Source organism: Seriola dumerili, unplaced genomic scaffold (genome assembly GCF_002260705.1).
Source record: "Seriola dumerili isolate Sdu_G_001 unplaced genomic scaffold, Sdu_1.0 BDQW01000116.1, whole genome shotgun sequence".
NCBI classification, from domain to species: Eukaryota; Metazoa; Chordata; class Actinopteri; order Carangiformes; family Carangidae; genus Seriola; species Seriola dumerili.
Genome location: NW_019174371.1, coordinates 2,361,104 through 2,476,002, shown reverse-complemented (window position 1 = coordinate 2,476,002; position 114,899 = coordinate 2,361,104). Strand labels below are relative to the sequence as shown.

General features: G+C 41.2%; 10 protein-coding genes across 12 annotated transcripts; 5 read left to right on the top strand and 5 right to left on the bottom strand.

The window, feature by feature from the left end:
* Window positions 1-2,094: 2,094 nt before the first annotated feature.
* On the top strand, window positions 2,095-7,003 carry dhrs1 (dehydrogenase/reductase 1). Its single transcript, XM_022748115.1, has 9 exons — window positions 2,095-2,281; window positions 3,207-3,352; window positions 3,652-3,795; window positions 3,978-4,057; window positions 4,352-4,484; window positions 4,641-4,784; window positions 4,868-4,937; window positions 6,108-6,188; window positions 6,316-7,003. Exons 2-9 carry the CDS (start codon window positions 3,209-3,211, stop codon window positions 6,450-6,452), a joined length of 933 nt encoding a protein of 310 aa, XP_022603836.1. The 5' UTR covers window positions 2,095-2,281; window positions 3,207-3,208; the 3' UTR covers window positions 6,453-7,003.
* Window positions 7,004-8,039: 1,036 nt separating this feature from the next.
* Window positions 8,040-13,128, top strand: LOC111223846 (homeobox and leucine zipper protein Homez-like). Of its 3 annotated transcripts, none has more exons than XM_022748132.1 (3): window positions 8,040-8,460; window positions 9,227-9,318; window positions 9,707-13,128. In XM_022748132.1, exon 3 carries the CDS (start codon window positions 9,729-9,731, stop codon window positions 11,736-11,738), a length of 2,010 nt encoding a protein of 669 aa, XP_022603853.1. In that variant the 5' UTR covers window positions 8,040-8,460; window positions 9,227-9,318; window positions 9,707-9,728; the 3' UTR covers window positions 11,739-13,128. The 3 variants fall into 3 exon arrangements, with proteins under 3 accessions (XP_022603853.1, XP_022603854.1, XP_022603855.1); XM_022748133.1 differs by having other exon boundaries at window positions 9,227-9,332; XM_022748134.1 differs by lacking the exons at window positions 8,040-8,460; window positions 9,227-9,318 and adding an exon at window positions 9,325-9,410.
* Window positions 13,129-18,271: 5,143 nt separating this feature from the next.
* LOC111223798 (zona pellucida sperm-binding protein 3-like) lies at window positions 18,272-20,095 on the bottom strand. Its single transcript, XM_022748074.1, has 10 exons — window positions 20,014-20,095; window positions 19,745-19,911; window positions 19,564-19,667; window positions 19,367-19,455; window positions 19,098-19,278; window positions 18,897-19,002; window positions 18,705-18,790; window positions 18,511-18,602; window positions 18,366-18,439; window positions 18,272-18,286 (listed from the first exon to the last, which is right to left on the bottom strand). Exons 1-9 carry the CDS (start codon window positions 20,078-20,080, stop codon window positions 18,375-18,377), a joined length of 957 nt encoding a protein of 318 aa, XP_022603795.1. The 5' UTR covers window positions 20,081-20,095; the 3' UTR covers window positions 18,272-18,286; window positions 18,366-18,374.
* A 1,424-nt stretch (window positions 20,096-21,519) lies between these two features.
* On the bottom strand, window positions 21,520-24,066 carry LOC111223797. Its single transcript, XM_022748073.1, has 11 exons — window positions 23,998-24,066; window positions 23,554-23,695; window positions 23,270-23,454; window positions 23,048-23,151; window positions 22,870-22,961; window positions 22,608-22,788; window positions 22,418-22,523; window positions 22,251-22,339; window positions 21,955-22,046; window positions 21,773-21,870; window positions 21,520-21,677 (listed from the first exon to the last, which is right to left on the bottom strand). The coding sequence occupies exons 2-10, from the start codon at window positions 23,618-23,620 to the stop codon at window positions 21,782-21,784; spliced, it is 1,005 nt and encodes a 334-aa protein (XP_022603794.1). The 5' UTR covers window positions 23,621-23,695; window positions 23,998-24,066; the 3' UTR covers window positions 21,520-21,677; window positions 21,773-21,781.
* Window positions 24,067-24,086: 20 nt separating this feature from the next.
* Window positions 24,087-25,590, top strand: LOC111223799 (NEDD8). The gene is made up of 4 exons (XM_022748075.1): window positions 24,087-24,218; window positions 24,811-24,858; window positions 24,963-25,045; window positions 25,161-25,590. The coding sequence occupies exons 1-4, from the start codon at window positions 24,201-24,203 to the stop codon at window positions 25,285-25,287; spliced, it is 276 nt and encodes a 91-aa protein (XP_022603796.1). The 5' UTR covers window positions 24,087-24,200; the 3' UTR covers window positions 25,288-25,590.
* Window positions 25,591-25,685: 95 nt separating this feature from the next.
* LOC111223796 (AP-1 complex subunit gamma-1-like) lies at window positions 25,686-42,330 on the bottom strand. Its single transcript, XM_022748072.1, has 22 exons — window positions 42,220-42,330; window positions 41,320-41,522; window positions 40,586-40,710; window positions 38,426-38,567; window positions 38,002-38,098; window positions 37,833-37,909; window positions 37,639-37,734; window positions 37,163-37,243; window positions 36,851-36,949; window positions 36,686-36,741; window positions 35,800-35,913; window positions 34,826-34,966; window positions 34,064-34,118; window positions 33,324-33,446; window positions 32,022-32,111; window positions 31,086-31,213; window positions 30,674-30,778; window positions 30,347-30,494; window positions 28,937-29,099; window positions 28,563-28,714; window positions 27,479-27,577; window positions 25,686-27,202 (listed from the first exon to the last, which is right to left on the bottom strand). Exons 2-22 carry the CDS (start codon window positions 41,518-41,520, stop codon window positions 27,110-27,112), a joined length of 2,385 nt encoding a protein of 794 aa, XP_022603793.1. The 5' UTR covers window positions 41,521-41,522; window positions 42,220-42,330; the 3' UTR covers window positions 25,686-27,109.
* A 694-nt stretch (window positions 42,331-43,024) lies between these two features.
* On the bottom strand, window positions 43,025-56,338 carry LOC111223800 (large neutral amino acids transporter small subunit 2-like). Its single transcript, XM_022748076.1, has 12 exons — window positions 56,250-56,338; window positions 55,466-55,691; window positions 52,719-52,923; window positions 51,929-52,080; window positions 50,182-50,307; window positions 49,096-49,249; window positions 47,850-47,973; window positions 47,420-47,523; window positions 46,837-46,933; window positions 46,568-46,717; window positions 45,164-45,341; window positions 43,025-44,662 (listed from the first exon to the last, which is right to left on the bottom strand). The coding sequence occupies exons 2-12, from the start codon at window positions 55,626-55,628 to the stop codon at window positions 44,550-44,552; spliced, it is 1,566 nt and encodes a 521-aa protein (XP_022603797.1). The 5' UTR covers window positions 55,629-55,691; window positions 56,250-56,338; the 3' UTR covers window positions 43,025-44,549.
* A 1,206-nt stretch (window positions 56,339-57,544) lies between these two features.
* On the bottom strand, window positions 57,545-64,590 carry prmt5 (protein arginine methyltransferase 5). The gene is made up of 16 exons (XM_022748090.1): window positions 64,491-64,590; window positions 64,065-64,183; window positions 62,952-63,037; window positions 62,655-62,789; window positions 62,422-62,534; window positions 62,252-62,301; window positions 61,980-62,143; window positions 61,727-61,888; window positions 61,552-61,629; window positions 59,937-59,995; window positions 59,694-59,816; window positions 59,207-59,382; window positions 58,775-58,978; window positions 58,564-58,674; window positions 58,415-58,479; window positions 57,545-58,313 (listed from the first exon to the last, which is right to left on the bottom strand). Exons 1-16 carry the CDS (start codon window positions 64,586-64,588, stop codon window positions 58,161-58,163), a joined length of 1,896 nt encoding a protein of 631 aa, XP_022603811.1. The 5' UTR covers window positions 64,589-64,590; the 3' UTR covers window positions 57,545-58,160.
* Window positions 64,591-64,604: 14 nt separating this feature from the next.
* LOC111223808 (proteasome subunit beta type-11-like) lies at window positions 64,605-66,661 on the top strand. Its single transcript, XM_022748085.1, has 3 exons — window positions 64,605-64,729; window positions 65,827-66,208; window positions 66,320-66,661. The coding sequence occupies exons 1-3, from the start codon at window positions 64,605-64,607 to the stop codon at window positions 66,659-66,661; spliced, it is 849 nt and encodes a 282-aa protein (XP_022603806.1).
* Window positions 66,662-67,013: 352 nt separating this feature from the next.
* LOC111223824 (proteasome subunit beta type-5-like) lies at window positions 67,014-75,337 on the top strand. Its single transcript, XM_022748107.1, has 3 exons — window positions 67,014-67,268; window positions 69,389-69,695; window positions 74,677-75,337. The coding sequence occupies exons 1-3, from the start codon at window positions 67,044-67,046 to the stop codon at window positions 74,958-74,960; spliced, it is 816 nt and encodes a 271-aa protein (XP_022603828.1). The 5' UTR covers window positions 67,014-67,043; the 3' UTR covers window positions 74,961-75,337.
* The last annotated feature ends 39,562 nt before the right edge of the window (window positions 75,338-114,899 follow it).

Genomic DNA, 114,899 nt, shown 5'->3' with positions numbered 1-114,899 from the left:
CCAGTGCAAATCAAAAAAGTCTAAAACAAACTAACATAAAGATACGGTTTTAAAGGAATACAGCAGCAATAACGTAAAATTGATCAAACCACTTAAAATGTATGTTGACTGAAATAGGACAAAGTGGTTTGTTCAAATATCACACTTTTCCAATCTGTGCCTGCATCAAAATAAAGAGAAGAAAATGGTTTGTTTAATAATAATACATGAGTCAGCAACATTTCAACCAGTGACTGGTTTTGATTTACACTATTAACACTGAATAAATGAGTAATGTAACTTTGTGATGGCACAATAAAACATTCACCACACTGTGCCATTCCCCCGAGCCTGGCCACTGCACCCACCATCCAGCCGTGCAGGATTTGGTTTCTTTGGTGTCTCTAGGGACACTGTGCTTTTATTAACAAAAATAAATGTTTAAACCACTTGCCACTGGAGGATGACTGCCCACTGCTCTAAATGGATGAGACTGATTAAATACAACCTATACGTAATTGTAGACAGGTAAACTCCTTGTCATTGACAAATGACAGTGGAGTCAAGTTCAGTGCACAAGAAAACTGGCTCTAATCTGCTGTTCTTTCAAAAAGCAAGAAACAGACACATTGGGAATCATGTAAATGCTAATAATATTCAACAGGTGATAAAAGTAACTCTAAATCTGATAATAACCTAATCCTAACTTTTTCAAACCTAAACGCAACAGACAGCAAAGGCCTGTCTTTGGACTGTGGGAGAAAACACAGTTCATGGTATCCCACTAATCATAAAGGGAACAAGACTACACATCACATGTACACGCAGGGCTACTGGGAGACAGAACTGTTGAAAAGAGTTACATAATACTGAATATTGTACAGTATTATGTATTTGTTTGGTTTGGTTTGGCTTTTTTTTCTGCTGACAGTATTCCATGTTGTGTAAAAAAGTTTCCCGTAAAGTTCAACTGTTGATAATGATTGACTAAATCTTTTCTATCCAGGTTATTCATTGGCCAGCTACCAGAAGTTTTAAAAAAAAAAAATGGACAAATACGGTATATTGGGAAATAGTAACTATTTATTTGTGCTGTTACATTAATACTTAACTCAGGTTATAAAAATGTAATGATAATAATTCAATATTTTTGTTTATATTCCTGATTTGTTTTATGTGTAAAGAGTATGCCATCATGTGTTGGAAGGATAACACAGGCGGAGCTCTATTTCAGAATCCCTTTTAACTAGTGTCCCACTAAGCCCCTCTTAACCGATCACTAAACTCATCACTAATAGAGCGCCATTGATTTGCCGGTTCAGTCAGAGAGACTGACAGGTTATGACACCAAGTTGAAGTCATAAATATAAATAATGTTATTATAAACTTCATATTAGATTCACTGCTTTTGGGAAAACATCCGGGGCTGGACCACCATAAGCCGCCCCCCTCGCTCCGCCTATGGGCTTTAAGGCTTTTTATGTAAAAATAATAATAATTATAATAATAATAATAAGTGATGCTTCACCATCAAATAAGAAATGTTTTTTGAAGCCACCACATCGCCTTCATATATAAATCGTAAAACCAGGGTTACTTGGAAATATACTTGTAACATTTAACAGGCTTTTGCATAGGCCTATGTATTAGTGCCACTACTACCACTACTACCTCCTCTCATCTGTCTGCAGACTGCCGCCGTTGATGTGTGTATTTTTAGGAGAACTACAGCGCCATCCTGTGTGCGTCGTTGTAAGTTAAACCAAGGACCACCTCTGACAGGTCCGATTTATGTCTGTCGTCATGTAAACTGTGGTCAACTTAACCACAACAGCCTACATCGGTGTTAAAATTTGAATATTACTTAACTAGCAACTAGCACCAACAGCGCATGTGTGACGCTCAGTAACAGCGTCAGTAGTTTATTGAGACACTGAAAATAACAACTCCTTGATGGTTTAGTCATTTCGAAACATGAATATATTTTAATGACGGTGTGCAACTTATATTTGTCTCCAGGGAGTTAAAAATAATAACAAAGGAGGAAGTTAGCACAAATGAATCCTCGGTGTGAGATACTCTCGTCTGGCGTCTTCTCGCGATATTACGGTAGACGTGGTTCCTCGGTAGCCTTGTAACTGTCACAATGCTGACATTGTAGCTCGAGGCACAGTTGGATATTATTCATAACAGGAGCAAAAGCCAACGTGACAACATCACCGATACGTTTCCTTGTTGATTGCCGCCTAAGGAGTATTTTTGGAACTTGACAAACTAGATCCAGCGGTTTCTGTGGAGTAAGGTATTGGTCTTTTTCGATGCACTTCAGCACATTATGTAAATCTGTAAAGTTTTTTTTTTTTTTTTTTTTAAAACCTAAAACATAAACTGTTAAATAACAGAATCTCAGCCCTGGTAAACATGAATTATAGCGTTATGTAGAGGCAGCACCCTACAATAATTTAATCAAATTGTATAAACGAGTCAACAGTTCAACAGAAAAGTCTTTGACTGATTTAGAAAAGGTTCGAGTTGTTATAAAGATGCCAATATACCTCGTTAAAACGAGAAGAATTTAGTTAGAAGAGCAAATGCAAATCAAATGAAAGAAAAACTATCCTAAGAACGACCTTATGACATGGAGGTGTGTGTTTTATTGTGAGTAAAACGACCTTAAGATGTTTCTGAACAGATGTTTCTGGTGTTATCACTGCCTCTCTTATCTCAGTAGTAAACTTGTATTCTGTGTTATAACTATCTTGTTTTCCCCCTCCGAAAACATTTAACAATAGCATTTCTATGGCCTTTTATAGTGGGGATACAATTTTACATCTATGTGATTTGGGCAGCATTCTTTATTTAGGTTAATACCCGTTAAACTTATCACTGATAAATCATTAATCACCGCTATGACTCACGATATCAGAGTTATATCAGCTGCATATGCATAATACTACAACAGAGAAGTTGTGAAAGGCAAATGTAGTTGTGTAAGACAACTACAGATATCAAGTGAACTATGGACAGTGGGTGGTGACAGCACTGTTTCATTCATGCAGCCATGTTTATGGTCATTTAAGGAACTTTTATTTTTATTTTTTCAATTCCCCATTTGACCTCTGATCATATCTAACCCCCACAGACCAATATTCATCCTGTGCACTTTTAGCTTTCATGGTGTGTTGGAGCTTAACGCCTACTGTATGTGGTGTTGTTTCTTCCCCCAGAGATGTCCCTGTCTGGCTGGGTGTGTGTTGTAACGGGTGCCTCCAGGGGCATTGGCAGGGGAATAGCCCTCCAGCTGTCTGAGGCGGGAGCCACGGTCTACATCACAGGGCGCCAGGAAAAGACACTGAAACAAACTGCTGCAGAGGTAAAAATTTTGAGCTTGAGTTTTCCTAGAAGGGCTAAATCAGACGGCTGTTAGGTAGAGAGGGAAAAGCAATGTCCGTTAACCTATCTTGTGATGACAATGGTGCCATCACTTTGTAATCCATAAGGTTAGCTCCCCAAAATGTAAATTTCCTCCTTCTATCCAAATATCTGGTGGATGACCTAAAAAACGTTGCATCTAAAATGTATTTTTACTTTGTTGTTCTGTGTAGTAGTAGTAGTGTTTCAGTCAGGATTTGTTACGGTTGTTTACAGCTGATGTCTTTGTTCTCAAAACAGGTCAAGGAGAGGGGTGGGAACTGTGTGCCAGTCATCTGTGATTCTACGAAAGATAAAGACATTGAAGAACTGTTTGAACGGATCAAACGCGAACAGAATGGCAGGCTGGATATGCTGGTGAACAATGCCTATGCTGGAGTTCAGGTGGGTACAGTATACTGCACTGACATGAAACACGACTTTGTAAATTGCATACTTGAAATAGTAAAAATTATTTGTAGTACACTTAATGTAGAGTAAAGCTGTATGAACAAAAAGGAAACAGCTGGTAAAGAGGACTAACCACTGTGTGATTTACCCGAACTTGACACATGATGTTGCTTCAGGCTATTTTTGAGAATATGGGGAAGAAGTTCTGGGAAACTGATCCGTCTATATGGGATTCCATTAACAACACAGGCCTCAGGTAGGTTTTCTTACTTAATCATATCTGATAAATTCACGTCATTGTCTGCAAACTGCTTAGTCATGACCTTGAACACAGTGAGTTTTCCTGACGTCAACTGTGACTCAACTTGTTCCCCTTTGTCACTAGAAGCTCTTTATACATAACAAATAAAGAAATTGAGAGTGAAGTGATACATAAAATGATATGTTTTCTGTTAATTCCAGCAGTTATAATTAGCACATTATTAGAGGTATTCTAAAATTGAGAGTATAAAAAGTATTTAACTTATTCCTTTTTGTGTTTATCTGACAGGGGCCACTATTTCTTCTCAGTTTATGCGTCTCGGTTGATGGTGGCACAAGGTCGAGGTTTGATAGTCACCATTTCATCCATGGGAGGACTGCGGTATATCTTCAATGTGCCATACGGTGTCGGTAAAGCTGCAGTAAGATCTCTACTCATAAAGTCCCAGATTTATGTTATCAAGACCCAAATCTCTATTAACACAGCACATGCGCTATATAGTCAGATCTAAATACTATATTTGGACACATTTTGTCAGTGTTATATCAGCCTGTTTTGTTTTGTGGTTTGTTTCCAGTGCGACAGGCTGGCAGCGGACATGGCTGTTGAGCTGAAAAGTCGGGGAGTGGCTTCTGTCAGCCTGTGGCCAGGGCCAGTACAAACAGAGCTGGTATCACAGTTGATACTGGAGAAAGAGCCACCACAGGGTGTAAACTCTAAGGTAGACTCTTCTCTAACAGCAATTTCTTATTCATGGTTGCTTCTTCAGTTTTTTGCTAAATTTCTCGATTTTCTTCTCTTCAGTTTAAAGATGTATTTGCCAGTGGAGAAACCACAGAACTGAGTGGGAAGTGCATTGTCAACCTGGCAAAAGGTAGGTTTGTACTGTAAGATGCGGTAGTCACTTCACAGCTGAGTTGTTAGTATGGAGACTGAAATGGCTTTAAGGGCACGCGTCCATGCAGCGTTTTTCTCTGGCAGAAAAGTGCTGGTAAGGCGCTGGCGAGCGATTCATCCTGCATGGGTTTTGTTTCTCTCACAACAATATCTTGAAAACATGTCAACACTGCTGTTGTATGATAGACCAGCATCACCCGTTTGCTGTTTATTGCTATTAGTCTGACACTGTTAACAGTATGGTGATGAAAGCACAACACTCACAAGTAACATTCAGGCCCTGATCAAACCTGATATTAATATCCATCTTGGGTGATCAGATCACAAGTGGACAGCTCTAAGTTCAGGGGTGAACTAAGATACTTAGAGCTGACCACATGTGATCAGATCACTGAAGACGCATGTTAACGCCAGGTCTGAATAGGACCTCAGTGTTCAGCCGATCTGCTCCCACAACTGGGCTTTTCTGTCTTTGTTGTGATAGTTTCCGTCTGACATATACAGCTCGGGATAGACGGGCACAGTCAGAACAAGCTTCTCCTCCATTTTCTTTTGTTACCAGGGTGATGACTCCCACCCCATCTGATTGGTTGGCTGAAAAGGAGCTTCAGTGATGATACCAGCAACTTTTCTAAAAAAGTTCAGAAATTTTCAACTAGAAGAACTTGGAGTGACTTCACAAAAAAAGTGGAGCGCTTTCTCTCTCTCTCTCTCTCTCTCTCTCTCTCTCTCTCTCGCTCTCTCTCTCTCTCTCTCTCGCTCTCTCTCTCTCTCTCTCTCGCTCTCTCTCTCTCTCTCTCTCGCTCTCTCTCTCTCTCTCTCTCGCTCTCTCTCTCTCTCTCTCTCTCTCTCTCTCTCCTCACTGGGAACAATTGAAAGTAGAGGCTGACGCTCAGGAAAGAAATGCTCTATGGACACACACCCCAACACCTCCAGTCCAGTAAATGTCAGCAAGAAAGGCTTTATAGGAGTCATTTTACAGGAGTGAACACACATATTTGATCTGCATGCTGTTCATTTTAACAAGTTTTCATAAACTTCTACTATAAATGCTGAAAAGCCTTTACTGGTTCAACTGATTATTTTAGAGAGGCTTGTTCATTTTCAAACTAAGTCTGTTTTGAAATGGTTTCTTTCTCCCTGAAAGATAAAAGTCTGATGTCGCTGACTGGGAAAGTTCTAATGACTTGTGACCTGGCAAGACGCTACGGGATACTAGATGTTGATGGTAAATTTGTATTTGCTCTCTCCTAATTTTCTAATATTTGAAAATGTATGTTGTGAAATTACCATTTGTGCGTATGTGTGTGTGCGCACTTAATTCTAACACTTTGTCCATCTGTTTTTTTTTCCAGGGCGGAGTGTAGTCGATTACACTTCCCTAAAATTCCTCCTGACCCAGGTCCCATATCTCTCCTGGCTCTCAGTTGTTGTCCCAGCATTCCTTCGCCTGCCACGCTTTGTGCTCACCCTGGCAAATAGTCGGTTCTAAACATTTCCTGTATCAGTACTGAAGCGGCAGTGTACTTGTGTTTCAGCAGACTTAAATGGTCCAAATATAATACCTATCTAATGGTTGGTGATCAGAACCAATACTGATGGCTCAATGATGACAAGAAAACTTACAAGCCCAAACGGGTAAACTATTTAGACTGACCTATATATCTACATACACATTTCTTGTTTTGGTTTTTTGAAGGAATATTATTTAAACTGTATACCGGTATATCCATTCCTGCTTGAGTACTAATTGAATATGATTCTATGAAGTAAACATGAAGAATTAATTAGCATATTCTCTATATTTGAACATTAACACTAATGTCAACTGTGAGTGAAACCACAATGAGAAAATGGGGATTATTAATATCACTATATATGTCCTTTTTTTATCTGTAAAACTGAATATTACACATATTATAAACATATAATTGTATTTTTGCACCTATTACGTACATTTATTTGTTATATTCCTACTAAATGTACATACATGCAACACTACCACTACTGTATTTGCCTGGTAAATAAAGTAATGTGAACTTGCTTCTGGTTACACTTCTCACTCCTTCTTGCAAAGTAAGTATAAAAAAAGAAGTACTTCGATATAATGGAATCCTTTGCAGAAAGACTAGTATCTATATCTAGCCAATATTATTCTATTATTTAGCATTAACAGTATTATAAATGCTACCTCTGACTGAGATACAAAAGACTTAAATACAGCTGCCTTATTTTCAGAGACAGAACATACTTTCAGAATATTGCTCAGGGACAATTGTGATTGTACTATACAATATATTGAGATACCCAAAGAAAAGAAGCTGTGAACTATTTCTTGTGGGGGCTTTTGTATAACAGTACATCTAAGTTTCTCTGAATCTTTTTTTGGTGATACTTAGGGAAATGATAAAGGGCCTTAGCCAGAGTTTTAGAGATAGTGAGGTCCTCCCAGAGCAATTTAAAATGCTTTTTATTTGGATTTTTCATATTTTATTTATTAATTTATTTAGCTTAAATTTTTAATTTAGTGTTGAATTTTATTTTTTCTTTTGGTTTTATTTCTGAACATTAAAGTCTGTATGCTGTTTGAAGCCCTCTCCATACTGCTAGCAATGCGATTCTAGTGGAAACCGTCTTCTTTGCTTATTACTAAAATATATTTACAACGGACTCTGCATTTGTAGTAGAATGCATTAGTAGTATGAAAAATATGCTCAGTGGTAGCAATGGCTGTGGGTTTATAACTCAGAAGATTCAAGGACCTCTGGGGGTCTTGAAAAAGGGGTTCCAGCATAAACATTAGAAAACTTATTAATTGGAGCCGGGTGACTGTTGTGTTTGAATTTAACAAGATAATGATTCTCGTCGAAAACCGTATCAGATGTTTGTGGCCATGATATGAAGAGGAGGGTGGTGGTGGGGTGGGGGGGTTATTGGTGGGTGGTTGACGTGAAAATGTTTAGCCTACTGCCACGGATTTATTATACAAGCGCCTCCTCCCTCCAATCCATGGTCTGCTCTCCCAGACTGGCACACCCACCCACCGTCACTGTGGGAGAGTCGTTGGGCCTTCTGGGCTTCCTGGTCCTCAGCTCCGCCTCGCCTCGATCTGGCCGGACAGGGGAAACACTTCTCAGTTAAAGAACAAAAGCAACAACGGACAGACCGAGGAGGACGAAGTAACGGCGACTCCAGTTCAGACCCGAACCTCACGGATTGAGAGATCCGTGTCCTCCGCGGCAAGAACTGGCCGACGACTGAACTCATACGAAAGGCGACAAACTTGGTCGCCTCGCATCTTTGTATTCCGCCCGTAAATCGTCGAGGTGCTTGATAAATAAGACAAGGGTCAAACAGACAGACAGACGGTATTGTTTCCCTGGTCTTCCTCTAAACTTCGGCTGTAAAAAGCGAAGTGGCAGAAGGGAAACTCCGGGTTTCCTTTGTTTTCTCTTCGCCCAAACGGACTTCGGGGAGAAAGGGTTGTTTTGGCGTTTTCGGTAAGTTTATTTTTATGTTTCACTGAAGCGTGTCTGATGGCGAAGTGCGCCTGTGCAGTGTGAAGCGTTTTAGTTAGTACGCCATAAAGGGGGAGACACTGGACCGCTATTGCCACTGGCCCAGTGAGCAACTTTTATAGCTTTGTTACTCTAAAACAAAAGACACGATGTGTAAACTCTCGCGGGCGAATTAAGATAAAATATAAAACAAACTGGGGCAGCCACCACACGAGCTCATCCCCACGGCTTTCAGCGTGTCACGACTGACTAATACAGTGATCTCATGATTGTTAGCTATGTTTTTGGTACACTTGAAAATTTCTTGCGTGGCTCAAGCGACCTAAATCGTCGGCCATGGCGTAACCTGCTAACTAAATGCGCAACATTTCCTCTGCTACTCCAAATTAACAACAACTCCTCCAAAGTGAAGAGGATGTACTTATTTCTAAGGCACTGCTCGTTCAGTAGTTACAAACATATAATTAGGTAAAGACTGTATTGATAAAGATGCCCATACTGGTCAAGAAGTAAATCTGAATCATAATAATTCCTTGTATTTAGCCTCCTAGCTGCTAAACTGAGTATCCATTGTTGTATTGAAGTGCTGGCTCAACACCTGTTGCTTAGGAAGAAAAAAAAAATTTGTTTAGTTTTTCAAATCACTTTTTTCTTAAGAAATATCTGACGTTCAACGCTAAGTGTGAAGCGTGTCTAGACTCAGACTTGAGTATGACTAATGCAGCTCATTTTCTCTTTTCTCTTACAGGTTTCTGTTGTGGGATCTGCCTTTGTGAGGAGGCTACACTTATCTTTCGGGACTGAGTACTTGGAAGTGGAACAAAGCCCGACTGGGAAGGGGTGAGAAATAGACGGTGATGGATTTTTCGTAGATGCCCATTCCACACGCTCCCACCCTTTGTGGCCGATCCCCCCACTCACACAAAACAAAAGTCAGTCACCACACTTTGGGGGAGGGGAACCCAGTCTGGACCGAGAGTATACGACTAGTTTCACTGGGAGTTCAGAATAAGAGTGCAAAGTAGGGGGGGGGAAGGGGAAACAGCTGTCAGATAATTGACTTTGAGAGTGAATGAGAACAGAAACTTCTTAAAACTTCATAGCCTGTACTCCTGGCTGTGCTCTTCAGAAGAAATGTTCTTTCTTCCTACAGTTATCTTATCTGTGAGGCAGTCGTGACAAGAAAAACGTGCCAACAACTAACTTGGCATTTGTGTCTCTTTTCTAGGTGAAAGGCCTTGACATCCCAGATGGCAACCTACAGTGAACATAATGGCAGAAATGGACTATTTGTGGGCATGAAGGGGTCTTTCGAAGGAAAAGCAACAAAGACAGAATGTGAAGGAAAGCTTGAAGCTAAACGGCCCTCCAAGGATTTGCGCCACTCTGCCAGCTCAGCAGAGAGCAACGCAAGCGGTGTGGCTAGTTTCACCACTAACCACAACTCTGTTGTTTGTCTGCCTCTGGTGTCAGAGGGACTGAAACTAGTATGGACACAGTCTGATCAGACCCGTGAACTTGACACAATCCCAGAGCTGGTCCAAGCCTTTAACTTATTTCCGTACCCATCATCCCGTGAGGTTAACACCCTGGCCCGGCTATGTTCCTTGCCGCTGGACAAAGTTAAGGTGTGGTTTATGGTGCAGAGAATTAAATATGGGATCAGCTGGTCTTCAGAGGAGATAGAGGAGACACGGCGGAAGCTAGCAGTACCTGAGCTTTATGTTGACTCTACTGAAACAAATGAGGAAGGCAAAACAAACGACAAGAGTGAAATTTGTGAGGAACTGGCAATTGAGGAAAAGGATAGCGATGAAGTAGAGGGTGCTCTCACCAGCATCACCCCCCAGAAAGTGAAACCAAAGTGTGAGTCACCAGATTCCTATAAACCAGCCAAACCCTCTGTCCCATGTTTCAGTTCCACCCTTCCACCTCCTCAGGATTCATACTTCTACCGCCCACCAGCAGACACGCCAGCAAGTACAGCAACTGATGTCTCCCTTGACCTTTCAGAGTCATCTTCGCGGCAGCACCGTCATGGGCGCTACAAAAAGTCTAAAGCTCAGCTCGCTGCTCTTCGAAAGAGCTTCCTGAGAGAGAACTGGCCTGCAGAGGCAGAGCTCAGACGTTTGCAGGAAGAAACTGGGCTGACCCGCAATGACATTCGTAAATGGTTCAGTGACAGCCGTTACCAGCTTAGGGTTGGCCGAGGAAGCCTGGCAGCAGCCCAGAGCTATTCTAAACACCCTGCTGTGGGGGGTAAACATGATCAACAAACTCAACCTCTTCCACTTATTACTCAAAAGACTCGTCATCCTAATAGTGTGAAGGGCAGTGAGGCAGCACGTAGCAACGGGACTAAAAATTCACATTTCTTTCAGACCTTTTTGTCAAACACCCTGGAAGCCTTTGGGGAAAGGGTCCTTGAAACAGAAGAGTGTGATGCTATGGAGGAACTTTCTGGTGATGGCGACAGTTTTAAAGACGAGGAACAAAGTGAAGAACAACCCTTACAATTGACCAAGACCTGCAAGATTGAGCCAGATGTTCCACAGGAACCATCAGGTGTATTAAAATCCTCTCCCTTCTCTTCCACCTCTGGCAGCCCACCACTGACCACCTCGCCCACTAAACCGCCTTCAAACAGCACCAACACATCAAAGAAGTCAGCCCACCCAGCCAAAGCCAGTCCTTCACAAACACCCGTGCGCGTCTCAGGGGCTCCTTCATCTGCATCCACGTCCCCTGCTCTCACTCCCGCTGGGCGACCAAGAAAAACCAAGGAGCAGTTGGATGTGTTAAAGCAGCACTTCTTGCGCTGCCAGTGGCCCAAGAGTGACGATTACACTGAACTTGTTAAGCTTACAGGTTTACCCCGGGCAGATGTTATTCAGTGGTTTGGTGACACACGGTATGCGGTCAAAAATGGTCAGCTACGCTGGGTGAAGGGGGTCCGTGACCAGTTCTTGGCAGAACTCGCTGCCCAGCAAAGTGGCAGTGGTTTAACTAATGGAAGTGGCTCTGGGACCTCTACCCGAGTTGGCGGTAGCCGTAAACGAAAATCTCAAGCAAATGGAACAAGTGCAGATTCCCCTGATACTCAGCCATTGATAGCATATTACCTTTCAACAGGCTCACTACATGAAAAAGACCTTGACTCTCTATGCAAGAAATCAAGAATGAGCTACCAGCAAGTGCGAGATTGGTTTGCATCTCAGGATGTTGTGGAAACTGACCAAGAGCCTATCATTACTGATTGAGACACTGGAACCAGACTTCAGAACATTTATCAAAGTAGGTGGAGTGCTCCTCACATCCTTTGCACCAACAAGCATAGTTATTACTTTGGTTTAAATTGCTTTAATTGAGGCAGGTTTGAAACATCCAGTCTTCCCAGTACAAGCCCCAAATCAGGTTTGCGTTTTTTATATATGCTGCATTTCTTGCTTATCCTAATATATTTGGACTTGAATTATAATTGTGCTGCCTGTGTTGCTGTAAATAGGACAGTAACTTGTACACTGGTTTGCGTTATTTTTTTGAGCTTATTATTTTTGTTTAGATATCACTACTACAGATTTTTCTAGTATGCTATTGTAGCAGTATAATTTAAACTGGTTGTACTTTTGGTACCTTACTATAGCAGATAAGTAACTGCTCCAGAAAATGTCTACGTTGATGAATTTGTTGACTGATCACTGTGTGTCATCATTCCTTTACAGCCAATAATTCCTTATCATGAAAAGCACACTGGACATGTACACTTTAAAATGACATCTTGCACTTTGGTTTTAGAGCCTGCTGCCATTATGTTCATTAAATCCAATTCTTTCTCAAAAGATGAATTCCTAACTAAACAGTGTCATTCTTGATCCCTTAACAATGAAACCTTTTAATCATCATGTCTTTTGAAAACATAAAATAGTTCCATCTAATTTTATTAATGTCTCCGGCATATTTCTGAAACATTCCTAGTTCTCTGTTGTAATATTTGATTTACTATTTGAATACTTTGCTTGTCATTTGCATTTAACTGCACCTTTTTAATAGTAAAGGTTAACAGTATTAAGAAAGCAGCAATCACATTGATATCATACAGATATCAGAATTGCCAATTTCAATTTTGATTTGCGCTCATTGATTCAGTCAGTAGTTTTCTCTCTTTTGTCTTAATAGGTGTAGGCTGTGACTTGATGGTTTAAAATATAGACAAAGTAGATAACTGATGGGGGTCCATATACTGTATAAGTAGCAAAGGGTTTGAATCCAAAGAAAAATAACCATTCTTTTTCTGTCAACTCAGATTATGAATGATAGTACAAACATTATACATTTGAGTTCTCCGGTCATGTATACATTGCTGTGTGCTGCAAGAAGAAAAAAACTCCACACTGAAGAGCCGTACTTAGTCGATCTACAAGGAATCGGCTTTAAATGGAGTCAGAGTTTAGTTCCTTAGAAATGTCTGGACAGAGGTTAGTTGACCAGAATGTTGACAAAGCAGTATGCATCACTGTGTTTTGTCATCTTATTAGTCATGAAAGGTTAACGCAAGTGTCATGCTGTGGGGCAATGTCCGTAACACTTGGTTTCCACCTTTGCAGGTGGTATTCAATGTATTTTTTCACAGTTTGAAAAAAAAAAAAATCTCATATCACAATTGTGTCACTGGAAACCAGTAAAGGATTTGCCTTTATAATCATGTGTGCCAGCGATGGTTTTTTGTGTGCTGTAGTGAATCCAGCTGAGTATGACTGATCAAACTATCAATGTAAATTCTGTGTTGTGAGCAAAAAAAAAAAAAGAAAGTGAGTGGCTGAAATTAATCTGAAGAAATGTCTTTAAAATTTGTTGCCACATGACAGTTTAATTCCTTAACAGAAGATTGATATGGTAACATCGGTACAAAGTTCATGTTAGCTTAATAATTATAAAATATCTATATTCCTTAGTATCCAAGATATTTAATCACTTGTGCCAACTGTTTTTAGGTGAAAACAAATTTGTATCTCTGAACAAGACGTGACAGTCCTAATGAGCACAATAGCTAAAGACTGTCACTGGCACAGTGCCGTTTCATTAATGCCTGGGAGACTGTATTGACAATCCACTCATAAACTGGAACTGGAAACCAGGAGTCTGATGCTGAGTTCTGAGGACGACAGAAATGTACTTACTCAGCAATTACATGAGTGTGTCGCATCAAGACAATTTAGAAATGTGATCCTCTGTTTCATGGCAGAAGTTATTTGGAAAGTATTTCCTACCTTGCAGAGGTGCTGAAGGATGTGGGTGTTCCTTATTAAAACAGTGGGAAAAAAAGGGGGATTTTGATTCAGGACGGAGTACATTCAGTTTCGAATACGATCAAGCAAAGTCCCTACCCAGTTCAATAACAGAGCCTATGACAGAGAAACGAAAGTGTGTGCGCAACCACACTTACTGCGTCCGTGTTCATAAAGAGAACTATGGCTGGAAACAGAGGTGGCTGATCCAGGAGTCTGGCAAAAACAGAAAGAGGGCAAAGTGTTTTCTTGATTTTTTACAACAAAAGTTAAAACCAAATCATTACATTTGTGAAATTCTGCATAATGTTTATATAGAATTATATATATAGTAAGTACTAATATATATATAAATATATAAAGAGTACTAACAAGGATCTTATCTATGAATGTATAATTACTGTAGAGTGTGATACATTGCTGACCTTGGAAAAAGTAATTTGACAAAGGAAATCTCAAATCAAGATCCCCTTGTTGGCTTTTTCCTGAAACTTTCAACCTCACTTCACTGTTTTCATCAGAGGATGAAATTCACTCTGACTCCTCAGTTGTCATGGACATGGTATCTTCATAATAACCAAACAGTCAGATGTGGTTGAAAGGTCTGACAAAAGCCACAAAGTGGATCTTGGGTTAGAATTTTTTTTAAAACTGCAATTATTACATCACTAAGGAATTTCAAAGGTTGCATAGGAATTAAATTATTAATTTACATCTTTATTTTCACTGTTTTTAAACCATAACATTAATTTAGGTCAGGAAGTAATGACCTGAAGACAATGTAACTGGGAGACTTACTGTGAGGGAGGAGAGACTGCGACCTCTGTCTCTGGCCCACCCCTGGGACTCTGCTGTACCAAATTGACTGAGGAAGAGACAAAATGTTTGAGCAGAAGATGTTATATAATTCTTTTCTGTGTAGATATGTGATGATGTCGTAAATACAGAATGAAATGCAAACCTGATAGTTCTTAAACGAGGGGTAACTGGTAAAAGAAAACATACATGTATACATCTTCATCAACTTGAATCAAAAAATATTAAATTGACGGACACTAAAAACAAACAATTCAAATTACATCTGGGTTTACCTGGGGAGGTGATAGCGACAGGAAGTGACATCCTTTGAGCACTATATATAAGAAAAAAATGTATATTCAATCATTTTAAGAACTTAAATGCTGAAAGGTGTTTCAAACACGATCATTCGGGGGTAATTTGGCCTTTTTTACCCATTTATTTGAAACTGTCCTGGAGAAACCTGAGGCAAGTAGAAAATGTACAGGATGAATTAGACATCTGATGAACCAACTAGACATGGACGTTTTAAGAAAAGTGAAATTTTCTTAATAGAATTTTGGAACATTTACCCTCCTCTGAGAAAGTGGCTTTTTAAGTTCAGCAGTCTCTCTTCTCAGCTCTGAAAGTTGCTTCTTTAAGACAGCATTCTCTCTCTTCAGCTCGGAGAGTTGCCTTTTGATAACAGACATGAGGAGAACAGCGTTGCAATCAAGGTTACACTTGAACAGCCGCGAAGGAACAATAACAGATATTGAAATCACCTGTAGCCTTGCTCAGTGACTTCCTTCAGACGCCCTTCCATTTCAACAGACTTGTGCTTGAAGTGCGCTGAGACTCTCTCTCTCTGTGTCCGCTGAAAAAGCGCAACCTGAGGAGCATTAAGATCCCACTATTAAAGATTCTCGCAGTGAAAATAGTTGTGTAAATCAACTTTGGCTAGCGGATAATAGGTCAGCGATTCCCAAATGATCTTATAGCATAGCGATGCTTAAGTGAAGCTTTTAATCTTTCAGTCTCATGCTGAATGACTCACTGACTGCTCTGACATTTAAAATCCTGGTATAGCAATTAAAAAGGACTGATGTGATGGAGCTTGGGGTGCCCACTGCACAGAGGAGACAGACCTGTGATATGTGCTCCAGCCGTGACTGGATGAGCTTCACAGGGTCCTTGAAAAACACCTTTTCCTGTGGCTTCATCTAAAATAGAATTATGTGCATGTATAATATGTTGGCTGTGTGAAATAAAGTAATCCTCTGTTGATGGCATCAGACAGAAACCTGCAGTGAATATGTCAAACTCACCAACCTGATCAGTGATGGGCAGATAACTGCAGCTGGCCCCACATACGCTGCACTGCTCTGAGAGAAAAGACAAGAGGCAAAATTTTCTGTCACACTGTGTCAGATTTGAGAGATGATTTTAGATAATTACAGAAAAAAAGTGGGATAAAATTAACTTAGCAGCCAGAGCAGATAGAAGATAACACTCTTACTAGATTTAATGCATGGTTCACAGCAGATGTGGCCACAGCTGGATACAGCAAACATAGCCCCACTCCTTTTGAAGCACTGGTTACAATGGAACCAGTCCATTTGAAGTCCTGTGTTTCCTCGTCTGCAAAAAAATAAAAGTTCACTATAAGTTCACTATACAGAAATGTGATTATGTTACATTAAATATTAAACTACTGAATATGAACATGAGTATGTGGACACCCCAGTTAACATATTACACTTTTGTGTATTTTTGGTGCTTGGGCTATATTTCATGGTTTTGGATAATGTGTGCTTCAGACTTTGTTGTAATAGTTTGGGGAAGGCCCTTTCCTTTTTCAACATAATAATGCCCCTGTGCACAAAGCCAGGTTCATAAAGAAATTGTTTTCCCAGAGCTGGAACACTTGCTGTTATGGGAGTAAAAACCTCCCGCCAGGTTCCAAAATCTTGTGGAATATCTTCCCAGAAGACTTGCAACTAACTGTCACAGCAGGATACAGACTTTAATTAACACCATACACACATGTAATTTACGAAATGATCGCTCTATTCATGGCTATGGGCAACTGAATATTTGTTAATATTGTACCCATGCATTTGTTTTTCGTCTAAATACATGTGTCACGTGACTATTTGCACCGATCATGACACTGATCGCACCTGCTGTAAAACTTAGGCTAGTTGATTTAGCTCAAAATGGATGACGCCCCGCTGCTGTTGAATGTGTTCAATAATCACTATTCGATATGTTTGAGTGTCCGCATACTTTTGGCCACGTAGTGTACCCGTCTGCGGATTCTAAATAACTAACACACATACACACTGTACAGCGGTTGCTATGACAACAGCTATTAGCTGCAGTTTGATTGTTTGCTAGCTAACTTTGGCTGGAAACTGACAACCGGAAGGTAACAAAAACATTCAAAACTTTAACATGATGGCTGGGAAATATCTGCTTTTTGTTTCATTACCTGTGACCGTGCTCAGAAGTTGTTGAAGTTTTAAATATTTCAGACAGTCGCGCCTCGTCGCAAATGACTAATCCCGTCCGTTTTCCGTTATGACGTTTTAACGCGCCAAAGATAAGCCTACATTACATCACGGGTTTTAACAGTGACAGATCAAAACGCTTTAAGTTATGACTAATATGGACATTTATGAATCAGTGTTTCTTTAATGCTTCGAAAACTAATTTGTAGCTCTGGAAACTTCCTGGAAATAATGGATCTGGGGAAAACATGCATAATTTCAGTACAGATTATATTTAAAACCTTGATCTCTTTAGACCAGAGTTATTTTTGCTGCTTGTAGTTTTACTTATAGTCATCTAAAAACCTCACAATCTAGGACACCTGTTGCACCACATCAGGTCATGACCTGCACTTTGATGTGAAATTCAGGATATTTTAGCCTTATAGCTTAATCATTAATATTTGCCTACTTAATCTGTCAACCACTAGTGTCAACATGTTTGTGTGGCCAATGGAGTGGATTCAGAATCAGATGGCAGTTCAAAGTGTGAGTATATGCATAGAACGTGATGCAGCATTTTAGTTATACTGCAACATGAAGCTGCTAAAATAATCCAGTCACTGCACGTTTCTTTTGAAACGAAAGATTTACACTAAGATTAGCCTGGGAAGAGACAGCATGAAGGTGCCGCTTTACCAAAAGTTTCATTGCAATTTCAGATTTGCTTACAAGACATTTGTTTCACCCATAGCAGACGTAAATAAGGTTCCTATGCAAGATGTTTGGAACAACTTGCAGAACACAAATGAGTCAATGCTGTTTTGGAAGTTGGAGTACAATATAGTATTATGTTCATATTTCCCCCTGGCAGTGCTCGTCCGATACCATTACTGAGGTTCAGACAATTTTACAACACAAATGTTTGAATAATACTGAGTCACATTTTTGCTAGACTTCAAAATGGGACAGGAAAACTGGTCAACATTTCAAATGGCCTTATGTGTGCACACACTCAGTTTTACCCAGGAATAAAATTCGAGCTGCCATCAAGGTTATTCAAAAAGGACATTTAAAAAGACAGACCAAATGATTTGAGCTTTGTTCAAGTTAAGTGGTTTGGATAAATCTTTAATGGCCACAGATCTGAAATGCAAAGAGACAACCAGGCACAAAGCTTTTAGAAGCTTGCAAAACCCAAGTATAAAAACCCAATTCAGATTGAAGGAGCCAGTCCATAAGATGGATCCATTTCTGAAGGAAAAGAAAAAAGTTTGAAGGCAGTTCTGAAGCAAAATAGTGTATTGTAAAGTAAAATTAAGTCATTTCTCACTTGGATGCTTCAGGAATTCACATCAGTGATGGTAAGTGGCCCAAGGACTGCTTTTTGTACTACTCCAAGCTTCCCTGTAAAAACAAGCAGTATTACACCAAATACAATGAGACCAGTTCAGTCCAGACATTGCCCAGACACATACCTGATGCTACACTCCTCATCCTCCTGGACTTGCAGCTTGAATCACAGCAGTCACATAGATTGGCATATGAAGGGTTGTCCAGAAGCTCCCAGCTGAATGAGATAAGAGTCAATGATTAGTTCTTGCTTTGACTTAAGGTGGTATAGTTTTAGTACCAGTTACAATTGGACTATAAACATAACAAGCATTTTTACCCATGACCTTGGACATAGTGACAGGCCTTCTTTGTGCTGTCGAGACCAACAGGATCCCAAGCCACAAGTTTGCAGTGGATAAACACCTGTTAAGTGGCACGGCAAGGCATTAAAAAGTTATGTTCCAGTATTAACAGATTAAGTCTTGTATCTGAAAGAACATGTGCCGTTAATACAGTGAAGAAGGTTTACCTCTTTTCCAAGTTCAAACCTAAAGGCCTGAAGGGAAAGGTGGATCTCGGATGATTTTTGCCGTGGTTCAAATTTTGAGCGGGATGTCTGACTGTCCACAAGACATCTGTGGGGTTAAACATGAATAAAGAAGTTTTTAAAAGTTTAAGCATTTCTTCCAAAAAAAGGCCAGTGCTCATATTTTCATCATAACAAGAGTACCCTTTATTTGTGATTATTGGGTATAAATTGCTTTCAGGCTGCAGCTCTGGCGTGGCAGCAGCTACACATTCCTCAAGCAGCAGCAGCAAGGGCTGATGGGTCTTCTGCTCCACACTGGCCATGATTGGGATAAAGGAGCCCATAGGGAAACTACTAGATTCAGCAGGGCCCGAGAAGTCATCTAGAGCAACAGATAGATTGATTTACTGTAGTCAAGGTGCCGATTCTGCCATTTCCATTGAGCCTATGTACCGTGTGCTGACACCTACCATTCATAAGCCCAATGTGGAACACCAGATCTCCCTGACCATATGTATTAAACACAGGATCATAGCTGAGCGGGTACCAGTCTTTTGGCCTACACAAGACAAAACAGATCGAGTACAGAAACTACTGCCATTAATCACATGAACCTGTTTGATCACTTTTACTTCACACCCAGTGTGGAAGTAGCATGAATACACACCTCTCATATGTACAGGCGACTGGGCGAGTGAAGGGGACTATGTGAGAGTCAGGAGAAGAAATGTAGGTCAGATCGTTGGTGTACATCAGCTGATGCCCTGTGACCTACGAGGGAGACAAATGTCACCAGGCTGTAGAATATCGATTACTTACAATGTCCAGTTCTAAAGTATGCTACTCACCATTCTCCTGAAGTTACAGTCATCGAGGTCCACACTGAAAACAGCCTCCCTTGCCGTGAAGCTGGTGGGAAAACAGTTACCGAGACGAAAGAGTGACGGATCAGCCCGGGATCTGCTCTCTGTCCACACCAGCGTCACAAAATCAGTCCTACAGTCCAGCTTCATGTCTGTCAGGGACACAACACAGAAAAGAAATAGTCACATTTTTAAACAAACAGTTTGAGTAAAGAGTGTTAAAAACTAAAAAATTATTTTTGGTGCAACAATACCTGCATAAACTGAAATGGCAGCTACCAGGCTCAAGAGCAGAGCACCTTGCCAAAGGGAAGCCATCATGACTGAACACTGGAGACTAACACTACTGGGGCTTTTATCGCTTTTCAGCGCTGCCTGGGAGACGTTAATCAAGTTAACGTCTCTCACCTGGTGTGTGTCAACAATCTCAGGTGCAGCGGCCTTCAGCCTAATTGCAACACAACTTATTTTGATATGGTGCAACTTGATAACTATCATTTTTACTTTTTATTGTGGTCATGAAAATACAATGTGAAGTACTTTTTACACATATGCATTTTTCACAGATATACAAAGTCAACATCAGGAAACGATGAAATTTACTTAATAGTGTGAGAGCTTGTACATCCATGCAGAGAGCGACAGTGTGTATGAGCCGTCAGTGCACACTTGCAGGTTAGTTTTGTCAGTCGTCTGTTAGAAGTATCACAATGGAAAAATTACAAACTATATACAAAACTAAGATTTAAATCTCACTTTCACATCCTTTTACAAAACTTGCCTTTTGCACTCAGGCTTGTCTCCACTCAATTTACATATATGGCCATAGATTTAGAAAAACCTCAAGCTACAATTCTCATCATTAACCTGCCCTGACTCAGTATCTGCTGATAAATGCCAGGGTTCACAGGGGCAATCCCCCTGACTTTTTCAGCACTGATCTGAACCACTTGTGTGTGTGTGGTCTGAAATCCTGATACGCGCATGATCTGTGACGCTGCAGTTAGTAATCAGTCATTTCACAACTCAAGGATTCGTCCCCCGACTCAGAGCTGCCGCCTGAGGTAAAAATGACAGCTGTGAGTTTTCAGTGTGAGAAAAAAATGGCTGCGTTTGAATTTAGGGGCTAGATCTTCTCTCCTCTGCGGCCAACCAGGTGGCTCTGAGGACCTGAAGGCCACTGATCGTAAATGTATCGTCTAGCGTCAGAGATAAATAATGCAGGAGGTCCTTCAAGTGTAAAGCCAAAAGTTTGAAGCCTGTTGTGAGTCAGTCGCCTTGAAAACCTCACAAAGTGTAAATACTAATAATAAACTGGGACAAGTTATGAGTTTACAAGTTGTGACATTTAGCATCAACAACCTGCAACAGTGTGGCAGGTTACAAGGTTACACCTCAGGCTGACATATGCAACTTTAGGTTTTTATGGATGGTATTTTATTTCCTGGAGTTGTGTGCCGACTTTATGGATAACCAACTCACACGTATCTCATTTGAAAAGTAAAATCACAGCCTGAAGTGATCTTTAAAAGCTCAAGCCAAATCTCTTTAAAGCTTAAAGTGATGAACAGCAGCAGTATAAAAGTGCTCTTGGCTGGTTTTTGATGGCAACATTAAAAAAAAAAAAACAAAAAAAAAAAAAAAACAGGGTAATGTATGTTGCTGCTAAAAAGATGAATAAATGGAGCAGAATCATAACAGGAATTTAAACCAGCTTTATTGTACATCAGAGGATGAATCTATAAGGTTTTGTGGCAATTACTGCAGTAGGTCCTAGTAAATCTGAAATCATAAAAGTCAAGATTAAAGCTGATGTCCCGACATCTTGTTATGTCAGGAAGGAGATTGAGGTCATCTGCTGCCGGCCCTCCCGTTGTGCAGGGTCATGGAGTCTCCATCAGTTTAGACTGGGTTCATCCTGTGAAGAAAATGTTGAGAGCTTTAATCCTCATGTCCAGTTTTCCCAAATTTCACGTCCCGACAAACAGTAGTGGTAGTAGTTTTAATCATTACACCAGAGAGTCAGCTGCTGCTGTTGTGGGCCTTCGTGTCAGACGTCTCCGTGATGACCAAGGGTCCCAACACAGAATTATGACTCCAGCTGTGAGATTCTGCAAAAGGGGGGAAGGGGACAAAAAAAAATGATGATAAAGACTTCATAAAAGAGCGAGCACAAACTAAAAAACAAAAAATACCCCATTCAGCTCCTCTTTTGGGGCGGGACGTGCAGGTTGAGTCACAGCAGCTGCAGAGGGAGCTCTGAAACGGGTCATCGAGTAGTTCCCAGCTGAGAAACAAGCAACCATAGTCAGTTTTTAATACTGGAATGATGAAAACAAAAAAAATAGCCAACTACTACCACCAGCAGCCCAGTGCAGTGTCCTGTTACCAAGAAGTACAGCACACAACCCGTCATACTTTCCACACAGATATGAGTTTACTCTTGAGCAGTGAACAATTTTCCAAAATGTCACAACCAAACCACAATTACCTCCCATTTTCCTTGACGTAATGGCAGGCTTTCTTGCTCTCGTCAAGAACTTCAGGATCCCATGCAACCAGTTTACAGTGGATGTACACCTGAGGAGGACATAAGGAGTCAGTATGTTTTCATTTAACTGTCCCCTGATATCAGCCATAAACCATTTACCCCCTCACCTCCTCTCCGAGTCCGTACTTGAAGGACTGCAGGTAGAGGATGATGGCAGACGAGTGGTATCGAGGAAGGAACATGGAGTTTCCCCTCACGCTTTCCATAAGACATCTGAAGAAATTTTAAAATCTTAGATTAACATGATTTATCTTCCATGACAATTACTGTCAAGACCAACTAGCATCTGACTCCTACCCCTTATTGCTAATGATGGGGTAAACCTGGCTGCCAGGCTGCAGCTCTGGTGTTGTGGCTGCCACACATTCCTCCATGAGCAGCAGCAAAGGTTGATGGGACTTCTGCTCCACTGCTGCCCACAGTGGCATGAAAGAGCCCAGGGGGATGACATTTGTCTTGGCTATACCTGTTAATTGCTCTATAAAAAGGTAAAAATAAAAGGGCTTAGAAGGCGTCCTTGAATATGCTTCCTGTTGTATTTGCCAGTGTGAGAACTCACCATTGAGGAGAGCCATGTGGAAGTGCAGCCCGCCACGACCGCCTGACACACCTGATCCAGGGTTCAGGAATGGAGGAACCCACACCTCAGGTCTGGAACAAGAGGGTGTTATTCCTCATCACACATTTCAGCCTTAAACTGGAATTTAAATCAGAAATATGGAAGAATAATACTCTACCTTTTGGAAATGCACTCGATGGGATACACAAAGGAGGCAGGTTTTGGCTTTGCCTGTGGCCTGTAAGTCAGTTCATTCTGATGGAAAATGTTTTTCCCTTTAATCTGTACGAGACGGAAAACTGGTCACCTAACTACCCAAGTGGCTGAAAGGTATTCTGTGTGTATATATATATATATATATTATATATATATATATATATAAAAATCAGAGGTACTTTACCAGTTTTTTAAACTTGCAGTCAGCAAACTGGTAGTTGAACAGTGCTTCCCCCTCACCAGTGGGTAAGACCTTCAGCTGAGATGGCATGCAGCTTCCCAGGAAGAGACGAGCTGCATATGGCACCAACTCAGCACTGATCCTCCATGTGATTTTTACTGAGTCTTTTGCACAGACTACGTTGATATCTACAAACAAACTCTTATGGTGTCAGTTTCTGTAAAGGAAAATACTTAAAAAATTGTACATAAGGTTGGCAAATTTCTACACGCATGTCTGAAGAATACCTGCATTAGTGACAGTTGTTACAAAAACGGCCACGATTATCACACCAAGGTAGTGATGCGTCAACATGATTAAATGATCCAAAGCACAGAGGAACTGCCACACTTTATAGACTTCCTGCCTAATTAGCTAAATGATCAACACCTGTGTAAAGGGAGGATGGCATTTGGTCAGAGTTTCTACTTATACTGGGGTGTTTTTGTGCATTATGATGTATACATTTACACTTAGTGGCTTTGATTTTGTCAATTTTCAAATGCAGTTTTAGCACAATAGTATTTGATGTTGTAATTTCTTTAGTAAAGTATATTTACTAAAATATTTGAGGTGTTTTAGTTTTATGCTACTGTATATTTCTGCTTTACAACGTTTCTGACTTTTTACTCTCCTACTTTTATTTGACACCTATAATTAGTCATTACTTTACAGCTTAATATTTTACTTACCGTTCCGTTTGTGGCTGTTTTCTTAGAGCGGAACGTTTTTACTCGTGCAGCTTGAAGCCGTGACGTCCGGAGCGTTTACTGTGTTACACAGGAAGTAAACTAAAGGCAGACACACAAGCAGGTTGTAAATCGCTAGTTTATGAAGTGTTTTGATCAGTTAACAGATCATATCATTTTGACTTGAGGTATATTGTTTATTCAACATGCTGATCAAAGTTAAGGTAAGGCCACTGTTTTATCTACGATTACACTCCGCCGGTTCGTCGCTGCTGTTGTTCAGTATCCCGCTAACATCACTGACCGGGTCGCTAATTTATTTCAGGGCAGTACTTCTTTTATTCTAACTTAAGTTTATCTCAATCGGTGTTGAACGGGTTTATCTTCGCCTGGGGTTTGACCCAGTCTTCAGAGGAACCGCCTGTTGGCCACGGACGCGCTGCTCTTTGGGTCATACTTGTCGCTGTGTAGTAGCTGTGTTGTTTGGTAGCTTGCTAACTTAAAAGCAAACACCAAAGCAGGTTAGCCAATTCATGGGCCGGTGTTACAGCTGAATCTGTGACCCTGGAGATTTTGTGATGTTAGAGGACAAACTATAAGATGGGTTAGTGCCGGACTGGAATAATAAATCAATTAATCTAATAATCGATCAACAAAAAACAATTGGTTCAATCCATTTGGGGTAATAAACATTAAAATTCACCTGCACACACATCTTTGAACTCTCCTTGTGTTGACTGAAAGGTTCTGTTGCAGATAATGTGTCATTTCAGAAATCAAAGCTGATGCTGATGTGATGATAACTTTATGTTTCAGACTCTCACTGGAAAAGAAATAGAGATCGACATTGAGCCCACAGACAAGGTGACCACATTAATTGAATTGTCCTTACAAGATAAAGCAATGCAAACTTAAATACCCTGAACTGACAAAGCTGTGTTTTGTGTCTAAATGTCCTGTGCATCAAGGTGGAGCGAATTAAAGAAAGGGTAGAGGAGAAGGAAGGGATCCCCCCGCAGCAGCAGAGACTCATCTACAGTGGAAAACAGATGTGAGCTCCTCCACTGTGAACTGGCTGTGTAGTAGTTGCAAATATGTTCTGATTAGTCATCAGGTATTCTCCTCTAAACCACTGTGTCCTCCCCCCTGTGTCCTTTTACCCTCAGGAATGATGAGAAGACAGCAGCAGACTACAAGATCCAGGGAGGCTCGGTGCTCCATCTTGTGTTGGCGCTAAGAGGAGGATCAACGGTCCACAGTCCCGGCTGCATACACCTCTCCTCTTTGTCATGAGTTGCTGTTGTCATTGGGCCAGCTGAGTGCCAACGCTTTAGGTGTCTGTCTCCGTCTAACCATGTTACAGCACAAAGATTTGAAATCCCACGCTCCTGGGCCAATGCTAAAAAAAAAAAAGAAGAGAAAAAAAGAAAAAAAATCAACAAGAAAGGACGTTCTTATTCCTTGGTAGATGTTTTTCATAAACCCACATTGGCTTTCTGAGTTTGACCATTTGATGCAGGCACCCATGCAGTACAAGAGACAGTTTGAGAACACTGTGGTCTTTTTGCTTGTGAATAAATGCTGAAGTTAATTTAAGCGTTGTCCTCGAATACACACACACACACACACACACACTCACACACACACACACACTGAGCACAGACACCAAGACAAGTCACTGGTGAGGATTCTGAAAACTGATTTTTTTTATTAGAAAATGGCATGAGACTGAAGATTCAAAGACAATATAAACAGTTGATAGAATACTCCCCCTGGTCTTTTCTGTACACTTTAGTTCAGGTGGTGATCTGAAACAGTCTGGTAGAGATTGCACTGAAATCATTTTAGAGCACCATTGTTTACATCCAGTCTCCAGTATTTTTAAGAGGTCTGTGATTATGAGATGGTTTATCAAATAACTACGATTACAGCCTATACTTTCTTCATCTAATGTGTTTTACAGCCCACTTTTTTGTCCTTCTAAACAAGGGGTTGCATTAGAGATTTCCAAAATATGTCTAATTGTGCTTATATACTTAATATCGAAAATATACATCTTGTAAACAGCATCATGCCCATTTTTCTTGTATCACTGTACACAGTCTTCAGAAAATAAAACAACTTAGTTAGGAGCCTCTGTAAACAATTGACCAGGAGATATCAGTCATAGAAAGCAAATGCTGCTTGTATGGGGATGATAAAAACATGTTTATATGACTACAGTACTTACATTTAAACCATTTCATAGCCTTCAAAACTAAATATAGTTCCTTTTTTTCTTTTTTTAAACCTCAGTCCTTGAGGGGATGAAAGGCACGGGAAATTATTAGGGAGTGGATACTCAGATACTCTTGAGCTGTTCAGCTGAATGAGGCAGGAAAAGTAACAAAAACAAGTGAATGCAAGACACACGGTTGTGTTTAAAATCTTCTACCCTTCAAACTCCAATTCACATCTTTGCGTTTCCAAATAAAATCAAGTGTAGTGGATAAGATGATTTCATATTAGTAGTAGTGGCTCATTAGTTAGTATTTAGCTGCTTTCCAACTTAGAGATGAAGGTAGAGGCAAATGAAGAAGAAGTGAGAAATCACTTTGAGTTGATGTATACATGGAGTGCTGTCTGGGGGAAGTTGAACTAGTGGCTCGTACTCACAGACAGAAGCCATATATACATAATAATAATGGAGCAAAACATTCCTAATACAATCAACAGGAGTAGCTGGTAAAAAAAAAACCCTGGATGATAATGGATTTTTGTTTTGACAGCTGTTATTCCAAACTTTATAGAAAAAATACTACTGTTTAAGTATTTCCATATTATACCTGCATGTTCCAGAGCTTGTGTCATCAATCACATTTATACTTCAGTTCCAGGGAAGGGGCAAACTATGTGACTCCTTATACGAGGCTGTGATTTCCTGTGAAAGAACTTGTGTTTTTCAGCCATAAAAAAAAAAAAAAAAAAAGAAAACCACCAACAAAACTGGGTATTTGAGCAACAGCAGCTTGGGCTGTAATGTAGAGGGGTTTTACAGCAGACTGCCAGTGAGGGTGACGCCTGCTGACTCATCCACAGACTGTTGTCATAGTCCAGTTGGACTGACTACATGCTGTCAGAGTCCTGGGAAGGAGTCGATCTGGACTGTGTCCTGAAAGGCTGATCCTTGGCTGCTGTGAGAAATGCGGATCCTCATCTTCAGGTTCACCTGGACGGGGGAGAGAAGGACTTAGATAGGCATCGTTTTGGAATTATGGATAGCTTTTTGTTGAAATCAAAAACAGGTCTGTGGGTGTGGAGAATCATTCTAATATAATTTTACAATGATCAAACATTAACTACATTTATGGGTGGTCACTTTCTTCCTTGCTGATTTAGTTTGTTATTAAAAAAAAAAAAAAGAGATTGGTCTCACATGTGACTGACCAAACTTTGCCTCCTAATCATAGTGTTGTGTTTGTGGCCGCAGCCTTTGCAGACCCACCTTGTTTGGGTTGTTGAGGACCACCATCTGGATCACCTTAGCTGCGCCTCGTGCAGGGAGAAAGTCCCCACTGGGGGCTTTCATGTGTAACTGGACACTCTGGGGGGAGATCAAATACGACTTTGAAGTTTAAAGCACTGAACACATTCATGTTGTTGCTGAAGCTTCCACTGAGAACCGGACAGACTCTAACACTGACCCACCAACGGGCCTGTGGCCAAGATGTGACACATGCTGAGGTCATGAGTCCAAATTCCCCTGCGCTGCCCCACACCTTGAAGAAATGTTTGACCACTGACCAAAGAACTGAATGAATTTTATGTGTTTCTGTATCACAGTTATTCAGTTGTTATTTCTGTAAATGTTCTCTCCCTACACATACTGAAGGTTTAGATTCTGTTTCTAAAAATTCTCCCCACTGCCAGAAACATTATTCTGTTATTATGTTATATTATATATATTATGATAGACAAATACTAGATACTGTTTGGATATAATTTAAAAACTGTATTTCATTATTCTTTCATGTTTTATTTTAAATAGAGTAAAATAGAGATATTTAGTCTTAAGAAACACGATTAAAACTGTAATGGTTAAAATGTTTTTTAACCCATTTCTATTTTTTATATTTATATATAGTTTTTTATAGATTATAAGTTCCTCTCCAGGTCAATAAAATCCACAAGTCCCAGAAACAGTACGTCCCTTGACGGTAGCTACATCTCTGGCACAAAGCTACACCCTGGTTGAATGTCAGTGTAACTACAGCTAAAAGATGGAGCTGGGGTAAAAGTGTGTTGACATTTCCAGCTGTTTTTGTCGTCCACCACACCAGAACCAACCCGTCTGTCAGGGGTCCCTCACCTGCCCAACTGCCCAGTAACTTTTTGACACTGGTTAAAAAGAGACTTATAACCTAACCCTTTTTAAAATCTGAAAATCACACAGTTTTGTGTCCACATGTTTGGACATTTAAGACTTTACCAGACAGCTTGAGGTGTGGCAGTTTATGATGAATTACACACATGGTCTGACAGAAGCAGTTTGCTCGGCGCCGTGTTTAATAACTGGTACTGAAACAAACCTTGGGTACGGCCGCCTGCAGGGTGAAGCCGCTGATGTCTGAGTCAGTGGAGTTGGAGGCAGTGAGTGTGACTGTCAGGCCTGTGTCTGACTGTTTCTCACAACTCAGTGTCAGAGTCACACCTCCTTTGTCATACACCGTCACTGAGGGAGCTGTGGAAAGAAGATATTAGAAAATGCTGCATTTGATTTAATTTAGGAAGATTACCTGATTCAGAGCAATGAACAAGTTTCAGTTTGCTAAATTTAGCATTTTGTTTTGTTTCCAAAATCTCTCAGCCTTGTTTCTGTCTCTCTTTCAGTCTCTACTGACACTGTGTGTGTGTGTGTGTGTGTGTGTGTGTGTGTGTGTGTGTGTGTGTGTGTGTATTAGACCTGGTGCAGTGGGCGTTGGCTCTAACCCTCCCAGCAGATCCAGGAGGTCTCCTCCTGCAGAGCTGGCTGTGTTGATGGGCAGGCCGGGTGCTGTGCTGCTCTGTGCTGGGCTGGGCTGCAGAGGCTCCTCAGAGCCGCCCAGCAGGTCCAAGAGATCACACACCTGAAGACAAGCAGAGACACAAATGGAAAACTACAGCTTCTTCATTTGAGCCTAAACCCAAACATGTTTTTGTAAGATAATATGAGAGTATGAATAATAATCAAACTAAAAACTGGGATTTTACTACAACTGAACAGAAACAGAAGGGTCCTGTAGTTGTGTGTCCTCACTCCTGTATTTGATCAATGAGTATTTCACCTGTAAAATGTTGCTAAACCAGTTAGATTAGTATTATTAGAATTTGATTTGCATAAAGCAGAGAAAATGTGAGGCCAGAGCACAAAACACTGCACCGCCGTTTGACTAACACAGTGCTGATAATTTGCATGATCACACAGGTGCTGACTGTTCACCTGGTGTCTCAGAGTAAATGACACACTATTTATTATGGACAGGTCATAACAGAAGGTACAATAAGATCAAATATTTAAAACATTAAAACATAAAAATAGATGTTAGGAGGTTGCAAACATAAAACTCTACAACAACTCGCTCACTCTCAGGTAGAAAATCTCATCTACCTTCAGATTTAAACATATTAAAACTCTGAGGAGCCTTGTCTGAGGATCTTAGGTTTACAGTCCTAAAACAGCTTGACCTAGTCTGACTCACAGGATGTAGCGCTGTGAGTATAAGCCTGCCATTGGCCGGTCTCCTCCCCTACCCCGCTATCTGCCTGTTGCCGTTTTCAAAATCCCTCTCACCACAAGAAACAAGATGCAGACAATGGCAAGTTTTGACGGAGATTTGAATCGTGCGATCACACAGTCAACAAACGTCTTAGTAATACATCTACAGTCTTATGTTTTTTTTTTGTGGTGTTTTCTATGTGGGGAAATTAGGCATTTTACTAACAGTGATCACTTCCCCAAATGCAAATGTTCCTCCAAAGTTCCCCTACAGAGCTATTTTGCGCTGGCGCAGTTGCTCCAACCTCGGCCTATCGCTGCCCAGGACGAGTGTGATTGGTTTAAAGAAATACAAAGAAGACAGCATTTCTGTCCTCTACAGCAGAGTGATAATGTGCGGCGTCAGACCGTTCTCCAGCACTGACGCAGCGCTGCGGAGACAGGTCTGGCTATGACACCTGAGAGACTGAGACCTGACAATGCTGGAAAAGTGACCAACAAAGTCAGACACAGAGAAATGAGACTGGAAAAAATGTCTTCACAAGGTCATCAGTCAAATCGAGATTGACAAAGTTATTGTCATATAACATGAACTCATCTTTACTTATCATTATATACCTGGTTAGCAGGCTGCTGTGGCAGCAGGGGCTCTGCCTGCTTGACTTTGGCTGGCTGGATCTCCTTGATGGCTTCCCCTGCCGACTCTCCGTTGGTGTGACCCGGGGAGTTCTTTTCAATCACAGGCATCCTCTCCAGCACCGCCGCTCTGTAGAGAGAGAGAGAGAACATCTCAGTCTTTTATTGGCCAGAAAAGAGGTTTGTTAACACCATCACTGGTATCAACAGCTGTCACCAAAACATGCAAGAGGTCAAAATGACTCTACTTCAGAAAAACAGACATTTAAAGAGCAGAAAAGTCGACATCTTCATCGAGCACTTGCGTACCTCATGTGGTCATATTTCTTGAAAAGAGCATTGTATTCAACTGCCCTCTGCTGGAGCTCCACATCTATACAGCTGCCGTAGATGCTGACAATGCTTCTGATCCGGCTGGAGAGGGTGGAGCGATGAAAAGGAGACTATTATGAAATTGCTGCAGCTATTGAGAAATCACATCTCTTTCCTAAACGACTCGCTGTAATTGGACATTAGATCTTTGAAACTCTTTCCTTGTCATCTGTCCTAAACTGAAACTCCAGGCACAACATTCATAACCTCTATCAGTTTCCATTAGCGACCAGGCCAGTGTTTTTCTCAACACATGACAAAGTAACCGTTCAGTCACGGCTTCAGACCAACAAACTTCCTGACTGAAGAACTGCACTGTGTGCTGTGAGTGACAGAAAGTGTTTCTTACTCCACATTATCGGTGATGCGTGTGCTCAGTTTCATGGTGGCGGTGAGAGCAAAGCCTCTGGTCGCTGGGGACGACATGTGGGACTGCAGAACTGTCTCCAAGGCGTCCAGGACGTCGTCCTCGGTGACCTGATCGAGAGACAGTACAGTGTCAATACAGGGTCTGAACGCCGTCATCACGATTTGATAAAACTGACACTAGGAATGTAACAAATAATTATAAACAAACGCTGTTTATCTGTCGAGATCAGTTTAGAGGAAACGGACACTAACATAATTCACCACTCGGTTTTAGGGTTACTAATTTAAGACAGGACTAGAAATGAATTAAGACTAATGGTATTGGAATCCATTCCCTGATATATGTTAATCCACTATTAAGCAACTGTCAGATGTTGTATTAACGGAGACCTGGCCTCGCCATCAGCATACGTGCAGTTTGGACTATCAACCTCAGGGAGCTTAGGCTGGACTTACTATACACTTCTTTTATGGTTTATATGTATTGGTATATTCATTTTGAGAAACCGTGTAGACGTTTTCCTCTCACACACATTCTAAACCTATCGAAGTGAAAGAGGGGCTGTTCAACATGACTAAATTAATAATCCTTTACATAATACCCTTCAGGCTTTTTTTTAAGCACTCACTGCCGGAGTTTATTTGAACTGCACTTCCCAGAAGTCACGTATTAATCAAACACTGCCACTGAAATGTGACTGTCTGTATGCAAATGTTGCTCCACCATGATGGATTATACTTTTGCTCACTACCCAGATCCTGTATTTCCAAACAGAGCAGTGGAAAGTAGCAGACACCACGTAATTTAGGACTGCAAAGCTATCTCAATTATACTCAATAATGCCATTCAGTGATAAAGAGCAATCATTTATATGAAGATGAAGATGTTAATCAGCATTTGTTGTGCTTGGTGTACCTGCACAGGCTCAGTCTCCTGGCACTCTCCTCTCAGCAGCAGGTCTCCATACTCTCCTATACACCAGCAGGCCACCTGCACCAGGGATTGCTGTGAAGAGCAAACACGACACACTGCTGTGTAAAGTCATTGTTGTACAGTCACAGTAAAATATAATCATGAAAGAACTGATCACGTTCTTGCTGGAGTGGCTAACTGCTCCGTATCAGTTGGACACATTAGAGCCTCGTTTCCCTGATTTCACAGGAAGTTAATGTGGCGAAAGATGGGAACTGCACCACACTGCAGATGAGTACATGGCTGCTCATCTGACTTGGTTCCAAAAATAAACCTGGTTGCATCAGCCAATTTCAAACTGAAAGCTTAGCTATTCTCACTGCCATAGAACCAGACCAGCTCTGTCTGGTTCCGCACTGACACTGACTTTGTTCTCAGATTAAAATATTTGAACGTCTCTTGAGTTTTTATCTGATATTTACACAATAAATCCTATTCATATGAATTTTCATGATACTAATACGTTTTATTTGGTTCACCTTATGAGAACAGCTTTGGGCTATTTACCTTTTACAGAGTCAATCTCTTTCGACTTAATCTGAAAAGACCAGGTATAATTAAACTACAGTCAGCAGTGTGTGAAATGATGAAATCCACAGCAGGCTAGTCTGTATGTATGTGTGTGTGTGTGTGTGTGTGTGTGTGTGTGTGTGTGTGTGTGTGTGTGTGTGTGTGTGTGTGTGTGTGTGTCCTGGACTTGCTGAGGTCTGCTCCTATGCTTCTTTTTATTGCATTTCTAGTCTTTGCGAACGGCTATAATTCTTGCATTTCAACATCAAATTTTTCTTGATGTCTTTTCTGAAGTATGAAGTTGGTGGGAGGAGCTGGGTGAAGTTTTTCCAACATACAGTTGTATTTCTTGTGGTTTTTTTGTTTTATTTTGCTTGCAAACGAAACTGCATAGTTGTATTTTCTTCGATTTTGTAATTTTTAAGCAGTTCCTCCTGCTTTAAGATGAGTTTATTCTACTTTAAGACACAAATAAACCTGACATAATCAACTATAGCGTTGTATTAATTTGTAATGAGATATAAAATAAAAAAACTAAGTTAGAATTACAAAACTTTTCTGCAGTTAACAGAAGAGTTAAAGTATTCTATGATGAATGTAGTCACATTTTATTAGAATCAGTATGGAGCATCCCACAGACAGAGTCTCACTGATCAGTATCACTGGATGAGCAAACCGACCAACAAGCCAATCCGCCTCAAACCGTAACAACAGGAAACGCCCGGAGACACACACCTGAGAGATGTCAGTGAGCAGAGCCCGGTAGAGCTTGTGGACGGTGTAACAGTGCAGCTCGGAGGTGTTGGTGATGAGCTGGATCAGGTTGGGCACAGTTTCATCTCTCACGTCGCCCCCTGCCTGGCAGAGCGGGAATCAGAGTCAAACACACGCACTAAACTCCATTAGCTAGACAGCTGGTGCAAGTATTTGGGTCGCCCTACATTTCCTCCCAGACACAATGACCTCACTCGGGGGACGTTTCCATCACAGTTCATATACATTATAACACATGTTTAGCCCAATGGATTAACCCTTAATTTATGCCACATCTCCATCATTACTCATTACTCTCCCTCTACTTTCCATCATCAAGCAAAGCAAAGCTAAGGATTAGTGTAAGCATTATCTTTTACAGCAATCATGTGGGTGTCATTTACTCTCTTACCTAGATGGAGGGCAAAATCAAAAGTAAGTTTTAACAGATTGCAAAATGGAAAGAATTAGAACAGGATAAAAAGCCTTTTCAGGCCACTGGGCTGCAATGTACGAAAGTTTGTACAGCAGCGGTACAAAGTTACTACGGCACACAGTTTCTAGTCAAATGCAATGTGCACAAATAACACATTTAGTATCGCAATACATATGCACCCTTTATGCCTGTGGCCCCCGGTGTCTACACTGAGGCATAACACATTAATGATGCGAGTGTGAAACCCCTGTCAGAGGCAGCAGTGAGTGGCTCAGTCAGTATTTACCGTGGTGAGGACATGCAGGATGGTGTCAATGTGCCAGCGCTGGGAGGGTGCATACCTGACAGAGACAGAGACACACACAGCTAACTCAGTGGTGCTTGAGGGTGACTCAGAAACACACACACAGTTGCATCTGCGTCTGCATCTTACCGCCGCTTGCACAGACACATAAAGAGAGAAGTGCATCAGGTGGTCGAGTGATACGCAGCAGAAACAGTGAGTGCCTAATAGACAGGGATATCACAAGCCCCTTTTATGCAGCCTGTTGAAGGCGGGAATGTTTCCGTTAATCCGCCTCGCTGTTCTGTATAAAAGATATGAACACAGAAACAGGGGGGGCATTGTTGTTCTGCCTTTAAGCTGGCAGCGTCACGTCACACGTCTGATCCCAGAACGCCAGCATACTACCTACAATCATGGTTCAGTGTACACATGCAAAGTTGGATAATGGAGGGTATTTTAAAACAGTAATGTAGCAGGAAAGGGGTGTTTAAAACTGTTTAAAAGGGGCGACTGAGGGTGGAGACGGACACAGAGTGAGACATCTAGCCACATACAGTGTATTTCAAGCACAGAGTTTTTCGTTGCAGCTTTTCACATTTATGTCCACATCTCTTCTGTTCTCCCAGCTCGGATCAACACCGTGCATTAGATGCTTTCACGTGCAGATGAATGTCTGCGCGCTTGCATGCATTAGATACAGTGTGTGTATATAACACAACCGTGTATATGTGCACATCTGAGTGTTAGCAGAGTTTCACTCACCTTTCAGCTGCGTTGAATATGCCGCTGGCAGCTTGAGCTCTGAGCTCCGGGGGGCAGGAGGAGAGGAAGAGGAGCAGCTCCTTCATCATGGAGCGGATGTTGGAGGCTGACACCAGAGCTAAGGAGAGATCCAGTGCACGACTGGAGGGATTGGAGGAGAGAGAAAATCACGGGATGTACAGTAACTTTCACTTTTAAATCAAGAGTTCATTCTGTGTTGATCCAGCTGAGGTCAGTATGTTCTCAACTGACATGAAGCCACATGTAGCTGCGTTGCTGCAGCTGAGTGGGAACAGAAGACAAATGTTCACATGTTGAGTCCCTCCGCATCCGTCGACATCCAGAATTTCATCTTAGTGCTTTTCGAACAGGAAGACGCTCCCATGTCATCACGTGTCACGTCTTTGCTCCTGTATGTTCAGTATGTTTACTTTGTTTATTTCTTTTAATGACTTAAGAATAACACAAAATTCTCATTTCTGATGCTGAGGTTGACAAAAAAAAGACTCATAAATAAATGTAAATTATGTGATTCTGTGTTGGTTATCCACACATGACAAACAGTGATTTACTTCACTGTTGACACAAATCTCTTCTGGTCAAACTAAAATCTAAATGATATTGTTTATGTGTTATTCCTCTGCTAAGTTTACTAGACTTCATTTCAGCATCAGGCGCCGTTTCTCCCTAGTATTAAATGTTGTTTATTGGGATTTACACGAGCCTTGTAATTTATTGTTTTCTATAGTAAATTTATGAAAGATCATGGAAATGTTCTGAAATGACTTTTAGAGAGGTTTCCTACATTTCCCAAATTTACGATTTATTTATTTTTCGTCTGATTGATTTCCACCTCGAAATGAACTGATCTTTGATCGGCTCAATTCATCAAAATCATGTTGGAAGACTCTCTCATGACAAACACTAGGGGTTGAGATCGGAAAAGCAGCTGTGGAAGAAGAGGTGGACGTTACCGTTTGACTGAAGCGTCCTGGTCCTTCAGGCAGTCCACTATGGTTCCCCTGTGGCGTTGCACTGCAATGTGATCCGTCCCAACAATCCGTTGAAGAGAGGTCATGGCGATATACCTGTGCACACATAAACAACAGCCAAAAATAATGATGTCAAGTTTTAAGCTTCATACTCCATTATGATGAAGTAAAGAGCGTGAGCTGCATTCACTGAGGTCTAAACCGAGGTCAGTTAGATCCTGAGTGTGTGATGTAGCTCAATATATTCAATAAATAAATCCTTTTTTAAAAAAAAAAAAATACTTCTAACCAGCTGCTAACAATGGAGATTAATTTACAGTGCTGTACAAACTAACTAACTTTCTCATTACTACCAGATTAATAATTTATGTTTCCACTTGAAATGCCTCATGACCTGATCAAGTATTTATGTGAGCACAGGAAAGATGTTATCAGGCAGTTCTCGCAGGAATGAGCCAGTCCTATTACTGTCAGAGAGATCCAGATGCCCGCAGGTAGAAACCTGTCCTGCCACACAGCCCCTATGGAGAAAAAACCTAAAAAACAGTAACATAACAAAACCCCAAGCAGCCTCTAACAGGCTTCCTTGCTACCTGGCGGCCCAAAATTGAGAGATCAGCATAAACAGACAGACAGTGGCCTTCTGGTGTTGCTCTAGAGGAATGGCTCCAGGGGAAAGTGATTAGTGAGCTCAGACTGATAACAGCGGGTTGGAAGGGTTTTTGTCTCTGCCTGCAGTGACTTTGCTGTTTGGCCTTGTGAAAGAGAAAACGAAAATGACCTTAAAAGATAAGAGAGGAAGGAGGGAAGGATTGGGGAAGAGAAACAGGAATGTGTGTAGGGAGGAATGAAAGGAAACAGAGCTGACCGAATGTTCCTGTCGTTGTTCAGGAGAAATCTTCCCAGGATGTTCACAGCCAGGACCTGTGGCACAGGCGAGAAGAAGCATGTGTGCATTTGTTAATTAGCTCACACTCTATCCCCTATGTATTAATGTGGTTAAACACAGTGAGAGGGGCTGCTTGTCTCTCACCCTGAGGCCGCTCTCTGACTTGATGTCTAGCACAGTGAGAACAGTCTCATACAGCACAGCGTTGCCCACAGTCTTAGTGCTGTCAGTGTTGGTCGCCACCTGTACAGCAAGTCACACACACACACACACACACACACACACACACATCAACTTCTTCATTGGAAAATTAAAAAAAAGAAGACGTCACAGTATAAAACTTTGACTATATAATAAAAATAAAATAACGAGGAGTAAAAATGTTCATGTAATGTTGCAGAGCGTACATTAAAAAAAAAAAAAGGCCAGCGGCACATCTGTGAATAAGTAACGGACCTGAGCCAGTAAGTCGTTCATGGCGTCGCTGGCTGCTTCATTGTTGCGACCAAGGATCCTCAGCAACCTCAAGATGCGAACCTGAGGATCATCAAATACAGGAGGACAGACGAGATGAGAGACGTGAAACAAAAGGAAGAAAAACAGACTTCTCATTTACGACAGAATCTGAGCTGTGAATAATTAAAGTAAATCAAATGTAGCGGACTCGTGCTTTAAAAAAAAATCTCTCAAGAGCTCAAAAGTTCAAGGTTCATATTCAGATTCAGGGAAATGGAGAACAATGTTTCTCCAGTGTTATTAAAGTGTTAGTGTACAGTCCAAGTAATGATTTGGAAATTTACTGCACAGCCAATAAGTCTTTCATTGAACTAAATCATTGACAAAAGTAAATAGGAAATAAATAAATAATATGTGAGTAAATAAAGCAAAAGAGAGATATAATGCTGTATAAGAAGTGAGTGACGGTGGCTGACCTGCAGGAAGGGATCACTGATTCCTGCCACATCGTGCTCTGGAGAATAACCGGAGATGACCAGACTTTTCATGATCTGAACCAGATCTGGCACCGTCTGAGATACACACAGCACAAGCACATTACAACACAGCGCACGTGTAGAGACACTGAACTCAACACATCAGGGTGTCTGTGTGTGAGTGTCGCTCGTACCTTCCTGAATCGCTCAAGTGCCTCTGGATTGCGCTCACACAGCTCAGTGATGAGTACCACAGCGCCATGTAACACACCTGGATACAAAAGGGGGAAAAGACACGGAGAATAGTTGGAAACAGTACATGTGTGAGAAGATTACTGATATGTGTCATTAAGATCAACTGACCGTGGTTCTTCTCAGAGAGGAGGGACCGAGCAGCTGGCGCGAAAAGCTCCCCCAGATCTTGGACTTTTCTCACAATGTGAACAGCACATAGAGCAGCCTGAAAGAACAGTGGAGCAAGTCATCAGCACCATTACATCATTACAACGACTCTGAGCAGACGACAGAGGGATGTTGTTAGTTTTACTGCTGACAAAGGATTTGAAATCTATGTACGACAGCATTTACTACTGCAGTGCTGAGATGGTTGGATCTAACTGTACGACCCCGGACTCTGGCAACGAGTAGGACATAATAAATCATATTACCTTTTAAATCAACAGTTGAAAACATCTGATAATCTTAATTTCTGTTTTTTATTACAAGAGATTAAAACTTTTCATTGAGATCAAGAATTAATAACAAATATCCCTGTCGAGGTCCCCACCTTCTTCTTAATATAGGAGTTGGAGGCTCGGAGCAGCCTGTCGATCTCTGGTGCCAGATCTCTGCACATCTCAGCTGAGCCCATACAGGCCAGTGTGCACAGAGCCAGAGACTGTACGTACTGGTTACTGTGAGACAGGTCACTGAAAAACACACACAGAGAAAAAGATAAAGACGACGGTGTAGATCCATGTGTGTTGACAAGTCTGACATGTTCAGCATTTTATAGAAATCATCCAATACCCTCTGTTTGGTCTACTATGTGAGACGCTTTGATTCTCTTTCCTGTTTCCCCACTTTGTGTAATGGGATTACAGTATTAGCTTGAAAAATTATCATTATCAATTATGACAATTTGGTAATGTGTAACACACAGTGGCAGACAGCCTGTCCAGAGCATAGGGACACTGCACCATTTGACCAGTGATAATATAACAAGCAGGAGTAAGTTGACGGACCTCTTGCATCACCTCACCTGTGTGTTACGGCTACCTCACTGAACTGCTGCAGCTTGCAGTGTGTGTGTGTGTGTGTGTGTGTGTGTGTGTGTGTGTGTGTGTGTGTGTGTGTGTGTCTACTGTTACTGCCAGCCCTATCTTTGAGTATGGTTTCAATAATAGCCATCAATAATTATAATCATGCACTGTAGATGAGAGGTCGGAAAAGTGAGGAGTTGTGTCCAGAAAGCAGTCACATGAAAGAGAGAGAGAGTGATAGAGAGAGAGAGAGAAAGAGCACTGGAAAACTACTGCCCATAATATAATTATAGCCTTTCTGCTATCACAATATATTACACATGTAGCCTCCACTTTCTCCTGTAATAACATACAATGGCTAAAATGGTTTAAGATATTTATAATTGAACATATTTTTTTTCATATTTGTTGTTGAGTCACAAATGTTTGTATTTTGTAATCTGGATAACTTTCCTCTCAGATAAACACTGTGGCCAAATGTATAGCTAGTCTGGTACCCGTTAGCATCTACATCATCTACCGTCTAATTCCCAGCCTGAATAACTGTTTCTTAATAAATATATATAAATGGTTTATAATATGCGACTATACAATATAACATAGTTGTATGAAGCAGCAAGGACATTTTTAAAAGTTAATTCATGTATTTATCAATAATTGTAACTCCTTATATGAAGCATCCATAACTGCTGTATATATATAAAGTGCTTGATAACATAAATGTAACATTGCTGTATTCATATGCAATAATATAATTAACAGTTTAAACCTGCTATGTATGCCTCATTATAATTGTTAACAAATATGTTAATAAACACACATTTTGTATTTGATTCCAACTCTATTATAATGCATTATAAGCCATTTATTAGGTGTTCATTAGTCTGACTCACCAGATGTGGGCTGCAGATATGAGCCTGCCATTGGGAGTCTATTCCAGGCTTGGATCGTGCAATAACACAGTCGAAATGTGTCCTTGCTGTTTACTGAGGAGTTTTCTTTGCAGGGAATCAGCCATATTAAATACAGTGCTCAGACATGTTCCCCCAAAACAAGCTCCCCTCCAACACTATTTTTGCAGGGGCACTGTCGCTGATTGGGTTAAAGAAATGCAAATAAGCCAGTGTTTTCCCTTATAGCAGAATGATAATGGATGCAGCCAGACTATTCTCCAGCGCTGACACAGCACTATGGAGACAGGTCTGGCTTTGTGGGACTAAGTGTTCATTAAAAGAGTCTACCAACTTTGCATTACACCGCTATAACATTGTCGGACTCATGATGGGCAGTTTAAAAAATAAAAACCTGGTGCCTATATTACTGTCTGTGTGTATTATGTTTGTAGTGTCTAATGTGGCCTCAAGCTGTGATGAGCAGCTGGCTGCAGAGGTCCATACAAAACTCACTTTTTTCATTTTCATATTTGTAGACTTCAGCCACAACTGATGCTGCCTCGAGTGAAATCATTTATCAGACTGTGCACCGCTCACTCTTTTCACATGTGCAGCAGATCTCCCCAAGCTCTATAAACAGACTCTGATGTGTAAAATCCATGGAGTGAGCCTTTCATTGTATACAAATACCAAATACAGGGGTAAAGATAAAGTGTTCCTGAGGATTTTACTTAGTAATACTATTTCTGTTTTATTAAGACTTCAGATTGTTTAGTCTTGGGCTGTTCTTACTTCTTGATGGAGTTGGTGATGAGCAGACTGGCGTCCTGCTTTTCATCCAGCAGCATCATGGCTCCCAGATATCCCACACGCTTCTCGCTGTAACGAGGGCTGGCTATCATCCGAACACATTCCATCTAGTAGGAAAAGCAACATGTCCTTTAAATGTGAAGTTACTTCAAACACTAACAGTACTGACGGGCTTAGGGAATGCTTTGCTGGAGGTCAGGCTCAACTCCAGAGCTCCAGAGCCGCAGCCCTGGAGCTGGGACGGATTCAGTGGCCCAGTTCCAATGCCCACCCTTGTGGACTAACAAACTTTGACACAGACTCCTAAAGCTGAAGACTTTGCTTGAGGGAGTTAACCACAATTCACAGTGTTCTGACGACTGAGGAAGTCTGAGACAGAACGTACATGTTTACATGCACAGACAGGCAACATTACCAGCATCATTATAGCTAATTATATTTAGCATGTGAATACACAATGTGCTGTCTCATTTATCTACGTATTTGAAGCTCTGTCATGTACCCACACATTTTTACAGAGCACAGAGATGATGTATGCGAAGGATCAGTGCTCAACACATACTGGCTGGACATTGGGACTGAGCCAGTATATTGTCATCCAGAACAATTCAGTGATGAATTGAAACCAGTCCCCTCAGTTGCCATAATGGTTTCTCACCATGCTAACCCCATTAACCGAAGCAAACCCATGACAGGCATTAGCAAAATCCCCTCACCTGACCAAAATGAGCTGGGTAGCCCAACATGTGCACGTAGAGTAGCTTGGCCAGGTTGTGTGATCTCGCCCCATTGTCGACTTGTCTGAATTGTGCCCGGATGGCTGCACACTCCCTCTGGATGACGCCCCGCTCCTCACACTGCGTCCTGGCTGATCTGATGGCCCGGATCATCTCCTGCAGGGGTACTGATGGAGACATGGCTGTGTGTGTGTGTGTGTGTGTGTGTGTGTGTGTGTGTGTGTGTGTGTGTGTATATGGGTGAGTGGATGGGTGTATGGGAGGGTGTGGGAGTGTGTGTGCGTGTGTGTTGATATGCGTGTATGTGGTGTGGTGTTAAGGAAATGTTAAAATGTAACTATTACTGAATATCAACACATAAAAGAGAAAAATACTCTACTGTATAGAGTGGTACTGTATTAGCATTTCAGCCTGTGGGTGTGTGTAAGGTAAAGACAAAGCTGTTATTATAATGTAAGAAGAGCTATACTGTCACTAAGACACACAACCTAAGTGGAGTTTAACAGTTAAAAGAACCTAAACTACCCAAGAAGTCTGGTTTAACAATGGCTGCTCATTCTGGAGACAGATTGTTTAGATTTAATCACACCTAGAGCTGGCTTAATAGAAAGTTACTGCCAATTATCTACATGTAAATTACTCAGTGACGTAGTAAAAATAGATTTCAATTGACGAGATAAGGAACAAGTTAGCAAGGCACTCCCACAGTCGAAGATGCAGGTCAGTGAAATGAGCCAGAGGCTAGCCAACTGACCAAACCGAGCTAACCTTGCAGATGCTGTCAAGCCTGCTCTGAGAGACTGTCGAGCTAAAGAGCTAGCTAAGTTAGCATGACAGTCGGGTTGTGTGACTGGTTTAATGTCCAAAATAACAACGTACCTCTACACTGTACAGAGAGTCGCCAGTATTTAAAAAGTAGACCGGTTCAACCGAACCCCCTCTAACACACGGCAGCAGTCAGTTGGCTGGAAACCCCAATACTGTGGTAACCGTCCATGTAGTGTCAACACTTCCGAAATAACCACACGACTTCCTGTCAATACTTTCAAAATAAAAACCAGTTACGCTAAATATCGCATTTCGAAAATTTTATGAAATATTTATGACTCTTTGTTAAAGGAAAGTGGCTGGAGAGATCATTATACACGATTTTAATGTAGTAGCCTACTCTCATACTCTCAGGATGATATTCTGTGTTATTTAAGTTAGGGTATTCATGGGTATTGTAGCGTATATCATCATTCTAAATTCCCCCAGCAGAACACCTCTCACCCAAGAAATGTTTGGTTAAATAAATCAAATATATATTGTTTTCATAGTTTTTAATAAATAAATTTAATTGTTCAATTATATTTCTGTAATATGCATATTCCTGCATTAATTATTCGGAGCAGACATTTTGTCATAACAGGAAGAGCTCAGGTATTACTAATGCTTTACTTATTTGTTGAACTGAATTTTTTTTAATATTAAAACATTTAACAACCATCCCATAGATCAGCCCCAAATAGCCCACCATGTACTTTACTGTTTGTGTTTCTGTAGAATCATCATAAGGTGATTAAAGCCCCCAAATTTAAAAAAAACACCAAAGGCATGACCTCAGTGTCTTCAGTGGTTGTTATAACCCTATTAATGTCAATAATTACACCTCTGGATTTGTGACAAAATGTTTATTGTGGAAAGGACCTATTACTCCAGTAAATTAGAAGATCAGACAAGACCCCAAAACACCAGATAGTCAAAAGAATTAAGTTTTCAAAGTATACCACTGCCCCAGACCCTCGAGGGTCCAGGCCCCAGGGTTTACTGTGTGGCATTGATTTGCAGTAATAGAATTAATTGCTTTGAAATTTTTGGGGAATATGCATTACTGATTGTTTGCAGGACTTCTAGCCAAGATGAAAATAATCTCTCACGCATAGGCTTCTATGTAGACTGTACTTGATGGAGGTTTATATGTATATAAATATATACAATTAAATATGACCTAAACTGCATTAATTACCACATTTAAATGGATTACAGCGTCACTGACCTTTATTTTGAAGAAAAATTTCATTTTGTTTCCAGTCTTATTCTTGGTGGTGTGACACCTTGACCCACCTAGACTTGTCATTCCTTCCCTTTACTTCCGCAATTTGATCACTCATTGTGCGTGGGCTCCACCCCTTCTATGTCAGGTATTCCAGCAGGTGGATGAAACATTGATGAGGTGAGGAAGGCAGCACAATACCAATGCCACAGCAGTACAATCCAACAAAATTTGAGACTTTATGAAGACAACTATGCACCCCATTATCTGAGAGGTTTCAAACGTGTCCAAGACAAAATCCAGGTGATAAAAATACCAGAGAAAGTCACATGATAAATATGTATTGCTGATCTATTGTGGAGACTTTCCAGGGATATTTATTTATTTCTATCACGAGCTTTGTGTTCATGTCAAGGAATTGCAATGACAGAAAGTGGAGGAAAATGAAAACATGGCAGTTTTTTCAGTGTGACTTCTCTTCATGCATGTGGATTGTTTTTTATATTTAAGAAGAGCTGCAGTGCTTTGGTGCCAAGAGCTTATTTTCAAGGAAAACCTGTTTCACAAGACTGAATGTACAATAATCCCCAGGTAAACAACTTCCCATGGGGATGATCAGAAGCAGAGATTTAAATGCAAGGCTGTATTTTAAAGGGAACATTTTGAATGTTGTGAGTCCAGATGTTATGAGTCCAATGAGAATAAAAGCCATTAAAGCATCTGGAAAATTGAAGTTTAGTGTTGCTGTAATGAGCTGAGCATAAACAATACATAGAGTTTGCAGTATAAAGACAACGTTGATTATGATGGGCTTGCACATAAAAATATTTTTCCACAAAATCCACAATACACAGTCAAAGACAAAAAAAGGGAGATGGTTTAAAGACTGAGGTGAAAACAAAAAAATGGCAGTGATTCATCACTTCTGTTGAGTGCAAGTGATATTTCATCTCAAACACTCATACGCTGAAACAAGTGTGTCCAGAATTAAGGCCAGTGAAAAACAGAGCAACGCAGTCCAGTACTGTAGACCATTTTAGAGTATTAAGATTTTCATGAAGTGAATAAGTATGCTCATCTTTCTGGGACTCTTCCCCATGCTTCTTTTTTTTATCCTTGATCCACATCCATGGAATCGTCGGTGCACATGTTCAGCAGCCATTTGAGGGCTTTATCAATTTTCCCCGCCTCCCTCGTCTTTCTTTTGCGGACTGTTGGCCTCTGGGTTCTCTGTAATGTCTGGGTAGACCACTGAACAGAGCTTTTGGCACAGATGAGTCATTTTACCTGGATACAGTTGGGGATGGGAGAGACCAGGGAAATCATTTTTATATTAGAAGGGAATGGTTCTTTATCAAACTTGGTTGACATTTCATAAAAAAAAAATCTAGTTTACTATGTAGTGGTGCAGTCACACAGAGTATGAGTCTTTAGTCTGAACCATAATGGAAAAATCCATTCAGCTGAATTGTTACAGTTAATGATTTAAAATGGCCAATTATAAGTGAAACAGAGTCACATATAGTGCAAACAAATGAGGCAAAACTGAACATCTGTGTTCGGGAACCTCTTTACCCCTGCGTTTAATAAAACACTGCAGTTCACTTGAATATGTGCAGAAACTCACAGCACACCTCAGCGTGCAAACATTATTTTCAGCTGCTCACACTGAACAGACGGAGGTCTAGAAATTTAATGAAACACACATTAACTGTGTGAATGCACCTTTAAAACAGAACTAATGTACTGTAGTCATTCCATAACAATGCCACCATGATGTTGCCTTACCAATAGCGATATCAAAACACGGTGGCTTGTTTTCCCAGTAGACTCCCAGGAAGTATGCAGGGACACCGGTCATCATGATGGCCAGTCCAATACCACAAACCAAAGGCTCAGAGTAGAGAGAGAAGACCAGCAGGAAGGCCCAGAAGAGCAGGTAGATCACTGGCCATATGAGGCTCACCTGCAGGATGAGGGACAGTGTTCTCAAATCTCAGATATCCATTCACATCTACATGCCAGCTTAAAATGCAGTTAAATGAAAAAGACGAAAAGAAAAACAATCAGAAAACAAAAATAAAACAGTTTACCTTAACATCAAATTTTAATTAAAACTTGAAACATAAAATTCACATTCTGTGTGAATACACCTGTAGAAACCCACAGGCTCCACATTTAACTCTGAAATGATATTATTAAACGGTGGAAGGGAGAAATTTCATTTTGGACCTCTTTTCTATAATATTTAATACACCCAATGTGCACTTTTTATTTATTTTTATTTCAATGTTTTTAGGAACAGCATTCTAATACTGGGTAGGACCTCCTGAAAGGTTTGAGATGACTATTGTTTGGTGACATGGTGCATTATCATGCTGGAAGATAATCTGTGGCCATAAAGGGAGGAACATGGTCAGCACCAATACTCAGATAGGCTGTGGCATTCAAACAACGTTTGATTGGTATTAAGGGGCTAAAATGTGCCAAGAAAACATTACCCACACATTTACACCACCAGCAGCCTAGACTGCTGACACAAGGCAGGTTGGGTCCATTGATTCTGACTCTACCGTCTGCATGTCTCAGCAGAAATCAAGATTGATCAGACCAGGCCACATTTTTCAGTCTTCATCTGTCCAGGTTTGACGAGTCTGTGCCTACTGAAGCATCAGATTTCTGTTCTTGAGTGGAACTTGACATGATCTCCTGCTTCTCTCTTGTACATTCTGAGATGCTTTCCGCTCAACACAGTTGTAAAAGTGGTTATCTGAGTCTGAGTTACCGTAGCTGTTCTGTCTGCTCCAATCAGTCTTCTCCTCTGACTTCTCTCATCAACAAGGTGTTTCTGTCCACAGATCTGCTGCTCACTGGAGTAAAACTCCAGGGACTGTGAGACATAACACCCAAACCACCGTCTGGCAACAAGAATCATGCCACAGTCCAGAGTCCCTGAGATCATATTTTTCCCCCCATTCTGATGTTTGATGTGAACATTAACTGAAGCTGCTGATCTGTATTTGCATTATTTTATGCAGTGCACTGCTGCCACGTGATTGGCTGATTGGATATTTGCATGAATGTACAGGTGTTCCTAATAAAGTGCTCAGTGAGTGTAGTGAATAGTCCTCATGAAAGACTTACAACTTCCATCAAATGTCAAAACCCAAGTAGCTCCATCTGTGTCTTTACCTTGATAGGTCGATACATGTCAGGCTGTTTGATGCGCAGTACAATCTGCCCAGCGACAGTGACGCCATAGAAGAGGTAGTTGATGAAACCCACATAGTTTATGAGGGTGTAAATGTCACTGGTGCACAACATCAGCAGAGTGGAGATCAACTGAATGTGGCGAGAAGGGGTAAAAGTTACATTTTGCACATGGGGAGGACAGAGGGCAAAGGACACAAAAAGGACAGACAGTAAATGTTCAGTTTCGTGTTGAGCGGGACAGGACTCACAGTGAACAGTAAGGCTGGAATAGGAGTGCAGCGCGTGACATGAATCATGGCCAGCAGACGTGGGAGGTGGCCTTCCCTTGCTCCGGCAAAAAACAGTCTGTGAGACAGAACCAAGGACAGTTAAGTACTGAGAGCAGAGCCAGATGGTGCTCGCTCACCGTGTGCACCCACCAGCTGAGGGAACAGCTCAGGAAACACAGTTCAGGTGATCATGGAAACACCAGTGTATAAATGAACAGCAGAGGTGAAACTGCAGGGTGAAAAATGGACCAAACCAGGAGTAAAATGAGCTCAGTACTTTGAGATTTGCTATCACTCAAGTGGTAATAGAGACAAACAATTTCCCAATCAGGCACCTTCCCTACAGTCTGAAATCCAGCTTGCAGCCCCAGATATGAGTGTTTACACTGCGGAAGCATTTTATTCCTGTTTAGCTCTGCGTTTTCACCCTGGTTATCCCGTTTCTCTGTGTGCATCTAAAAATCAGCATTGGAATGAGACTAATAAAAGAAACCACAGCAGGCACAGAAGCTGCAACAGGGAGACAGATTGGACAGAGGGGGGAGGGGGAGGACAAACTGACCGCGACGACGTGAAGAGGGAGCCATTGACTCCCCCGAAGGTGGAGAGCGCCACAGATATGGGCATGATCCATGACATTACTCCTAGCAATTTCTCTCCAAATGTCTGGGAGAAATATTAGGAGTAGAGAGAGAGAGAGGAGGAGGAGGAGGATAAACAGGTACACAGTTAAAAACACATTCGATAACGGCGACTAATCAAACATTTCAAAACTGAATGCAAAAGGACGCCAGGCTAAGCGTTACAGGCATTATGCTACAACGATGAGCATGCGTCACATCAGTGTGGTCGCTCTAAATCACTGCCGGGCAACGCAGCTACGTCATTTCAAGGCGATTACAAAACTCAGACCGTTTCTAACTACATGCATTCTCTACATGCGTAAACACACACTCAATCATATTTGAGTGACTGTGGGTCGGTTTTCTCACCACTGCTACAGCATTAGACGCCAGCAGTTCCTGGGGGCTCATGGCTGTGACGTAGGCCACGTTGGCAAACACGTAAACAAAGGTGACCACAGGGATGGAGATGAAGATTGCAAGGGGTAGATTCCTGTGGATAAAAGACAAGATTGCAATTCACAGTATATTAACCTCTTCTGTGACTGAAGTTTGAGGTTTCCATAGACAAATGTTACCAACCTTTGCTTCAACATGAGAAACATTTGGATACATAATTGGAAGTAGCTAAAGCCTGTAAATGTACATGATGGATTTTTGATGTGGTCTGAGAAGCTCGTTTGTTTTACATAAACATTTTCTTTACATACTTCTGAGAGAAATACTGAAATGCATAACATTTCTAAATGGTTTAACTTGAACAAATGTTAAATTTTAATACATCTAACTTTGTCATATTTACTGCGAAAAGGTACAATCAATCCAGATCTGACCCATAGCTTACATAATACAGAACTTTTTGGGCTTCCACTTGTTACAACTTGGATCTTTTCTTTACAAAGATTTAACAAATTTACATTTATTAGTCTGATCCAATACTCAACCACACTCTTCTGTGATTTAGATACTGTATTTCCAATATAAATATATATTCAACATGTATTTGTATCTGTGTGTGTGTGTGTGTGTGTGTGTGTGTGTGTGTGTGTGTGTGTGTGTGTGTGTGTGTGTGTCTTTGATGTATTGAGTACCTATAACAATTAATGGATGTTTTTTCAGACAGACAGTAATCTGCCCATATAAAGTAACAGCAGAGGTGTGAATCATTTGCATCTTCCAATATTTAGAACAACTCTCAGATACAGGGAATCTCAGCTATGGAATAAACATCTTCATAACGCGACACAATCTTCCTCTCTCACAAAAGTTAACTCAGGCTTCTCTCTCCTCGCATCTTTTTTTTAGCAACATTGCCTGTGAGCTGCAAATCTACATTTGTAGATGTTTTCTTCTATTGTCTGCACATTATTGGTTCTTTTTTTCCTTGTTTTCTTCTGTATGTGGTGCTAATATCTGAAACACTTATTACCCCCTCCTGCTTCTTCATTGAGATGTCTTCACGGGCCCATTTGAGTTTTAATCTTAACTAAATCCTTTTTTCATCCCTTAATATATTATGTTATTTTTGTGCAGATTAAATCAAATTGTTATAACAAGTCTTTGTAAAATGTGGCTGATCTGCAACGGTTAAAAAGCAGGATTCAAAAAAGGTTACCTGTATGGGTCTACTAACTCCTCTGTGACGTAGTTGAGGAAGTTCCAGCCTCCATATGCAAAAGAGCCTTGCAGAAAGGACAGAGCTATAAGACCAACATCATAGTCACGGAAGGTCTCAAAGGCATGTACTGGCTCCAACCAGTAATAGTGACCTGTGAACCAAAAAACAGATATCAGATTTCACTGAAAACAAAATAAACTTGATGTGAACTGCTTTTCACTACCACAGTCTGAGCAGCAGAGGGCGCCAAACACTACATACAATGTTCTGATAAGTTGTGAAAAGGTCTTTCAGTTTATTATTCCATGTTTCTTGCCACCTTTTTTTTTTTTTTTTTTATAAATCATACAGTATCTACACTATGAATTTTTCTGGTTATTAAAGACTTGCATAAAGATGTGTGATGTTTTAGCTCATTAAATATTCTCTGGTTTTCTCATAAATGGAAAGCAATAATCAATACCTGATCTGGACAAAGTCAAAACTCTGGCCAAAAGAGAAATATATTAATTAGCCTGCACCTCCAGCTTCCATCTCAGACAGAGTGGGATATGAGGCAGCTAAGTCACATGTATGAGTTTGTCGCTGGGCCTGGAAGTGTGTGTGTCCATGCGTGTGTGTGTTTGGATTATGAGTGGGATGAAAAGCAGTGTAATCTCTCTTTCCCGTCAGGATCACAAATCCTGTGAGAGGCACAAGGGGACTATTGCTGTCATGGTAACCGAAGCATGGCCACTTCAAAAACGTTTTTCCCTATTTTAGCATCAAGACAGTGATTTGTGAATTGGGGGTCAGGACAAAAGGACGAGGGATGAAATGGATTAACAAAAAATAAGAGAAAAAACTACATATTTATTATGAAACTCTGGATAACTTCACCTATTCAGACCTCCAAATAATAATCAAATGAAGCACTCAGAAGGGAATATCATTCCTCAGCTGAACTTTTCACACACAAGAGACATCGCAGATACAAATAAAGTTATTATATGCAGCCGCAGTTGATAGTGCTTTACTTTAAAAAAGCTATAAAGCCAAAAAGTTTGGGAAACACTGCCCCACCCCACCCCTCGCAAATATTACCTTTGCAAATTTGGACGACACCCATGATTATGATTAGGCCCAGGGCCAAAAGCTTTCCAGTGGTGAAGACATCTTGGACACACGTGGCCCAGCGCACACTGTAGCAGTTCACCCATGTCAACAACACTGAGGACAGCAAGACATAATATCACAGTAGGTTAAGATGTTTCATCGACTGGCAGTTCAAGCTGCAAGAGATAATACTCCTATATAACAAAGACGTGACCTTTTGTGAAAGTAACTCCAACAAAAAAGGTCAAGTTAGAGTATTGAGAAACATTCCTCAAAACATGAAACAAGACAAAATTTCCTGAGCCAGACAGAAACATTTTATACTTTATGCAAGACTGCAGGCCTTTGGCTGAAGCAGCACACAAAAACAAAGAGAAGGAAAATGAGCTGCAAAATTTACTTTATAAACAGGTTAATGTACAAGTAAAAAATTCTATTTTTCTTCTCTTAAAATATCAAATTAATGCAGAAGTAACATTGGTTATTGTAGCTGAATAGCATATCTAAAGGCAAAACTGGGTCATGTAAAAAGATAGGATCTAATTTTTAGTCATAATCAGATGAAAATGTATGTGCTAATTTAGATCACACTCATGTGGAAATCAGTCTTTCCCTTGGTGTTAAATATTTGTTTTGCCTTCGCAAATATTTAACATGCCTTACATCGTCTTTACATTTTAATTTTAGAATATTTTATTTTATTTATTTATTTCATTATAATTAAATTAATCAGCTTATTGGCAAAGCATTTTTAAGCCTTTGAGAATGAATCATCTTCAGGACCAGCAGAAGTGAGCTACAGAAATGTAACAGGGAACAGAAAAGCTCGTCTTCTGGTTGAAATAAGGGGACACGACAAACCAAAGTCCAGATTATTGATTGTATAAATATAATTTTTTATGAAAGATTTTAACATTTGTCACTTTGGATTAGGTGCCAACCTTCTCATAGCAAAGTGGCAACAATGCCAGCATTTGTACTGCATTTGTGTGAAACTCACGTGAAGCTAGTCTAGCTTGGCCTGTGTGATTCTCTAGATTCACCCCAATCACCAAAATAAAGGCCAGATTTCAGGTAAATATGTGAGAATTGCTTCAGAATATTGCAAAAGCATTTTTTACGTTCAGTCTCAGGGTTGACGTTTTGAGTTTCTGCCTTGCCTTTACATTGTACTTCTGTCAATGTGAATCTGCTTGCTCATGTACATATTACAGAGCCCTCTAGCAATTCATTATTGAACTTCCATGACATTCGAGAGCAATGATTCAGCAGTTGTTACTTAGTCTTTACTATGACTACAGCTCCTACACTGCCCATAAGGCAAATCAACAGCACATTTAGTTAGACCTTCACTGCCTGATACATTTGTTTCAAACTCCTTTATTTCAAACAGTTTTTCACACAGACTTTCTGTTCAAAATCTGTATCAAACTTGTCGCCAAGCTTAAGACAAATTATTTTTTTTGACAAAAGACTTGACAAATCTCCTCCACAGAAAGCCAAGTAGTTTTCGCACAGCTTCACCAACAATTAAATCTTCTAAGCTCTGTCTTTCATAAACAAATGGTGTAAAAAAGGTACAACAGGAGACTCTTTAGTAAATAAGCCTTAAATTCGTCATCCTGGACAATATCCCTCAATGAGGGCTTCATCACGTTCCTTCATGATCTGTATCTGTTAATGCACTGAACTCAATCAATAAAGATTCAATCTTCAGTTTTATTTTATCACTCACAAAGACAGACGGCAGCCAGCAGGCGAAGCCCGGTCTCCGGGGGGAGGCAGGAGGGGAAGAGAGGCTGCAGGACGTAGTTAGAGAAGGTGAGAGCAATCACAGCCTGGTTAGTGGGGTAGATGACCAACACTGCAATCCACAGACGCAGAAACCTGAGAGACGACACAGGGAGTCCGGGTTAATGAGACATGGCAACACATTTCTGTCACACACCAGCAAGTGCATACAACTGCACGCGCACGCACACACACACACACACACCATAGTGAGTGAGAATACCAGCCCTCGTTATAGAAAAATGTAGTGCAAAACAAAGAAAATTAAGCATATTAACTAAAGTACATTATAATAATGCACTGGAGCATTGTTGTTGAAGATGAGAGAAATGAGTGGAACTGGGTCAATGACATTCTGGGAAGCTGGGAATGCAAACTAGACTACATGAGGCTTTAATTACATGGTGAACTGTAAAATTCCCATTAATTACAAAAAGCTTGCTACAACAGTTTGTCAGTTTTTTAATTTAATTTTAATCTTACAGTGTTTTATACTGTGTTCTGTTTTAATTGCAAAGCACTTTGATCCTGTGTTTTGAAAAATATGATATAAATACTACTTATAATTTATTATTTTAATACTACATGAATTATAATGGATTGGAATACAACCTTTTAATACAGACTCTCATGTAACTGCAAATATTTGTTATAGCCCCTCTGTATATAATATGATTTTAGCATCTTTCAAAAGGAAAGAAAAAAAATCCTAATAAAACAGCATTTCTTCTCACCCAGCCAGTCCTCCAAAGATGTCTTTGACATAGGAGTAGTCTCCCCCTGACTTGGGGATGGTCACGCCTAATTCTGCATAGCAGAGAGCCCCAATAGCTGTGATAACTCCAGTGGCAACCCACACAATGATGGCCACGCCCACTGAGCTGGCATTCTCCAGGACCCCCTTAGGACTCACAAAAATCCCCGATCCAATGATGTTGCCTTAGTGAGTGAAACAGAGACAGAAACAAATTAAGAGCAGATCTTAGACGCTCTGGAGACTGCAGTCAAAGTTATAATTTAAAGTGGCAATAGTTTTTTGCTTTAACTCATCATTATGAAGTTAATGTTGATTTCAGTCTCAATTTACGGCACAAACTAAGCGTGGGGGTTGAGGTTAAGGAAATGGCAGACAGTGGAACAACCAAAGTAACTGTGGAAACTCTACCCAACAAAAGAAGAAGAGCCCTGTTATCAGAGGAGGCAAAGAGGTTGATGACGGATAGTGATAGAAACCATGATTTATGTCTGTGTGATAAACTAAACAAAGAACACCTTTTCTGGTGCCCTTTCTAAAACGGGCAGTGGTGAAACTTACTATATTCTGTTATATACTTATATAAAACACAAGGGAGGAAACTTGAAAAGTTGCCTATTGCCACTTTAAAGTTACACAACAAACAATGTGAATTCAATAAAATACACCACCCACAATATTACAGATATACAGAAGATTGGTATTTTGTTGATGATACACTGATCAACAGTGGGAGAAAAAGAATCATGAGACTACTGAAGCAGAATCCAGACTGTAAAGGAAAAGCTACAATTTCCTGTCACATGATTCTCCATTTCCTTTGGTGCTCATGTTTTACATATGATCACATTTTTCCAATACAGAATGAATTTGCTCATTATAGCCCTGGCCCACAGTATATTTTCACTCATTGATCTTCAACTGGGTTTTCTGTAAATATCCATACTTAGGCTTACACCATTTAGCCTTTGTGGGTCCTCTGTGGGAGCTACGGTCTCATATTCTTCAGTAAAACCAGAAACCAAAATAAAACAGAGTCTGCACTTGGACTGGCTAAACAGATATCCCTTACAAGCTCACTGCTGATTGGTGCTGCTAATATTTTTATGTTTGCGTCATGATGTTTGTCTTTTAATGCCCAAGGAGATGGAAGAATGAGTTCATATCCTGTGACTCTTGGGACCAGCAGGAAACAACAAATCCAGGTCTGGAGGCAAATACAGTGCGTTTCTTTGTTGGAAACCACTAATGTAAAGCTTTATATGGCTCAGAAAATTATCCTCTCTCAGGCATTGAAAGGCTGGAAAATATGAGTAGAAGAGTCATGACACTTCTTACTCTGATTTTATAGTAATAAGTTGTTTGACACTTTGGCCAGTTTGAATGAAATCCCTCTGTGGTCATGCAAGACTGCACTTACAAGTGTGTCTCAGCAAAGCCACAGACAGAGGGGATCAGACAACGTTTAAATATATTACAAAAAGATTCACTTCGAAGGACTAATTTGTTACTATTACTAATATTTTGTTCATCAAACTTTATGTATGTTTTTTTTTCAGTATCGCAATGATTTGATTAATTTTAAATAAATTCATAAAACTTTGTTCTCCAGCTGGTCACCACTGTTTAATCCCAGTATATGCCCATCATGTCATGGCAGATATGGGCTTTGTTTGGGCTGACCAAATGAGGCCCAATTTTCAACACAGAGTGACTCCACACAGGCCCAAATGGCTTATCTGCTGCATAGTTGGAGCACCCATAATAATCCATACATCATATTCGGGCCAACACAAAAAATTACAGTCCAGACATTTCTTGTCAATGGTGCAGCGAACACACTCCAACAATGTCTCTGATGGTGATGGAAATTGCAGTCTCAACAATGGTGGACACCCATTAGTGGGATTGCTTTTTATTGACTCGTTTTTTTTTTCCTCTGCATGTGTGGGAGGTGGGCAGGGACTGAGGAGCTTTCATGACATCCAACAGTTCCCTGGAAACATGAAAGTGACTATAAAAGAGCACATGCAGGATGCATGGTGCTGGGAGTGCAGTGAGTATGCGCAGTAATCAACAGAAGATTGAGAGAGATTGAGGATGCAATTGAAAATACCATATGGTAGAGAATTCTGTCAGTAATGCTCAACCACTTAGGGTGCAATGCAAATATCTGTATTTTTGAAGTCACCGCAGCTCAATTCAGCTACATTTTCTTTGTACATGTAAAAGATATATGGTTCAATCACATCATGAAAATACTTAAAACATGTACTTAAAATGAACAAATACTGCCTGGTGTGGCTGGGATCTAAAATTGTTTCCTCATTATTCCAAATCAGTGATAACTGACACACAAGATGTCAAATAGCTGTAAAGAATTTCAAGTCAAACTGATGAGCTGTTGCCACTAGTTTATCAATATCATCCTATATGTAGTCGGACAACTTAATGGATTTTTGGTTCGTTGTTGTTTTGGTTTGTTTGTTAAATTTAAAGGATGCAGTGGAGGGCAAAATAATTTTTGTAGTAGTATGAAGTACTGGTAATGCATAAAAGGGACCAACTGGTATGAAATGGGCTCTTTATTTGGAAAAATGGTCGTTTCATTAACATATAGTTGATCTTGTAAAAATCGGTGGGAGCTTCACTGCCTGGGGGTGGGAGTGGGGGTGGGGTGGGTTTAATATATGATAGTAATAGTACAATTCATGTGAATGGACTTACCCACTATGATGCCACAGGCGCTGACTAGGCCGATTTGTTTTTTCAGAGCTACCCCGGAGCTTCCTCCTGCATCTTTCCCCACACCCGACTGAGAGGCTGGCGACTCCGGCTGATCTCCCCTGCTGCTGCTGCTGCCTCTCCGCTTCTTCGGACCCTCGCTCATCCTGTCCGGTGTGTCTGCCTCCTTTGTGCCTCAGGTGACGGGGGCAACGTCGCCCTACTAAGCCTACCAATGCATGAATCAGGAATTATGGTAGCATTGTTTAAAAAAAATTAAAAAAATTAAAATTAAAATAGCTCTGTAAATCTCATTTCCCGGACACATTTGCTGAGTAATTTCACCACCACTTTCTCTCGAGCCGTTAGATTTCAAAAATGCTGAAGGCAGTGGTTTCCATCTTTTCAGTTGGCTACAGTGGAGCTAAAATTAGATACCGCATCCCAGCATTAATAATTCAGAGTGCCACAAGATGAACGGCCCGGCCACTTTACGTGGAGGGTTTTTTTTTGTCATGGCCACAAACAGACTTTGAAAGCACTTCAGTTTGTTTGACACAATGAGTCGCTGAAAGACGTTAACTTAACCCGTAAATGTTAGATGTTGAAGTTCAAATTCACATTTTTTAACGTGCATCGCGCGAGACTAAGCCGAGTTTTCTGTAGTTACCAACTAGACTGTTGGAATTTGCAATTAACTCATCAGCAGGAACCTCCTGTTTTTTTTGTTTTGTTTTTTTTCCACTGAATAAAACTTGAGAAAGTCATTCATACAGAGCTGACCCACCTTTTCAGCAGCTGCGGTAACCTGAAAACCCCCTGGAAGCTTGCTGTTAAGTGACTGGCTTCATGTTTGCCATTATTCCTGTGGGGAGAACCGCGATGAGCGGGATAACAAAAGACCTCCAGCTGACAGCCTCGATAAATAGAAAAGCTGGTTATTTTCAACCAATCAGCGTAGCCCGAATTGTCAACACGTCGTAGGCCCCGCCCTCTGTAGTGAGGACCCAGGTCTGTTTCCTCCATTGAAAGATGATTAAGTTCCTACAGCAAGAGCATGTCCATTCAAACTGACTTCAATGGCCAACAAATTGGAGGTGTAGTACTGCTTCCAAAATAACTCATATTTCAAATGAGGGTCATGTATACTTTAAAAAACAAACATTATTGGCAAATTGCTCAAATTAACATGAAATAAGATTGCTTATCACCAGTTTTGTTCGTTTTGTTTTTTATTGTAGACTTATCATCCTACTTACAATTTGGATGGAATTTCCTATATATATTTATAGGAAATTCCATCCAAATTATATATATATTTTTGTATATATATATATATGTTTAACTTGGAGTGAGTTTTCTGAGAATGTTAACGAGAATATAGGTATTTATTGGGTTGGTTGTAGCCAGTGTGATTATCTCTGCAAGATCAAGAACTACAATGGACACAAGTCTTGGAGTTTATCATAGCATCCTTTGCATTTTTGTAGGTGACTAATGTTCTCCTTCTCAAAACGTAAACTAAAAAACTGCAGTGTAAGCTTAATACATTAACTCTCTTACATGCACAAGTATACGATCTGCATTTCAACTTATGACACTTGTCAAATAAAAATGGCAACAAGAAAACCATGATTAATTCTTTAAAACATTACCAAAATCTCATGTTAAAATTGCACAGGCAGTCAAAAGATTTTAAACATTTTTGGCCCTAGTTGTGTGTCTATCTTGAGCAAATGCAACTTGTATGTCACTTGTGAACAAGTGGTGTTATCATGCCAAGCACGCTAAGCATGATAAGACCAGGCAGGGCGTGTTTGTGGGCTATACTCATAGACTCAAGTAATGGTATGGTCAAGTATGCACGGAGAAGGGTACAGAGCAGATGGGGATCAGGAGGTGGAGCGTGTTACACTACAGACTGTAACCTAAGGGTGACATCTACTGGACAAGTCACATCTTTACCTTAGGTTGTCACCTCCTTTAAACAAACTGCACTGCCCCTGCTGTCATTATAAAATTATTCACAAATTTCTATGATTATTTATGTTCTAATCCCAAGAACTTGCAAAGCATACGGAGAACATTACAGTGTTGTCTTTATTAACATGGTTCAAACATACAGAAACAAAATAACAAAGGTATGAAGAGACACCCCCAAAACAACATGGTATGTGACCTGAATACATAACCCTCTTCTCGCCCTCGGTGCTGAGGGAAGGGGTCTTTTGTCATTATGTAAGAATTGGTATGGAATGTGTATTTGATAAGGCAAAGGTCTGGGTCGATTGAGTGTGTATGTCTGCAATGCCTGTTCAGAGGGGTAGGGAAAGAAACCATAAAGCATGACAAACCAGTGGCAAGATGACCTAATCTGAATGAGCCGTTCTCACAGCAACAACACACTTTATGTAGAGATGATGATCCACGCCTGATGAAACAGACTTCTACAGCAAATTCTGAGAACATAAGACTGAAAAATCTGGTTTACCCAATCTTTTAAATTTCATTGCCGGCTGAAAAGTGCTACCATTGGAGGTTTAAAACCCAGACCGGACTGACTAAGGGCTCACACCTCAAGTCCAGGTTTTAACTGTGTATATAAAAAACAAACCAGGCCGCCCCGCTTCAACTGCCACTGAGTCTTACTGGAAGGTGTGTGTGTATGCCTGTTGACGGGTGTGCTGATGTGTCATCTTCACAGGCCGATGGTGTAGGAGCGTCCTGCTGGGTTGTGGATGGCGGAGCAGGAGGGCTCGGTCACGGCCCATTCATACCACACCTTCTTCCCGTTGTTGCAGCGCCAGAACCTCACTGTAACATCATCGTCCCGGGTTATGGAGATGGGTTGCTATTGGAAGGAACAGAGGGAAAAAAAGGAATATTACTCTGAACATATGGCTTATTTTTTATGTAAAATAAAAGGAAATCAATTAAGAGACTATAACTCACTTTGAGGGGGAAAAGGATGGGGAACCAGGAGAACATTCCAGGTGAATGTGTGTCTGGTTTTATACCTGACACAAACACACACAATATTAACATTAATATTTAAACCAAATCTCAGCACAACACGATTCCTCTTCATTGAGCCGACTTACTGAGTGTGACGTCTTTGTACAGTGTGGTTTCAAAGTAGCCAGCAAAGCCATGCAGCACCGAGTTACAACCAACTGAGAATCTGAGGCACTGATACCGGTTATTGTTCATATCTGAAAGAAGAAAGAAACAGTGGTCAACATATTTATCATCGCATTATGGTAATGTGTATAGTGTACTTTTAAATTGGGAGTTTAGTGTGTTTTTATCTACCTGTTGTGGGGTGTGTGAAGGTGAAGCATGGTTTGGGTTCAGCCAACTGGTGGAAGTTATGGAGACGCACTACGTAGGGCGTCTCAAAATGGCACTCTGGGTCCTTGTCACGCTCCCGGCAGCTGCGTACTTCGTTGTAAAGCTTGGAGGAAGACAGAGGAGCCAGGAAGGACGTGTAGGAACAGGGGATGCTGACTCCGTCATCTGAAGGAGATGAGATGAAGGAGAAGGGGAAACAGAAAGTGATTGGAGATGCAAGGAAGCATGGAAGGTAATGGAGGGTAAAAAATGCTTTCCACGTTGTTTGATACAGTAAACAGCCGTAGGTGCTCTGCATTCAATGACATCTACGTACATCTACAGCTACAGCATCTACGTAGTTGATTGAAAGAGCCACAGTAAGAGTCATCTTAAACCACAACAGTGAATTACCTTTGAGGAAGTGCTGCGCTCCATCTAAGCATTCAGGGGAGAGTTCATTGTCACCAAACGATCCAAGCAGCTCGCTGACAATGATGTCAGCTTTCTCTGGTGCTGCCCAATCCCGCATGTCACATGACACCACAGTCACCTGATCACCCCACTCCTCAAAGCGCCAATTCTCTAGCCTGAACAAGTTACAATTAAAACATCAGTGGTGCAGGAAATTAATGACACTCAAAGTTTCAGGCTCCACCAAGTGGTCTATAATTATATGCAAAGTCTAACTACTAAAAATGAATTACAAACTTGTGTAACTTAAGAAAGGTCTTGCACATCTACACCCACTTTAACTGGTGTGTATCAGTTGCTATTCTGTTTGCAGGGAAAGGAATTTTTGTTCAGATGGTTTCAGTTTTTGTGTGTTAATATTTTTCCTATGTATGCTTCAGTGTGTACAAACATCCACATTTAACACAAAGTGCAGTGTCACACTCACGTGATTACAGCATTGGGATTTTTCTCTACAGCATACACCCTCAGCTTCCTGTCTGCCTGTCTGGCAGCACGCAGGGACGCATTGACCAGGGGACCCCTACCTGCTCCCAACACCATCAACACTCTGTGTGAAAGAGAAAACATCATTTTACAGGATGCTTCATGACTTCTCTCACAAATGAAGCTATAAGCTGTGGCACTATTCTGTCATTATTCATTGAAAGAGTTGTGTCCTGCTACTCACTGGACATTTGTGTCTTTCTGCTCCTCAGGAACTCTGTCAAGTAGACATTTATATACAGCCTGGAAACACAAAGACAAGCAGGTGCATCAATATGTTGGATGTCTATAGAAGATAAACCTGCTTTTAAACCATCTTTTATATATATATAAGATAATCAAACAAGAATAAAATATGGCCCACTAAGACTTAACCAGCAATCACTTCGAAGTCATTTCCAACCTGCTGCTAAAATCCTGGTTTTATAACCACATGACGTCGTCTGACTAAATCCCCATACACACGAGTTAAAGACAAAGACTGTGCAGTGATTTCAGCTATAGTTCCTTGTAAGTGTTCACTCAGAGAGAAAATTAGAAGTGACAGTCTGTCTTATTGTGTCTCTCACGCAGCTCACAGCCTCCGTCTGGGTAACAAAATGCTGCTGAGGTGTGCCTCTCGCTCGCACGTGGCTCTCTTATATGGAAATGAGCTACGATTTGTCCAAACAGTCAGAATTGTCTTTAGATGCTTTTTGAGAGAAAAAAAAAAAAAAGTCACTAAAAGGTGTCTAAAAATGAAAACTGTTGTGGAACTGTGTAAAGTCCAACACTCGGTCAGCTGACTAATGGTGTCACTTCATCACCATCATTCACTCAGTCACAGACATTTGGGGATAATGCGCTGGACCGTAGCTGTGCATTAAATGGCTCTACAACATTTACAGCTCTAACCGTCAGCTCTACGTCTTTCACCTGAATTTAAACAGAAAGAGACAAGTCAGTGATGTCCAAGTCCTGTTCACAGCAACTCCCCGTTCAGTGCTGCTACACTGCTTTTTTTTTTGTTTGTTTTGTGGCTGAATATTTTGTTTTTGTGGTTAAATCATTTGGTGAGCTTCCATCATCCTCCCAGCAGTGGCTCAAAGATCAAAAGCTTGGCAAACTGTGATCACCAGGCTGGCTAATACCAGACTGCCCACCAAACCAAAGTGCCTTATAATTTTAAGATTCTCAGCAGGCTACACACTAAGTAGGGAAGATTTTTTCCAGTTGATTGAAGATTCCTACATAAGTATTGAACCAAACTCCCCACGCTCAGCCAATATCAGCCCATCAGGTGCTGGTTGGTCATAGACACAACTTAAATGAAAATCAAAGTAAAAATAAACATCACCTCAGTGTGTGGTGGTTCACTTTGGTTTTCATTTACACGAGTATATTTAAGTCGGGGTCTTAAATGAATGCTGTAGATGCTGTTCAACTTCACTATGTACAGAGGGCAGCAGGCATGTGGAATATGGATGGGTGCTTTTAAGGGTTATGGTTCATTAGACACAGGAGAAAACTCTGCTTCATGTGAAAGTCAATAAACACTGTCAATTTGATGAAGCATATCTGCTGTGTGAGATTAGACACTACAAACAATGTCACTGTGAACTGGTCGTAACCTCCAGACGGTTCTGTGTAGACTTTTAGACACTGCAATTTTATAGAGGAAATAACACTGTGGATACACTGTATTTGTCTAACGTGCAAACAAAGTTCTGCTTGTGGTTTGTCAACTTGTGCTCTACGGTTCTCCAGTACTGTGAAAATGTTCCGGCGGGTGCAGTTACCACTTTGTCTAATGGCCTTACTTGTTGGTACTGTGAGTATTTAATAGGATCCTTCTCAAACACTTCATATGTCTGAGACTCCAGGTTGTCCATGAGGGGCTACAGGGAAGAGAGAAAAACACTCTTCAGTCTTCACTGTCAAAAGGTAAAAACACATTTATTTCAGATACATGAACACAAATAGGCACTTTCTTACCTGGAGGGGAGACTGCAGGTAGTCTTCGTAACCCTTGGCAAAGAGCTCATACGCATTGGGTGCGGGCCGGTTCTGGTTGAGGTATTCCAGGTACTGCAGGTAGGATCTGAAGTCCTTGTCAGTGTGGCGACTGGTGCCCATGAAGATGAACTGGGCCTCCAACTGTGTAAAGAGATTGTTTGTATTAAAATAATACCTAGACATTTAGTTAATTTCTTTTCAATAAAAACGGCTTGTAATTATTATTTTGTACCTTGAAAAGACGGAAGATTATTCGCTGATGGGCTTTTGACAAAACAGGGAAGCCCTTCTTATTAGTTAGGAAGATGCTGGTGGGAAGTATGGCTGCTTTGATAGGTTCCCCGAGCCACTTATCTATCACAGCATCTGACGGCATGTCTGCTCCGACTTCAATAGCTTTAAGAATACAACACAGTAAATTTTTAGTAGCAGACATAATGACATAATTATTTCTTAATACACTGACTTTGCCCAAGGCAGCTGCTTCACAGTGTGCTCTCTCACCGAGACAGATCCTCTTGTTGTAATCACAAAGGGTTCTAAATGAGTGCCACCTGAAAGACCAGAGGCGGGTAAAGAAAGTGAATCAGGATTTTAAAGGAAATCAATGACAACTGTTTTAGCACGCAGACAACACTCGACTGCTCGGGAAGTGGGGCTTTCATGAAACTCACCAGCTCCAGGTCTTCTCATCAACACTAGTGTCATCGATGCAAGAGGTCGCTTCATTCTCAATGAGATCTTCCCGCATGTCCTCCGACGCCATTAGCGGGACACGTATCCAGAACTATTCAGACACAGAGGACAACAGCAGTTAACTGATGACTTCAGCTTCCTGTCTCGCTTCGCTGTTATCTAAAAGCAATCTACGTGGGCATATTGAGTTTTTCTTAACGCTGTGTCTTACATTTGAGGTGTGGTGTCCGGTGTGGATGTGGTTCAGTAGCAGGCGGGCTAAATTGGCATTATGAGGGCCCCTAAGAGGAATCATGAAGACAGGCAGACCCAGGTAGGCCGAGAAGTTTAGCTCCTGCGCCAGAGCCTGAAAAAGAATGATGAAAGCATGAAGGGGAGGACATGACGACCCATGTTAGGAGGGGTAGAGACAAGACACTGGGCACCATGAGTCGACTCATGCTACAACATCTTGAGATCAAAGAACCCTCTTTATAAAAAAAAAAAAAAAAAAAGTGTAGGAACTTACGGCCTCTGAGTTCCTGCGCTCTGTCTCGATTTCTGAATCCGCGTCGATCCATGGAGAGAGCTTCCCAACAATAAGAGTATTCCAATCTAGACAAAGCATAATGAGCATTTTTAAAAAAGCATATCAAGTGTCATATTATCATTTGTTGTCAATCCCTTGAGTCATCCAAGCTTTCAGTTTTCTGGTCCCAAACCAAGTGTGAAAAAGGGCTGAAGTTGATATTTAATCTATGATAATAGGAGATAATATGAGAACCCCTTTTGTTAGTGATGGTACAAAGAGAACAGTGTTTTAATAATCCCAGTGAAAAAATGCAGCCAGGAAATGTGTCATAAAATATTCTTGATGATGTGATTTATTTGGGTGTTTACTTTTAAAATTGATTGATTCAACTTTCCAGCCTTTAAGTTCACATTTTCAAAGATTCATCATGTCACATGTTGAATGCCTTTTTTTGGTCTTAATAAACTGAGTCAAGACCAGGGAAGTTGATTAAATGAAGTTCAGACTTTATCGTTCTTATACCAACAGGGAAGGAAAACTTAACAGCAATAGATTATGATATGTTGTACTGTATTTAATAAATATATTACAATGCTGTCAATAAACCAAAGCAAAGGAGCAATATTATGTCTGAGAATGTACAATAGATCTGTAACAAAAGGGGTGAGGTGGTTTAAAAGTTAGAGAAGCAACCCTGTGCCTGCCTATGTGGTAATATACTGTACATCTGGGTGAACTGTACATTAGTGTTAGCAGGTAATATTATGTACTGGGCAGCAAGGTGCCCAGTCAAAATACAACTGAACATGATGAAACTTGAACAGGCATAGAAACTAGTGTGGCTATTATAATAACAGTAAATAAATCTGAGTGGTTCAACAAGAAAAACTGGAATTCAGGAGCAAATGCCTGTTATCTTTATCAACATTTTATATGGAAGTTTACTCTTGATCTGTCATTTAATCAACCATCAAGTCATCCATCACCTATGGTTTTACAATGGGCCTATTCCAGCATAGAGGGGTACAGTTATCAACTGTCTAGAAAGAACTTAAAACAAGTTAATGACTATTAACACCTGACATAATAGAAGATAGTAGAAGGACTAACCTCTTCCACACAGCAGCAGATCTGACCGGGTCTGGGCACCAAGTCGGGATTTAGCGGGATCCAACTCAAACTCTCTCTTGAACCTCGGGTGGAACAGGGGCATGCACAGGAAGTCAAACCTGGACATCAGAGAAAGAAATCAGAGTTTTATCACTGATATGATTTGAAAAAAAAGTCAGCTAGATGTAAAACGTAAACCTGTTTGCCTAACTGTCCCCCAGCCAGCTCGCGAACATGGACAGAATAGCCTGTACGAGTATAAGAGACTGGGCACCAGAGTCAAGCATCGTTGTGATTCGGCACGTGCTGGTAATTCACCGGCTAGCTTAGCAAGCATCACGCACTATGCTAGCAACCCCGCACACACCTCTCTTAAACTCACTTCCACTAAAAAAAAGAACCTGTAGATTGCTGTATGCTCCTTACCCAAGTTTGGCGACCGCGGCTAACGTGTCGGCAACCTCCGGCACACAATTCAAATCTCTCCCGCAGGACACCCTGCTCCCCGTACTGGCAGACGCCATGATTTTTGCCGACTGAATGATTGACTGGGACCATCTCGTTGCGCTGCCTTTCGAGGAAACTGACGCCATCTTGGATCTGCAAGGACGCACATGCCCATTGGATAGCAAGGTGTGTAAGAGCCAAAATGGCTTCGCTACTACGTCAGTTGCATGGTTCGTAAATTACCGCGATAACTGCGCGTCGTGGGTCTTGAGTTTATGGTTATTGTACTCAGCAGTTGAAGTCTTTGTGTTTTTTGACTTACTGCAGAAATGTTTTGCAAGACAAACACATTTTATGCTGTAAAATGTTAAAATGGGACTCAGAATAATTTGAAAAATGATTATCTGTCCGTGCATGAAATATAATTCTTCTGCAGTTGCTCACGTTGTATAAGGACATGTATGTAATGTATAATGCCAGTTTAGGGTCCGTGCATGACGAACGACTATTGCTTTTCCCTCAGATTATCATATTATCTTCAGTCCTCTATTCCTTATGTTGTTGTTTTTATAGCTATATTTTAGACACGGATGGAAAGTAGGTGTATTACTAAATGAAAATCCTACTGTTGGTGGTTGGTGCCTTCTCTTAACAACAAACTGAAAATGATGACAAAGATGTGTATGGACTTGCTTACAAATGACAAGATGATTTGGTCACTAAGCAAAATGTACAAGGTTTGCAGAAAGTGGCTTCTCTGGATATCACTTTTACAGCAGATAGGATAAAATATCACTTACGTCCACAGGTGTGTGTGCGTGTGTGTGTGTGTGTGTGTGTGTGTGTGTGTGTGTGTGTGTGTGTGTGTGTCATATTTGAGAAGCCTATAAAAGGATCACAACATTGTCTTTTTTGGAGTAGACAGTCAACAGAAGATGAGAGGTTGCAGGGGTCTCTACTACAAAATCACAGTGGGATGTACAAAGTTTATGACTTTATGACCAGTTTTCCTCAGGATGCACTCTGGTTTAATCTGTGTTTGAGGAACACTTTTTGCCTGCCAATCACTCTGTTTTTTTGATCAAGGAATCTCTTGTATCTGCTTATATGACACCATTATGGCTTTAGAGGATATTTGCAGTTTCAAGGACACTCCTGTGTATCACAAGTGGTCTTCATCTTTGGAAGATACTTTTCATATGACTGACTATTACAGTTTTGGATCGAGGAGATTAAAAGAATGCGTGACAACTGGTGAGGTCCCACTACAATTTTTCTTACCAACTTTACCAAACTCTGCCTCTATCAACCACAGACCTCCGTTCCCGGCCAAGCATTCAGTGACAGTCCGCAGGCCTTTCCCTCTGTCTCACGGAACAACGACCCTTGGTTTCATTTTCCAAGGTGGTGTCATTGCAGCTGCAGACACACGTGCCAGTGCTGGGGGGCTTGTTGCCTGCCCGGCTGTTCATAAAGTTACCCCGATTCACTCCCACCTGGTGGTCACCTCCTCTGGGAGTGGTGCAGACTGCATGCTGTGGGAGCGAATTCTGACCAGAGAGATCAGACTCTACCAGCTGCGGCACAAACGGCGCCTGTCAATACGTGGGACTGCTAAACTCCTATCATTTATGCTGCACCCCTTTAAAGGGACTGACGTGTGTGTGGCTCTTACATTGTGTGGCTGGGACAAAGAAGCAGGTAACACTGACTGTGCAGACTCATCCTCTTTGACTGGTGATAGCTTCTCAGCTGCCGTTAGTAGCCAAGATGTAACTGCAATGGCATGTTCTGCATCCCCTAACAGTGGCCCACAGCTGATATATGTGTGCAGTGATGGAGCCCGACTGCAGGGAGATGTCATTTCTGTGGGCTCAGGTTCTCCTTATGCTTATGGAGTCCTGGATATAGGACTGAGGGGGAGCCTGAGCAAAGACGAGGCCATCTCTTTGGCAAGAGAAGCCGTGTTCAGAGCTACTCACAGAGACGCCTACTCAGGAAACAGTGTGGACCTCTTCCACATCACAGCCCACGGATGGAAACAAAGAGAGAGGGAGGACCTGAAAGAGGAATATTATAGAGACATGGAGAGGAGGGCAAAGATAGTGGAGGAAAGAAAAAGACTGACAGAACCAAAAGTTCCCACATGAGTCAAAGTATATGTGTGGGAGGAGGGGTGGGGTTGGGGGCACAAAATTTTAGAAATAGTCATGTTTTAAAGATAAAATCGCTGGCTTTGATTTTTTTTTTTTTTAAACTTTTCATAGTTTAATCGCTTTTGTTTGCCAGAAAGAAAACTTATTTTTTCATAGACTCTATCATAGTAAGTCTTTTTTTTTAATTTACTACTTGTTGGTATTTGTTTGTCTCTCTTCACAGTTTATCCAACTTTTTATGTACCTACACATCACTGCACTGACACTACACTCCTCCACAGCCACAGGGGGCGCTGTGGGATTTTGCCGCCATGATTCGATAAATGTTCCTGCCTTTACGCGGCGGAAGCTGCTTGCTCATCAGACAGTTTCAAAGATGGCTCTTGCTAGTGTGTTAAACAGTGATTGTGCGGATTTTTCTTTTGATAATTGTCAGCCTTTTGCGTCTGGTTCTGGACCCGGACATAGCGGTCTGGGTTTTGAGGCTACTCCCGGAGACAGCCTCAGTTTTTCCGTTAAAAACCCGCTGTGTGCAGGGGACGATGATGGCGTCGAGAGGAAAATAGAGTTTCTGCATGGGACCACCACCTTAGCATTCAAAGTAAGTTAAAGAGTAGATAATTGTAGCTAGCTGGCACCGTAAAACAATAACGAACTGCATAGTTGTCAAGGAGAACGTCTAATAAATCATTCAGACTTTAAACATCACGCTTTAGAGCTAACATAGCGGCTCGTCCCGAACGTTAGCATGCTAGCATGGCTACAAACCGCTTTCTCATTGCAGATGCTCACATGGCCATTTGTGATGGTTTGTGTTTGACGTTTCTGGCTGAAAAGCAGCACGGTACATGTAAGCAGGTCTGCGTGTGCTTTTGACAGCAATGACATTACTTATGTCACTATAGCTAGTTGCCCTTTGACTTTATTTGCACCTGGCCAGTGCATGATTGGGAAACTAGATATCAAGTATGTAAACAGCACCAACTCGCATACTTGTTTTATGCTCTAATCGTTTTTCAATACAATACACTTGAAGTGTTACAGGGGCTTTCTTTTTGTATTGTGGAATAAAAGTTAAATGTAATAAAAACTGTCCAAATTTTTTATATTTCCAAGTTAAATACATCACATCCTTGGAGGCAAAGAAGGCAGGGGCATTAAAGCATATATTTACTTATCAGATTTCACATTTAGTACAAGCTTTCAACCCCAATAAACTATTTATGCCCAGATGAGGCTGGGTAATTGTAGACCAGAGGATCTGGCTAGTCAGAAATTTAAATTGTAAGTTAATGACTTCAGGAATGATATGTCCTGCCAAGCTTTTTAAAACATCTATGACTGGAAGGAGAACAGCCTGTACAACTTCTCATTACAATTTATTTTTCACATGTATTATTTGTTCACTTAATTACCTGATTATACTTTATTCAAATGTTTCCCCTTTTAAGGTGGCTGTCATCTGTGAGTGTCCGTATCTGATGTTCTCACTAAATGAACGGGGCATGAAATTCTGACATAGATAATACTGACTGTGGTTTCCCTAAAACTGTCAAACTTAAAGATATTAAGTATAAAACATATTTCTATCAGCCTTCAAAAATAGTTGAGTCATAACTAACATACAACATACCATGAGTTTATTACACACACACACACACACACACACACACACACACACACACACACACACACACACACACACACACACAAGCACACAATGTGTATATGCTTCTTGAATGTAGTAGGAGTAAAGGACATAGGAGATCCTGAAGCTCTGATATATAAATAATTAAAACAAAGAATGGGCTTTCTAAAAGTTGAGGCACACTGCTTACTTTTGCTGCAAATATTTAGGCTTAAAATTATGTTAAAATGAGTCCAGGTGGGTTTACATTCCACGGAAAGAAGTGGATACTGTTATTTTGTAATTATCATCAAGTCCCATGAAAACACCAAAACTAACAATGGATTTTATGCCACTAACAAGATTGTGTAATGGCTGAATATAAATTCTGCCTCTGTGCCACAGAACTCCATTGTTGTCCATAAACTATTAAAAACACATAAAAGAGCCACACTGTTACATTTGGGAGACACACAACTTGTCACGACAATGAAAAGCCATTTTAGCTTTCTCCTCTCAGTTTGTCAGAGGAGCAGAGCACTGTAAATACTGAATGCTATTCCTGCTGTTGGTTTTGGTCTCTTCAGGGGATTTGCTGATAAAAAGAAAAGATAAATAACGGCAACCTTATCCCTTAATCCCGGAGCGACGTGGAGGCTGGTTCGATGAAAACCTCCCCAGCAGGCATCTTCCTCTGACTGGCCAAATCTGTTGTCTTCATTTTAGTAATGTACTGCTGTTGTGACTTGTCAGTTCACTGATTGTGGATTTTGGAGGGAAGAACAAAAGTCTAACCTTTTATCCAGCAGCTTTTGTGGCAGAGCTCAAACCATGTATTGCTTTCTCTGACAGCTGTAGAGCAGCGGCACATTTCTGCCTTGTTTACACACAAATAATGGAAGCTAACAGATGCAGTAATTATAACATGCATACTTGCATTGATTTACTCGCCACTGACTCTATGGTGTAAAAAAAAAAAAAAAGAAAAAAAAAAAAAGAAATGGTGCTTCCAAATTTCGGTGACATGATCAGGCAATAATTGCTCTGTGATGTGCTTCACTAACATGTGTCTCCCCTGCTGTTGCCTCTCTCAGTTCCAGCATGGTGTTATTGTTGCTGTGGACTCTCGAGCCACGGCGGGCTCTTACATCGCATCTCAAACAGTGAAGAAGGTGATTGAGATCAACCCCTACCTGCTGGGTACCATGGCTGGAGGAGCTGCAGACTGTAGCTTCTGGGAACGTCTGCTGGCCCGCCAGTGCCGCATCTACGAGCTGCGCAATAAGGAGCGTATCTCAGTGGCAGCAGCCTCCAAGCTGCTCGCTAACATGGTGTACCAGTACAAGGGCATGGGACTCAGCATGGGAACCATGGTGTGTGGCTGGGACAAGAGAGGCCCAGGTAAATACAACAGCTGTATATGACGTGCACATCTGGCCTATACTTGGTATTAATTTATTGTTCCCAATTGAGATTTCTGTAAAGAGCCACATCAAGACATTTACTTATAATCACCTTTTTCAGTGTTTTAAAAAAAATCTTGCTTGGTAAATTTCCTTCTTTTTAAACTGAATAGGGTCTTTTTTGTTGAATGTTTTTGTGACAGGTTGGATATGGAACAACAGAGATGCAATGATTGATCTATTAATCAGAGTAAAAGTGGTAACCATTTGGATAATTGATTAATTATTTAAGTAAGTTTGCGAGTAACGATGCCAAACGGTTTCTAGTTCCAGCTTCTTCCGCTAATTTGCTTTATTATTTTTTATGTCAGAGTGAAGAAAACAAGGAATTTGACCTCTGGGTCTTTTTAATTTTATTTTCTGATATTTTTAGGCTAAATGATAAATCAGTTTATCACTTACATAGTTAATACGATGGAATATGTTTGACTTCAGTGGAGCAAGAAAATCTATTTAGAACTAGACATAAAACAAGACAAAACTTTTGTCCTGTAGAAAAAAAGATTTTTGTGGCTCACTGCTTTGAATTTGAGTTAAGATTTAAAGATTCTAGAAACATATATTCAGTACAAATTGCGTATACTTTGTAACTCTGTTTAGGGGGCTCCTGTTTTACCACATAGAATTTTCAGTGGTCAGTCTTATATTTTTGTAAGTCAGTTTAGTATCACCAGACATGTATTGTAACAAATTTCTTTGAAAATATTAGTAATTCATGTCGGATTGACACACTCAAACATACTGAGCACACATTTATTTCACAGTCTAGCGATACTAGAAACGTATTGCAATAGCCCAATGTACAACATCCCACATATTGGTACCAATACTTTAAGAATTTCCTGTGTTGATGTGTGACAGCAGGGCAGTGTGTGTGTGCGCAGCACCCAGCTTCCACTCCCTGCACTCCGCTTCTACTAAACATGACAGCAACAAAACGAGAGGTGTGGCTGCAAGTACAAGCGCACTTGCTGTCCATTCACGGCTTGTCGACTAAGCAGACACACAAAGTGAAAATGGCATTATTTCATTCACGTAGCCGACAGTCAGGACAAACCACAGGAACCACAAAGCCCATTTGTTAAAGATGTTTCAAACCTGCGCAGACCAAGGGAGCCAACACCAACATGTCTCACGACAGACATGCCAACCTGTTCAAAGGATTCACTGAATGACAGTTTAGTGAATGTGATGGGTGACATAATTACATCATGCCCCTGCCATCAAATATAAGTCAAATGAGTCAAGCAACAAGCAAAGTTTTCTCACCACTTTGATGAGGCAATAAAGAGCAATGATAATTGTTTAATTTGACTTTATCTTTTTAGCTAACATGTTAATGAGACAAATACCTCTATATGAAAATGCAGCATTCACACTAGTAACCTTAACTTGACCATAACTTCCAAGCTGCTTAAAATCAGGCGTTCACAAGTACACAGATGAACAACACCAATCATGCAATTTATACTCAATCAGTTCTGGTAATGGTTATCATGGCATGTACATTTTTGTCAATAATTACTTCTATTATTGGAAAAAAGATTGCCGTCGCCAAGGAGAAGTGTTGAGTGTAATTATGAAGTTCAGCCCCGGGATTATTAGCCTGCACACTGCAGTAGTGCACTAAAGTAGACTGAACAATACAATACACCTCCTTGTATGAGGTCTGCACTCTTCTGAGCTCATTTACTAGTTTTTCTATTTAGTCAAATTAGATTTAAAAATGACAATTAATGAGAACAGACTCATGGTATAATTTCACTATCGAGATATTTAAGCAGGGATCGCATCAATTATAATTTTGCTATTGTGTTGACAATAAGCTGAAGCGATGAGCAAAATATTCCACTCATTTAAATGCACAGATCATGAAGCAGTGTCCCTATTTGTAGCATTCATTATTTCTCAACCTGTGGCTGAGCATGTGTAGTTAGCTGTTCAACACATGCAGTAGCAGTTATGCTCTCTTGAAATGAAACAAAAGACTTTCCACATTTATTTATTCAATATTTTAAAGAAATTCTCCAGTTTTTCTCCTGCATGTTACATGTGCTGTTGCATTGAAGTACAAACACACTAGTAGTTCCCAGAGTTGCCCACTAGATGGTACTGCAGCTTCTCTCATGCTCTGCCCCTCTTTTACTTGAGGCTGTGGTTTTTGGATGCCACTCAGTGTGGGGCCGTTCATCACCGAAGGTGTGCTTACAGAGGCCGCCACACCGAGACAGTAATGGGAAATCGATGAGGCTGGGACTGTGGGCCAGCGAGAGTGCGGCGGGATGATGGACGTTGGGTCTCAGCCCCGGACAATTGGGTCGCATGCATAATGCCTGTACACCCACTGAGATCGATGCCGGCTTTGTCTGGAAAGCAGAGAGGTCTGTGTGAACAATGACGACCCTCCGGTATGCCAACAAACGTAAATGACACGTGTTAAATCCCGGCTAATCAATTGGGGAAATAATGATCCCTGTATAAGTTCAGTAGGTGTGCGAGCTTAGCCATGGCCCCTGCAATGCCAATGATTGAATGGAGAGGTAAATGTCATGTAAATTAAATCAATCGTGATTAGACGGGAAGCTCATTAGTTGGCTACAATCATGTCAAGAGCACTTATTCCCCTGATGGAGTGTCTTAAGCTGCATGCGAAATAAATCAAACAAAAGCTATGTTGAGGAGCTTGACAAATATGTCTCCTTGTAACAACATTAAATGTTATGACACTTGTAATCAGGGTATAGTTGATGCTTGATAACTTTGAATTTGCTTTACGTTGACTGAGAAAATATTCTGCCCAGCCCCCCCTGCTGCTCCGTACAAGGACATGAAGGGTCTATAATAAAGAGATATGTGATTAAATGGGATGTGGCCTCATGACAAAACAGTAAAATAGTGTCTGATACAAGAGCTTGTCAGAGAAAACCCATGTCAGTTTTACAGCCACTCCCAAGAGAGTGACGTGATTTGATTTTTTTTTTCCCCTTCCCCTGCCTCTGTTCAGCTGCTGCTGCTGCTGCTCTCTCTTTACTCTTGATCCAGTGGTGAATTCTACAGGGAAGGACGGATGACGGATAGACACTGACCCATTTGATGCTAGCCACCCATCCATTGCACTGTGCTCCTCACCCACCTCTAAAGGCTGTCAGTACAGCCAGCTGCAGTGGCTTCTGTTTAAAAAAAGAAAAAAAAAGAAAAAGCCTCCTTAAGCACCTGTCAGTTGATTGATGGAGTGGAAGGAGCCTGTCTTGGCTGCCAGTGTTACAATGCTCCACCACCCATTCAACGTGCCCCCACTTATGCTCCAATGTGGGCCTTATGAATCTTACCCATCCTTTTTTTGTTTTCTGAGCACTCATTGACGCCTGCATGTTTTTTTTGCATCAGTGTTTGAGCTGCAGAGACGGATAAGTGATATTGCATTGGGCTCTACAAAGACCCCAGGTGTGTTTGGAAAGGAATGGATGTGGGAAGTGTTTTTTGGTGCCACGCTGCTTCTATACTTGGACCTCCTAAAGAGTCCTCATCCACCTCCGTCAACTGTGCTACTCAACACAAGAGCCTGCCTTTACAACTCTCTCCCTGCCTATTATGTTTTTAACGAGTCCCTTACAGTTTTCGAGAGGAACAGGCAGGTCTCAGAATGGCAAATTACCCCCGTGCATAGACAGGCACTGGATGATTATCATGGCAAGCTAACGACAGGCTGAGGAAGCTGCAATTTGCTAGTTGAAAGCAATGGTAAGCTTCTTTTTTTTTTTTTCAGGAAAAGCAAGTGGCTCTCTATCCCTAATAGACTGTCACTAGTTTAGCTGAGAAACACTGCAAGCGAGGATGTGGAATCTGAGGGCATTTTGAAGTGTTTTTTAATGTGTGAGATGAGCGAAAGCAGCGGGTATTAGGCAGTTCTATATGCATGTGTTCCTGCGTTCCTCTGCGTGAGTATCATTTTCACAGGTTTTTGCTTTGTGAAGCGCTATGAAAAACATGTCTTTTTTTTGCATGCTGTCTTTTTACCATCTGCAGGCTGGCTGTGGGCGAGCTCACAGGCTGCTGCTAGTCACCCGTTCCACGTCACACTGGAGTCGGGCCTAGCGAGTGTGTCACGGCGCAGAACAAAATGTCTCGCATGTGTCCGCGTAGCGTGGTGTGGAGCAAACTGTCCCTCACGGGTTCATCAGAGCATTGTGGGTCTACAGTGCACATGGGATTACATGTTTAGTCAGTTTTGTGTGGAGAGAAGTCGCGCCTGTGTGTCATTCAAGTGCGTGTATGTGTGGAGGTGAAGGTACAGTCTGTGTAGAAACGTGTGTGTGTATGTGTGGAAGGGGTATCAGTGTGCTGTACTCGTCTCATGTCCACAGGATGTGAACACGCTGTTGTTTTTCATCCTTCCTATTGAGGTGCGAGGTGCAAGTACCTGTGCAGCTCATGTTGCGGGTCGATAGTTAATTTTTGGCGCGTTTGCAGGGATCAATAAGGCCTGGAGTAAGGCCCCTGGGCAGACAGTGATGTGGCCTGCACCTCGTCAGCAGGTTCCGCGGCCGGTTTCGTTTTACTTGAAGAGGATGCAGCTGTTCATATCTGCAAGCCTTACTTCACTTGGAGAGGTTGCAGCTGTTCATATTCTCTCTCGAGGACATAGTGTCATAGCGTGTGTGTGTGTGTGCGTGTGCGTGCGCGTGCGTGCGTGCGTGTGTGTGTGCGCACGCGCTTACAAGCTTGTGTGTTTGTTTGTGTGAGAGCGGTGATGTTAGATGTACACCACCATCTCATCTCAGATTTCCTGACAAAGCTCAGCACCTGAGTCAGGAGATCAGAGGATGCTTTTGTGGGAACATAACTCCTTTTACAGAGTTTCCTCCTCCCTCCCTTTGCCTTTCTAGTCTCTTGACCTGCTTTTTGTCCCTTCTCCTCAGGGCTGTACTACGTCGACTCAGAGGGAAACCGCGTGTGTGGCGACCTATTCGCCGTGGGCTCGGGCTCCATGTACGCTTATGGTGTGATGGACAGTGGCCTGCGACAGGACCTGACCGTGGAGGAGGCCTGCGAGCTAGGCCGCCGCGCCATCTACCAGGCCACATACCGCGACGCCTACAGCGGTGGGCAGGTCAACCTTTACCACGTCCACAGCGAGGGCTGGACCAGGATCTCCCAGGATGATGTGCTCATGCTGCACCAGCAGTACAAAGATCAGGCATAGTCAGGAATAGGGAGGGTTAGGAGTTTATTCTAGTATCCAATGTTGAAGATGTTCTGAAACGTCAGTAGGGTTGACACATGAATAAAAAAGGACTCATTTGCAGATTGGCTTCACTTATATCACTTCTGTGGCCCGTTTTTGACCTGTTGCTAGCTTAAATCTTTATATACAAGTTCAGTGAGCTTCATTCACCCTGCACGATATGGGAGTATGATGTGAGGGTCTGCAGAGGGGGGGGGGGCTGATGACTCGAACATGCTTTAATATAGTGTTGGATCAGTGTGGTGCTTGCCCTACATACATTTAATTTAGTTCATACCCTGGGAAACTACATCTTTCTCAATAAAACCTGTCATGTTCTTTTTTTCTTTTTTCAAGTGTGGTGTTGTTTACGAGTGCTGCTTTTACCTTTAGTTCTCTGTGATGGTGAACTGTTGTATATCTCTGAGTCTCCTCTTTATGTAAATGTGTAGTCTCATTGCCTCATCTTCCTTTTGATGTAGTCATTTTGCCACTGTTTGTGTTTACATTTCAGTCATCTGTTCCCCCAGCTGTTGGGATTCAGAGGTACATGCAAAGCCTGTTTTGTCTCCCCTATATGTTCTGCGTTTATTAGCGGGGAATAGCGCTGTCTAAATAGCACTATTTAATTGCATACCACCAGCCCCAGTAATTGTGCCTCCTCAGTTGTAACAATGTGTTTTCTTCCCCTCATTGATAATGTTCCTTTCCTCTGCTCACGTTGCACAAATACGTCTTTTAATTGGAAGGGGAAATTTATTCTTTAATTCCTCCCCGACACACTTAACTTCTCAATGTGCAATGTTGTGTACCACCCTGCCATGGTGTTTTACAATGTAACGACCTGCGCTGGCAGTCTGTGCCCCTCCAGCAGTTTTTATGGTCAGGAATAAACACTAATAAAGGGGATGGGGTAGACATCCGACGCCAGCACGCTTTCAAACCATGGTTAAAAACTAGTTTCACAGGTGACTAGTTAGCAGATGGAATAGAAATGGGATTTCGATAAATGGAAATGAGCGGGTCTCATCTGTGATGCTGCTCTTGGTAAAGGAAGTGATAGGGAATGGCACCATCAATAGAAGCAGGTACTGGCAGAGTGACTGTGCTTGTGCCCATGAAGGTATTTTAAAGTGGAGCAAATGTGGATAAAAGCGTTAACACTTTGGGGAGATCTCCTTTTTAAAAAAAAAAACAAAAAAAAAAACCCTTAACCATCCCCCAAAGCCTGGTGAAAGGGGTTAAAAGAATGATTTTTCACAGATGGAGTCAATATGACTCAAAATTACATCCTCACAATTGTGGATAAAGGCTGCGCCCTCCAGCACCATTAAATATACAACATACTGTATTGTCATAGAGTGTGGGAAGGCTTGCCTTGATAAAAAATAGCCTGCTGTTAGAGGCTGCAATTTCACTCCATAATTGCTTAATGAGACACTATTTGAGAGAAAGCATAGTGAAGTGTGTGTGTGTGTGTGTGTGTGTGTATACACATGGGGCAGATTTGACCACTAAACTTAAAATCCTATGTACCAATTGCACCACATTTTAAACAAGCAACCAGCACATTACTGGGAATCATCCCAACTACACCAACACATCCAGTGAAAATCAGTATGGTTTGGAGAATGCATTGTTTGCTTAGCTTGCTGCAGGTCTGGAGACATGGCTTTAAGCAGTAATGCGTAAACAGCAGGTAAAAAAAATATATTAAGTGATATTTAATGAATAAAAATAATAAATTAATAAGAGGCAGATTTGCTGCCCTGATCCTCACATGTCCTTCAGAAAGTGTGGAGCCCTGACAGCAAAGGCTCCCACCTTTGTGTTTGAGTGTAGATCATAGAGGTTTGGATCTCAACAATATAAAGAGAATAAAGAGTAAGAGAATAAAGAGAAAAGAAGCATTTGAGGGATTCGACGAGCAGAGGAGAACATAATGTCACCTAAAGGTCACAAATGTAACTCAAAGCTAAGCTATTCAGGGCTTTGAAAAGTAATCAGAATTTGTAGTTCATTCAAAAGGCAACGGGTTAATAAACAATATAGAGATGCCAGGGTGTCTGAAATATGGTCTTGTTTCTTCCTTCCATTTAAAGCCCTGGCACCAGAGTTTTGAATTAGCAGTAAAGAAGGTGGACATTTTTTCAGACTGCCAGAGCCCAGAGAGTTACAGTAATACTCCAGTCAACAGAGGATAAAGGCATGAGTAACTGTTTTGAGGTTTTTTCAGTCGAGTGAAACCGTCTAATATTTGAAATATTTCTCAGGTGCAGACAACAGGAGTGAACCATTGATTTAATGTGTTTATCTAAGCTAAGGCTGCGATCAAAGGACGATACCAAGACAGGTGCGGGATCACAGAATGACAGTTTAACTACAGAATTTGAGAATACAATAACTGCTCTGTCCACACAGATGATCTGTATCTCTGTCTTATCACTGTTTACTTGCAGAGATTGTAAGAACACCACTCGTACTGACTGTGAAGGCAGTCTTGGAAGGATTTCATTTCTCTCTGAAAACAGTTTGCAGGGTCACAGCTCAAGACAAAGTTGAGTGTCATCTGCAGAATAGTGGCAATTAATAATAGTACATTATTGCTAAGTTTTGTTTTTTTTTAATGTAAAGGGCGACGGTATGATCCAGATGAAGTTGTCTGATTGACAAACAGAACCTGAAAGCCCCTCCAGGATTGGGTGTTTGTACAGTTTCATGGTAAAGATGCTGCAGCTGTGATCTCCTGATGGATGGATGTGCAGTGAAATTGTACAGACATTCATGTTGGTGATCCTCTAACTTTATTGATTTTTATTTATTTAGCAAAGGCTAACATGCTAAACTAAGATGGTGAATGTGTGGAACATTATACCTGCCACACGATCAGCATGCGAGTACAGCCTCAGGAAGCCGTTACCATGGCTGTAAAGACTTTTTCAGATAAGTTACGTCTCGCATGTACAACCCAGTGCAGCACCGTGACTGCTCTGAAAGAGAAACTGCCCAAAATTGTGCCCCCTTTATCAGCTGTATGATTCATCGAGTGTTGCCCCTTTTTCTGACAGCAGGCGTTTTTCTTTGAGTGCGGCTGTTTGGAAGGAGGAATAAACACTTCAGAATACCATTTTTAGGACCAAAATCGTTTGAAGCTGAATCCTTAAGTGCAGTGGAGAGAAAAAGTAAGTGAACCATCTGGAATAATCTTCATTTATGTGTCAATTTATCTTTAAATATGATCAGATCTTCATCTAAGTTACAATTAGGGACAAAAACTTTTGTTAAAAACTAATTACACACCATTCATTGTATTGTTCTTGTCCATACTGAATACAGGTTGGAACCCTGTCTTACTGACATGAACATAAGCTCAGTCGGGATTTACCAAACCTGGAGTTCAGCCAGTGAAACCAGATTGGATGTGTGGGCTAGAGCTACTTTGACTTATACAAAACACTCAAACATTTAGAGTTTTCTGTTCACAAGGAACACCTGCCGATGTTAAACATGCCTTGCAAGAGAGAGAGATCTCAGATGACTTAATGTCTGTAATTGTTGATTTGCTTGAAGCTGGAGAGGTTACACAGTCATCTCAAAGAGTTTAAATATTCATCAGTCGGCAGTCAGACAAACTGATTGTAAATGGAGATGATTTAGTTCTGTTGCTCCTCTCTATAGGAGTGGGCGTCGGGCTAAGATGACCCCAAAGGCGCAATGCAACGCCCCAAGTAACTTAACAAAGAAACCAAGAAGCTCAGAGTAACAGTTAAAGGCTTAAAATGGCTGGGTAACGTCTCTGTTCATGAGTCTACCATCCGCAAATCATGGAGCATGGTGTCTGTGGAAGGTCAGTACAGAAATCACACACATGTATGAAGCCAAAGAGCATCCCATGGGGTTGGGCCCTTTGCTGCATGTCGTCCCCTCGCTCTCTCCCTGGCTTTTCCCGTCTCTCTCTCTCTGTGCTATCCCAGTGAACGCAAAAATGCAAAAGAAAAACCAGAACAAAGATTTTCAGTTTATCAAGGTCTCCTCCAACATAATGTGAGGGTGTGTGCTCACCTGCTGAAGCTGGGTGATGCAACAGCACAATGACCATCAGATCACATTTTATGACCAGTTAATGAAGGAAAGCAGGTCATCCCAAAGGGTCCACGTACATTTACCACTGTAGCTCTCGTTTCGGGGCTACGATTTTGTTAGATTTAGCTTTAGGTGTATAAATCTGTAGTTGCTGGTGTGGATGGCACCTGTCTGCACCTTTTGGACCGTCCAGTCACATATGGAGGAAACACCTCTCGCCTGTGGTTTTTCCACCATGTTTTTGACTCACCCACCCTGTCTGTGTGGTGTGACCTTGGCATTGGATGATGGCGGTGTGCTGCCGGTGTAGACCGTGGTCTGTCTGGCACTGAGATTGCAGGTTGTCAACAGGTATTTTCAGAATAGAAGCTATTATCAGAACCAGCTTTCAGAATATTTTCCCAGAGTTTTTACACTCAGGGCAAGATGGTGACACTATGGGGAGGCGTGACCAAACGAAGAAAATAGCTTCATTTCTTTTGCCTAATTTAGACGCAATGCTATGAAAAAGACCAGCTGGTGATATTGAAAGGTGCCAGCACAATGATTTTCACACTTTCAGAAAATAACCCCGGTGCCCACATCGTGCCATCTGTCAGGTGGTCGTATGTGATTTCACTCCTGGACACCGGATCATATCTTAACACAGTCCTGAGGGATCACATACACCTCACATATGAGGCGTTACTTCCTATGATTTGACGCTAGGACTTTGTAATTGGATCTTCAAAGGGAAAAACACCCAATTGCAAGAGTGCACACCTTTGGTGATTGAGTATCTAGCAGCCATTGTTTATTCCTTTTGATGCTTTGCCCCGATGGAAAAACAAATGAGAAGTCTATTTGGCTTGGGTAATGACTCCCGGCTGACTGCTTCTTGTCCACCCCGGAGGCTCTCCGGGTGTCATATAATCAGTACACCCAAGTCCTTAAATGCGTGCCAGTTCTGACAAACAACAAAGCTGGCATGAAGATAATTGTGTTTGTGGTCCCTGTGCATCCCCTTCCTCGCTGGCGCAAGAGGCAGCCGCTGCCTCGCCTCATTTGGGGGGTGCTGTTTTTCATCCCTCGCGATGACAGCCACGCTCTTGTCATTCCCGCCGCATGCTCGCCATGGCCGCCTCACTCTACTCGAGACTGTTCTTTTTTCTTTTTTTTCTCCCTCGCCCCCACCTCTTCTCCAGCAATGTTTTCGGCAATTGCTTTTTTCTTCTTTTTTTTTTTTACTCGATTAATTCAGTGACACGAATGAATACAGCCCAGCAAAGTAAACAGTGCAACCCTTGAGTTCTGTCCAATCTGAGTCAGTACTTGTACGTTTCCCAGCAGGCACTTAGGAGCTTCTGCCAACACCACTATCGTTGCTCTTGATGATGATGATCATGAGGGTGATGGTGAGGATGAGGATGATGATAGCCCCTACTATTAGTGCAGACTGTGCCTCAAGAGGCCCAAAGCAGTCGTCTGTTTATCCCTTGTCATGACACCTGACTGTATAAATGGGGCCTGTCTGTTTGTTTTATCGTCAACAGCGCCAGGCCTTGCCTCCCAGGCAAACAGAGACAGGGTCAGGGAGACTACAGCTAAAGATGTGGCAGTAAGAGCGATGGTGGCTGCCACGGTCACTCCACTTACTCCCATGTGGCTCCTGGCTTTATATATATATATATATATATATATATATATTGCACTGCGTCCTTTAATACGTGGTGACTAAGTCCCTCAGGGTAGAGAAAAGTGAATTGCGGATTCTGTTGTTTCACAGTATCAATGGGATTTTTTCTCCTGACTTCTTGTTATATTAGTGGCAGTTCACTTATGTGAGCTGTTAGATTTGTTTATGTATTACACGGTGTTGTGTTTTCCTTTTGACTGACCCTGATACGCCATTCTTTGCGTCTATAATCTTTGTTTGTTGAGACTTTGAATTGTGGGACGTGGAGGCGTCTGTCTGTCATTTGTCATTTTTTCATAAATCATTGAGGTAGGGCATCGACAGCATCTGCTGTAAAACATTCAGCTCTGGATTCCACATGATTCTGCCTCTGGATGTCTCTGCTTTACAAGTCTGATAGAAGAACCCAGCACTACAGTGTGTTTTTTTATTGCCAACGAGTGACACTCAGAGCTGCATGCTTTATGACAGAGAAGCCAGCCCCTGCGGAAGACCCCCGACCCCCTTCTCTTTTTTCCCCCTCTCTATTGCGCCTCACCACCCGTCCATGCCTTTTTCTGTTTTACATTTTGACTTAATCCCCCCTACGGTGCCCTCGGCCTGTCGCCCACTTCCCTGCGGCCTGATCCCGCTCTGATCAATGCCGCCTCCCTCCTCCCGACAATACCAACAGGGAAATGGAAGCATTAATTACCCACCCCAGAGCTCGTTACCCGGGCTCAGCCCTCTCAGTTTCCTGGCTCTTCACTGACTCTGCAATTGTAATTCAGCTGGGGGGCAGGACGTGAGGGTAATAACAGAGGGTACCCGTCCAAACGGACGATCGCCCGCTGATAGATGATCCGCTGGGCCGGACGTGACGGAACTGAGGTGAGGGCGCCGGGAGTGACTCTCAAGTGATTGACACACAGCTCTGGCACCGGGATTATGTGTGAGAGAAATAATTTATGACTTTTTCTTCCGGAGCCGAGACGAATGCCAGAAATGAGTAATGACCTCTTGGAAGTTCAGCTTCTCTGATCGCAAACAATAGCCCAGGTTGTCACTGCTGTGGAAATGACAGAATTGATGGCGATATGAGAATTAGAAGCTAATGGACTAAATCATGGAAATGGCAGTTTAATTAAATATCAGGACCTTGCTATGAACAACATTTCAACATCTGAGACATTCTCACTGATCAATATTGTCTCTAGATGCAGTACAAAGAAAATTAAGCTGCATTGCTTTTTCCTCTTCTAACCGCCTCTTTCTGTGTATTCCCCACTGTCTTGTCACGCTTGCCTCTGCCTTCCCCTTTGTCTCGTGCTTTTTCCCTGACAGTTTGAGTGCTAAAGTCTTGGGTGCCCAGCGGTCGGCCTCCTTTGTGTTATTCAGCCTCCCATGTTTTCATGTAAGCACTGCGCTGATAAAATAATTGTTTATTTGTCTCTCCCAGCAGTCACCAGTTTTGCCAGAGCCCTCAGCCTGTTTTCCAACTATGCCTCCATCAGCAACTTTTCCTTATCCTCCGAGGCTGTATTCTGTATCTGCTCTCATTTTCTCTTTCTCTTTGCCCCACCGCTTTCCAGAATCCACCCTCTCCACCCTTTCTCTCTCTCTCTCTGTACTTCTCTCCCCTTTATACCTCCCCCACCCCTCCTCACCCACTCCCTCTCTCTCTCCCGTTCTCCCTTCTTGCCTTTCTTTGCTCAGGACCAATCTGCTCTCATTACATTGATTGAACGGTGCACTCTCTCCCCAGTGCCTCTCCAAGGCCTTTCTCTGCAGCCTGCTCATGCAGCAGCACTCAGCAGTGACAGCAGCTTTGGCTCTCTCTCTGTGGGCACAATGACAGCATGGCACCTGCTCCTCAGCCCTGCGACCTCTTGATATTATCATATAGTTCAAGGGGAGATTTGTGTACTGATGTGTCCTTCATTTGAATAGGACTCTCCAGGTGTAAATGTAACAGTAATAAAGTAGAGCAAACACAGGAATTATCCAGTACTAGTTGTAGGGGGAGTGTGTGTGTGCATGTATTTAATATGGTGGATGTGAATTTTTGTTCAACCTGTTCATATTTCTCAGACTGAATCGGTCTATTTCAGCTCTCAGGTATAAGACTTTCCCTTTGATCTTGGTACTAGCCAGAGAGTGCCAGCATCGCATGCTACCTGAACCACAACCACCTTCTATTATTCATCCCTAATGGTGCATGTTTCACATATTCAGTGTAACCTGCAGTGCAGCTTTCTCTGGTTTGCCTCCACTCCAACTGACTCTCACTACTACCACTGCATTTTGCTGAAATGTAAATGGAGCAGGCTCGATCTGATGCTGTGTCCAATTCCTTCCCTCCACCCACAACCTCGATGCTTCCCCATGTGGCCGTACATTCGTGTGAATGTAATATTATAAAAGTTAATGTTGTGAGGTAACCGTTTACCCTTCCCCCTCCTCCTTTTGAATCAGTATTTTCTTCACAGCACACTTTCCCCCTTTCAGTTCTCCGTAAGTCACTTTATAAGAGTACTCCTTGTCTTGACACATGATGGGCAGTTATAAATAAAGTATCACAATCGATGCAACAAAACTTTTTTATGCTGTGTCTTCTTCTTCTTCCAGACGCCTACATTACCCACAAACTCAACCGCCAATAGTCCGATTGGAGATTTGAGTGTGTTTTGCTTGTAGCGGCTAATGAGGAGTGATGGAAGCCCGCTAAGCTCTCTTCCTCCTAACTCCACATCCACAGATTCTATTTCATTTTTAAACTTGTAGTCTTCAGCCCCAACACTGACTCAAATGCCATCACTTGAGGCAATTTATCGGATTTTGCACGTTTCCCTCAGGAACCACTAAAGTGTTTATCCAATTTTTTCCACTTACGCAGTAATACCCTCCAATACCTGTACACATACACTGATGTATTTGATGAAGTTCTCCTTTAAGCTTGGGAAAATAATTTTACTCCACACTGTCTGACAGTATCATACATATTCTGCATCTGCTTGTTCCGGCGCTTCCTTGAAGCAACTATACGATATTTACACTGAGTGAAATATTCACACACCAAGACTCCATGTTGTTAGGCCCTATTCCATCAAATGGAAATATTCAAGATGTCTTGTACATCTTTTTAAACACATCTTGCCAAAATTCAGCCTGACATGTTTGGTATATTTAAGTACTTTTGGGTCTCAGCTAGAGTTGAAATTAAAATTCTGTAGGTTTGAACAATGCTTGGCTGCACCGCATGAATTTCTAATGACTGTCCCACTGTCCCATTAGAAAGAGTGGATGTTAGCAGTGTATCATTAAATTTGATGCAGTGTTGGGGAAGTTACTTTGAAAGCATAACTTTGCAAGATACCAGATACTTTACACTGGAAGAAGTTGAACTGTACAGCAAAAATCTAGTTTGGTTAACTAAAGTTGTTGAGAAAAAGTTGTTCTAAATACTTGAATACAAGTATCAAATACAAAAAAATGATCAAATTGACAATGTATATATGATATGAAATAATAACAAAATATAATACAAAAAGTCACATGCCAACAAAAAATGCCACTCAGTTGAGTTTAATGTAAAAAGTACCAATTTGCTCACACGTCATACATAAACCAAACAACTAAAATACCTCACCATTCATGGGAACTGCCTTGAAGAAATGTGTGTTATGACTTGGTGCTATACAAATAAAATTGAATTCAATTGAAAATGCAAAGAATGTCAGAGTTGGTAGTAAAAAAAAAAAGTATGGCCATGGGGATTCTTCCTCAGGCTGAGATTCAGGAGGTTTATCCATGATGATGCTGCAGCGCCTGTCCTTGGCTTTTGCACATGCGCTACACGAAGGTCAAGTGTGTGGCTGTGGCTGCCTGACAAATGCATTGCCTGGGGTCAGGATGAAAGAAAAAAGAGGGTGGGGCTGGGTAAAAGGGGTTCAATTACAGTAGAGAAGCAATGATAAAACAAAAATAAAAAAAACATTCCTTTCCTCTTATGGCCTAAAATTGTTTGTAGTTTCAGTAGCAAACTACAGAAACATGGCAAAAAGAAAATGAATCACTACTCCCCAACACTGATTTCATGTGATCTGCAAACAAACTCAGCGAACTTAATCCTCATTGCAGGGGCGGAGCCAGACACAGTGAACATTCAGGGCTTAGCCCCGTCTTCAGTCTATATTCAGGGGACATGCTCCCCTGGGGAAATTTGTCCCCAGCCACAGCAGCTACACGCACTGTTTACTGTATCAAGCCATTTGTACATCATTTGGGAAAAAAACATGATAGTTTCCCAGGAAAAAACAATCCTGAGCCTGCATCATAATTTGAATCTAATTGTTCTGTGTCTCCATCAGTCTGAAACCACAGCACAACAGATTTTGACGATGACTAATTTTCAATACTGTCACATAAAAAGAGGCAAAGATTGTCTGATGCTACTATTTTGAATTTACACGACATAGGTGAGGAATGAATTTGACATAAACAGCGTCACTAATCTTGACACTTATTTTTGTTATACTTTGCTGGAGTAGAGTTTAAAGATTTAATGTTTAGATGACAAATCTACATTTAAATCCAGACCATAATAATATGTGCTGCTGCATCGTAGGATAAACAACATGGACACGTACTGTAATATTAGTATTTTATTTGATCTACTCCTGATCATTCTGTTCTCTTTCCCTCCTCTTTTCTTCCTCTCCCACTCTCTCAGCTCCACTCATCCATCCCTGGAAATATCCTCCACTCAAAGAAAATATAAATGTCAATGTCCTTCCCCTCGAATCTTGACTGGCTAAAGCCTGGGCCCAGACCTCTGAAAGTCGATGACCATCTCCTTGGTCTTGCAGGTGTTCAGAAAGAGGCAGTTAGCACTTTAGGTACCGGAACAAGACATGATGTTTTCCACAGGACCGGGATCCTCCCTGTTTGTAGACTCAAGTTAAAGATCCTCTGGAGAGGCTCGGCCAGCCGGGCTGCACAGTCCTTTAACAGCCTCGGACCACAGACCGGCAGAGAGTTTGTCTCGAAGCTGTGAGTGTAAAATACAAATCCACAGTCGTAGGCTTGAGATCCACAAATGCTTTTTCGCATCACAAATGGGAAATTGATTCACAAATGTCTGTTTGAAAGTTGTAAATGTTAGGAAGATATTCACTAATGCTTTTCATGTATTTGTAAGTTAATTGAATGTATTCACAGATACGTTTTTAACTGTGGAATTTGTTTGTGTATTTGCAGATCCGTTTGACTAGATATTTATGTATTTTCTTGTATTTGTGGGAAGTGTTTTATATTCACATATTACTCACTTGTCAGTCTGTTCACACTAATAATATTGAGACAAATCTTCCTCCATACCCATCCCTCTTCCTCTTCACCTGCTTTCTCCAAGTTTTCATTTCCTCTTCTCTCCCTCATTCTTTCCCTCCCTTTCTCTCTTCTTCACTCTTCAAATCCAGACTTCCCCTGCTGTCCTCCTCTCACCTGTTCTCCACCCCTCTCCTCTTGGTTCTTCATCACATATTTTCCTCCTCTCTCCTCCCTCTAACTCTAGCTTCCTCTCCTGGTCCACAGGTTGCTCTGTCCTTTCCATCAAGTGTTTAGAGTCAAGCCCCGAATGCTCCGCAAGTTGTCAGGTGACCTATAAATGGCTATTTCACCAGTAAAGTACTAATAGAGCTCCATTGATTTGCCGGTCCTGTCAGAGAGACTGAGAGTAAATGGCACCAAGTTGAAGTTACATTATAAACTTCATATAAGATTCTGGGCTATTGGGAAAACATCTGGGGCTGGAGACCCATAAGCAGCCCCTCCGCACCGCCCATGCCTCATGGTATCTACAGAACTAGAAACAGTAGTTTTGGTTTTACAGTATCCGCTGACATTTTGAGACATACACTGCTAAATCTCTCACTGCCAACCCACTACAACAAGGATGAATACAATATTGGTTGTGCCACTGAAAGAATTATAGACTGGTCCGTCTTTGTTACGCTGACTTACCTGCAGACCACACTCTGAGCAGTTTCCATTGGGACTACTTTCTACCAAAGAAACAGTCCCAGTAAAACTACAGTGCGTTCAAGAGGTAAAGTGGTCCTTTGTTCAGTTCAGTATGTGAACTGCTATAGGTGTTGGACTATTATCCAAGGCCAAAATTGCTCTAGTGCACCTGATGTACAAGTGAGTAAAGCCCCAGAATGCATTGTAAAAAGCACTGAGCATTGACTGGACGTGACATCACTGCCTTTACTCTACTCTACACTTCCAACTGATCCTCTGACACTCTAATATAAGGATACAGCAATGCAGAGCTGCCAGAGTGAGAAAGTAATGATTTCTGAAGCCACTTCTTACAGAATTATAACTCTCTCTTCATAACCAGAGGGTTTTCTTATGAAAACAAGATTCTCATTGCAAGACTTTATTCACAGTTTTAAAGAGAATGGGGACTCAGACGCCACACTGCTGGCTGAAAGATGAACAAAAGATGAGAGAACAAGCTTCCCCATAAGGAATAATGCAAAATCTTGAATGGCTCTGTGGTTAGCCAGAATGGATCTACTGGTAAGAGAAAAAAAATCTGGCAACAAAGCAGCAGATAAGAGAGAATCCCATTAACTGCCCCTTCACTAATGACACATTTCACATCAACATTTCTTAAAAAAAGAGCAACATTTCGTGGTGTTTCTTAAATCCTGAAATATAGACTTTAGCACTCAGTTCAACACCCATTTGTTTGTTTGAGTTTGATAACAGTGTTAATAACTTTTTTCTCATTATACGGACAAAATGGGATGAATAATTATGTAATGATGGCAGTTCAGTGCTGTAGTTTAAGGAACACACAGCTACATCTAATAAAATTAACAACAGGACTTAGATGAGCCGGTGAGTGAGCACCTAGGCTATACTCCTAATATGCAATTAAAATGCCCATAATTAATTTAATTAGCCGCAACTGTGTTGTCCACAACTTGACAGCTCTTATGAGCACCTTCAGAAACAAATGTAAGCGTTGCTACAAATGTTCATCCTGCACAATTTAGTCCTTGTTCTTAAGTTTTAAGCTGCCTAACTTTGAGGAAACAGGTCACAAGAAACTTCCACACAGCTCTCTTTAGTGGGAGCCACTCTAAACCAAGGTGACTTTGAAATGAGGGGGAGTATTGGGACAAAGCCCATTACAGACTGATACCATACAGTGATATGTACTGTAACAGGGGTGGCCAACCATATGCCACGGAGAGCCAAAAGTCTGCAGGTTTTCATTCCAACAGATCACCCCAGCAGGTGACTTCACTGATGAGTTCTAACCCTCTATCTGAAGGACTGCTAATTAGTGGCTCTGGATGGAATATAAACCTGTAGCATGTGGGTGGCTGCAGTTGTATGGGTTCAAATTAGGGTCAAAACAATTTGAGCTCACAAAGTGATGTTCACAAATAATTCAAAGGTTCGTAGGCTTGTTGTTGTCAACCTTTGTAAACCTGTAAAATAAATCTGCATGAGAAATTCAAGTTTGTAAATGTGTAGAAAAGACAAAACAAAAACAAAACAAAACAAAAGAGATTGCATGAATAAAATCTGTGAACAAATCATAACAGAGTTGAGGTTACACAAAGATACAAAGCAGAAAACTGCATATAAAACTCAGCACTCAAGTTCCCATATTCTATACAATGCTGAAGTTACAAGTACTAATTTTGACGTCTTTACACCTGATGCACTTTTAAACCCAGGTGGGTTTCATTATATTTGAGGTTGCTGTAGAAAATAATGGTTAACAATAATTGTGTATGTCTGCAAACCCACCTGGGTTGCAGAAGAGCTGCAGTGTAGTGTGTGTGTGGGAACTCTGAATATTGAGTTTTACATGCAGTCTTCTGCTTTGTATCTAGGATACACAGATGTCAACAAAAGCACTTCTTTTTTCACATTGCCTTTGTGTATTGCACCACTGATATCATTTGTTCATAGACTGTATTCACAGTCTCTTTTTTTACAAATACAAATCTTTTCTACACATGTACAAACTTGAATTTCTCATGCAGATTTATTTTACAGGTTTACAAAGTTCTAGTTACAAACACAGACTGTGTAATCATTTGTGAACATAACTTCCTGCTGCTAAATCATTGATCTAATCTGAGCCCACACACTTGTGCTACAGTATAACCTACTATTTTGCAGTTGGGTTGGGTAAACTTAGTGTTATTTTAAACATATTTTAAATGTTATATTTAATCTCTTTCATTTAATATTTTTTATTATTAGTCTCTTCTAATTGAAATTCTAGCATAATATTCTATCAAATTTGCTTCAGAAATGAAAACGGTTACTGTTCTGATACCATGAAAATAGAGTTATGCAATCACATTTTTCCTTTTTTATTTTATTTTGTTGTCTCTAGAGGGAGAAAATGTTACACGGCTCACTCATTGGTAAGGATAGGAGTTCATAACCGGGGCAGCAAACTGACGTCTGAGCGTCTGTCTCATGGATCTGTCTGTCTGCAGACCGCAAGAGAGGGGCGTAACTGTGAGTGGACGTAACGTTTAGTAGGGGGCGTGGCCACACGTGGGCTTAACCGCCAGTATTGCAACGTGTAGACCGGAAGTTGAAGATGTTGTTTTCATGTTGGAAGAAGTGAAGAAGAAGTTTTCCATGGATTTCTCATGAGAATATTCACAACTTGGAATACTTTTGTGGGAAAAAACACCTTTACATTTTTTAATCAGCCGACCCTTGCGGACTGAAGGAATATAAATCATCGAGGAACAGACGGACGATCGGATTTCACGTCAGAAGGTAGGGAAACGCCACCGTTTCGCTGTTTTGTTGCTGGTTTAAGATGCTCGTAAATCTGAATTACTCACAATTTTGTTGTCATGGTTTTCTGTCAAACGAACTGAAGAGCCGGATTGTGGAGAGTCTATCTGGACTGACGATGTGTAGCGCGGCATGTATAGACTTCAGTTCAAACGTCTGTGTCTGTATAGTGTTGCTAGGCTACTTTGCACGAGCTTTAAACTGGTCGACAGCGACCAGGTGGGTTTTGAGAGGACTTAGCCTCCTCAGTTGCTCCTCTGTTCAAGCTTCTCCTAGAAAAATAACAAAAACAACAAAAGTTTCGGCCGAGATACGTTGGGAGAAGCGCATTTTCCGTTTGGCTAGTGGAACATAACATGTCCTGTTTTAATAGTCTAACCTGTATTATTCACCTCCCATAAATTTTCACTGAATTGAGTCCCTTAAACATGGGACACAGTGTGTTTTATCAGTTCAATATTGAACAAGTCTTTTAGTTTCAAATTATGGGATGATTTTAAGGGACTTGGCAACCTTAATATAGTTAGTAGGGAAAAGCAACAGACATCAATCAAACTGTGTCTTTACAGAACTGTTCTGCCAATTAAACTTATCAAAGGGAAAGCTACATTTTAATAGTTTGTTTACTGATTCTACCGGAGCTGTCTGGGCATCATCTTCAATTTGCTTTCATTTTTTCCAGCTGTGAGCAGCTCCTTTGTTTCCTTTGTAAATTTCATTGTGGAAGGTGTCTATCCATAGCACACTCAGAAATCAAGCAGCTTCAATGCTGTATGCATACTGATACATTTCAGTATACATAATTTAGTCTTCCAGTGTGAAAGCCATACAAACTCAAAATTATGTTCATCGTTCAAACCTGCATTCATTGATGTTTGTGCTCTCATCAGTAGTGGAAACAAGCTTTAAACACATCACTGACACATTATACACAACAAACTGTAAACACAACACTGACATATTATCACCTTTTAAGTTCATACAGCAAACATGTTGGTTATTTACACATCCAGCAGATACGGGGCAACATTAGCATTCATTTGCAGTTGTGTTTCTGGTCTCCTGATGAATGCAAGTCCAACATCCACTGAATGTTTAGCTTTGTTTTTGATCACCAGCTCCTGAGGGAAATTTTTGGCTCTATAGCTGCAAAATGCTCCTATATTCACCAGCTAGTTGCTAACTTTTTTTTCCTGCCATTTGGTGCTGGGCAAGAAGTGTACAAAGGGTTTATCAGACCCATGGCTACAAGTGACACTGATGAGAGCAGTGAGAGTGAACTATGACATAAAATTGAAACAATGAGCTAAAAGAGGCAAAAAAAAAATCCTATTGTAATTATTTCGGCACATGATGTGATTGTGATATGAGTCATGATTTCAGTTGTAATAGTCAGTTTTGCATTTCATTTACACTGAAAAAGATAAAATGATGATGATGTGATTTTTGTTGGGGCCTGTAGCAAACAACCTGGTTCCCTTACATCTGGAGAATATGATTTGTAGGCCAGGACATCTCTGTAGCAGCACAACGCTCCTTTTATTGTATGTTGTGACACATTTTATCTTGATCAAAAAAACTGCAGCTCCTGCGATTTGAATATTGCACTTTGCCATTTTGCAATTTCAGTAATATTTCGATTAAATGTTCAGCCCTAACACATAGTCATCAAAACAATTGCTCATGTAAACCACCACCACTGAGCATGGTTTCTTGCTAGGAGTGGGTGGTGGTGATTGTCGTTTGAGCCTCAGTCATCCTTGTATTTATGAGATTGATGAGATTGGAGGCTACAGTGAGTTGCTGTCGGAAAGTGATGAGACAGGCTGGGGCTAGCTGGCTAGCGTGCAAACTTCTGTAGAGGAAAAGAAGAGAGTTAACATTGGTGTTGCTTTCCAACACTGGAGACAGCTCTTGTGGAGTAAAGGAAGGAAGTTTGATGCTGAACTCACAACGTTTCTTCTAGACTCCTAAGTAAACTAGCTAATGTTAGCTATGTAGCCCTTAAAAATAGCTTCTTTAGAATTCTACAAATCTTTCTCACAGTGGACATTTTGACTTGTCATAGCAGGAAAAGCACAAATAACGTATCAATGGCTCCATTTCATTTAACAGTGACAATCTACCATGACAGATCCAACATGCACAGTAGCATGGTGCTGTCACCAGAACATCCTATATGATGCTGTCATTAATATTATTAGTCATGCCTCTGTGTAATGAGTCAAAATGCCCACTGTAAGAACAGTGTGTAGGCCTCTTTCAGGACACACACATTGACATGTCAGGGCAGGGAAAGCACAGGTGTAACTAATAACATTAATAATTGCTACATTCCATTCAGGTGTGCCAGTTCCAGGGTCCTGATATTGTACATGTTGACTCACTGCCAGAGGCTTAGTGGGACACTTCAATGGAGCTGAGCCATCATTAATATAATTAGTTCCACCTGTACTTCTCCTGCTCTGACAAGTCAAGACGTTTGCTGTGGGGAAAAAAGAGGCTTGTTTACAGTGTCCTTTGATTTCTGAGTTTATTTATCTGTCCTACTGGTGTATTTCCTGGTTTTCTGTTGATTAGTGGCCAAACTTGAACAAGATAAAAGATCTAAAGCTATCTGAAACATCAAAGGTAAACATCCGTTTTGAGTGTCTGCCTCTCAGAATCAGAGTACAGGCTTCTGTGTAGATTTACTGTCATACAGGTAGAAATCCCTCATAAAAGACACAGCAATACCAGTTATTCCACCAACAGTGGCCAGAATAGACTTGACTGTAGTGCGACCTATGTTGTGTTTTTGAGTATGGGGCACGTCTCTGATCTTTCTTCTGGAAACACCTCATTACAAAATAGTATTGGGCATCACTTGTTATTGGCCTTAAATTTTAATCTGAGAGTATTTAATTGTGGATTTCTTTTTGGAAGGTGGTGCAGACTTAACCAGATGTTAAAATTCTTGCTGTGCACTGTTTCCTCCATGTCCTGTCTGTTTCTTCCAAGCAAGCTCTGCTGTATTCTTCCCTTTTTTCTCTTGTTAAAACGTATCAGAATAAGCCTAGTCTTTGCTTTGCCTTTGCCTGTAATCCCTACAGTGCTTGTTACTACAATACCCTTCATTTAACTATTCAGTATTGTGGTTTCTTATTACTTTGGGAGGGTCTTCCTGTAGTGATGCTTGTTGTGGATATTTACTCCTGCGTCTCTCGGCTGCTGTGCATTGTTGTTCTTCAAAACAACCTTGTAAAACTGTTCAGGTATATTTATACAGTGTCTCCTCCACAGTAAGCAGTGCTGCTGCTGTCCCAGAACATAAAACATTAAAGTGTTTTTTTCACCTCTGAGTGTGGCAACACTTCTTTTTGAATAGTTTTTCCTTTCATAAATATAGTTTTTTCAAGACTGTACCCATTATCCATTGTCAGAACAGATACAAACCCTTTTATGTTCTCATTCTTTATCCTAACCTCTTGCTTGCTATTGTACATTGTTTTATTCCCATAAATAAATGTAAGCTCTCTGTTAAACTAAGAAGAAAAAAGGGGGAGAAAAAATACCCTTGAAGAAACTCCTACCTCACTCCACTCCTCATTGTCTGTTCCTCCTCTCAGCGTGCAAATGATATCACAATGATTTGCTGCCTTTAAATTAAATTTGTTTGTTTGCTTGTTTCGTTCCTCACCTGAGTCTTGATAATCTCTCTTCTCCGCCTGTGATCTGGCGGCCCAGCTCCGGCGTAGGCTTTCATCTTGCCTAATTGGTTCTGATGGCCTCTGTGGGGAATTTCAGGAGAGGGATGCTGCGGCGCTCGCCAGGCGCAGACGACGAAGAGGTACAACGCACTGCATGGGCTTAATGAAGGGTTAAAGCAGCAGATGAGAGGAGAGGGCAGGAGGTCTAACCGGTTGCTGCCAGGACCCCAGGCACTGGCCAAGGCGAGGAGGGGCGTTGGTGGCAACTGCGGGGTAAACTGTGGAGCATTATGATGCTTGTTAACATGTGGGATGCCTTTTGCTCATTTGCCTTCGTGTGTGGTGGTTTCTCTAATTTGTTTGTATCTGGTGGATGTTGTGTGAGGGTGTGCATGTGCAGGGTAGCATCTGTGCATGCTGCGTGCGTACAAGTGGACGGCATCTAGGCCGCCGTTCCCTATTTTCCGTGTGGTTTCATCTTGTCTGTCGGGGGACGTGGGTTTCTGATGGTCTTCCACTTGAATACAGTTGGCCTGGTGCCCATAGCAACCCCTGTGACCTCGTTGTTTTTCTCTGTCCCTCCCTCCCTCCCTCCCTCCCCCTCCATCGTGCCATCCTCTGCATTGTCTCGCCACACCTGAGGTCCCCAAGACACAGGCTGCTCCTGCCAGGTGTGTCCTTAATACCAACTGAGACACAGATCCTGAGTGTGTGTACCATCCACACAAGTGCACATATATGCACGAGGTGGATGATTCTTATCCCATGCATGCGCTTCACATTGTTTTCTGTTCTTTATTGAATATCTGAACAAGCAGAACATCTAAGAAAATGTCCCATCACTTCACTCTCCGTAACCCCCCCCCCCCGGAAGACTGTGATCACATTTGTGGCACAACTCTTCTATCTCCAAACCAAATATCACTGTCTCCACATCTGAAATGCACAGGCTTTGTACCGGTGAAGGTTATGTAGGTGTATATGGTTTTTTGAAAATGTCAAAATTCTGTTTGTTTTTCATTTTCGCGCTGTTTCTGTGCTTGTGCTTAGATATTCATATCAGGGCAAGGCAGCAGGGGCTTGCATCGCAAAATATCAGCCTGCCTGCTCGTCTGTCTGTCTGTCTGTCTGTCTGTCTGTCACTTTGCCCATCTGTGCATCTGTGCGACTGTCCAGCATGTCTGTCAGACTGTCTGCTTTGCCATTTTTTTTTTCCCCCCTCTCTGTTATTCTCCTCTTTGACTCTTGCCACGTGTCTTAAGAAATCACTCCCCTCCTCAGGCTTATGCTGTTTATCTCCCTCTGCGGCTGGATTTGTCTCATGGTTCGTGTGCGTGCGCTTACATGTGTTTGTGCCTGTCCACTCGCATGTAGACCTAGAGTGTGTTTGTGTGTGTGTGTGTTTGTGTGATGGCACGTCAATCTCTGTGCTTGTATAGGGCTACCGTGTGCCCACCTGTCAGTCAAACGTCTCTCGGCAGGGTATTAGCTATCTGTAAAGACAAGGTCATGGTGACTCAGACGTGCAGTAGCTGGTAGAGCTACCACTGAGCCTTCAAGGCAGCAGTATGATGGAGGTAGCCTTAAGGGAGATGTCCTTTTTATTCCAACTTGGATCTTATTTTTTTTTCATTAGCTAAGTTGAATTAATTTCTTAAGTTGAGGAATACACAGCTAATAGAGATCATTCATTCATGACAGTTTACAGACCAGCTTCATGGTTCCATCTTATCATACTGTTTCTGTGTGCACAATTTTCGTGTGCAATGACAGATTAATCCTGATGTGTCATTTTAAGTTTTACCGACGTATAACGTGGCCAACTTTAAGCCTTAATACAATTTAAATGGGTGAGTTGTGAGTGAGTGCCAGGCTGTAAACATGTTTATGTCTGTGTTTAAAATTGGGCATTTTAACATGGGAGTCTATGGGGATTGACTTGCTTTTGGAGTCACCCTCAAGTGGCCATTTGAGGAACTGCAGTTTTTGGTACTTATGTGTCGGCTTCATTTTCCAGCACTGGACGTTGCCACTTGGATAAAACATGTCAAAAGTCGGGTGACCATTCCCATGGAAACCCTGTATTCATGTTAAATGATGTTCTGATAATAGTTTGAGATTTTGATAAATACACTCATTGATTTTATTGCTCAGAATGAAATAACACCAGGTTCATGTTGATACACTGAATATGCAACAAACAGGAGATGGTTAACTTATCTCACCATGAAAGCTGAAAAGAGGAAAACAGTTACCCTGGCTCTGTACAAAGGAAACAAAAGCCACAACCAGCACCACTGTTATAGCTGGTATGTTTAATCTGTGCAAAAGCATTTGAGTAAAAATGGTGTGTTGACATTATGGTGCTTATGTGTTGGACTATTTCTTGGCTTGGAGAAGCAAGTTCCATTTCTACCATGTGTTATTTTTGTGCTTCAGTTTTTCTATGAATATATATATGTGAGGTAATATAGTGAGCTTTAGAGGTGGAGAGCTTATTTTCTTACCCCTGGACAGAGCCTGGCTGGCTGTCTTCCCCTGTTTGTAATCTTTTTGCTAAGCTAACCACCTCCTGCCATAGCTTCATAGTTATTATAGGGGCATGAGAGAGGTATCAATCATCACATTTAATTCTCAGCAGGAAACAGAATAAGCATTTCTCACAAAGATGAACTATTCCATAGCTGCATACAGATAAAGCAATGCTGAGTCAAATATCACACGTACATTTTACACTCAAGCAAAACACATTTTAGTCTATAATCAGACAAACAACCCCCCCAAATGCAGAAATACTCTAACAGATGGTGGGTGTGTTGCATGCATACACACACAGACAGATTTGGCTACCTAAGCAGATGTGTCCACAAACACAAATGCACACATATACACACACACACACACACACACACACACACACACACACACACGAAAACACGAGTTTCAAGAACTGTCGTCAGAAATGGCTTCAAAACGTGAGCTTCCACACACAGAAACTGGCAACCCAGCAGATGCGCACAAACACACGCAATCAGTGCAAGAGGGGAGCGAGTCACCCCCATGAGCGCACGGCGTTGCAGGGAACTGAGGGTCCTGTGTGTGCAAAAGTTGGATCTCAACCACATGAGCAGCGGGGGAAAGAGCGAGAGAGGGATGGAGGTGGAGAGTGAGGGAAAGAGAGGGGGAGCAGATGGGTCAGCCATCTGGTGGATGGAGAAAAAGCGAGGGAGATGAAAAGAAGAGGGAGGGTGCGCTGGAGAGAGAGAGAGAGAGAGGGTTGGAGGGAAGTGTTAGGAGGGGGTGGTGGTGTTGGTGGTGGTGTTGGGAGTTCATGGGAAATATTTTGTGTGAATGGAGTAGGAGTGTGTGTGTTGTGTCTGCGTGGGACTGTTTATGTGCAGCGGGGTCGATCAGGCGAGACTCAGGTACCAGTGGACAGTGCAGTTGAATTACTCTGGCACGCTGTTGAATACACTTATGTCACACACACACACACACGGATGGATGGTAAGTCAGCCCCTATGTATGCACATAAATCTTGTGTACACAGCACCTTCATGTAATCTGTTACTTCTAATTACTTTCCCACAGTGTTCCTATAAAAACCTGTTGCCTGTGTAGTCAGAGCCTATTACAGCTCTGTGTCATAGAGCTCCACTGCTGTCCAAAAACTATTAAAAACAACATGAATGAGCCACACTGTTGGACTGGGTGACATATTGCTCACTGCCATGAACACGGACGCTGTAGTTTATTTTCAGTCGGTCCCACAGATTCTGCCCTGCTGCCACAAATACTCACTCGTGCACCAAATGTGTAATGATACATAGCTGAAAACAGTCACTAACAACTGCACTGTTTACTTCTATTGATGAGATATTGCTGTGACAAACAGAGCTACGCACTATAGTAAGCGGCCCACATAATAGCACCAAGGACTGTGAGGAAAATAGATATTTCTTGAAGAGCTGATGATTATGGTTAGCTAAGGGTAATGTAGCTTTATGCAAGAGAAAATGTTAGCATTACTGTTAGTGAAAAAAAGCTGGACAAAATAAATAATTTAACCATATAATTATAAAAAATGAAAACTCATAAGTATTAAATGACTGTATTGTAATTTCATTAACTTTGTTGATTTATTTAATCCTAAATAGACACATATACAACTAGTTAAGCAGATACTTAAATTGTTGCCTCTTGTTGTGTTACTGACATCATTGCAGAAGTTATCAATAAACGTATGTTCTTACAAAAGCAACAATGTCCAGTATCATTTGAACCAGAACATGACAGAAGAAAATGAGATGCTATTTTTTGATTTATTTAATTTTCTATTTCAGTGTCAGATGTTTATGGTTTTATTAGTTAGCATCTAGCTATGATTTTTTTTTAAGGTAAAGTGACAGACAATCGAAACATTCTCTCGTTGAAGCGTCATCGCTGTGGTGAAGATGATCATTGTGATTAAATCACCAAAACGGCCAAAAGCGTCTGTGTGATTTTGAACCAGCGAGGAGGTTCCTCACTCTGCCCAGACCCTCTGGAGTGATCCATGGGGACGCTCAGGTGAAGTGGCAAAAAACACGTCTGTACTCTGACATCAGTTCTATGAATTAATGATTTATGATTTAGGTTGTAAGAGTTAAATAAATTTAAACAGCAAAACTCAAATAAACAAGAAGCAGTGAAAAAAGTTGTGCAGAAAACTAAAAGGACAAGAACAAAAAGGTGCTCTGTGTTTTGGTGTATAAATCAGTATAAACAACCACTGTCCCACAGGATGAGAAACACAGTGAATGTGGAGGCACAGAGAGACCAAAGCTTAGAGGGGCTAGAATAACCCCCAGGTAGATTCTCTCAACAGCAGCACTCGTACTTTGGATCACTTCCCCCAGGAGATGTATTTTTCATTGGGATTGCAGCAAAAATTTACATTTTGACTTGTAAAATATATGTAATATGAAATGGAACTGACCAGCAGAAGTGAGAATAATTGTTGCCGCATCTGACCATCGAGCCCGCCCCTTCCACACAGGCACAGAGACATCAGAGCAGTGGCTCAGACCTCAACTGCTCTGCCCACTTTGGCAATATATATTTCTACCAAATAATTGAATACTAGTTGTTTTAATATTATTGTATTAGTATTAATGCCACTGGATTCTTTAATTTAATCTTTATTGTTAACATGATGGTTAATTTTGCATGTATGAGTTATTATTTAGACCTTGTTTGCTACAAAAAGTCACAGTCATGCACAAAGATATCTGTCCCAGCATGGAGGACTTTACCAATGAAACATAGACTCATGGTGAAATGATCATCCCACCCCGGTTCTTGTCATTGACAGGTTTAAAGACTGAGACACTGAGACACAAGGCAGAGGGACTCAAAAACGGTTGATTAAGGGTGCATCCATTCATGTACACAATTTCGCAATAATTAATTCTTTGTAATGTACTATTTTCCAAACCTTTTGAAAAGAGTGTGTACGGTGGTATTTACTGGCCATTCACAGCTAGCTTAGCGCCGGTGAACTTTAGAGTAACTGACATTTTCCTCCTCCTTTTTGAAGGAGGCTAACCATCTTGCAAACCTCCAGCCCCAGCGCTTAATCTTACGCATCCTGGACCAGTCTATTTACTGAATGCACAAGACAAAATCAATAGCAGCTCCACCACCCAGCTCCTGGCAAGACGGCACACAAGCTAACCCCTCTAAATGTCAAAGTCACGGAGCATTAATGTGATTAGTACCTGTAATTATAAATAATGAATTTTAATTTACTACTTGTTACTGAACAACACATTATTCAATCACGTGTTTCTGTGTGTTGTGTGCAGAGCTAGAGTCGAGAGGAAACTTGCTAGCGAGGAAATACAGTTTGTAACTATCACTAAAACTGTGGATTGTCATTTCCATGTTTCATTTTTATATATTTTTTTGTTTATGTAGAGACTAAACAAATGAAATTTTATGCTTTAAAAATAGGTGTATTTTTTAAAATCAGGACTTGTCTTTATACACAGAGGATGTACTAACATACACTTACACATTGAGCAAAAAACAAACAAAATCCACAAAACCTGTGATCTACTAAGATGCAACCAAAGGCATGACACATGGTATGTTACACTTAATGACAGTGGCACAGCAAGAAGGGAAAGTAAAAGAAGATGAAACTGAGATAAGTAAGACGAGCGATAAAGAAATGATAAGTGACAGGACAGAGGAAAAAAAATACGGGAGGCAGATAGTTTGATGAGACAGAAAAAGAGCCAGACAGAACAAAAAGAAAGCGAGAGAAGGAGGCACAGGGGGTGATGATGTAAAATGGAATACCAGAAAACGTCTGGTAGGGCTGGAAAGATCAAAGAAATCACACTTCCGAAAGCCTAGATGTCAGAAAATGGAGACCAATTTAATGTGGATGGCAGGAAGCCTGGCTCCACCTGTAAATTACACTCTGTCAGCCGGAGCATCGCCGAAACAATGCCGGCCCCTGATGAAAGAGAAAGCGAACATGATGGGAAATGACATTACACGGAGCAACGACAGAAATTCCACTTTCACATTCCACCTTCAACTTTGTATTCCACTCACGGAGTCCACTTTCATCACTGTATGAAAAACACTAATGCTATAATTATTGTTAATATGATCGCAGGTATGGACAATTTATCATTGTTAGCTGTTCAGCCAGTGCCAACTCAATTCTCAATTCAGCATGCAGGGTGGGGGGGGGAATTAACCGGCATATAATTTGTTCAAACTTTATTTTCTCTCTGCTTGGATGCTTGATGATTATCATCATTACTGTGATTATCACTCACTTGGCTCTTGTTGTGTTTGTTGTTCATCAGCACATCTTTTCTTGCGTTCTTGTCCCAAATGATGGTGCAGATGTAGTCTGGCTTTTTTTTTCTCCCCTCTCCCCTTATATCATAACTCCTATGATATTTGCACAGGTGTGTGCATCCTTTGTTGTCTTGGCTTTCCAGTGTGGTCGGGAAAAATTGAAGCGAAATCTTCACTTGGGGAACGTAGATCAGAAAGTGGGGATGCACAAAAGCCTTCTGTCAGCTGGGAGATTGACATTGAGCCTGTCCTCTTGAAGATGAGAGATGACATCAAATGTACACACACACACACACACACACACACACACACACACACACACACACACACACACACACATTTATATCTGTATAAATGTATATGTATAAATGCATCCCCTAGCCCCTTACCTTTACATAACCTCAACCCGTACCTTTACCCTAACCCTTAAAGCAAGTCTTAACCCTCAAACTGCCCTTTAAACTTGTGGGGTCCACCACAAAACACCACGGACCCCACAAGTATAGCGGCTTCCCAGTTTTCGGACCCCACGATTATAGCAAAATACCACCCATTCAAATCACACTGGATACATTTCCAGGCATATTACACATTAACAATGCATAGTGAGACAATACTACAAAATTCAGTTTGAAATTCAGAGGACCTGTTCATTTATTTATAGTGGATGAAAGAGCTGCTCTCAAGGTACTCACTTTCCTTGTTTTTCTTAAAGTGTATAATGTATTTATCATGGGTTTCTTTTGTCTGGGTGCCTTGTGAACTACTCTGATATTAAAAAAAGAAATTTATATACGTTTTGATGATGTAAAATTTAGGTAACAAGAAACAAAATACTAAAGCAGCATTATCCCATTATCCTGAAGACTTCAAACAAATTGTACTCAGTCAAGCCAACATCATTTTACAGCGGCTTCACAAAGACACCTGAACTTTTTTCACATTTCATTGTGTTGCTCCTTTAATTGCAAATGGATAAAACTGCCATTTTTGCCTTAATGACAAAGTAAAAACATGTTTTTGAACATTTTTGCAAATCTATTAAAAATCAAACACTGAAATCTTTCATTTATAGAAGAAGTCAGATCATTAATTCAGTAGTTTGTAGAAGCCCCCGTGGCAGCAATTACAGTTTTGAGTCTTCTTGGGTAAGTCTCTAAAAGCTTTGCACACCGGGATTTGAGCAGTTTATCCCATTCTTTCTGAAAGAGCCTCTCAAGCATCATCATACTTGTTGGAAACTGTCCGTGAACTGCCATCTTCTGAACTGGGCTTTGTCTTGGCCACTCAAGGATAGTCGGAGACTTCTCTTGAAACCACTCAGTGTTTTCTTGCTGAGTGCTTTGGGTCAGTGTTGCGCTAAAAGGTGAACCATCACCCCAGCCTCGGGTCTCAGGAGCAGGTTTTCTTCAAGAACATCTCTCTATTTGGCTGCATTCATCCATCCCTCAACTCTGACCAGTCTATCTATATCATAGCATGATGCTGCCTCCACCATGCTTCATCATAAGGTTGATAGTAGTCAGTGCCTGGTATTTGCCAGGAGTTCTGCCCAAGAATTAAAGTTTTGTCTCGTCAGACCAGAGAATCTTTTTCCTCATGGTATCCGAGTCCTTTAAATGCTGTGGGCTTTCACATGCCTTTTACTCAAAGAGGCTGATTGATTCAGAAAGGCCTGATTGGTGGAGGGCTGCTGAAGTGGTCGTCCTTCCGGCAGGTTCTCCCAGTTCTGCAGAGGACTGCAAACTCTGAGGCTCTGTTGGTGTGAGTGTTGGGTTCTTGGTCACCACCCTGACCAGGCCCTTCTTACCCAATTATTCAGTTTGGCCGGATGGCCAACTCTAGGAAAACTCCTGGTGGATCCAAACCATTTCATAAATATTGAGGCCACTATGCTCCTGGGAACGCTCAAACCTGTAGAAACGGGTTTACACCAGTTTTACTGTGGACTTCATAGCTTTGTTTTTTTCCTGACATGCAGTGTGCATTTTGGCACGTTCATATGCGCAGGTGTGTTTCTAAACTATGTCAAATCAATTGAGTCTCCCACAGGTGGGCTCCAGTTGTACACACATCTCAAGGATAATTAAAGCAAAGAAGATGCAGCTGACCACAGTTTGGAGTTTCACAGCAAAGAGTCTGAATACTTTTATAAAAGTTTAGAGAAACAAAATGTACCACTTTTGTCTGACCATGGATGGTCAGGAGTCAGTATGCTAAATACAAAGTTCGCGTTATCGAACAGCATGCAAACCCTCCTTCCCCGAGCCCTTCATGGCTTTGGAATTTGAAGGTCTGGAAATTTCTGAAATTGAAAATCTTACAATGAAACTCACAATACACAGTGATTGACCAGGGGTGTGCTGGTGAGAAGTTAGGTAAAATTTGAATATTTTTTTCCACAAATTGTGGACGGGAAACATGATTATGCAGAGTATGGATTTAGTAGGAACACAAGGATTTAATGACGATTAATTAAAATGAAAATTATTTAATATATGGAGTAGAGGTTTGTGGATGTTGCATTTCCCTTTTTTCCAAAGAGCTTGTTTTTGTGATTTGCAGATGGCAATACATATAGTTTTCTGCTGCTAAAACTTGGCGTAAAATGATTGAAAAGATTCGGTAAAAGTCGTGTTTCAATAGAATTTTGACGGCTGTATTTCAACATGTCTTGGGTCCTGCAGGATCTCGTTGACATATTTCTTGGCTGAACAGAAACCGTTGAAAAGTCAAACCTTTGCATAAACAAAAAGCATTGCACAGAATTCCTAGTAAGGTGCCTCAACAGTAGTGGGAGCTTGCTTGCTTGGGCCGTAACAGCAGGGCCAACCTTATGAATGCAAATGGCGCTGACTGACTGATTGACTGAGTGATGAGTTACACAATTGGTCAGCAGGCCAAGTGTTAGGAGTTTCCCATGGTTGTTTTCAGTTTCTATTACATCAGGGTGTGTTTACAGGCAGTGTTACCTGTGAATTCCCTTGTTGCTAGACCAACTGACTTTTCAGACCCCTGTAGTGACTTTTTTTTTTTTTTTTGACAAACCTTATATACTTTCCTTAGAAGAAAATCACCAGTACTGCCAAGAGAGCACAAGTTCGGGCTATCCCTCTGCAGAGAGACATCTCAGTGCTGAGCATATAGCGGCTGACATGAATGAGATTCTAACTTTCTCTCCGAGTCATCATTTTACCGGTAAATATAGCCAAGTGTATGGTGATTTTTGTCAGGCAGCTTTGCGGTTATAAAATCAGGATATTAGTAGTGCAGACAGAGCAGCGGCTTGGAAAACGCTTGGAAGTGACTGCTGGTTAATGTGTAGTCTTAATTGGCTGCGTTTCAGTCACTATTTTAAACTTGTTCCACAATAGAAACAGAAAAACATGTCAATGAGAACAGTTTTATTAGGAATTCAGCCTTCAGCCTAGTACTGTATGTCAGCATAGAGAGTAGGAGAGCAAATAGATAAAGGGCTGAAACCGGATGACATTAGGCAGAATGCAAATACATCGCACTCCAGCTATTTACTAGGTTTTGACGAAGCCTCGGTTTCTTACAGTCCAGATTAGTTTATATTATAGTCTCAAATAGATTTTTGCATAATGCACCTTTAAGTAAAGTAGAACAAGACTAAAGTTCACCATCTTCACTCTTTCACCTACGCCAGACCAAAAAAACAGCAGCTGCATCTTGACAGGCTTAGGCGCATTTGACAGGAAACCTCTTCTGTTGTTTGGGCAGTGCTCCTGGAGGCCAGGCTGTGAAGCCTTCCTTACCATGGGAGCTGGTTGTGAGCTGGCCAGGAGAGAGGCAACAGAAGCCACAGTAGCTGGCATGACTCCTGCACAGGCACTGGCCTGGAGCTGCTGGAAGATGAAGGACAGGTGGCCTTCGAAGGAGCCGAGCAACTGAGAAGTGATGCCAATGCCAAGATTTAGCAAATATTTGACATCAAAGAATGAGTCCAGAAAAAGTGTATATCTGGAAATTCAGTTACAATAAATCCTGAGATGGCGATCTGCAAGGTCAGTTAAAAAATTGTGTTTTGGGAATGTAGCATAACTATCTATGATAACGTCTCATTTATCAACAGTCGCCGTGTGTAATGGGGATGTTTTGAATATAAGGCTTTCCTCCAACAACCTTGTCAAACTCTCTGCTTTACAAAATAGCTTCGTACACTCATTTGGCACTTTATTAGATACAGCAAGTTAAAACTAATGCAGTCTAATAAAGCAGTCCTGCAATAAATCTTCCCTTCATGAAGGTTATAATGTTTGTATTGAAATTGTTCTAGAGAGGAAATGACTCAACCGCATGATAATTTTGGAGAATGTATTGTATTTTACAGAAAGGTGTTTATGTTATTTAGTCAACCCTCATTTGTATTAAATGGGACGAGATAGTAGAAACACGTTAACTGCATCACAAACTGTAGCCTCCAAAATGACCATAAAGTTGATTCAACACCTCTCAGCTGAAACAAGAGCCTGACATTATAACCGTCACAAAGGTAGGATTTATTTCAGGACAGTTGTATTAAACTGCAGAAGCTTCAATGTTGCATGTTTACATCGTGTATTTTGTACTGATCCTCATTAACATGCATTGTCCCTATCAAATAAATAAAATAAGTAAGCTAGGTGTTCCTAATGAACTGACAAGTAAGTGAAAGTATCTGATTGTAAGAGCAGATGAACGGACTCACTGAGAAAGAAAAGCGAGCTGTTTCTTTCAGACTGAGCAGGTCCTTGAGTTGACGTGTACTTATGGACAAGCTGCAAGTTTCTGACAAAAATTAACGCTGTTTCTTATCATTAGTTGTTATTCATGTCCGCAGCTTTAATAGTAGGTTGACATCTTAAAATGTATTTATGACACTAATACACCACCATCCCACTGTGATGGCCTAAAGGAAATGTGTCTAGCTCCAGGACTCAGGAAACAACTGCATATTTAATGCCAACAGTGGTCTCACACTACTTAACACTCCATTAAAAAAAAATCATTAACACACGTTGTTTCAGCAGAAAATTGAGCAGCCTTGAAACGTTGCTTATCTGAACTGATGCGATCATGAACTGATTCAGTGTAAAATGGATCAGAGGCAATAATTAGAAATGAATAGAAACGGAAAAAAACATGACTTTCGCCAGCAGGGTCTCTGATACATAAATCCCGGAGCGCCGAGCACCGAGCTCGGGCCGCAAACAATAAATTGTTGCCAGATTCAAGTCCTGAGATTAAGTTTAAAGAAGACTTTTTATGGATTAGATTTCATTCCATGCATGATCGATGAAAGAGGCTATTTAACCTGCCACAGAATAAACTTACAAGGTGAGTTAAGAGCTCTCCGTAGCCCTTAAGGTGTTGGAAAATGTTACGCTTGTTGTAGCGGCTTAAATTAGGCTGATTTAGCCAGCAGCAGGTGCTTTACCTGGTCTTTGAGCTCCGCTGGAGCTGCTACTGATGACAGCAACATCTTCTGCTTGTAGGTTCAGCTCGACTTTTGCTTAGTTATTTTGCATTTTTCATGCATATGTAGCTGGTGGGCAGGTGGCATCTGGTTGCAGAGGCGTGTTTGCTTTCCAGCATGCACACTGCAGTTTTATATGCTCACTGACACTACTAATATTCATCAGGTAATCATCTATGTAATTTATTGATTAATGTGTGCTGCTTTAATACCAACATAATATTAAAACTGTAACCAGATATGATTAACTATGGCACTGCTAACTCTCTACATGTGTGTCTCAGATATGTGTGTGTGTGTGTGTGTGTGTGTGTGTGTGTGTGTGTGTGTGTGTGTGTGTGTGTGGTGTGCTTTTCTTTAATGAAGAATACAATGTTCTACAGAGTAATCAAGGTTATTATTAAAGCTAATGTAAAATACACACACACACACACACACACACACACACACACACACACACACACACACACACACACACTGACTGAAGTCTTAACCCTCAGTCTCTCACAAGTCCCCACGGGCGCATTCAGGTTGACATCCCCACCAGGATATAAAAACAAGCCCACACACACACACACACACACACACACACACACAAACGCACAGGCGCGCACACACACACGCACCAAGATGAAAAGGTGCAGATTTAGAGACGCATGTATACACACTTTAATGCCAATGCGCGACACATTTATCTTCCTACACCTCTAGAAGAAAACCACTTTGTGAAATGTCTCTGTCTTTGTGCCTTTTTGTGTCATTATCATATATAGCACAACTTTATGAAACAAGAGACCTTTTGTACAGTTGGTAGGTGTGAAGCAAAAAAGACCTGACATTGCATCTGTGCTTCTTGCAGCTCAGACAAAAAAAGAGGTCATTTAAGTTCTGTCTAAACAGATGCTCGCTATCACACCAAAATACTCCTGAGCAAGCATTCCTAGATTACTTATAAATATGCTGTGCACTTGAAGTTTATGGGGCCTTCAACTATAGATTGTGCAGTAGCATAAATCCCATCAAGGTTTTGCTTAATTGGCACACAGCAGCACATCTTCCCAGGTCATCCTTATATGTAACGATATGATGTTTTCTTTTAATATCTTGTCTTTTTAAAAGTGACGTGTAGGAGTCGTGTGGGTAGACAGCGAGGAAGAACTCATTAGGATCACCTTCTGTAAAGTCAGTAAAAGTGGGACTGTACAGAATCAGTGTTTGGATGTTCTGTAATCCCAGGGTTAAATGATAATAAGTACGTTATCCAACAGAATAACCAAACAAACTAATAACATAAAATAAAATATAAATGTACTTATTACATTTTGGTTGGCAAAGCAAGAGTACAAATCTTAATGGATGGAGAAATACTTTGAGATTAATCAAAGGTTTCTTATTCACCACGGCAACCAGCAAGAACAAATTCATGTGCAAATCAAACACATCTTTATGTATTTCTGCTCTCATGAATATCTTTTTCCACGTAGTAGAAAGATGCGCAATTCCTAAGGTAAGTCTTTCCAGAAGCTGTAGGCATATGGCCGATACATCAAATGCTGAAGCTCAAGTATTTCTCAAATGACCCTGAACGCCCCGTCTGCATTTGGCATTCAGTAGATATCTGTGATGCTGTTTTGAAAAAGGAGCCAAACTTCACTAAATACTGTTGTTTTTAAAAAGCCACAGAGAAAATGTGTATTTTTATTTTCTGATACGTGATCAAAGTGTGTCATGATAGGGTTTGGGTTCTATACCATTTATCAAATCTGGATCTAGTGTCACGACTGCTTATTGAAACCAAATCTCTCTGAATTTCCTTTCAAATCTATTTATGTTTAGCTTTATATATTTTTTTAAGTAATTAAAGTTAAAAGAACTAAAACTCAAAGATTGAGTTGACAGCTGTAATCATCTTTTGTGGGCTGAGAAGGCTGTTTTTAGTTGCAGCTGATGTTTACAACCTGAAAATGAGACGAACAGCATACACAGCACAACATGTTTCATATTGAAATAACAGCCAGAGCCTATTTATGTTTCATTTTTCATGCTTGGTCCAAATACTGGAGGTCCTGCTCCAGAACAATTAGAAAACCCCTTCGTTGAAAGTCAAGTTTTGAACCTTGCAGTTTTCAACCTTTTTCATATAAGACGTATCATGAGTGAAATAATCAGTCAACACCATGACTGAGTGTTTCCACCTTAAAGTGCAGTGAACCAATGACAGTCTCATAATAAACCTGAAACCTCGACAGTACAGAGAGCAAGAGTTAGCATTAGCACAACCACTAACACTGTGTCGGCCACTGCCGCTTAAAAGCTAACAAACAAAAGATGCTAACTACGCTAATCGTTCTGACAGGTCTTTCTAGACGCTGTTTCAGGTGCAAAACAGACTCCTCATAATTATAGCAGAGTATTTTTTACACAGTTTAAAACTGGAGAGGAACTTTAAGTCGATGGGCTCAGTTGAAATGATCAGCTGATTGGTTCACTATGACCCTAGTGCAATCCTGATTTTTAGCATGGTGTTACAGACTTGTGCTTCAGTCTCCAGCAAACAGTGTTTGGATGAGTCCAGGCACCAGGCTGCAGAGAACACAGTAACTAGACGTTGGCCAAGTTATGGCTTCGGCTCTTTTGGCAAACTATGACAGAGTGAATGCTACATTTAGGGCTGGGCTTTGAGTGGGTTCCAGTTTGGATTCAGTTCCAGGTTCATCAAATACCCAGAGTCATTAAAGCTGCACGAATCAATAATTTAATACTAACAAGTGGAGAAAAAAAAACTACATGTGATGTATAAAGAGGCAACTGAGAATTATCACCTGACTCTCTTCTCCTCAGCTCTGTGGAGCATTTAGCCTCTTAGCTCGTTGTTTTGGTTTTTGCAACCTGCGACTTTGTTTACAGCTCTCATCGGTGCTGCTCAGCATCCGCGACTAGCTCGTGAACATAGTGGCATTTCCCTCAGGGGTTTATGAAGAACCAAAAAAAAAAAAGGAGGGTGAATATTGGACTTTTTTGCTAACATGTTAGCCACAGCAAACATAATAAGGTGATAATACGTCACTGTTGTGTTCTCAGCTTGTTGTGCTGCCGCTAAAACATTTAATCCAAGCTCCAAGGCTGACGAATATTTTATTGAATCTTTTTGTCTTTCCTTGCTTTTTTTTTTTTTTTTTTGTATATAACTAAAGAGCTGTTTAAAAATGTAGGAGACCTTTCATTTCATGCCGATGCTGAACCCTCCTGTCACAGGTTGAGGTGACAAATGTCGCTGGTAAGAGATTATGTAAGCTCTAACTAATACAAGTTTCTATTACTATACATAAATACACTCTGCTAGCAAATATTTTCAGCTATGTGAATGTTTGGCTTCATGCAGAAAAACACAATTGCCAACTGGACAAATGTGACCAGCTGGACGGCTAAAACCCACTATATCAGAGACACTATATTGCTATTCTATGAATATTTTCCACACAGGTCTGTTGTGAAGGACGACATCCACGTTTGGTGTAGCAGAGCACCTCCTTCTCCCCCCGTCCTCTTTTCCCAGTCCCTCTCTCGCTCTCGCTCTCTCGCGCTCTCTCTCTCTCTGATCGTCAACAGCCATTCAAAGGCTGAAATAATTTGCTAAAAGAATCTTTGCCAGTTGGGTGAGTGACAGAGAGGAAAAAAAGGAGGCAGAAAAGAAAAGCTAAATAACAATGCATCCATATATGGTCATTTGCATTCAAACAATCACTCATGCACCCCTCTCTGGCACAAAGCTCTTGTCATATTCATACCTGGAGCCTTGCCACTAACAGACACACATCTCAGTACTGTCTGTCCATGGTATTATTTTGAGCCCAGCAGCACTTTAAATGGTAAATGCCACACACAAAAAAGGGGAAGGAAAGGGAAGGAAAGGAAAGGAAAGGAAAGGAGAGGAGACAAGTGAGAAGGGGAGAAAGAGAAAATGACAGTGCCTGAGGGAACAAACCTCACCTCCCTGTCTCCCTGACAGCAAAGAGCAGACAGGTGCAGAAAGGAGGAGGACAGCGAAGTGTGTGTGTGCGTGCGTGCGTGCGTGCCTGCGTGCGTGCATGTGTGTGTTCGTGTGTGTGCGTGTGCGCGTGTGTGTGCAGCATCGTTCCAGCTGAGAGAAGGGCATCTGTCCGTCTCCGCTCTACTCGGACTATAGCGTGCGGCAGCTGTCCGTGTCTGTCTGAGCGCCGTGCTATTAAACGCTATACCTGGCCAGTGTCTCACCGTATTTCTGGAATACCATCATGCATCTGTCCAACCGTCTGCTATCCTCATGCTATCTGTCACTCTGCCTGTCTGTCCTTGGGTCCGTCTATCTATGAAGCAGGGCTGCGTGGTCCTATTGCAACGAGCCCACTCGGTGTCTCTCTGACCACCTGCTTGTCGATCTGATGCATCCGTAGCTCTGCTGACTTCCCGTCACTCCACATACCACCACCGGCTTTCTGTACGTGCTGCGCATATGCCAGCGGGATCTGTCTGTGGTGTTCCCTGTGGATCCTATATACTGATAGATGACTGGAAGATATACTAGGATCAAAGCTCCTTAGTTGCTGCAGGGAGTGCCCCCCCCCCTCCCCACTTCACAACATATGACATGACAGTGGCCTTCAAAAACACACACTCGCTGTCAACCTGTACACACACACACACAAACACACACACTCGCTGGCATGCACAAAAATAAAGTGTCTGGAAGCAGTCATGGGATTGGGAGGGCAGCGGATAAATCAAGTGTATATGTGTGTTTGGACACGATTGATGTGTGAGGGTTTCTATCATTTTCATGTTTTTTTTATAGGCCCCCAGGGGGTTAAAGAGTAGCTTAGCATTAAACTGCGGGCAGATTGCGTAAAGCAGAGCAATCGAAATTTTAACCTCATGCCAGCTTTATCTAACGGTCTCTCTGAGTTAAAACAACGCACTGAATAATTATCTCTGATACCATCATTTAAATAAATATCAAATTTGTCGCTCCAACGCCGATTAACATGCCACAAAAATGATTCATCCCACTCCCGGTTCATGAAAGCCTTTACATTTGCTGGAAAGCCTTCTCCTGTGGTGAAACGCTTTAGCAGAGAGGTAGTGAGTTTGAGTTATTTAAATTCTGAGTGTGTGTTTTTAATAAACATAAGAGGACCTTATTATGATGAGAGATATAGCGAGAAAGGAAAACCTTACAAGCAGACACTCACTGCTCACTGTCAGCAGTGTGGTCTGGAGTATTTCTACTACAGTAGTGTTCTACTACTATACACTAGCATGGCATATGAGGTGTTCACAGTGAGGTTTGTGAATCATCCAGCGCGTGTTGCAATGTCTCAGGAAGGAAATGCTGCTGTTGATTTTTTTATTTATTTTATTTATTTTTCTCACGGTTTTGAGGAACACAAAATAAATCCCATTCCTGTTCATTGTGTTGAGACGGAGGAAGAAATGGATATCACACAAACACACACACACACACACACACGTTTTTGAAAATTGGGCGAACTGGCCCTTTTTTTAGTAGAAGAACACCTGGTTAACTAGATCATAAGCTGCGCAGCAGAGGAAGAATTGGCCTGACTCACTCAGCCGAATTTGAACCTGTGATGTTGTGAGGACACAATAAACCCTGTATCTTGTTGTGGCACAAGTCGTCCCTTTACACAGCGCCTAAAAGCGTATTTTCTGGTGGCTGTGTACAATACACCCAGCCCGGTTCTGCTGCCTAGCTAACTGACTTCGCCTGCCAAACACATGTATGGCAAAACCGACTCTCCAGGCTGTAGCAAAGCGCGGCTCATCCAGGCAGACGTGCACCCTGGCCCAAGCAAGAGAAGAAGAAGCAGCAGCAGCAATCAATGCCCACACAACGTACCACACACAAACACACACACACACACACATACACAGAGATGTATAAGTTCAATTTAATAACGTAGACACACACTCTATCGTTTAATAATAAAGAGAACAAAATGGGTGAGTACACATTACTCGCTCCCTTTCTTTCTTCCTCCTCCTCTCTCTTCCTCAAACGCACACAAAAAAAACACACACACACACACACACACACACACACACACACACACACACACACACACACACACACACACACACACACACACACACACACACACACACACAGAGTCTCTCCCCGGTGGATAAATCAGTCCTTTCATGCTCTGTCGTCTGGCTGGCCCTGTTCTACTGTGTTTCTATAATAGAGAAGGAGCAGTCCCTCTCTTTTACTATTCTAATGGTCACACATACATCTTTCTCTTCCCTCTCTCTCTGCCTGTTCTTCAAAGGGCTTCGGCTGGAGTCAATCTACAAGTACTCTGTAGGCTGAAGATATGGGACTTACAGCATGTGTAATGACTGAGGAGGATATATCAGCCTAATGAAAAAGTGTGTGTGTGTGTGTGTGCGCCAGTGTGCTGGTAAGTGTATGTGTGTGTGTGTGAAGATGACGAGGTATAATTTGTTCTTAAGTGATAAGGATGGTGGTAATGGCTTTTTGAAATAGGACCGCGACGATGAAGAAGATGGTCTGATTAACATGAATATAATAATGTTATCGTTGGCCCGCAATCAGGTGATGGCTTATCTTGATAATGATGATGTTAATGATGATGATGACGCCCCTGTTGAAAAAGATCTGTTATGATTTCAAAGAAGACATTTAAAAAAAAAAAAAAAAAAAATTTTTTTTTAATGTTGCTGTGGAACAACAAGGCCACAACAAATCTGTGGTTTTTGTCCGAGGATGAATGGATGTTAAAGGTGCCCTGTGGGCGTTTTCTAGTAAACAAACAAAAGTTATGTTTACATCCTGTTTCTCACCAAAACGCATGTGTGTCGTTGAGGTCTAACACACACAGCGAATCCTCTCCTCTGCGTCAGTAAGCATTTGCAAAGCCAATATTTGAAATATTATTTTGAATTGTAGGCTACAGTGTTTAGATCCATGTTTGTTAGCTTGCAGTTGTTTCTTCCTTTGTTGGCGCATTTCTACGTTTCTTTGCACATTACTGCCAACTGTCAATCAGCTGAATAGCGTAAACCTGGCAGCAGGAGTGTGTATTACTCTGCCAAGGCGTCCTTGTGTGTGTGTGTGTGTGTGTGTGTGTGTGCGAACACAATACAAACAACACAAGGACCCTGCACACATGGAAACTTTGCTTCACAGCCCTATCGGAGGTTTAAAACTCTGCAGGGTCCCTTTTTAAAGTTTCGACCACTGCCCCTTTTTAAAAGTGGCCTAAAGGTTAGAGGTCACCGGTTTGATCCCCGGACTGGCAGGATTAAATCTGGGTGGTGAAAGTGAAAGAACAGCATTTATTCAAATCCTCATCAACACCGCTGTGGTGCCCTTGAGCAAGACCCTTGACCCCCTCCCCCCGAAAAAAAACAAAACCCAAACTGCTGCGATCGGGACGTTCCTGTAAAACAGAACTTGCCTCTCAGTGAAACTACCCCACATTATTAAAAGAGTGCCAGTCAAACGGTGAGAAACAGTGTAGGAAACACAATGAAAACATTTATGTTTGTTTCATGTCGTGATTTGAGGAACATTAATCACTCCGCACAGATCTGCTGTTTTGGTCTGAGGCTATTTTTTTTTTTTTCTTCTCTGCTGTGGAGCAGAAGCAACGGTGGACGATTGAGTCACATTATTCATGTATGTCATGATTTACCATTGCAGTTGATCACATTTTCCATTCAGATGTGCAAATTGAAAATGTGCATTAAAACCGATGGATAGAAACCCACCTAATGACTGATAACGACCCATAAGTTACCACAGGAACCCCCATGATTCTACAGGAAAAGACTAATGACTTAATTAATGGTAAATAAATGATTAACTGACGCTTCCTAGACCAGTTAGTGATAAACAGTTACCATTAACAAGTTTTGGCTTTTCAGAAAGTGAAGTGAGATTAAAACAAATTTGTGTTAGTCTGTTCAATAACACTCCAGTAACCCTAGCAACAAATTGCTTCTTACTCAATTAATACTTATAACTGATCTATAAAGCGTTAGTAAAGGATTATTTACCACCAATTAAAGCATTAGTCACAACTTAGAAACCTTTTTATAAAGTGTTTCTTCTTGTGTTGTGATGAGTGTTTCTGTGGCAGCCGTCAGTAAACTGTCAGAATACTTCCATTTAACTTGCCTGATAACCCAAAGCTGTGTGATGTGCTTGTAATGTTAAGAATATAGCGGCTCTGTAAGGGATTAGTATATTATCTATAGATTAATTGAGGCCTGAATAAATGATGCCTTTTGATTATTACACTACAGTCACAATGTAAGTTCCTACTCTGCACAGAATGCCTCATGAATCTTATTACATAAATTAGAATTGTGTATTGATTTTTGGATGCTACGATGATGAGCATGATGATGATGGTGGTGATGATGGTGGTGATGATGATGATGATGGTTGAGGAGGTGGTGTGATTATGAGTGATGATGGACCATAATAATAATCACTTCCGACAGAGAGCGGTGATGAAGAGATCAAGAGAGGATAAAGAGACAAAAGCGTGGAAATTAGAGGTAGTAAAAACGTTCCGAGAGATTTTCAAGAGTCACGGTATTATTAAAGAGTGAGTGAGAGAGAGAGAGAGAGCGGGAGAGAGAGAGGGGGGAGAGAGAGAGAGACGCGGTAACAGCGTTTGTCCTTCTTCGACTCAGTTTTGTGACCTGCTGGCGGCCGGAGCGGGCGACGGACGAAGAAACTTGAGACAATCACAGCGAGATCCGACATTCAAAGGTAAATTCAGGATGAATCGGACTAAAAGCAGATAATCCTGTTATCGTGAGCATGTATTAATTTTTATTTTTTGTTTCACGGCGGTCAGGCTGAATGAAGATCAGACCTAGTTTCCCCTCGCTTGGTATTTGGGAATCGCGTTTCTCTCTGCCTGCCTGCCTGCTCGCTCTTTGGCATCACTGCTTGACATTCATCTGATTACACATCACAGTTTTCTATTTAAAATCCCGCTTGGTTGAATCTCAAGATACTTGAGTGTTAATTTGTGGTTTCCTTTAATTGTTTCAGGTTAAATAGATGCATGTGGTTTATTCTCACCGCGGACCGACTTCGTGCGTATTTGCCAGATCCCGGAGGGTTTCGCTGGATTTTTATTTATTTATTTATTTATTTTTGTCGTTATAAAAGTCTCTTACAGCTTCATGTGAAATAATGAGTGAGCTGTAATTAGAAGAAATATCACAGTACAGACTGTTTCATAATCACCAGGGTC

What these genes read in the sequence shown, in the direction of transcription:
- dhrs1 (XM_022748115.1), top strand. Translation starts at nt 3,209, where the DNA reads ATGTCCCTGTCTGGCTGGGTGTGTGTTGTAACGGGTGCCTCCAGGGGC. An exon ending in ATGCCTATGCTGGAGTTCAG is followed by an intron (nt 3,796 to 3,977) that starts GTGGGTACAGTA and finishes ATGTTGCTTCAG; the next exon opens with GCTATTTTTGAGAATATGGG. An exon ending in ATTAACAACACAGGCCTCAG is followed by an intron (nt 4,058 to 4,351) that starts GTAGGTTTTCTT and finishes TTTATCTGACAG; the next exon opens with GGGCCACTATTTCTTCTCAG.
- LOC111223846 (XM_022748132.1), top strand. Translation starts at nt 9,729, where the DNA reads ATGGCAACCTACAGTGAACATAATGGCAGAAATGGACTATTTGTGGGC.
- LOC111223798 (XM_022748074.1), bottom strand. Translation starts at nt 20,080, where the DNA reads ATGATGGCTTCCCTTTGGCAAGGTGCTCTGCTCTTGAGCCTGGTAGCT. An exon ending in GTCGCCTGTACATATGAGAG is followed by an intron (nt 19,456 to 19,563) that starts GTGTGTATTCAT and finishes TGTCTTGTGTAG; the next exon opens with GCCAAAAGACTGGTACCCGC. An exon ending in GGTTTGAACTTGGAAAAGAG is followed by an intron (nt 18,791 to 18,896) that starts GTAAACCTTCTT and finishes GCCACTTAACAG; the next exon opens with GTGTTTATCCACTGCAAACT.
- LOC111223797 (XM_022748073.1), bottom strand. Translation starts at nt 23,620, where the DNA reads ATGTTGACGCATCACTACCTTGGTGTGATAATCGTGGCCGTTTTTGTA. An exon ending in AACAACTGTCACTAATGCAG is followed by an intron (nt 23,455 to 23,553) that starts GTATTCTTCAGA and finishes GTTTGTTTGTAG; the next exon opens with ATATCAACGTAGTCTGTGCA. An exon ending in AGTACGGACTCGGAGAGGAG is followed by an intron (nt 22,340 to 22,417) that starts GTGAGGGGGTAA and finishes TGTCCTCCTCAG; the next exon opens with GTGTACATCCACTGTAAACT.
- LOC111223799 (XM_022748075.1), top strand. An exon ending in ACATTGAGCCCACAGACAAG is followed by an intron (nt 24,859 to 24,962) that starts GTGACCACATTA and finishes CTGTGCATCAAG; the next exon opens with GTGGAGCGAATTAAAGAAAG. An exon ending in ATCTACAGTGGAAAACAGAT is followed by an intron (nt 25,046 to 25,160) that starts GTGAGCTCCTCC and finishes TTTTACCCTCAG; the next exon opens with GAATGATGAGAAGACAGCAG.
- LOC111223796 (XM_022748072.1), bottom strand. Translation starts at nt 41,520, where the DNA reads ATGTCTCCATCAGTACCCCTGCAGGAGATGATCCGGGCCATCAGATCA. An exon ending in ATATTCAACGCAGCTGAAAG is followed by an intron (nt 34,119 to 34,825) that starts GTGAGTGAAACT and finishes TGTCTCTGTCAG; the next exon opens with GTATGCACCCTCCCAGCGCT. An exon ending in AGGAGACTGAGCCTGTGCAG is followed by an intron (nt 31,214 to 32,021) that starts GTACACCAAGCA and finishes TCTCTCGATCAG; the next exon opens with GTCACCGAGGACGACGTCCT.
- LOC111223800 (XM_022748076.1), bottom strand. Translation starts at nt 55,628, where the DNA reads ATGAGCGAGGGTCCGAAGAAGCGGAGAGGCAGCAGCAGCAGCAGGGGA. An exon ending in TGTCGTCCAAATTTGCAAAG is followed by an intron (nt 49,250 to 50,181) that starts GTAATATTTGCG and finishes TTTGGTTCACAG; the next exon opens with GTCACTATTACTGGTTGGAG. An exon ending in ACATGTATCGACCTATCAAG is followed by an intron (nt 45,342 to 46,567) that starts GTAAAGACACAG and finishes CTCATCCTGCAG; the next exon opens with GTGAGCCTCATATGGCCAGT.
- prmt5 (XM_022748090.1), bottom strand. Translation starts at nt 64,588, where the DNA reads ATGGCGTCTGCCAGTACGGGGAGCAGGGTGTCCTGCGGGAGAGATTTG. An exon ending in TCTGCTGCTGTGTGGAAGAG is followed by an intron (nt 63,038 to 64,064) that starts GTTAGTCCTTCT and finishes TGCTTTGTCTAG; the next exon opens with ATTGGAATACTCTTATTGTT. An exon ending in CAACAAGAGGATCTGTCTCG is followed by an intron (nt 62,144 to 62,251) that starts GTGAGAGAGCAC and finishes GTATTCTTAAAG; the next exon opens with CTATTGAAGTCGGAGCAGAC.
- LOC111223808 (XM_022748085.1), top strand. Translation starts at nt 64,605, where the DNA reads ATGATTGACTGGGACCATCTCGTTGCGCTGCCTTTCGAGGAAACTGAC. An exon ending in CAAAATGGCTTCGCTACTAC is followed by an intron (nt 64,730 to 65,826) that starts GTCAGTTGCATG and finishes TATCAACCACAG; the next exon opens with ACCTCCGTTCCCGGCCAAGC. An exon ending in TGTGTGGCTGGGACAAAGAA is followed by an intron (nt 66,209 to 66,319) that starts GCAGGTAACACT and finishes TCCCCTAACAGT; the next exon opens with GGCCCACAGCTGATATATGT.
- LOC111223824 (XM_022748107.1), top strand. Translation starts at nt 67,044, where the DNA reads ATGGCTCTTGCTAGTGTGTTAAACAGTGATTGTGCGGATTTTTCTTTT. An exon ending in CCACCACCTTAGCATTCAAA is followed by an intron (nt 67,269 to 69,388) that starts GTAAGTTAAAGA and finishes TGCCTCTCTCAG; the next exon opens with TTCCAGCATGGTGTTATTGT. An exon ending in CTGGGACAAGAGAGGCCCAG is followed by an intron (nt 69,696 to 74,676) that starts GTAAATACAACA and finishes CCTTCTCCTCAG; the next exon opens with GGCTGTACTACGTCGACTCA.